General features: G+C 41.2%; 1 protein-coding gene, 1 non-coding gene and 1 pseudogene across 2 annotated transcripts; all 3 read right to left on the bottom strand.

Annotated features, from left to right (window-relative positions):
• Positions 1-397: 397 nt before the first annotated feature.
• LOC142425505 (fatty acid-binding protein 5 pseudogene) lies at positions 398-805 on the bottom strand (annotated as a pseudogene).
• A 26,475-nt stretch (positions 806-27,280) lies between these two features.
• Positions 27,281-115,951, bottom strand: LOC142425344 (cytochrome c oxidase assembly protein COX16 homolog, mitochondrial-like). Its single transcript, XM_075530517.1, has 6 exons — positions 115,754-115,951; positions 104,139-104,275; positions 81,894-81,989; positions 62,969-63,040; positions 50,377-50,439; positions 27,281-27,665 (listed from the first exon to the last, which is right to left on the bottom strand). Exons 1-6 carry the CDS (start codon positions 115,815-115,817, stop codon positions 27,549-27,551), a joined length of 549 nt encoding a protein of 182 aa, XP_075386632.1. The 5' UTR covers positions 115,818-115,951; the 3' UTR covers positions 27,281-27,548.
• Positions 103,574-103,714, bottom strand: LOC142427156 (small nucleolar RNA SNORA29). The gene has a single exon (XR_012779970.1). It is a non-coding gene; the product is annotated as a small nucleolar RNA SNORA29 (small nucleolar RNA).
• Positions 115,952-144,179: the final 28,228 nt, after the last annotated feature.

The following is a 144,179-nucleotide window of genomic DNA, read 5'->3' as shown; positions in this document are numbered from 1 at the left end:
GGATTGCAGTAGCAATTGTTGTGATGATGGAATGATATGTCTGTATTAGCCCCCAATAAAATAGTTTTGAAAGAAAAAAATAAAAAGAACTTTTTTAAGTATTAAAGAGCAAAGATTTCACTTTGAGGACAAAAGGGTGCATGACCCAAGCCAGGATCTATATATATATTGTATAAGAGAGAGTTTTGCTTTTTGGTGTTTTTTTTTAACACAAACACATTCATTTATTCATCAAAGGGATGATCCTAATCAAGTCAACACTTGGAAATAGTTGCATGTAAAACTGTGTGTGATCAAAGTAATGAAATATAATCACAACAACAAAACAGTATGGAACTCATTGAACTGTGCTTGTTCCTTCTCACAGCTAATTCTTGTCCAAGTGATGATGGAATTTTTATTCTACTTTTTCATAGGTCCGAGTACAGGTGACATTGTTCATAACGCATTCCACCACTAATTTTCCATTTTCCAATTTTCTGGTTATTGTGCTCTCCTTCCCATCCCAATCCTGGTGTTAGACCAAAACACCATCTGTGAAGCTGCAGACACTCTGAGTTTTTCTGCCGTCAGCTGTGGTTTCTTCAAACTTCTCTCCCAGGTTACAAAAAAGCTGTGTGGTTTTCGAAGTGCTCTCCGTTTTCACGGTGAGGGCTTTGCCATCACAAGTGATGACACAGTCAGGCTTGGCCATCGCCCCCATTTTTCGAAGACCCATTCCCACTCCTAGTTCCTTCATGTATTCATCAAAGCCTTTGCTGTCCACCAGGTGCCATCTTCCCACGAACTGCTCAATGGTGGCCATGGTGGGCGAGGACGGGCAGGCGAGCGGAGAAGGTAGAGGAGAGTGTGGCGGGCGAGTGCAGTGTGGAGAGAGTTTTATATAGAGAGTAATTGTACATTAAGAAAGCATCCCAACCCAGTCCAGTCCAAGCTCATAAGTCCAATATTAGCCATATGTGCGATACTAATCCATAAAGTCCTCTTCAGATTCATGAAACACATGCAAAAATGCCGAAAGCGGGACAATCACAGGCCAGTGGGTAGAAAGTCTTTAGATCCAGTGGCGTTGTAAGCATCTCAGCACTGGCAGGGGTCTCCACGTGGCTTCTCCAGCACCCAGGGCTGCATCAGAGAAGGTCCACGTGGCTTCTCCTCAGGGATGTCTCACAAGAAGTCAAAGCCAGGCTCCTTTTAATCACTACATATGAATGTGAAGCCAGCGAATAAAGACGACCTCAGAAAGATTTGTCTTTGACTTCTCATGTTGGCAAATATTGAATATCCTACGGACTTCCAGAAGAACAAGCAAACCTACCCGGGAAGAAATACAACCAATATGTTCCTTGAACGTGAGGATGGCAGGACTTCATCTCAGGTTCTTTGAACCTGTCAGCAGGGAGGACTGGCCCTGGAAACGGACAGCATACTTTGTTAAGTAGAGGGTCAACGCCACAGAGGGAGACCCTCAATGAGACAAAGGGACACCGTGACTTCGACCGTGACCTCAAGCATCGTTGTTGAGGATTGAATAGAACCTGGAAATGTTCTGTTTCACATCGGGTTGCAATAATTTGGAACGGACTCAGGCACCTAACAACATCACAAAGCTAGAAGGGCCGTATTAAGTCATCCACTGCAAACATCACTGAGAGATGGAGCCAGAGACAGGACTAAGGAGTATGGCAAGTCTCCAGGAAGGCACTGCTCGATGCAGTTGGTGCCACAAAACCCAAGTGTTGTGTAGTGTTAGCCTGCCATCTGGTGGTTTCATGAAGCAACTCTTCAACCCCCTGAAAAGCCCAGGATCATGGAGAGGATTCTAACTCACTGGAACCTTACATCGGGTTTCTAAAGCTGTATGATTTTATGGGTGCAGATAGGAATTGCATCTTTTGGACGGCAGCAGGGTTTTTTGCTGAGAGAAAAAATGGCCTTGAGGAGTTGCTGGTAGCGCCGTCACCAGCCATTTCGTGGAAGAGAGCTCATGCTATCTGCACCCATAAAATCATACAGCCCCTCCAAAAAACCCAACCCCCCGCCAAGCTGTGTTTAAATAAATAACTAAACCTTACCACCTTAAAAGTACTCTCCTTTGTGCATAATACATTTGTCAAATCTGTAATTCCATTCTTGGAAACATTTATCAAACTCATTTGTTTGGATGGCTGACAGCACCTCCCTTGTTTTTTCCTTCACCTCTTCTGTGTCATCAAATTGCTGTCCTTTTATGTGCCTCTTCATTTGTGAAAACAACACAAAATTGCATGGGGAATGAGGTCAGGTGATACTGAGATGGCTGTGTGAGCATATTTGCCCTGGTGGCAAAACCAGTTTAGTTTGCTACAAATCGGGCCTTTTAAAAAAAAAAAAATCATCTTACTGGGGACTCGTACAATTCTTATCACAATCCATACATCCATCCATTGTGTCAAGAACATAAGTACCTTTGTTGTCATCATTCTCATCAGGCCTTTTTTTGTCACACACTGTTATGCTCTTTTTCAGACCCTCTAAATAGAAAGCTTGATTACCAGTCTGACCTGGTGGAACTAACTCCAAGTGGACATTTTCATCCGTTCAGGAAGTTGACAGATGTCCAGAACGAGGTTTGTCATCAATCAACATTTCACCATTTTTGAAATGAGAAAACTACTTGGACACTTGAGTTTTTCCCATAGCACTGTCCTCATAAGCTGTGTTCAATATAACAACAGTTTCTGCAGCATTTTTTCCAAGCAGGAAACAAATCACCCATCACGAAAACGAGGTTCAAAAGAAACTGCTTTCACAAAAAATTCACTGTGGCCAGAGAGAACCTTCCCAAGTGGCGCTACTGGGTGCACTAACTCAGAGTGAGTTAATGCACGCCTAGTGGGGAAAATGCATACTAAGAGAGCTCCGCCCAGTGCAATTCCATTTTGGGGGGAGTTTTTTGTGTCCCCTCATAGGATGGAGTAGGACAACCCCCTAGGGCAGTGGTTCTCCATCTCCCTAATGCCGCTGTGGTGACCCCCCAACCATAAAATTATTTTTGTTGTTATTTCATAACTGTAATTTTGTAAATTTGTAATTATGAATCAGGCGACCCCTGTGAAAGGGTCATTTAACTCCCAAGGGGTCACGACCCACAGGTTGAGAACCACAGCCCTAGGATTTTCGGGGCTGCAAAACTTTACAAATGCAGATGTCTTTCTCTGGTGACCTTTCTGTTAGCAGCTGAGCTTTGAACCACTGTGCCATCAGGATGCCCACAGCTGCCCAGTTCCAGAAGGTTCCTCTTGGAATTTACAGAGACCAGACTCCTGCCTCTCCACCCTTAACATGGAGGCTCCACTCTCCCCACCCACGTGCAAATAATCATTTGAAAGCTTCCTTACAGAAAACTTCATCTACTCTCTCTTAGCGTTCTGATGGTCGTTTTAGATGTTGGATGCTGTTTAAGGCAGAAAGAAAGAAGAAGAAAAAATGAATTATTTGAATGCAGCAGGACAGAATCTGTCTCATTTTAAATTGATTGTTTTTCATCTGCTAACCAGTAAGAGCCTCTGGTGGTGTTGCCAGGTAAATATTGGAACTGCTAACCACAAGGTCCAAGGTTCAAACCTACCAACCACTCGGGAGAATGATGAGGCTTTATGCTCCTGTACAGTTACAGTCTCAGAAACCCAAAGGGGCAGATGTACTTTGCCCTATAGGTTGCTACCAGTCAGAGTGGACTGGTTGGACATGGTGAGATAGTTAAAGTTTATTGTGTCAACCTGGCCAATAAACACATGTGGGGTTAATTAAAAGGCAGAACGATAAATGGCTCAGTAAACTTCACCTTTCTAGTTCTTGGGTCTCTTGCTTTGTAATGGTCAGACCAGGGTGCAGCTGCCTTAGCCAGTTCCCTGATTCAGCTGGCAAGGCTCACTTCCTGCAAGATATCCCTGAGGAAAAGCCACATGGACCTACCCCAATGCAGCCCTGGGTGCTGGAGCAGCCATGTGGAGACCCCTGCTAGCACTGAGATGCTTACACGCTAACTGATTCGGCTTTCCTCCTGCAGTTGGCATCATGGTGTGTGTTTTGTGAGATGGAGGAGGACTTTGTTGTTTGGTGGCAGACATATGGGCTAATGTTGGACTTATGGACTTGGACAGCACTGGGTTGGGATGCTTTCTTAATGTACACTTACCCTTTACATAAAACTCTCTCTTATACATATGAGCTTCTGTGGATTTGTTTCCCTAGTTTACCCAGACTGACACAACATGGGTTTGCGTAATCAATAAGAACAGGCTGTCCTAATTGCTGCTGAATTCTTGGCATGTGTTACCTTGATTAAATGGCTTAACTTACCACAAAACTCAAATTGACAGATGGGCTAGCTGAAACCCAAAGGGGTTACATAATTTGTGGAAGATTACAAGCTGCAAGTAACAGAGCCAACAACCTGATTCAAGGTCTATCAGTTTCCATTATTCAACTAAACTTTGTTTGCAGTAAAAAGACATACAAGGTCATTCAGCTCCACACAGGATTAACTGTTTACAATTTAATAGACTGCCAAGCGATGTTATCAAACTACTGCTTTAAATGCAACGCATTGACAAGAATGTTTGCGTGTTTGGTTTTGCTGTTTTTCTTGAGACAATACACAGCAAAACACACCCCTAATCGAGTTTCCAGAAGCCTTGGTTGCGTTTATTGAGTCGTGCAACCATTTCACCCTCTGCCTCTGCATGGTTCCTCCCTCAGCAAACTCACGGGCTTCCAAAGTTCTCTATCTCATCTTGTAAATTACGAAGTTCTCTATCTCATCTGTAAGTGTGATCCCATAGAGATAGTTTCTGTGGTGGTTAGAAGGTGTTGTGTCAACTTGAAGATGTATAAAACTCTAGGAGTGGACTCCTACAGGTCAGGTTACAGCCTGATGCTGTCTGCTGGGGAGCATGGTCTTCTAATAACGGGGTGGAACTGGAACACTCCCTTTGCCTTCCTGCTTGCTGCGACTCTGCCACCCACACTGACAGCTGCTGGTTCCCTGCCATGTGTCCACTGACCTTGGATCCACACGACCCTGCACCCAGCAGCCTGTGATCTTCCTGTATTATGTGTCATTGCATGGGGCTACATGAATATGACGAGGGGGTATATGAACTCGTATCTGACTTAAGGACTTGAGTTGGACTGGGCTGGTATGCTGAGGGAAACAGAACGATTTCTCCCAAGTTGTCTCCCCCAAATATATCCCAAACCTAGCTGCTTGCTACACATGGCAGATGACTATCCATTCTGGGGTCAACAGAAGTAGATCAGGGGTTATTCTCCCTAAGGGTTATCAGCCATCTAGAGCAAGCAGACACCACTGTTTATCCCACAACAAATAGGACCCACTCTCCTCTGATAAGGATAGTAGTAAATTGTTTCCCTGAGAGGTCAAGCCCACCCAAGGGTGACCAAGGTTAGGCTGCCATCATGAATCTTGGGTCTGCCCTTCTTGTCACATGTATACCCTTAGTCCCTCCCCTTCCCATCATGTGCACACCCCTAGCTCATCCCCTTCCTGTTAGTCTATGCCTATTGTACAGCCCCTTCCTGTGATATGTGTGGTTACCTGTAATCATGCCCCTTAAGTAGATATAAGCCTTGGTTTGCAATAATGTTGGGCTGACCAGCAGTCTCTACCCACCTCACCTCGGCTCATACTGTGCATGGACCTGGCTGGTAAGATCATGGCCATCCAGGAGGTGAGCATGCTACCATGAAATGTGTCTAACTCCATTATTTCAATCTCTCTTCTATCTCTCATGTTCTCAATGACTTGACTTTAATCTTTATTTATTATCGCTGTACAATTGAACCTAACGGACCCATGATAATGTGTTAGGGGCTGGTTCCCTCACATATGGTGCTCATAATGTGTGGTCTTGTAGGAAAAGAACTCTTTTGAGTTATATCCCATGTAGCAATTGTGAAGCCTCATTGGACAGAGAGGGTGAATCAGAAAACATTTTTTTGAGTTTATTTTTTTAAGTGTGTTTTTACTTCGAGTAAGATATGGGTCAGGCAAAAAGCAAGGATACACGAGTATGGTATCACACTTTGCCACCTCTTGAAGAAGCAAAATGTAGTGGTAACGAATAAGAGAATGAAATAGTTTCTTCAAGTGGTAAAGAAATTTAATCCTTTTCCGGAGTCAGGTAGCTTTGATATCGAGATCTGGGATAAGGTAGCCATTAACTTAAGAAAAGCCCACAGGGAAGGACAGAGCATACCCATGGAGACCTGGGTCCTGTGGGTGCAGATTAAAACCGTGTTGGAGCCCCTGCAGGGTGAAAGAGCAAAGGAGCAAGACCAGCAGAGCAGTGAGAAGACTCTAAGCTACACAGGCTTAACTCAGGTGAGAAGCAGGCAGAATGAGTATCAGGCAGATGAGAAAATTTTAGGCACAGCTGAGAAAATGAAGTCTGAGTTAGAAGGAGATGTTAGGTAGTTAGCATCAGGGATGGGAAGTCCATTTACGCATGCCCAGGAGAGCCAGCATAGGACAAAGCTGGATTTTCCCGCCGGTGGGCTCGGATGGGCGTTACACCTGGAGCAGTCCACCTGGGCCAGGTGACTGCAATTCAGCCAATGGGAGTGACCTGGGGTCGTTCACCACGCCTTCCCCGGGAATCCTTGAGAAGGCAGAAACCGGGAGGGAGAGGGGGCTTGGCTTGGCTGGTCTTCCGGAGGAAAACTTGGGAGAGAGATCCTTGCGGGACCCAGAGCAGTCTCTGCCAGGCCGGGGGGGGGGGGGGGGGGGGGTGGGGGGAGCGAGGGAGACCTTAAAGAGATAACAGACTAGAAGCATCTGCCCTGCCAGAGTATAAGCACAGGGAATCACAATACTATCAAGCAAGCCAGAGCTGGAGGGAGAGATGAGATCAGATCCAGAGGAATGCAAACGGAGAGATTTAACACAGAAGGTGAGGCTGGGAAAGTGAGAGGCAAAGAGTCAGGGAGTAGGGAGGCACCTTCACTGTCACAGTGTAGAAGAGTATAGCTCAAGAAGCACATTTAGAATCCAGAATGGCCTCTCCTCTTAGAATTATAGACCAGGAGCCTGATGAGCAGCACCCCGAAGTGAATCAAGAAAGGCGATATACTCCCTTTCCCTTTAAGCTACTGAAAGATCTCAAACAAGCAGTTTCTAGTTATGGTCCAGATTTTCCATTTGTAATTAGTATGGTAAAATTGTCTGCTGGAAATGGAATATTGGATCACGACTGACTGGAAGGCACTGATGAAAGCGTGCCTTCCCCTTCAGAATCTTTGCAATATCAGATGCTATGGAATGAAGCAGCGCTTGCACGAGCATGCAAGAGTGCAGAACAGCTGCTAGGAGATTATTGAGTCACAATTAAACTTTGATAAGCAGACTTCCACCCAAGTATGAGAAGTCTATCTAAAGGCCTGGGAGAAAATAATCCCATCAGGGAGCAGAGGGCCAAGTTACATGACAGTGAAGCAAAGGAATGATGAGCCTTATATAGATTTTATATCCAGGATGCAGGATGCTGTCCACAAGAATGTGGCAGACAAAGGGGCAGTGGATAATCTTATTACATTAGCATTTGAGAACTCGAATACATCATGTCAAGATGCCATATGCCCTTTCAGGGAACAGAGCATGCTGTTAGATTATATCAGGATATGCAGGGATGTAGGGTCAGGTGAGCACAGGGCAACCTCATGGCTGCTGCTTTGGCAAGCTACGCCAGACCTAAAGGGAGATGCTTTACATGTGGAGCAGAAGGACATTATCAGAGGGACTGCAGGCAGATATTGCAAAAGAACAGGACAATTCACAGTGGAAAAGACCGGGGGAAAGAGTCCAAGGAACCTGGACTTTGCCCCTGCGGCCATAGAGGTAGTCACTGGGCAGAGCATTGTCATTCAAAGGTTACTAATAGAGGACATTTACCCGGCAAGTAACGCCCAGCCAAAAAACATGAAGCAGGGCCTGCTCCAAGCCCCTTTGAACGGAGTGCAGGTAGTAGAGGAAGGAGCTGGATCCAGGCCCCGCCCAGCAGAGCTTAGAAGGAAAAGCCTTTGCCGAACCCAGCAAAAGAATCTTTGAACAGCAGCGATCACAGGTATCCCCCAACTTCACACCAGGAGACCAGACCTAGCCAAACTTGCAAAAGCCCCGCCTCTGTCCTCGCTGAAGTAAGTTTAATTAACCAAGTAAAGGTTCAGAAACCCTCAAAACAGTTTGATTCTAAAAAGCAGGAGCCTGTTATTGAGAGAGTAATACAGTTTCTATCAGGAATATTTAACCTAAATAGTCAAGGGATTCAAATTGATACTGGTGTTGAACAGACTTGTGAGGAAAAGCCAAAAGCTGTGATTAAATCAGAAATTATTAAGAGCAGTAACTGGCGTCCGCTACCTAAAAGAACTATAGGATGTTCATTAGGAAAGTCCAACCTAAATTCTCCATGTGTTCAGATTGTTGCTGGAATTATTGATCAGGGTTATGAAGAAGAACTTAGGACAGTGATAACATCTGAAATACCATGGTTTATAAAGAAGGAAGATCGCTTAAGCCAATTTTTGCTTTCTTGCATTTCTAGAGTAAAAACTTATACCTATCAGGAAAGAGTACTTGAGAAGTCTGACCACCCTTTAAATCAAGGGGTCTTTTGGAATGTTGTTGTGGGGAAACAACAGTGCCCCCACATGGAATTAGAAATTGGAGGGGGAAAGTTTTTAAATTCTGGATATGGGGTCATTTCCTTAGGGCATTCAGGAGGGCCTAAGACCCACCTATTAACATCCCCTCAATCCACCATGGAGGGAATGAGAAAAGTTAACCAAGACAGAATATTTCAAGATTGTAAAATTATACAGTGTAAAAAGCCTGAAGAGCAATATAGCTTAATTGAACCTGTAACCTTGGTAAACTTAGAGAAATATCTGTTTGGTAAGTTACTTCAAGAACAGCTGAACACATTTATTAGAATCTTTTCAGTCTTTCAAATCATCCTGAGTGTGGTAAGAAGTTCTCACAATTAGCTAGCTCTCTCAATTCTCTGAGAGCTGGGAGCCTAAATTTACATAACAATGAACTGTATCTAAGTAATTGTACTGGTCAGAACCAAGCAAGTTAACTGAGATTGCTAGCAGTGCTTTAAACTCTACATTGTTAAAACAGAAGGGGGAGAAGAGGAATCTTATGTGTGACACAGTTCATTTAATCATTTTAACCAAAAAATGTCTCTCCTTACTAAAAACTTGTAACAAAATTAGGGCAGATAAATACATTTTCAATTTGCAGAAAAGGCTGATCCTAAGAAGTCCCAGGAAGATGGAAATCGGGTTTGCGATCCAGGTCCATTTGTCACCTGGAGAAAGGCCTATCCATTTATGTTTTTGCAGAATAAAGCTGATGGGCTCCCCTTAGAAGGATGCAATGATGTTCGGAGAAAGATGAAGAACATGAAGGAACCACAAAACCTTAGCCATGGTCTGTTTCCCAGTCGCTGACACTTCCAAGAGAGGGACTACTTGTTTATGTTTTCACAGGCAAAGGAAAGGTGGATTGCTCTTCAGCCAGCAAGACCCAAGCGACTGACCCTGTCCTGCTACTAAAGTTATTCAAAACGTCAAGAAGACTTCGCAGATTCCTGAGATATTTCTTCCATTGCTGATGCTGTCTAAAGGACACTCTGGGACTCTATCATAACTGAACATTTTATATAATAATGACTGGACTATTACAATAGACTGTCCTCATGAACCCTTGATAATTTATAAATTATTTTTTTGTCAGGACTTACACCGTCCAACGTCTCCCTCCCTTCACCCACTTTCCTTTCCTGTTGTCCGTCCCCCAGGGAGGAGGTTATAAGTAGATCCTTATAATCAGTTCCCCCTTTCTACTCCACCTTCCCTCCACCCTCCGGTATCGCCACTCTCAGCACTGGGCCTGAAGGGATCATCTGTCCTGGATTCCCTGTGTTTCTGGTTCTTATCTGTACCAGTGTACATTCTCTGGTCTAGCCAGATTTTTAAGGTAGATTTGGGATCATGATAGTGAGGAGGAGGAAGCATTGAAGAATTAAAGTTTCATGTTTCTTTGTTGCTACACTGCACCCTGACTGGCTCGTCTCCTCCCTGTGACCCTTCTGTAAAGGAATGTCCATTACCTACAGATGGGGTTTGGGTCCCCAATCTGCACTCCCTCTCATTTACAATGATATGTTTTTTGTTCTTTGATGCCTGATACCTTATCCCTTCGACAGCTTGTGGTCACACAGGCTGTTGTGTTTCTTCCATGTAGGCTTTGTTGCCTCTGAGCTAGATGGCCACTTGTTTACCTTCAACCCGTTAAGACCCCAGATGCTATATCTTTTGATAGCCAGGCACCATCAGTTTTCTTCACCACATTTGCTTATGCACACATTTGTCTTCAGTGATCGTGTAGGGAAGGTGTGCATCATGGAATGCCAATTTAATAGAACAAAGTGTTCTTGTATTGAGGAAGTACTTGAGTGGAGGCCCAATGTCCTTCTCCTGCCTTAATAATAACCTATAAATATATGCATGTAGATCTACTTCCCCATCATCATATAACTATATTTACATATGTACATACCTGTTTTTAGACCTCTATAAATGCCCTTTGCCTCCTACTTCTTTCCTCTATTTCCTTTTACTTTCCTCTTGTCCCACGATCAGGATACTTTTACAGAATATTTTATTTTTGATAATAATTTTTGTGGACACTGATAATCTTTTCTTACTTTGTAGTCGTAACTACTAAAAGCAGTTGAGTGTTTGTTTTTCTGTGCTAATTACTCTAAGGACTTTACATAATTAACTTGCAACACTTTATGGGGTTACTATTCCCATTTTTTTACATAAGGGAACTGAGGTAGAATGTAGTTAAATGAATTTCCCAAGGTAACACATCCCACTATTTACAGAATGGAATGTTCCTCACTCTGGTACTGGGTTGTTGTTCTCTTGTAACAGAAATTAGCTTTTCTGTTGAGGATCTAGCAATGGATATGTCAGTTTGGAGAACCCAGAAAGAGTAAAATTGCTCTGCAGAAAAACCTGATGAGATGGTGATGATTACCAAGTGGGTGTTGAGCGTGTCGTGGTCACGAGGAAGAGACTATCCAGAAATAAGACAGATAGGATCCTCAGGCCGGGCCCTATGCAGGGGAAGTGGCCCGATAAGAAGAGAATGGAGTGCCTGCTAGTGAGGCAGCCCTAGAGGAATTTGCGGAGAAAAGGAATCTGATCGCGAGGGCTTCTTTGTGTGGTGTGCAGTGTAAACCCCTCCTCTCTTTCCAAGGAAATCTTCAGCAAAGTTTACCATGGTTATGACACTTTGTGTTAAAGCTGAGCTTTTTGGGGTCAGGAGTTCAAAGATAGTGAAAGAGCACAACTTACGACACTGTAAATGAAAAGCCTTTCCGTAGACTCTCAAAGGCACAAGATATCAATTCCTTAAATTGATACCTTCATTCCTTGCCAAGAGATTGGAAACACCAACTTGTTTTTTCTAACGTCACTTTTGTACTTAAAAAAAAAATCATTTTATTGGGGGCTGGTACAACTCTTATCACAATCCATACATCAATTGAATCAGGCATGTTTGTACATATGTTGCCCTCATTCTCTTCTGGACATTTACTTTCTATTGACCCATCTCAGTACCAGCTCCTTTTTTTTCTTCCCCCTCCCCCCACCCTCAGAGCCACCTCCCCCGATAGATTGCACATTGTTATTATTTTCATCTCTCGCACCGACAACTGTCTCCCTTTCCCCATGTTTTCTGTTGTCCTTCCCCCTGTAGAGGGGTGTATGGTTGTATCAATCATTGCGATCAGTTCTCCCTTTTCCCTTTCCTCTCCACCTCTTCCCACTACCCTTCCGGCATCACTATTCCCACTCCTAGATTCTGTGTGTCGTGAGCTCCCATCCCTTTCTATACCTGTGTGCATGTTCCAGTCTAGTCTGAACTGGGAAGCAGCACTGGGGTCATGGTAGTGTGGGGTAAGGAAACCTCAAAGAACCAGAGGAATATGGTGTGTTTCACTGATGCTTTACTGTACCCTGGTGACTCATTCCCTCCCTGTGGGCCCTCGGTGGGGAGATTGTTCCACTATCTACAGATGAGCTTTGGATCTCCACTCCAGGCCCCCTCATTATCAACAATATGTTTTTGTTTGTTATGTGTCTCCTGATGCCTATTACCTGGTCCCTATAACTCCTCATGTTCGCACCGGCAGTGTGCTTCTTCCATGTGGACTTGTTGCTTCACTGTTGAATGGCAGCTTATATAACTTCAAGCCTTTAAGACCCTAGACGCTATATCTTTTAATAGCCAGGCACCATCTGCCCTCTTCACCGCATTTGCTTATGCACCTATTTTGTCTTCAGCGATTGTCGGGAGGGTGAACATCGGACTGCCCATTTGTTAGTACAAAGTGTTCTCGTATAATGTAGGGTATGAATAGAGACCCAAATCCATCCCCTACCTCAGTGTATTGCCGCACAGATATAAGCACCATGGGTCAATACCTCTATTTTTGTGGATTAATGTATTTACATATGTACACCACTATGTTTATATCTCTAGCCATTGCTTTGCTTCCTTGGTCCTGGAAACACCAACTTTAAAGAGCTCCCACAACTGTTTAATATTCGATGCTCATGGAAACAGCAGTCAAGAGATCAAACGATGCTTTGCATTGGCTAAATCTGCTACACAAAACCTCTTTAGAGTGTTGAAAATCAGGGAGGTTACTTTGAGGACTAAGGTGTACTTGATCCAAGGTGTGATATTTTCAGTGGCCTCATCTGCATATGAAAGTTGGACATTGAATAAGGAAGACCAAAGAAGAATCAATGTATGTGCATTGTGGCACAGGTGAAGAACACTGAACGTTCCATGGACTGCCAAAAGGATAAACAAATCTCTCCTGTAAGAGGTATGATCAGAGTGATCCTTAGAGGCGATGATGGTGAGACTTCTTCTTACATGCTTTGGACATGTTGTCAGGAGCGACCAGTGTGTGGAGAAGGACATCCTGCTTGGTAGAGTGGAGGGGAGGTATAAAAGAGGAAGTCCCTCAAGGAGATGGCTGGCTCAGTGACAGCAACAATGGGCTCAAGCACAGGAAGAATTATGACGATGGCAAAGGACCACAGTGTTTTATTTTGTTGTGCATAAGGTCTCAGTGGGTCACAACAGACTCAATGGCACCTAACATTGTTTGGTTCAGTCAGCAGTTCAGTGGTGCAGAGAGAGAGACTGAAGGGGGAAGGGTCCTTAGAAGAAACATGCGAGGTCTGTGACCGCGTCAGATCTTAGTGTCAGCTCTGCAAGTGCCTAGGACGTCGCCTCCGCTGGCAAGTTACAGAAAACAAGGTGCTGAAGGAAGCAGCATCCTGAATAAAGCCAGGCAAACGTCAACATTCCCCACTACTCTGTCCTTCAGACCTCATTGTATTAAATGACGTTGTGTTAGTCCAGGTTGACTAGAGAAATAAATTCATTGACACTCATATATGTGTAAGAGAGAACTTTATATCAAGAAGTAATTATGCATCAATAAAACATCTCAGCCAAGTCCAGATCAAGTCCATAAGTTTGATATTAGCCCATAAGTCCAACATTAGCCTATGAATTCCTCTTCAGACTCACGCAGCACATGCTATGGTGCCGAATGCAGGAAGATCTGAAGCCGCTGGGTGGAAAGTCATGTAGATCCAATGGCAGTGGATGCTATTAGCGTGGCTCCATGTGGCTTGTCAATGGGAATGTGCAATAGAGAGAAAGTGGTCTGCCACTTCTGATGGCAGAATCAAGAGAGAGTTCCCAGAATCCTCATGAGAAAGCCAGGGCCATAAAGAGGCATCAGGCTAATGCCTGATACAGGCTGGACTCCACTCCATTCTCATTTATCAAGTTGACATGAAATTGTGTAACGACCACAGATGTGTTTACACTTGGTCCTACTCTTTGTTGTTGCTGTTAAGTATCATCTTTCTCACTGCCCATCCACCAAGCATGATGTCATTTTCCAGGAACTGCTCTAACACATCCAAAGTACATGAGAGGAAGTCTTGCCACCTCTGCTTAAGGAGCATTTGACTGCACTTCTTCCAAGATAGATTTGTTTGTTCTTTTGGTAGTTCATGGCACTTTTAATATTCTTTTCCAGCACTATTAACTCAACTGCATCAACTATTTTTTATTTTCCTTATTCAGTGTCCAACTTTCACATGCATATGATGCGATGGAAAATAATACCATCGCTTGGGTGAGGTGCATCTTAGTCCTCAAAGTAACATCCTTGCTCTTCAATACTCTATAGAGGTCTTGTGCAGCAGATTTGCCCAATTGAAATGTGTTGTTTGATCTCTTGACTGCTGCTTTCATGAGCATTGATTGCAGACCCAAGCAAGGAAAAATCCTTGACAACTTTAACCTTGTCTCCATTTATCCTGATGTTACTTATTGGTCCAGTTGTGAGCATTTTTGGTGTTCTTACATTGAGTTGGAATCCACACTAAAGACTGCAATCCCTGACCATTATCAAGTGCTTCAAGTCCTCCTTACTTTCAGCAAACAAGATTGCTATCCCTGAATATTGCAGGTTGTTTTAAGCCTTCCTCCACTCCTAATATTGCATTCTTCTTCATATAAGCCAGCTGATTTGATTATTTTCTCAATTAGAAATATCTTGATAGTAGAGTAGCTAGAATAAATCGAAAAAAAATGATAAGAGTACAAGAGCTGAATAGAACATTTCAAAGAGCGGCTTGAGAAGATAAAGTATTATAAAAATGTATAAAGGGAGACTCCGGATAGGGCAAGATATGACAAAATAACGATGTATAAATTACCAAGGGCACATGAGGGAGGGGGGAAAGGGGAGGGAGGGAAAAAAAAAAAAGGACCTGATGCAAGGGGCTTAAGTGGAGAGCAAATGCCTTGAGAATGATTGGGGCAGGGAATGTATGGATGTGCTTTATACAATTGATGTATGTATATGTATGGATGGTGATAAGAGTTGTATGAGTCCCTAATAAAATGTAAAAAAAGAAAAGAGGAGAAAAAAATGATTAGGGCAAAGACTGTACAGATGTGCTTTATACAATTGATGTATATATATATATATATATATATATATATATATATATATATATATATTTTTTTTTTTTTTACAAGAGAAAAGCTTGTAGTTAGTTCAGGGATCGTTTGCTGGCCCTTAGGAGCGGTTTCCAGTCCAGTCTGTTGGGGCACCACGCCCTGGCCCCAAAGTCCACTTTCAGCATTCCCTGGGGACCTTGCCACTCCATTCCCTTGCTGTTCCGCTGCACTCCCCCAGTGCTTTGCCTCGGTGTGGTGGGATCAGGTCAGGTGCAATTCCCACACTGTGTCTCCGGTGCTGTCCCCTGTATCGCCCTTAGTCACTGAGGGGCATCATGTCTCATAGTAGGGCCAATTTTAATAGTTTTATTGGTATAAAATTCACATATTGTATCATAAAATTTATGAAAAATGTTTGAATTATAAAGAGTCATGAAATCATCACAATCAATTTCAGAACATTTTATTTTCATATTCTTTGTTGCTCACATCCCATCTCTCCCGAATCTCCCTTGCCATTCCCCTTGGTAGCTATTAATTCAGTTACTGTCTTTATAGCTTTACCCATCTTGGATTTCATATACAGAAAATCATGAAAAACACAAACAGGAAGAAAACAAAGAAAACCAAACAATAATGACAAACAAAACAGAGAAAATATTTCAATAAAAATCAGGAAATTATATTAACTAAAACAACTTTAAAATGCATCAAAATGGAGAGCAAATGATAAGGTGATACATTTGAACCTAACTGCATCTGTCACAATCAACCTTATATTGCTGATTCAGACTTGCTCTCTGATAGCAAGTCTATTCACATCCCTAGTAATGGTCAGCGAGAATTTCCTGGAGGCTTAATTTATGTGGTGACCTAGTGAATGGATTTTAGGCTTCCACTGTCATCCATAGCCTTCTACAAACTAGGTGCTCAGAACTTAACCTCTGATACCATTCCCTCCTTCAGATTTGGATTTTATTATTTGCAATCCTTGGATCACACAGGCAGGTATACTTCTTTGCTGTGGATGTAGTTGACATCTCAGATGGCTTCTTGTTTTAAGATGTCTTTAAGACCCCAGATGCTATTTTTTCTAATATACAGGCACCATTTATTTTCTTCACCTCATTTTCTTATAGCACCCATATCTTCAGTGATCTCTTCATGAGGGGGAGTATCATGTAGGGCTTTGAATAATAATGAATTGCTCTTAGATTGGGGCTAGATTTAACTTCAAACCCCAAATCCCAGAATGTAGAAATTATTGAATAATACAATTAATATCACACACAGGTAAAATTTAGGTGAAGATAATTCAACAATGGCTGCAGCAGTATATCAACAGGGAGGTTCCAGAAAGTCAAACTGGATTCAGAAGAGGAACAAGAGACATGTGTGCTAAAATCAGATGGATCTGGTTGAAATCAGGGAATGCCAGAAAGATAATGACTTTTGCTTTATTGACTGTGCAGAGGTATTTGACTATGCAGATCATAATCAAGTACTGATAGCCTTGAGAAGGAGAGGGGGATTCCAGAACACTTAATTGTGCTCATGCAGAACCTGTTGTTGCTGTTTGGTGCCATCAAGTTGGCACTGACCCACAGCGACCTTAGGCACAACAGAAGGAAACATTGCCAAGCCCTGCGCCATCCTCACGATCGTTCTTATGCTCGATCCCATGATTGCAGCCACAGTGTCAATTCATCTCCTGAGGGCCTTCTTTTGCACTGCCGCACGATTTTACCAAGCATGATGTCCTTCTCTAGGGACTGGTCTCTCCTGACATGTCCAAACGATGTGAGATGAAGTCTCACCATCCTTGCTTCTAAGGAGCATTCTGGACGTACTTCTTCCAAGAAAGATCTGTTTGTCCTTGTAGTGGCCCATGGTACTTTCCATTTTCTTCACCAGCACCACATTCGAAGGCATCATTTTTTCTTCGGTCTTCCTTATTCAATGTCCAACCTTCACGTGCATATAGAGCAATAGGGAATTGGGTACATGGACCAAAAAGGCAGTCCTACAAACAGAACAAGGGATACTGCATGCTTTCAAATCAGAAAATGTGTGCATCAGAGTTGTTTCCCTCCACCAGAGTTAGTCAATCTCAATGACGAACAAATCATACAGCTGGGCTCTATGAAGAAGAACACGGTATCAGCTTTGGAGGAAGGCAAATTAACAACCTGCCTTATGCAGTTGCCATAACCTGTTTACTGAAAGCAAGGAGGACTTGAACTTGCTGATGAAGATCGAGGACTGCAGCCTTCAATACAGATTAAAACTCAATGTATAGTCAACCAAAATCCTCAGAATTGACTCAATAGACAACATCATGGTAAACAGTGAAAAGCCTGACTTTATCAAGGATTTCATTGTACAAGGTGTATGATCATTACTCATGGAAGCATCATCAAGCAACCAAACAATAAGTTACTTTGGGCCCCTCTGCTCCAGAAGATGCCACTTTGAAGACTCCGGGATGCCGGAGCCAGCCATGGTACTTTCATTTGCCTCATGCTTGATTATGAACAAGGAAGACTGAAGAATGAATACATTTGAATTGTGGGGCTGGTGAAGAACATTGAAAATACTGTGAACTTCCCCAAACAAACAAGTCTGGCTTTCAAAAAGAACAATAAGAATGTCCTTTAGAAGTGAAGATGGTGAGACGGTTAACAGGTGAGAGCAGTCCCTGGAAAAGGATATCATTCTCTGCACAGTGGAGGAGCAGGGGGAAAAGATCATCAAGAAGGTGGATTGACACAGTGGCGGCAACAATGGGCTCCAACAGAACGATTAATCCTGAGGTTTGTGCAAAAGCGAGTCGTTTTTCATTTGGTGTGTACAAGAGTGCTGAGTCAGAATCGACTGGACAGCACCTAACCCCAAGCACTGCTTTGAGAAGGCAGCTTTCCTCCCATCATCGTTTGAAAGCGCTCGCCCTGAGGCTCATCTTCTGGCACTATATCATGAGAAATAGACAATCTATTTCTTCTTCCTCCCCAAACCCCAAACCAAACTCACTGCCCTCAAGTCAATTTTGGCTCACAGTGACCCAATAAGAACAGGATGAAACTGTTTTATCTTGCGGTTAGCAGACCAACGCACAACCACCATGCCACAATGGCACCTAGTCATTCTTACTCTGGAAATGTGTCGACACCTGCTCCCAAGTATGACTTTGTACTGAAAATTCTGATGGTTTCGTTTCCAGTGGCACAGCAATTCAAAAGCCACCACAGCATGGCAAACGGACAGTCAAGAGGTGGAAGATCTGACCAAATAACAGCAAAAGTAAACAACAACAACAAAACCTCCCAAACACAACCAAACTCACTGCCATCAAGTGGATGCCAACTCAAGGCCATCCTCTAGCACAGGGTAGACCTGCCCCGGAGAGTTTCCGAGACTCCAATTCTTTACAGGTGTAGAAATCGCCATTTTTCTCTTGTAGAGCAGCTGACCTTCCAGTTAGCAGCTCAACTTGTAAGCACACTACCAGGACTCCTAAATAACATTACAACAGTACGGTAATGAACTTTCATTTTAAAAGACACTTTAACATATAAGAGGCCTTCAAACAGTTTATGGAACAATGAAAAGTATCCAGAAACTGTTTGAAACCCTTTGTAGTGAGAAGATAATAACCTTAAAAATCCACTTACACACAGGAGTGCAGGTAGTTAAGAGAATTACATCAATGTCAATATTCTGGATTTTTAAAATAATTTTATTCGGGGCTCATACAACTCTTATCACAATCTGTACATACATCCATTGTGTAAAGCACATTTGTACATTCGTTGCCCTCATCATTCTCAAAACGTTTGCTCTCCACCCAAGCCCCTGGCATCAGGTCCTCATTTTTTCCCTTCTCTCCCCACTACCCCTCCCTCATGAACCCTTGATAATTTATAAATTGTTATTTTGTCATATCTTGCTCTGTCCCACATCTCCTTTCACCCACTTTTCTGTTGTCTGTCCCCCAAGGAGGAGGTCACATGTAGATCCTTGAAATCTGTTCCCCCTTTCCAACCCACTCTCCCTATGCCCTCCCAGTATCACCATTCACACCACTGGTTCTGAGTGAATCATCCGCCCTGGATTCCCTGTGTTTCCAGTTCCCATCTGTACCAGTGTAGATCCTCTGGTCTAGACAGGCTTGCAAGGTAGGATTCGGGTCATGACAGTAGACGGGGGGAAAGAGGTAGCATTTAGGAACTAGAAGAAAGTTGTATGTTTCATCATTGCTACATCGCACCCTGACTGGCTCGTCTCCTCTCCTCTCCAAAACCATTCTGTAAGGGGATGTCCAGTGGCCTACAAATGGGCTTTGGGTCTCCACTCTGCACTCCCCGCCCCCTCATTCACTATGGTAGGATTTTTTGTTCTGATGATGCCTGATACCTGATCCCTTTGACACCTTGTGATCGCACAGGCTGGTGTGCTTCTTCCATGTGGACTTTGTTGGTTCTGAGTTAGATGGCCACTTGTTTACCTTCAAGCTTTTAAGACCCCAGATATCTTTCGATAGCCGGGCACCATCAGCTTTCTTTGCCACATTTGTTTATGCACCCATTTGTCCTCAGCGATCGTATCATGGAGTTGTGTACCCAATGATATGATTTTGTTCTTTGATGCCTGATAACTGATGCCTGTGACACCTTGTGATCGCACAGGCTGGTGTGCTTCTTCCATGTGGGCTTTATTGCTTGTGAGTTAGATGGCCACTTGTTTACCTTCAAGCTTTTAAGACCCCAGATATCTTTTGATAGCTGGGCACCATCAGCTTTCTCCGCCACATTTGTTTATGCACCCATTTGTCCTCAGTGATCGTATAATGGAAGTGTGCACCCAATTATATGATTTTTTTTGTTCTTTGATGCCTGATAACTGATCCCTTTGACACCTTGTGATCGCACAGGCTGATGTGCTTCTTCCATGTGGGCTTTATTGCTTTTGAGCTAGATGGCCGCTTGTTTACCTTCAAGTCTTTAAGACCCCAGACGCTATATCTTTTGGTAGCCAGGCACCATCAGCTTTCTTCACTAACAGTGTATTATGGGGGAAGTTGCATGTAGGTGAACAGTACTCTATGCACAAAATTAAACTGGAAAAAAAAATCACTGCCAAATCTGTCTTCAATGTCTCTAATCCACCACTGGTCTGTCAGTTTGTCATGCTGTGGTGGCTGGGGTGTTGCTGTGATCCCAGAAGCTATGTCACTGGTATCTCAGAACACAGCAGCATCACATAGAGTGAACAGGTTACAGCCGAGCTTCCAGACCAAGAACAGACAATGAAGGACTCCGCTCCCCATTTCAGAGAAAGGAGTCCCTGGAAACCTTCGGGATGGCTTCAGAATATTGCCAGATAAGGAGAGCCTGATGGATTGAAGCGGAACTTTGTCAGAGATAGTGCCAAAGGACGGGTCTCTCAGGTCAGAAGGCACTCAAAATGTGATTGAGGAGGAGTTGCTTTTCCGGAGTGGAGTTAACCCCGGTGATGTGAGTAGCATCAAGCCTGCGGCAGTGAAGATCTTAGGCTCTTCATTAGCTTCTCGGGCATGGATCAAGGTAAGGAGAAACTGCTGCGAACACCTGTTAATGGCCAAAACTTGGAATGTGTGAAGCATGAATCTAGGGAAATTGGAAGTGGTCAAAAGTGAAATGAAATGCATTTTTGTTGGTGTCCTAGGCATTCCTGTACTGAAATGAACTGGTATTGACTCTTCTCAATCAGAAGATCATGAGTCATTATGCCAGGAAAACACAATCAAGAGGAATGGTGTGACATTCATTGTCAAAAAGGACATTGCAAAATCATTCTTGAAGTACAATGCTGTTGGTGATTGGATGATATCTATCTGCTTTCAAAGAAATGTAATTAATACAACTGTTACTCAAATTTATGCATCAACCACAAAAGCTAGTACTGGTAAAAAATTGGTTAAACATGCAATCAAGATGTATTGATAATTATTGGCTATTGGATTGCAAAAGTAGTAAACAAAGAGGAAGGAACAGTAGTTGAAAATATGAACTTAGTTATAGAAAGGAAGCTAGTGATCACATGATATAATATTTCAAAAGCAACAGATTGTTCATAGCAAATACCATTTTTTCAAGAACACAAAAGGCTTCCCAACGCATATGGACTTCCCCAGATGGAATACACAGAAATCAACTTGACTACATCTATGGGAAGAAACAATGGAGAAGCTCAATATCAGCAGCTAAAAACAGCCAGGGACTGATTACAAACAGACCATCAATTGCTCGTATGTAAGTTCAAGATAAAGCCAACGAAAATTAAAACAAGTCCATGAGAGCCAAATACAACCTTGAGTCTATTCCATCTGGATTTCAAGAACATCTAAAGAACAGATTTGATGCAATGAACATTAATGATGGGAGACCAGAAGAGCTGTGGGAAGACATCAAGACCATAATTCATGAAGCAAGCAAAAGGTCATGAAAGACAGGAAAGGGCAGAGTGGATGTCAGAAGAGACTCTGAAACTTGCTCTTAATCATACAGTAGCTAAAGCAAATAGAAGAAAGGATGAAATAAAAAAGCTGAATAGAAAAATTTAAAGGGCAGCTGACATGACAAAGACAAACATGATAATGAAATGTGCGAAGACCTAGAATTAGAAAAACAAAAGAGAAGAACTGAAAGAATTTAAGAAAAACACTCAAGCTTGAGTTGCAATATAAAAGATTCAATGGGAAGCCTGGTAGAATTGTGGTTATGCATCAGGTTGAGATCCACATGGTTGTCAGCTCAAAACCTTGGGAGAAAGTTGGGGCTTTCTACTCTGCAGTTACAGTCTCAGAAACTCACAGGAGCGGTTCTACCCTGTCCTACAGAGTCACTATCAGTTGACAGCAACTCTACGGCAGTGAGTTTGATTTTTTTTAGTTTATGGACAAAATATTGACTGATTCGGGAAGTATCAAAAGATGATGGAAAGAATACACAGAGTCACTGTTCCAGAAAGAACTAGTCAACATTCCAACATGTCAGGAGATAACACAGGAGTGTATATATGTTTTTATGCATGTAACATGTCATTTGATTTCTTGACTAGTACTTGTATGCATTTTAATTTGGGGGTATAAACTAAATGACACCCTTGACAACTTCAATATTTTCTCCATTTTTCATGATATTAAATGACATATTACATTGGACACATCTTCTGCCAACTACCTCTTTAAAATGTTAAAGAGCAAGCACATCAATTTAAGGACTAAGATGGGTCTGACCCAACCCAGGTCACTTTCAATCACCACGTCTGCATGTAAAAATTAGGCAACAAATAATTTAGACAGGAGAAGAATTGGTACATTTTAATTATGTGTAAGAAAAGAATATTGACTATCAGAAGAACAAATAAAGTTATCTTGGCCAGAATGCTCCTTAGAATTAAGGAAGTAGCGACGTTGTCTCATGTACTTTGGGCATGTCACTAGAGGGGGCCAGTCACTGAAAAAGAACCTCAGGATCAGTGTAAAGGAGGAAGCCCCTCAACAACATGGATTGACAGTGGCTGCAAATTGTTGCTAAAACGTAACAATTGTGAGGACACCGTTTCATTATGTTGTACATAGAGTTAATATGATTCAGAATCAAGGCAGCGCCTCACTCATTTTCTTCTCCTTTAGTCTTTTTCCAAAAAATGTTCTAGTGGTATATTACCTAATATAAAGTCCGTTAAGCGTCTGGTCATTGCTGGCTGCCCATTCATGTTTAGGAATGAGACACTTAAAAGACGACTGGACACTCTGCGTTCATGTTGTTGCCAGAGGCCCTTGGGTTGGCTCTGATTCAATGACTCTAATCTATAACAGAATTAAACGCTGCCTTGCCCTGAACCATCCTCACAATTGCTATTCTTGATCTCATTGTTGCGGTCATCGTATCAGTCTGTCTAGTTGAGGATCTTCCTCTTTTTTACCCTCTACTTTACCAAGCTAATGCCCTTCTCCACGAACTAGCCTCTCCTGAAGACATGTCAAAGTACGTAAGTCTCACTATTCTGGCTTCTAAGTCGTATTCTAACTGCACTTCTTCCAAGACAGAGTTGTTTGCTCTTTTGACAGCCCATGATACTTTCACATTCTTGTTTGCATCATGCTAATACAAATTGGTCAATTCCTCTTTAGTCTTCCTTACTCAGCTTTCACATGTTGATGAGGCTGAAAATATTATGGATTGGGCCAGGCACCGCTTAGTCCTCAAAGTAACATCCTTGGTCTTCATCATTTGAAAGAGGTCTTGTGCAGCAGATTTGCCTAATGCAATATGTCATTTGATTTCATCATTGCTGCTTCCATGATAATTGTTTGTGGATCAAGATCAAGTAAAATGAAATCCTTAACAACTTCAATGTTTATCTATGTTTATCAATGTTTATATATTGGCCTAGTGAATATTTTTGTTTTCCTTACATGGAGCAATAATCTTTATTGAAGCCTGCAGTCTTTTTGGTCTTCATCAGAAAGTGCTTCAATTCTTCCTCACTTTCAGCAAGCAACAAGGTGTCACCTACATACCACATGTTGTGAATGTGCCTTCCTCCAAACCCAGATGCAGCGAGAGTTCTTCATATAATACAGCTCCTCGGGTGATTTGCTCTGCATACAAATTGAGTAAGTATTGAATGACAGCCCTGATGCACACATTTCCAAATTTTCAAATCCGCAGTAGTTCCTAGTTCAGTTTGTAGGTTGAACTATTGGTCCATGTACAGGTTCTGCAGGAACACAATTAAGTGCTCTGGTATCCCCATTCTTTAAAATGTTATCCATAGTTTGTTAGAGTCCACACAGTTGAGTGCCTTTCAGAGTCAATATGACACAAGCAAATCTTTCTGGTATTCTCTGCTTGAGTCAAGATCTATCTGGTATCAGCAAGGATAAACCTCAAAAACAATGCTTGTACATTGCAAATGCAAATGTATTCTTACTAGGTGGTGTATTGGGGGTGGAGTTTGTTTCAACAATGGGTAGGGGAGAAAGCCCCATTTCATAGACGTAATTTATACCTAAAACCAAAAACCAAATTCACTGCCATTGAGTGAGTTGACACAGAGCGACCACAAGGGGGAGAAACACAGTACAGAGTGCATAGCCTTTCAGAGACGGGATGCCTAAGTCCTAAGAGTTACCGCTCCCACTTAGTGCGGTGGGACGTGTTTTATATAGTTATCTTTTAGTCCTTGCTCCAAATAAGGAAATAGGAAAATAAATATTCATGTTTATAAAGATCGTATAAAAAGTATATTGTAGACAATCAGAGCATCACACTGTTTACAATATACTTTCAAAAATTAAACGGTCTCTGCTTAGGTCTAGTTGGATGTGAGTCGCTTTACTTACAACCATCTACCGTTAAGCATTCAACTGATATAACAAGTTCATTTTTAAATTCAAATGCTCTCAGAGAACTAAGTCTTATGAATAATTTCTATCAGTATTTATGGCTACCAGATAATGAGTTTGTTTTCCTTTTTTCTAACCAGGCTGAAAAAATAAAATTTTGTAGGGGTGAAAGGTGAGATGTGAGTTATAATCTGTTGGTAGTTTTAGCAGATGTGTCTCCATGGAGAGGCATAAAGCATCTAGTACTGGCCTTGAAAGAACAAGTGAAAGTGGGGTGGAACAAGGCTGCCTAAAATGATGTGGTAGGGGTGGTTTTGGTGTTAAAACAAAACAAAACCCCCTAACTTCCTTCATCTCCACCCTTTACCTGGGGATCAGGTCACTGTAAACACAAAGTTTAAGAAAACAAATTACTGGTTCAATTTGCATATAAATTACTATTTTCCAAATTGTGCGATACCTAAAAAAATTTGCTACACTTGCAATATAATCATGTATCATTTCATAATTTTGTCTGCCCAGGATGAATATGATTTCCTTAACAGATTTTTTTCTTTTCTAAATCATTTTATTAGGGGTTCTTTGGCTACATTTACTTTTTCAAAGCAAATTTCTCTAAGCTGTTATGAGGGTCGTTATAGGTCGGAGCTAACAACAACAACCCTTCCCTGGAAAATTCTGCATTTTCCTTTCTTTCTTATAGTATCTTTATTATTTTAACTCCATCTCTATAAAGTCCTCTCTTAGAATTCCATTAAATGGATCGTTCCTTCCTTGGATAATGATCTTCCATGTCCATTTTTAATCCTATCTTTCCGTTATTGTTAACAATTCATTTCCTCCTTCAGTGCTTCTGCTGCATCTCCTCATAATTGTCCTCTGAGTTCTGGGATAATTTATCAAGCTACTCTCCCAATTAATCAGGTTGGATCTATCGAGTACCCATGCTAAGTACGGTTGCTATGGAGGTGCGTTTAATTTAGAAACTGTGCCTTTCCTTTATAAGAATTTCCTATTAAACAAGTAGCCATCTAGCTCAGAAGCAACAAAGCCCACATGGAAGAAGCCCACCAGCCTGTGCGGTCGCGAGGCATCAAAGAGATCAGGTATCAGGCATCATCAGAACAAACAAAATATTGTGAATGAGGTGGGGAGTACGGAGTGGAGACCCAAAGCCCATTTGTAGGCCACTGGACATCCCCTTACCGAAGGGTCTCAGGGAGGAGACGAGCCAGTCAGGGTGCAATTTAGCAATGATGAAACATACAACTTTCCTCTAGTTTCTAAATGCTTTCCACTCCCACTATCATGATCCCAATTCTACCTTACAAATCTGGCTAGACCAGAGGATGTACACAGTACAAATAGGAACTGGAAACACAGGGAATCTAGGACAGATGATCCCTTCAGGATCAGTGCTGAGAGTGGTGATACTGGGAGGGTAGAGAGGGGTGGAAAGGGGGAACCAATTACAAGGATCTACATATAACATCCTCTCTGGTAGATGGGACAACAGAAAAGTGGGTGAAGGGAGATGCCGGGCAGTGCAAGATATGACCAAATAATAATTTATAAGTTATCAAGGGTTCATGAGAGAGGGAGAGTGAGGAGGGAGGGGAAAAATGAGGAGCAGATGCCAGAGGCTTAAGTAGAGAGCAAATGCTTTGAGAATGATGAGGGCAATGAATGTACAAATGTGCTTTACACAATTGATGTTATGTATGGATTGTGATAAAGAGTTGTCTGAGCTCCTAATAAAATGATTTTTTAAAAGGAAATAAAACTATAAAATATGTGATAATTGAAATGAAAAGTAATATTTAAAAAACTTCCTATTATTTTCTTACGGATTTTTTTCTTTTTAATGCAGGATTTTTGAGTTTTATTTATTTTCAGTTCAGGCATCATTCCTTATAGTTCTTTGAGTGTGGAGAGGAAAAAGAAGTCTGAAAGGGCAAGATGGGGCTATAGGGCTTCCCAATGAAATTATCCCTTGGGAGTCGGCACATTGCGATGCGAGAAAATTCCTGGGGACAACTCTCCTGGCCTTTCTCTCGCCAACGCAATTGTTCGTTTTCTTTAAATCTTTTCATAGCAAGTCTCCACGATTGTCTGTAATTGTACAAGATTACCCTTGGGGATCTAAAAAAGCAGTTGCCGTAACCTTCTGAGAAAACACTATTTTTGTTGGACTTTTTTTTTTTTAAGAGACTTGTATGTGACAACAGGGGTCCCTGGTGGAGTAGTGATAATGCACGAGGCGGCTAACTGAAAAGTCAGCAGTTCAAAGCTACCTGTCGCTCAGAGAGAGTGACAGTCTCAGAAGCCCACAGGGGTAGTTCTACGTGTCCTTGAGGGTCCCTATCAACGAGAACCAACTCAATGACAGTGCAGAGCCGAATGCAACGACAACAAGTGAACTCTGCAGAAAACTTGTGTGTAGCCATCCATCGATTGAAGAGACACGCTTAAATAATTTTTTGTCTGGAATAAACCCATGTATATAAGACCTGGAACCCTAATAGTAATACTTTTTTACTTCCTCATGTAAAAATAAACCGAAATTCTCAGATTGTGGTCATTTTTTTTTCCTTTATAGATTTGGCATAAAACCACTGCTTGGCTGAGAGTTTAGATTCAGATGCACTTATTTTCATTAGGAATCGGAATGAAATATTCAAGAAACCCTAGGGACTGGTAAATAAGGAATGTGGGTCGGTAGTAGGGAGTAGAATAAAGGACACTCTTTAGTAGACTTATTTACATTTTTATTGAAAGGTCCAAAATACATGTGGTCAATAGGGCTACTTTCATTTGCAAATGAAATATTGAGAAACATAAAGAGATCCACTTTTCAATCACGACTGTCTGTTAATTATTGCTATTCCGAGTTCTGCAGTTCTGAATTTTCCTCCCGTTATGTAGGAACATATTGTAGGAAGCTTGCTTGAAAACATTTTAAAATTAAAACAAAAGTAGCAACACAAAAACCTAGAATCAACATAATCAGGTTGTCTTTGACTTAAGGGCTTCTAAATTCCGTCCTTGGAGGAGGTTGGGATCTTCCCAAGGCCTGGGTCCTCGAACATTCGTCCAGTCACCAAAAGTTGAGTCCTTTATTTTCTAGAAAACCACAAAAATTACTCATATTAGTGGAAGAACGCTGTGGCTTTGATCCAAATATCACTGAGTAAATGAATAAATAAGTGAATGGAAAGGCTCCAGTGAGCTCTCAGATTATAATTTAGTAAATAAATTAGCTATAGAATAAACATAGGCATAAAGATAGCATACTGCTTCGGATATGAAACTTTTGGGGCTTGCTATTGATAATGCGTGTCATTTACCATCGATATCTAAGCATAAAACTACAAAAACAGGAGAAGTATATTTTCTTCTTGAGAACCCAACTAAAGAAGCTTGGAAAACAAACACCTAAATTTGACAGCTGATTCCAGCACCCTGACAATGGGCCAGCACAGGTGGGGGTGTCAACGAGAGGAGCAGGTGGGGGCCCTGACGTTTGTGACGAGGCAGACATGACGATGACCTGGGCTGGCACTAAGAAATGTGTTGGGGCTACAGGAAAGAAGGAGCAAACCCCCCAAAATGACATTTCCCACGGGTGCAATGAGCAGCAAACCTATGTTCTGCTACACTTTGATCCCCTATGGACGGCGCTCATGTGTCTCTCCAGCACAGGTGTGGACAGAAGGTGACAGGAGTGAAGGGAAGGACATGACTGTTTCTCCACCCTGGTCCTCTGGGCCACCACTGTGGAAATTCATTTTATAGAGGCTGTGTTTCGATTACGATGGAATAACTCAATACATAGGATAGCAAAGAGGTCAAGAGCACACACAATAGCTTATATCCATTCAGAGAGAAAAAATGGTATCCATTTACGATACAACCTTCGAATATTACACACTTCTTTTTTACTAACTGGTAAGTAATTTATCTAGAATCTTTCATTTATCTGGCCTGTAATTTCCATGTAAGTAATAATGAAAACTCAGACCAAATTTCCTACAAGCCTTCTTCAGTTTTCAGATTCGATGGTTTTTAAAAGAACTCAAAGCCCTTCACAGTATTACAACAGCATAGTGCTCATGTGAGGGGGCTTCAAAACGTTTACAGAAAAAAATTCATTAACTTTTGTTTTCAAATAGTTTTATTGGCATATATTTCACATTTCATACAATTTAATCGTTCAAACATATTAAGATTTGTGCAATCATCACCACAATAAATTTCAGAACGTTCTCTTCTCATACTCGTTTTAGCTCCTGATTTCCCTCCTTCCATGGCCCTAATCAATGATCAATTCAGTTAATGTCTCTATGGATTTATCTATCCTAGATTTTATATCTGGAAAACCACACAAACCTAAACTAGAATCAAGCAAACAAACAAGGACAAGACAAAATATTTTTTAAAAACTCAATCAAAAAGAAAGCTGAAAATATTAAAAACTGAAATTTTAAAATGGGTCAAAGGTGATTTCCCTCTAGCAATAATTGAGGTGTGGGAATAAGCCAGTTACCAAACAGAGGGTATTGGGGTGAAGACTCCAGGAGATCCAAAGCATAACCTAACTTGCATGTTAAACCCTCCTGATTTTATCCCTCTCTGACACTTGCTGGCCTGATCTGGTTTTCAACATTCTCTGTTTAGCTTTATTTCCTTTTTCCTATTACGGTTTATCTCTGATGTTGTTTGTCATTGTGGGTAGCCCTCTTGAATTTTTGTTATCTGTTTTTCAGTCAATGAAACTCGGGATAGATGAACCTTTAGGGACAAGTAGAATAAGGGTTCCTTGGGGGATACAGAGCGAGAGGGAGAGGGTAAAGGGAACTGATATCAAGGAGTTAAAGAAGAGAATGCTTTGAAACTGATGGTGGTAGCAATTGTACACTACTGTTTGATGGGATTGAACTATGGAATGATATATTTGTAACAGCGCCCAATAAAATAGCTTTGAAACGTATAAAAACATTAGGAAAAATAAAGATAAAGTATTACATTGTAACCACACTGCATCAGCCATAACCAACTGTACAATGTCCTCTGTCTGATGATAGGGCGATTGAGATCCCTGAACAGTGGTCAGAGATGAGGTTTTCAGTGTCATCCACAGCCTTCTGCAAATCTGGTGTTCACAATTTAAGCTCTGATATCAATACCTCCTTTGAATTTGGATTTTACTATTTACCATCCTTGGATCACACATGCTGGTGTGTTTCTTTTCCATGTGGACTGTTACTGCCTCACTCAAATGGCTGCTTGTTTCTAAACACACTGTGAAGGCCCCAGACACTATTCTTTTTTTTCACACTTTCAAAACTTTATTTATATAAAAATCCATTTGTTTTTAAAAGCCTTAACAAGAGAGAGAAAAAGAAAAAAATATGGAGCAGAAGATATGCTCCTTAGTAGTGTTCGGTGGGAAGGTGGGATTTTTGGTTCTCTGGAATTGAATGTTTAGTGTTTCTATAAACAACAAAAAGGGGGTGGGGGTTAAAAGTCCCCCAAAGCCCATGTCTGTTCTATTGCCCACGCCCCCACCGAGAAAAAGAGCACCAGGGAGAAGAGGACCCAGACACTATTCTTTTGATATCCAAGCACCATCACCATATTTGGCTATAGCAACCTACCTTCAGTGGTCTCTTTGACAGTAAGCAGTGAGCAGGGCCATGTCATAAGAAATCATTGTTTAGACTTGGGCTACAATTAAGTGCAAGCCCCAAATCCATTCATATACCAATGGTGTATATATATCTATGATTCACATTAGAGAAACCATTATCATTTTATAATTGAGAACTGTATCAATCATCCCCCTGGGGCATGTTATTAATACTGTCATTAATTTAGCCAATGGTATAGAATTTAAGACACTTTGAGAAAAGGAAATTATATAAGTATAGGCCATCTACAGACCGAAATACATGATTTCTTGACAGGTGCAGACTTAACTCTTAGTGACTAGATACTCTACACAAACAATAGGGGTTGTGATAGAGCAAAATGTTCAATAACACTCATTCAAAAAGGAAGAATCATGTCTACCAGATTAATACATGTCATATGAGAGTAAGGAGGGCATTAAGATATTAAATAAATGATAGTCCGGGGCCACCTTTCCTTGGGCAGCCTCAATGCAAGAGATTTGCTCCAAAGTCCAATGGAGATAGTGTCCCAATAGCCTAAACCACACAGTCTGGGTGTGACACCAGAGGCTGACAGAAACTGCATCAAAAGTGTTCAATAAAGAAGAAAGCACCAGGCATATTCTGCCCTTGGGTTCTATAGAAGTATTGTTAAACATTTTCCCCCCTCTGGGAAGTTGCTCCTCCGGGTTTACTCACCCCCAGTAATGTAATCACCTTCTCAAGACACACAGCCCTCTCCCCTATCTTGGCTTGAATTTCCAGGGAGGTTTGCTTATCACTCTTGTAGGAGGATCGGTTGATTTGGGGGTGACCATAGAACAATGTTGTATGACGGCAACTGAATGGATCTGTCTCTACCCCAACTTGAGAAATCGACCCTAGCTGAGTAAGGTGTCCTCTGCCGAAGTGGTTTTTAAGACATATGTCTCAAGGGGGTGATCTATGGTCCAGGGGCCTAGGCAGGCACTTTGTTTCATTGCTTAGGAGAGCAGATTAGAAGACTGTCTGAACTGAGAGCAGAAGTCGGCTTTCATCTTGGTGCTTAACCCTCTAGTAGTAAGCTCATTCAGCATTTGTCCTTTTGTGATTGACTAACTTCACTCGGCAGAATGGCTTCTAGGTCCGTCCATGCCATGAGTTGTTCCGCGGTTTTATTGCTGTTTTGTTTTGTGTGTGTATGTACCAGTTTATTTATTCTTTATCTGTTCTACTGATGGGCTATTGGGCTGTTTCCAGCTTTTTGCTATTGGGAACTGTGCAGCAATTGAACAGAGGAGAGTATACATTGATCCTGTCCTGTTTCTTGTTTCTTTGGGGTATATGTCTATCAAAGGAATTGCTGGGCCATATGTTTGAGTTGGTGCCATATCACTTTCCACAATGGCTGTAAGCACACCAGCAGTGTAGAATTCCAATCTCTCTGCACTCTCTCCAGCACTTGGTGTTCTGTTTTTTTTAAATTGGGCTATTGTTGTAAGTTTAAGAGAATATCTCATCCTTTTCATTTGTATCTCCCAGAAGGCTAATCTTGTGTGTTTGTTAGTCATTCAAGTGTCTTCCTTTTGAATGGTCTATTCATGTCCTTTATCCATCTTTTGTTTTTTTCTTATTGAGGTGCAACAGAATTTTATAGATTTTAATAATTAGCTCCTTGACTATTGTCATTGCTAAAGATATTTCCCAATTAACGGGATCTTATTTTACTTGTTTAATGACGTCTTTTGATGTGTACGTGTTATTTTTAATAGGTCTCCCAGTCACCTATTTTGTCTTCCAATGTGTGTGCTTCCTTCCTTGTCTTTGGTAGTTTGTGTATGCTCTGCAATAGGACCCTTAAGTTTGTCCTAATTTTCTCATCGATGATCCTTATAGCGTTAGTTTTTAAATCCTTCTTGACATTTTTGTGCCTGGGGTGTAGAATGAGTTTCATTATTCTGCAGATAGGGAGCTAATTTTTCCAGCACTACTTGCTGAAAAAGGTAACCCTTTCTCATTTAATGTTTTTTGGTTCTGTGTTGAAAATCAGTTGTTTGAAGCTGGATGCTTTTATTTCTGGTTTTTTTGTCCTGTCTATTGGTCTATGCATCTGTCATTGTACCAGTACCAGGCTGGATTGGCTACTGGGTCTGTACAGTAGATTTACAGGTCAGATAGTGCAAGGTTTCCAACTTCTTTTTTTTTTGGTGAGGTTCTTTACTTGTCTTGGGCCTCTTCCCCCTCCATATAAAGTTAATAATTAGTTTTTCTACTTCTTTGAAGAATGAAGTTGGGATTTGGATCAGAATCCTGTTATATTTGGTAGCTTGCCTTAGGTAAGGATCCCTGGTGGGGTAGAAGTTTCACATCAGACTGCTAACTGCAAGACCAGCAGTTCAAAATTACCAGCTGATCAGTGGGAGAAAGATGAGGCTTTCTATTCCCAGAAAGAGTTACAAGTGCAATTCTACCTTTTTCTGATGCTGGGAAAATTGAACTCAACTTCACGGCAGTGAGTTAGGTAGTGTTGACATTTTCATAACATTGTCTTCCTACCCATGAATCCGATAAGAGTCTTTTGCATAGGTTTCTTTTGGTTTGTTGTAATAAAGTCTGTAGTTTTCTTTGTACAGGTCTTAACGTTGGCTCAGTATACTCCCAGGTATTTCACCTCTTATATAGCTACTGTAAGTAATATTGTTTTCTTGATGTCTTTTTTGGAGCTCTCTTCTATAGTATAAAGGAATCTGACTTGATTTGTTGGCAAATCTTATATCCTGCTACTTTATCAAGCCTCAACTGTTTCCAGAAGTCTTTATGTGTAGCCCTTGGGAGTTCTCTCTCCATAAAATACCTGAAAGCAGCCAGAGATTCACTTCTTCATTGGCCAATTATATTCCCTTCAATTCCTTTTGTTTAATTATTCTGGCTAACACTTCAAACATAATGTTGAATATGGGTGGTGATGTGTTACCCTTGTCTGGTTCCCAATTTTAGGGGAAATGTTTTCGGCTTTCCCCCACTGAGTCTGATATTGGTCATTGGATTTATGTATATGGTCCTTAATAGGATGCAGAATGTACCTTCTCTACCTATTTAATGCAGTGTTTGTATTAGAAATGGGTGTTGGACATTGCCAAAGGCTTATTCTGCATCTATTGATATGATCATTTGGTTCTTATTCTTTGTCTTGTTTATAAGGTGGATTACATGGATTGTTTTTTGATCGTTGAACCATCCTTGCACCCCAGGTATGAACCACACTTGGCAATTTTTATTTTTTTTGTACATGTTGTTGGGTTCTATAGGTCAGGATTCTGTTGAAGAATTTCCCACCTGTGTTCATGAAGGATATTGGTCTGTAGTTCTGTGTCTAGGCGGCCTTCTCTGGTTTGGGTTTTAAGGGTATGCTCACTTCAGAGGAGTCTAAGAGTTTGCGGTCCCTTTCTGTGTCCGGGAAGAGTCAGGAATAACTGGTGCCAACTCTTCTCTGAACACTTGAGAGAATTTCCCTCAGAAGCCATCTGGCGCTGGGTTTGTCTTGGTTGGAAGTTTCTTGATGACCTTTTCTATTTCTTCGTTTGTTATGGTTCTGTTCCAGTTTTATAAATCCATCTGAATAAATTTAGGATGTTTTGTTGTTATGTGGCATAGAGTTGATTCCAACCCATCGTGATCCAATGCACAATAGATCTGATACACTGCATGGATTTGTACCATCTTAAAAATTGCTCTTATAACTGAGCCTATTGTTGCAGCCACAGTGTTAATCCATCAACTTACAGGCCATCCTTATCAAACAAAATGTCCTTCTCCAGGGAATTGTTTCTCCTGCCATGTCCAGAGGATGCATGGCAAAGTTCAGCACTTTGCCTCTAAGGTACACTCTGGCCATACTTCTCCCAAGATAGACCAGTCTGTCCTTTTAGCATTCCACGATACTTTCAATGTTCTTCTTCAGCACCACAATTCCGGTGCATCAATTCCTCAATCTTCCTTTTTTAATGTCCAACTTTCACATTCACGAGGCAATGGAAAATACGCTGGCTGGGATTAGGCACACCTTACTCCTCAACGTGACATTTTTGCTTTTCACAACTCTTTAAGGAGGTCTTGTAAAGCAGATTACCAAATACTATGGTAAAGCCTTTGGATCTCTTGACTGCTGCTTCTTTGAGCATTCACTGTGGATCCCAGCAAGGCAAAATCTTGGACAATTTCAACCTTTTCTCCAGTTACTATGTTATCAATCGGTCCAATTATGACGACTTTGTTCTTCTCTACATTAACTCTTGATCAGTACTAAAGACTGCAGTCCCTGATCTTCATCAGCAAATACTTCACGTCCTCCTCATTTCCAACACACAAGGTCGCGCCACTTACATATTTAAGGTTGTTAATAATCCTTCCTCCAATCCTGATGCCACATTCTTTAAGTAAACCAGGTTGTCCTATTTTTTGTTCAGCATACAGATTGAACATGTGTGGTGAGAGGATACAACCCTGATGTACACTTTTCCCGATTTTAATCCCTGCAGTATTTCCTTGTTTTGTGTGCACATCTTCTCTTGGTCCATGTACAGGCCCCCCATTTGCACAATGAAGTGTTCTGGAATTCCTGTATTTCCCAAGGTTAGTCATAGTTTTTTATGATCCACAAGGTCGAATTCATTTGCATAATCAAGAAAGCATATTTCTGGTACTGTCTGTGAGCCAAGAAACGCCTGACATGAGAAATGATTATCCTGTGTTCCACAGCCTCTTCTGAATCTGTCTAAAACCTCTGGCAGCTCTTTGTTGATATACTGCTGTAACCATCGTTGGATTATCAACCATCGTGGGATTATCCTCAGCAAAATTTTACTGGCATGTGATATCAATGACATTGTTCTACAGTTTGACTACTCTGTTAGGTCATCTTTCTTCGGAATGGGTACAAATATGGATCAATTCCAGTTAAATAGCCAAGTAGCACTGCTCCAAATTTCCTGGCATAGATGAAAAATGCTTCTAGTGGTGCATCAACTTATTGAAATATTGCCATTGATATTCCACCAATTCCTGGAACCCTGTTTTTGGCTGATGCTTTTAGTGTGATTTGTGTGAACTTCTTCCATCGGCACCATTGGTTCTTTTTTTTTTTTTTAACATCATTTTATTGGGGGCTCGTACAATTCTTATCGCAATCCAAACATACAACAATTGTGTCAAGCACATTTGTACATTTGTTGCCATCATCATGCTCAAAACATTTGCTTTCTACTTAAGCCCTTGATATCAGCTCCTCATTTTCCCCCTTCCTCCCTGGGCCCCCCTCCCTCATGAACCCTTCATAATTCAAAAAAATTATTATTATTTTGTCATATCTTACACGGTTCAATGTCTCCCTTCACCTACTTTTCTGTTGTCCATCCCCCAGGGAAGAGGTTATACGTAGATCCTTGTAATCGAGTCCCCCTTTCTACCCCACCTTCCCTCCATCCTCCAGGCATAGCCACTCTCACCACTGGTTCTGAAGAGGTCATCTGTCCTGGATTCCCTGTGTTTTCAGTTTCTGTCTGTACCAATGTACATTTTCTGGTCTAGCCAGATTTGTAAAGTACAATTGGGATCATGATAGTGGGGTGGGGGGAGGAAGCATTTAAGAACTAGAGAAAAGTTGTATGTTTCATCATTGCTACCCTGCACCCTGACTGGCTCATTTCCTCCCTGCAACCCTTCGGTAAGGCGGTGTCCAGTTGCCTACAGATGGGCTTTGGGTCCCCACTCTGCACTCACCCTCATTTACAATGGTATAACTTTTTGTTCTTTGATGCCTGATCCCTTCGACACCTCGTGGTCACATAGGCTGGTGTTCTTCTTCCATGTGGGCCTTGTTGCTTCTGAGCTAGATGGCTACTTGTTTATCTTCAAGCCTTTAAGACCCCAGATGCTGTATCTTTTTTTAGCCAGGCGCCATCAGCTTTCTTCACCCCATTTGCTTATGCACAAATTTGTCTTCAGCGATCATGTCGGGAAGGTGTGCATCATGGAATGCCAATTTAATAGAACAAAGTGTTCTTGCATTGAGGAAGTACTTGAGTGGAGGTTCCAATGTCCTTCTGCTGCCTTAATACTAAACCTATAAATATATGCACGTAGATCTATTTCTCCATCATCCTATATAAATATATTTACATATATACATGCCTGTTTTAGACCTCTATAAATGCCCTTTGCCTCCTAGTTCTTTCCTCTGTTTCCTTCTATTTTCCTCTTGTCCCACTATCAAGCTCAGCCTTCATTTGGGTTTCAGTAATTTCTCTGTTACCTTGTCCTTGCTGAATCCCTACCAGGCCTCTCACACCCTCCTTGCCACTAATTTTGGATCACTTGTTGCTCCCCTGTCCCTGGGTGGGTCAACTTCACTGCCTTACCCACCCCCCTCACCCTCTCCCATGTCCTCCCAGAACCATCAGTCTTGTTGTTTTCTTCTCCAGACTGTGCATCCAACCTATCTTATCTAGATAATTCTGCAGAGATAATAATATGCACCGAAAAACAAGGGATAACAAGACAAAGCGACAAAAGAGAACAAAACAATGATAAAAAAGAAAGCCAATGACCCATAAAAGAATAAACTAATTAATTTTAGAAAACATTTTTTTAAAATTTTAAAAGAAAGATAAACCTTTAAGTAGATCAAGGTCTGATTTTTTACCTCTAGGCATGTCTTCCAGTCAAGTCTGATGGGGTGCCACACTCTAGCCCCAAAGTCTATCCTTTGCACTCTTTCGGGAACTCCCTGCTCTGCACCCCCCCCCCCCCAGTTGCTATGACACATGCCTTTATAGTGTTTTGCCTCGGTGTGGTGCGGTCAGACGGGCGGGGCTAGTCCTGACACTGAGTTGCAGTTTTGTCCCCCATAGGGCCCTGGGCCAGCAAGGGACGGCGTGTCTCATATGGTCCACACTGTGCACTGGCTGTTCAGAGTGAGGATATCGTCCTCCAGGCTTGGTGGGCCAGGATGTGCTCCACTCTCTCTTCCTCCCCATTCCTTTGCTCCCATGTGCTCTAATCAGACATGTCCCTCTCCTAGTTGCCTCTTCAGTGCTGTCCTCCAAAGTAAATTCTTCTGGAGGGAGGGGCAGTTGTCCATGTAGCTGGTATGGGGGCCGAGCCCTCAGGCCCCTCCACTGGCTCCCCTCTCCATGCTGGCACGCTGCATTAGCACCATTGGTTCTTGCTTGTATTCTACCTCCTGAAATGGTGGGTTGTTGACTAGTTCTTTTTGGTACAGAAACACTGTATTCTTTCGATCTTCTTTTGATGTTTTTGTCACCATTCAATATTTGTCCACATAATCTTTCAGGCTTGAACTTCATCCATGAGTTCTTTCAGTAAGATATGCTGAGTGTGTTTTTTCCTTTTTGTTATCTAATTATAAGTCTTTGCATTTTACTATATTTCTTTGTCTTATGAAGCTTCCCATTCAGCTCTTTGACTTCATCATTTCTTCCATTTGCTTTGGCTCCTCTATGAAAAAACGCCAGTTTCAGGGTCACTTCTGACATCCACTTTGAACTTTTACTGATGTCTTATTAATGATGACCCCCGCCCCCAGCTCATCAGGCCTTCTGGCATTAGAATTCAATGTGTCAAATCTGTTCTTGAGATGTTCTCGAAATTCACAGCATATATCCTCAAAATCTAATTTTGACTCCAGTGGACTTGTGTTTGTTCAGCTTTATCCTGAATTTACATATGAACAATTGATGGTCTGTTCCACAGTCAGCCCCGGGACTGGTTTTAGCTGCTGCTATCAAGCTTCTCCAACATGTCTTCCCGCAGATGTAGTAAATTTGATTTCTGTGTAGTCTATCTAGAGAAGTTCATCAAGCGATCTCCAGCTTTGTTTCTATCAAGTCCTTATTTTCCAACTACTGTCCCTTCTTCTGTTTCCAATGTTTGCATTCCCATTGCCCATAATTATCAGTGCATCTCAATTGCATGTTTGATCAATTTCTGGCTGAAGTTGATAGCATTCAATGTCTTCACTAACATTTATAGTTGGTGCATAAATTTGATTATAGTTGTACTGATTGGATTTCCTTGAGGCAGATAATTATAATCCTATCATGGACAGCATTGTGCTTCATAATTGATTCTGTAATGTCCTTACTGACTGTGAATACTGAGCCATTTCTCTTGATTGTGTTATTCCTAGCCTACTAAATCACATAATTTTCTTATTCAAAATGGCTATTATCAGTCCATTTCACTATCTAATGCCCAGGATCTTTATGCTTTGCTATTTCATTTTTGACCACTTCCAGTTTTCCTAAATTCATCCTTCGCACAATCCAAATTCTGATCATTTGCAAATTTTTGCAGCTATTTTTCTCTAGCTTGAATCCTACCCCATCAGCAAATGAAGATCCTGCAGGCTCTACTTCCACAGACTTTGCCCAACTCTAGTCATCCTGGTCAACCCCACTCAGAGAAAGAAGCTCCTCCTCGGTCACATTTCTAGTGCCCTCCTAGTCAAGGGGCCCATATGTAGTAGGGTTGTAGGTTTCTGATGTATTGGTTCCTTAAACATTCTGTAGCGCCTGTTCTGGTCTCTCATTACGTTATTCACCTTGAATTTTATTTTATTAGGGCTTAATATTGCCATGATTGCCTTCTTATGGTTGCCATAGGCTTGGTAAAATTGTCACCATCCTTTGATTTTTAGTCTACTTTTGTCTGTGAGTTTCAGACCTCTCTTACAGGCAGCGTACATCTGGATTTTGTTTTCTAATTCAGTCTGCTACCCTCGTTTCTTTATTGGCGTATTAAATTCACTGACATTCAGTGGCATTATTGACGTATGTAAATATCCCCCCCCCCACTTTCCTTTCTTCTTTTAGTGTTCTTGTCCCCATCTATTTCTTTGTTGTATTCAGCGCTACTTTCATAGTATTGGTCGGGGTAGTTTTGTGATGCTCTGAGGTTTGTCGCTGCTATGATTCTCTGTCCACAGGGACCAGGTTAGGGTGGGGTTTTTTTTGTAATGCTGCCCTTGTTTTTATGAATTCTTTTACTTTTTCCTTCTTTGAAAATATCTTTACTTTTCCTTTGTATTTGAAGGATAACTTTGTTGCATATAAAATTTTTGGTTGGTAGTGTTATTTCTTTCAGCATTTTATATATGTCACTCCACTGTCTTTCCTGTTTAGTTTCTACTGAGAAGTCCGAGCTTAAACTTACTGGTTTTCCTTTGTGTGTGACTGTTTTTAATCTCTGGCTGACCTCAGGATTCTCTCCTTTTCTTTGAATTGGCATTGACTACAATGTGGTTGGGATGCTTTTCTTTTGGGATCTAGTACATTTGGGTTTTCTCTCAGCTTCTTGAATAGTTATTTCTCCACCTTTGGAATGTTCAGGAAAGTTCTTCCATGATTTCTCATAGTATCTTCTCTATAGATATTTTTGTTTGATTCTTCTTGTTCTGGGATTGCAGTGATGAGATGTAGGTTGTTTCCCTTGATAGGGTATGTATTAGTCCAATTTGACTAAAGAAACAAATTCATAAACACTCATGTGTATAAGAAAGAGCTTTATACAGTAATAGGGCAGGAGGAAAGTCAAGGGAGATGGAATAAAGAGCTAGGAGGCAAAGGGCATTTATAGAGGTCTAGACAAAGACATGTACATATGCAAATATATATATATATGATGGGGAAATAGATCTATGTGTCTATATTTATAGGTTTAGTATTAAGGTGGCAGAAGGACCTTGGGCCTCTACTCAAGCACTCCCTCAGTGCATGAATACTTTCTTTTATTAAATTGGCACTCTACGATGCTCACCCTCCCGACACAATTGCTGAAGCCAAAGCAGGTGAACAAGTAAATGTGGTGAAGAAAGCTGATGGTGCCCGGCTATCCAAAGAGATAGTGTCTGGGGTCTTAAAGGCTTGAAGATAAACAAGCGGCCATCTAGCTCAGAAACAACAAAGCCCACATGGAAGAACACACCAGCCTGTGTGATCACGTGGTCCCGAAGGGATCAGTTATCAGGCATCAAAGAATAAAAAAATCATATCATTGGCTGTACACCTCCATGATACGATCGCTGAAGACAAACGGGTGCATAAGCAAATGTGGCGAAGAAAGCTGATAGTGCCCAGCTATCAAAAGAGATAGTGTCTGGGGTCTTAAAGATTTGAAGGTGAACAAGCGGCCATCTAGCTCAGAAGCAATAAAGTCCACATGGAAGAAGCACACCAGCCTGTGCGATCACGAGTAGCAAAGGGACCAGGTATAAGGCATCATGCATGTATATATATATATATATATATATATATATATCATAGTGAATGAAGGGGGAAGTGTAGAGTGGAGACCCAAAGCCCATTTGTCGGCCACTGGAGATCCCCTCATAGAGGGGTTTAGGAGAGGAGATGGGTCAGTCAGGGTGAGATGTAGTACCGATGAAGAACACAGCTTTCCCCCAGATCCTGGATGCTTCCTCCCCTCAACTACCATGATCCGAATTCTACCTTGCAGGACTGGATGGGGCAGAGGTTGTGCTCTGGTGCATGTGGGGGCTGGAGGCACGGGGAGTCCGGGGTAGATGATGCCTTCAGGACCAAGGATGTGAGTGGCGATACTGGGAGAGTAGAGGGTGAGTGGGTTGGAAAGGGGGAACTGATTACAAGGATCCACATGTGACCTCCTCCCTGGGAGACAGACGGCAGAGAAGGCGGGGAAGGGAGACTCCGGATAGGGCAAGATATGACAAAATAACAATCTATAAATTATAAAGGGCTCATGAGGGAGGGGAAGCGGGGAGGGAGGGGGGGAAAAAAAGGAGGACCTGATGCAAAGGGCTTTAAGTGGAGAGCAAATGCTTTGCAAATGATTAGGGCAAGGAATGTACAGATGTGATTTATACAATTGATGTATGTACATGTATGGATTGTGATAAGAGTTGTATGAGCCCCTAATAAAATGTAAATTTTAAAAAGAGCTTTATAAACAAGAACAATTGTATATTGAGAAAATATCCCAGCCCAGTCCAGATCAAGTCTTTAAGTCCAATATTAGCCCTTATGTCCAATACCAATCTCTAAATTTCTCCTCAGCTCATGAAAACACATGCAATGATGCTGACTGCAGGAAGATCATAGGCCAGTGGGTGGAAGGTCTTGTGGATCCAGTGGTGGTGTAAGCATCTCAGCACTGGCAGGGGTCTGTGGCTCCTCCAACTCCAGGACACTAGCATAGATCCATGTGTCAGCATGGAATGTCTCCCAGGGAGTGTGTGTGTCCCACTTCCAGCGAGCGATTTATCTCCTGAGTGGCCCCAAATGAGGTCATCAAGCTGTGACCTGATTGACAGGCTAAACTCCACCCCTTCACTCTTAAGTCTCAAGTTGACCACAGATTATGTAAGTACCACAGGGCATTTCTCTTGATAGTATCCCACATTAGTCTCAGGTTTTCTGATTCCTTCACTTTTGGGAGGACAGTGCTTTTCTCATAGATGTCAAGAGTGACTGTCTTCAAGCTCACAGAGTTGATCTTCCTCTTCCTCCATTCTATCCCTCGGGTCTTTTACTATGCACCTAATTCTATTACTGCATTGTTTATCTTCTGGGATCCCTTTTGGTTTAAAGATTTCAGTTTTTCAATTTCTTCTATTGTTTTCATGAGTGTCCCTCTGATCTCTTGCACAGATCTAAACATCATTCTTCTGGATTCTGTTTCTGTTAGTTCTAGGGACTTCTCTTCAGAGTCCCTGGGTGATTTTTGGTTGCTTGTGTTTGTTTTTCTTGATTTTATAGGTTTCCTGATGTTTCCTCAGCATTGCGGTACTGCTATTAGCAGTGCGTGTGCTGCTGGATTGTGTAGAGGTAGGTAGCTCTGTTTAGTAATGTAGGCGAGGTCTAATATGAACTGGAAACCATATGGTGGTGAAATGCAGGAAAGGGGAGAGATGGATAAGGAAGAAAGTTGGGGGAAGAAAATAGAAAATAAAAGCCATGATAGTAATAATACGTGGCTGTCTGGATAGGCCAACAGATTTGTTAAAATAATGATACAATATATTTTAAGAGGGGTAATCAGAATAAGTTTAATAGAAATATATTTCACAAGGAAAAAGAGCAGAAAGATAACGGGGACAGGGAAAAGGAGGTACAAAAGAGACCAAAAAGCTCATGTGTGTCTTGGGTGTGGGTATGAAGTTTTATTACTATGACAGTGTGAATGTGGTTGCGTCTGTGTACTGGCACCTGGGGGTGGGAGGAAGCCCTTGTTTTGTTGGGTGTGCCAAAATCTACAAGCCTGCCTATTTTTGCCGGGGGGAGTGTGTGTTCTCAGGAGAGTGGTATTTCAAAGGGATAGGGCACTGGAACAGAAAGTGGGATCGAGGGGAAAATAGAGTATTATAACTGAACAAAGGTACAAAAAACAACGAAAAGAAAAGAAAGTAAGAAATAGAGCCACCTCGTGGGTACGTGTGCCCCTTTGGTAGTGCCACTGGATGCGCACATGGACTGGAGAGGGAGGGCAATGGTGGGCACAGAGAACAAAGCAGCAAAGGAGGGAGGAAAAAAACTGGCAAAAAGTAAAACTTGTGTATTGATTAATCTATACCAAACTACCCACATAACCTGCTATCTACCTGAGCCCCCAAAAGTCAGCGGAGTAAGAAGTTTGGCTAGCTAGATTGCCTCCGAGGCCAGGAAAAATTGGCTGTGCCAGAGAGAAGCAGGACAGGTAAGGGGCGCCTGTCAGCACTCCTGCTGCTCTCCCACTTTAATAGTGTGGGTCTACTTAGTTTTTTTTTTTTTTTACATTAAATTGCTTTATTTAAAATAGTTATAATAAAAACCAATAGACACTTATATCTATTTCACTTTAAAATAGTTTTTTAAGAGTGAAAAATAAACTTTCCAACTCACTGATTTGATATTGTTTCATTTAAAATTGTTATAATAAAAAAGAAAATAGACATATATAAAATATTCATTTCACTTTGGAAATACAGGTTTACAAGGATTAAAAATAAACTTCAAAACTCATTGCCAAAACCAATATTTCACAACACAGACATGCTTAATAGCAAATAATTAGCAAATTACAAGTTGTCCAAAAAATTAATAGCTTTCTACTTTTTCTTTCTGACAAAAGACAAGGCAAATATGAAAATTAATCATAGAAACTTACCAATAAATTCAGGGGGGGGGGAGGCAAAATAACCAAGGCGAATTGTCAAATGCTATGTTCCATTTCTACTCTGCATAAATGATTAATGCCACATAAATCACTGTGGAAAATTCTAGAATATTATAAAATATATATTTGTAAAACCTAGGGAAATATGAAGACATCAATCCTTCACTCTGTAGTTGTGCGGTGTTTGCTGTCACATTGGCGCCGACTCATAGCCACCTGTCACGCACGATCCTCACAGGTGTTCTACAGTTTGAGCACCTTGTTGCAGTCGCCGGGTCCAATCATCTGAGAGAGGGCCTTCCTCTCTTTTGTTGCTCCTACATCTTACCAAGCCTGATATATTCTCCAGGGACTGGTCTCTCTTGAAAACATGTCCAAAGTACATGAGACAAAGTCTCACCATACCACAACTTGTTTAGTCTTTAGTCACTAATGACACCAAATCTGTTCTAGATATGGTCTCTAAATTCAGGTAAAATATATATACTCAAGGTAGTCCTTTTATTCTGATGGGCTTGTTTTACTCTTCTTCTGCTTCAGTTTGAATTTGCATAGGGACAATCTGTTTCACCGCCCGCCCCTGGCCTTGTTTTGACGGATTATTTTGATCTTCTCTATTGTCTATTACTGTAACTATCTAAGCTGATGCCTGCTGGTAAGGCCCATGTGTTTGGTTGTTGCTTATGTTCTTGAAAAGGTTTGTAATAAAGAAGTTGTTGCTCTTATAAAAGCATGTCATGTGACCCCCAGTTTAATCTCTATCACCAAGTCTGTATTTTCCAACTACTGACACTTCTTCCTTTCCAATGTTGGCATTCCAATCAGCAATAATTATCAATTCATCTTTATTGCATGTTTCATTGATTTCAGACTGAAGACACTTATAGAATTTTACAATTTCTTTGTCACTGGTTCTAGTGGCTGGTGCATAAATTTGAATAATAATTGCATTAACTAGTGTTTCTTTAGGATGTATGTATATGTATACACACATATATATTTTTCTACTACACAGCAAAATACTTGAATTCTGGAAATTATCTTTTTAGAGGCTGAATGTAATGCAATTATTCTTGAATTTTTCATTCCTTACATAATAAAACATATTATTGTCCAATTCAAAAGGGCAATACCAGTCTACTTTAGTGCGTTAATGCCTGGTGTCACAATCAGGTATACATTGGATTGCTAACTGCATGATTGGCAGTTCAGACCCACCAGGAATTCTGCTGAAGATTATTCAACAACAGGTGCAGTAGTATGTTGACAGGGAGCTGCCTGTCAAACTGGATTCGGAAGAGGATATGACTTGAGTGATGCCATTGCTGATTCCAGATGGATCTTGGCTTAGACATGTTGTCAGGAGAGACCAGTGTCTGAAGAATGCCATTATGCTTGGTCAAGCAGAGGGGCCTCGACAAACAGAGAGGCCCTCAGCAAGATGATGCTCCAAGTGCTCCTCATTTCAGAAAGCAGGCTTGCACATCAGGTTAATCAGAAAGCAGTCTGGGGACATCGCGGTACCGTCCGGAAACGGTAGACGTTCCCTGATAACTCATGCTCAGGGAGTGCGGAAGGGGCAGTTCTACCTCAGGAAGAATCGGGTCTACTTAGTTTTTAAGCTGAATGTCTCACTGCAGAAAAGTGCAGGACATTGTGCTTCACGGAATCTCCCTGGTAGCTGCTGAGGAGGTCCTCTCACTGCCCAGACAGCGTCCTCAGGACACAACACTTTGAGGAACTATCTCCGGTGGTGGTGAGGGCTGTTCAGTCCCAGATCCAAAGGTCAGGCAGAGGCAAGCCAAATGCAGAGTCCAGAGTCAGAAGCCGAAAATGTTCTTAAGTCCAGAAGGTTTTTTTGCTTCTACCAAAGCTCAGTCAGGACATAGTCTCTATGAATTTTAATTCCATTTTTACACAATTTTTGAAGCCCTTTGTATATCGCAAGTACCGCATCACAATCTTTAAATACATAATGGTAGTGTAGTGAATGAAATTATTCTTTTTTAAAACCATTGCTATCATCTTTTTTTTTTAGTCTGTTCATCTTTTTTATCATTTTATTAGGGGCTCATACAAGTCTTATCACAATCCATACATACAACAATTGTGTAAAGCACATTTGTACAGTGAATGAAATTATTCTGTATCGGGGGTCTGTATTAACTATATATAGATGACCCCAGCACCATAAATTAAGTGGATTCCTGCCCCTCCCCCAAAAAGAATTTGTTCCAAAGGACGACATTGACTGCAGCTCCGGGAGATGAACACATCTGATCAAAGCAAACGGGAGCAGATGAAGGGGCAGGAGGAGAGAGTGGAGCACAGCCTGGCCCACCAGGCCGTGATGATGATGATCCTGAGTAGAGCAGCCAGTCCACAGAGAGAACAACATGGCTGGCCCCACTACGAGAAATGATGCCAATCGGTGACTAAGGGCGATACAGGGGACTGCACCGGAGACACAGTGTGGGAATTGCACCTGACCTGATCCCACCACACCGAGGCAAATCACTGGGGGAGTGCAGCGGAACAGCAAGGGAATGGAGTGGCAAAGTCCCCAGGGAATGCTGAAAGTGGACTTTGGGGCCAGGGCGTGGTGCCCCAACAGACTGGACTGGAAAACGCTCCTAAGGGCCAGCAAATGATCCCTGAACTAACTACAAGCTTTTCTCTTGTGAACTGTTTTGTTCTGTTGTCAGTGGTTTGTTTTTGTTGTTTTGTTGTCTGGTTGTATACTGTTGCTTTGTTTTCCTCTGTCTTGTTTTCGTGCATGTTAGTGACTCCACAGGTCTGTCTGAATAGGACAGTCTGGATGAACTATCTGGAGGAAAAACAATGGGACCGACAGTTCCGGGGGGACTTGGGGTGGGGGAGTAGGGGGGTAAGGAAGTGGTGTTAACAAACCCAGGGACAAGGGAAAAACATGGGACCCCAAATGGTAGAGAAGGGGGAGTGACAGGCATGGTGGGAATTGATCAAGGGTAAGGTTGCTTAGAGAAGATGTATACTCTAGCCCAGGTGGCGATGAAGCATGGTAGTAGGGCAGGAGGAAAGTCAAGGGAGATGGAGGAAAGAGCTAGGAGTCAAAGGGCATCCATGGAGGTCTAGACAAAGACATGTACATGCAAATATATATAGGAAGATGGGGAAATAGATCTATGTGTCTATATTTATAGGTCAAGTATTAAGGTGGCGGAAGGACCTTGGGCCTCTACTCAAACACTCCCTCAATGCATGAATACCTTCTTTTATTAAATTGGAACTCTATGATGCTCACTCTCCCGACACAACGGCTGGAGCCAAAGTGGGTGAACAAGTAAATGTGGTGAAGAAAGCTGATGGTGCCCGGCTATCAAAAGAGATAGTGACTGGGGTCTTAAAGGCTTGAAGAGAAACAAGCGGCCATCTAGCTCAGAAGCAACAAAGTCCACATGGAAGAACACACCAGCCTGTGTGATCGAGTGGTCCCAAAGGGATCAGTTACCAGGCATCAAAGAACAAAAAATCATATCATTGACTGCACACCTCCATGATAGGATCGCTGAAGACAAATGGGTGCATAAGCAAATGTGGTGAAGAAAGCTGATGGTGCCCGGCTATCAAAAGAGATAGTGTCTGGGGTCTTAAAGGCTTGAAGGTGAACAAGCGGCCATCTAGCTCAGAAGCAAAAAAGCCCACATGGAAGAAGCACACCGGCCAGTGCGATCACGAGGTGCCAAGGGACCAGGTATAAGGCATCATGCAAAAAAAAAAAAGATATAAGTGTGTGTATGTATGTGTATATGTGTGTATATGTATATGTGTATATGTATATATGTATATATATACCATATTAAATGAAGGAGGAAGTGCAGAGTGGAGACCCAAGGCCCAAGTGTCAGCCAATGGAGATCCCCTCATAGAGGGGTTTAGGAGAGGAGATGGGTTAATTAGGGTGCGAGGTAGTACCGATGAAGAACACAGCTTTCCCCCAGATCCTGGATGCTTCCTCCCCCCAACTACCATGATCCGAATTCTACCTTGCAGGGCTGGATAGGGCAGAGGCTGTACACTGGTACATATGAGGGCTGGAGGTACAGGGAATCCAGGGTGGATGATACCTTCAGGACCAAGGATGTGAGGGACGAGGCTGGGAGAGTGGAGGGTGAGTGGGTTGGAAAGGGGGAACTGATTACAAGGATCCACATGTGACCTCTTCCCTGGGAGAGGGACAGCAGAGAAGGGGGGGAAGGGAGACTCCGGATAGAGCAAGATATGACAAAATAACGAAGTATAAATTACCAAGGGCACATGAGGGAGGGGGGAAAGGGGAGGGAGGGGAATAAAAAAGAGGACCTGATGCAAGGGGCTTAAGTGGAGAGCAAATGCCTTGAGAATGATTGGGGCAGGGAATGTATGGATGTGCTTTATACAATTGATGTATGTATATGTATGAACTGCGATAAGAATTGTATGAGCCCCAATAATTGTTAAAAAAAACTATATATAGATGAATACAATTCCAGTAATTTAGAGTGCATTTTCAAACAGTTACAAATGATATAAAGTCACAAAAGATTTTGACAATGTTCATTACAGCAATTTCACAATAGCCAAAAACTGGAAACAATGTAATTATAGTCTACCGATAGATGCACGAATAAACAAAATGTGATACATACATTCAAAATAATTTTATTCAACCATGAAGAGAAATGAAGTCAGGATGCATGCCAGAATTTTAATGAACCTTGAAAATATGTTGAGTAAAATAAGTCATCATTAACGGAAAAATGCTGTGCAGCCTCAATACAGAAATCAAACCTTGCCAGCAGTCATCAAAGATATGAGAGCGGGGGGAAGGGGAGTTTTTGCTTAGGGGGCAAAAACATGTCACTAGTGGTAGAATAATTAGAAAAAAGATAGGGACAAGTGATCCACAGCATGAAGAGTTTAATCAGTGTCACTGAATTGTATGTATAGCAAATATTAAAATATTGAATGCTTTGTTGTACATATTTGCACCATAATAAGAATAGTTAAAAAGCCACCACACAAGTAATGCAGATTTTATATATACATATCTCCAAATATTTGAGAAAATTCATAGATTGGCAAGGTTGGAAGAAACCGCATGAAAAAGCGACCCCTTCTTTGTGGAATAAAGATTCCTATTTCGCAAAATTTGCAGAGTCAAGACTGCACTGTCCATCTATGGACAGTACTGTGCCACCAGATACCAAGAGGGGGGAACAGAGAAGTCAAGACGTGCAGGAGAAAGCAGTGGGGTGTGCTAAAGCCAAATGTGGTGATGGTGCTTGGATATCAGAAGTACTAGTGTCTGGGGGTCTTAAAAAGCTGTCTTAAAACAAGCAGTCATTTAAGTGAGGCACCAACTAAGTCCAAATGGAAGAAGCACACCAGCCCGTGTGATCCAAGAATTATCAATACTAAAACCCAAATCTGAAAGAGGAAATGGTATCAGCGCTTAAATTGTGAACACTGGTTTGTAGAAGGCTATGAATGACTGTGGAAGCCCAACATCCATTTGCAGGGTTCACATGTGGATGAAGTCTCCAGAGAACACTCTCGGACCATAATCAAGGGACGCAAATAGCCTTGTTATCAGACAGAAATGTTATGGCAGAAGGAGTTAGGTTAAAATGGAATACCTTACAATTCGATCACCCTTTTGACCCATTAACATTTTTTCAGCTAAAAAAAAAAGAGGAAAGGGAAATACACATTTTTAAGCCTAATCCAGAGATGTGAATGGCCTTGCTGTAATGCACACAGCACATTGGAAAGTGGATTATTGCAGGTGCACGTAGGTTAAAATGTAACACCTCATCATTTGGTTTCCCTTTGACTTATTTTAAATTTGTTTCAGTTTTTAATGTGTTATGCTTTCATTTTTATTGAGGTTGTTCTCTGTTGTGTTATTGTTGATTTTGGTTTATTGTTTGTTTTGGTTTTTTTGGGGGGTGTTAGTACATGAAATCCAGGATAGGTAAATATATAGACAGTAAATGAGTTAATGGTTTCTTAGGATATGACAGGGGAGACTGGGGGGAAATTGGGAGCTAATAACGGGTATAAAGAATAAAACGTTTTAAAACTGATTGTGGTGCTAATTGTAGGTATAGCAGGAGAGGCTTGTGGAAGATTGTGCCCTAAACCTGTGGAGTTTGGGCTAATATTTGCTCCTTGGTGTCTGAAGTCATTTGCAATGATCCATAGACAAGAAAAACTTGAAAGTCAACCTCTCTCCAAATGATGAATCCAGCAGAAATGGCGACCATCAGCCTTTCTCACTACACCAAATAATGCAAGATATTATGAAACTTTTTTCATTTTGCTCATAGAATGGGCACAAAATGGTACCATGTACTTTTGACTAACACTACTACTACAATAAAGTTGTGCATCGCATCACAGGTTTAAGAATTATGTATTTCCTTTACTGAGTCATAGGTACACATGCTTTGCTCATGTTCTTCCAACTGCATTGTTGAACTTCTTTCTATTGATTTCTATCTGTTCTTTATCTTTCAATCAATTCATTCACCATGATAAGATAAAACATATTTTATGGTTTCTCATTATTTCATGGCTTCATATCCAGAATTTTTTCTAGGATGAAGTTTTAGATTTTTACAAGCTTACAAATATGAGCTTACAAATATTTAATTGGGTTGTATAGCCTATTTAAATAGATTTTCCTGCCATATGCAAAAAAATTCCCCAGTTCTGTCTCCTCGCACTTTTCACATTTTATTTAAAAATCTTAATTGACCATGAATTCATTAGTAGTATACAGAGCTCACGTTCATCTTTCTTTCAAGCAACTCCTTGGTTGTCCCGTTTGCTGGGACATGTATTCACGATACATGCTTTTCTCGGTAGCAGTAATGACTTATTTCAGAGAGGAAGAGCCAGTCATTGACTAGAAAGATTATTTAAAAAGGAACAATATTAATTTACTATACCTCATACTCTGACTCCAATGACACTTTATTCATTTTCAGTTTTTTTTCCAATTCAGGATCAACCTGTAGAAAATGGAAGCCAGATCAATTATTTAAATCTGTCAGACTCAATTTTCAATTTTAAAAGTTTTAGGGGAAACTGCCAGCAAGATGGTGAACTAGTATGACACACTGCGTAGACCTTCTACAACAAAGACATTAGAGACCTACCAAAGGGACTCTGAGCTTTGGAGTAAGGACAGGTGGATGGATGGAAGCCAAACAGAAGCAGCAGCAGAACAGAAGCAGGTCAACTAACCAGATACAAAGTGATCTTGAACCTTTGCAAACAGTATTCCGCCCAGACAACCACCTGGCACACCAGTAACCAGCAATGAGGAAGCGGGGAGCCTTCCTGTTCCCCATACCCTCCTGGTGACCCCGGCATGACTAGCTGTCATCCTCATTCTTTCCAAGAGTCGTGGCCCTCCCATTCTTATATCTGAGGTCGGAGTGAGTTTGGAGGTGGTGACCCCTCAGCAGAGCACCAGAACAAACAGTGCTGAATCCCTGCCCACTCACTCACATAAGCCTGAAAGAATTCCACCCGGGAACAGGTACCTTCGCCTCAACCACCATATAAGTTAACTACTTCCTGACCAGGTACCCTGACCCCACATAATACAGAGGCTGGCAAGAACCCCATTAAGGAGCAGGATGCCAGACTCCCTCCCGCCCTCCTTCATGAGCTCCACAGCTGGCAAAGGGTGCCAACAAATACTTGGTGCTCTGCCCCAGCCCCCCAGACTGCTTTTCTTTTCTTTTCCATTTTCTTTCCTTGCTGTTTCTGTTCAGTTCCTTTTAGTTCTTGTCTTCTGTTTCTCATCTCTTCTTTTTTCTTTTCCTCTTCACGCCACCTCTAGTTTTCCGTCACAGTTTTTCCCCTTTTTCTCTACCCTTATTTTTACTTTCCTTTGTTCTTTCGTCCTTTGAGTTATTAAATTCCTTTCTCCTTCTGTTGTTTACCTTGCTGGGTTTTGTTTATTTTTATACTTTTATCATTACTTTTGGCTGTTTACTTTTTCCTGAATTTTGTTTGTTAATTTATTTTGATTGTCTCACCCAACAGAGAGAGCAGCCTTGCCCACCTGGCCCAGCCTCATCCGTAGCCCATGAAGCCACAACCACTGGTAGAGGACACCCCTGCCCCCAGGCACCATCAGATCATAGAAAACACATGCAAAGCTGCTTTTAAAATGTGTTAAGTAACAAACATCAAACAGAACTGCACAAACACATTCTCTATCACACCAACGAGACACCAGTTTGTCCCTTTTTTAGTTTCATCTTTCTCTCGAGTAGCAGGAGGTGAGTCTGCTTGGGGACCTTGTGGTTAAAGGTCCAATGGTTACCCGGCAGTTAGTTTCCAAAGTAAAAAAAAGTTCACAACTAAAAAGAGGACTAGAGAAATAGATTTGTAACTAAGAAAATTACAAAGTAAGGAGGAAGCATAGTAGTTACAGAACTTTCAAATGGAGAAGCAAACTGAATTCAAGAAGGAAGATTGTTTCAAACTTGAAAAGAAATCAATAAAATACACAGTAAGCCAAAGAAAAACTTAAAACCTTGTCAAAGTTAAAAAGAGGAAAATCACGAAAATTCTTAAAAGCACAAAACAACAGCAGCGAAAATGACAACAACAAAAAAAGCCCACTATAAACAAAACCAACTCAGCATAAAAAATTCTGTGGGAGAAAAAAACAACCACGATCAGCACAACACATAGACAAAAACCACAGTATACTGACAGCAATAAATCCAAGCTTATCAATTGAAAACAACAGAAGTGGATTAGAAGCACCTGAAGAGAAAAACGACTAGCAAATATATAAGAAAATATGCTGCCTACAAGAGATACATCTTACATGCAAATACAAAAACCATACTCAAAGTCATAGTTGGTGAGAAATATCAAGTTACTGGCAATCAAAACACAGAGGTGGTAAAATTAATTACTGATTTAAAAAAATTTTTAAGGTATAATCTAGTATAAGAGATAAAAAGGATTATATAAATATAATAATTATATAATGATTAAAGGGTCAGCTGAAGAGGGCATAACCATGAATATACATATATATTGATATATACATATGCACCCAATGAAGAAAACCTCAAAATGAAAAAATCTTAAACACATTCTTACAGAACTGAAGAGAGAAATAAACAAATGTAATAATAGGAGATTTTATTACACAACTTTTGATGAAGAATATAGCAAGTGGAAGGAAACGCAACAAAAGCACAGTAAAGAATCAACTCCTCTGAACAACAGCCCGATATACTATCCCCTCCAGTGCACATGGAACATTCTCCACAACAGGCCATATTGGAGGCCACAAAGCAAGTCTCAAGAAATAAAGCTAACATTGAAACAAAGAAGACATAAAAGTATTATGATGCATCTTCACACATCACAATGCTATCCAATTAGAAATCAACAATAGGAATACCAAGGAAAAAATCAAATATGTGGAAAGTGGATAACACCTTGCTTAAAAGCTACTAGGTAATAACTCAAAATCTAAACTCACCACCATCAAGTCAATTCCTACTCAGACTGATCCTATGTAGGGATTCTGAGTCAGTAAGTCTTTTGGAGACAGACAGCCTCACCTGTCTCTCACAGAGCAGCTGATGGGTAGGAGCTAGTTAACAGAGAGGGAAAAAAAAAATCCTTGGATCCAACCATAATGAAAACAAGATATACCAAAATCTTTTGAGATACAGCAAAAGGTACGTTTAGCAGGTAATTTACAGCAACAATCACACATATAAAAGAAATCAACATCTTAACCCAACATCTTTAAAAACTAGAAAAAGAGTAGCAAAATGAGTCTACAGTCCCCAGAGGAAAATAAATATTAAAGGTTGAAGTAGAAATAAAAAGAAAAGCAATAGAAAGAACCAACCAGGCAACAAGTTGGTTCTGTGAAAAAAATCCACAAGCAAAACACTACCCCAAACTTAAAAATAAAAATAAATCCACAAGCAACTGGAAAATCTTAACCAAGGAAAGGGAGAGAAACAACAAGCCCAAAAGCCCAAAACTAAGAGGAGCTGTACTCTAATAAATTTGAAATGGAAAAATTTCTATAAATGTCGTACCTACCTAAATCAATCTGAGCTGAGGTAGAAAACCTGGACAAAGCCATAACAAAAGAAAAAAATTGATCAGGTAATTTAAAAACTCCCAACAAAAGTCTAAGCCCAGACATTTTCACGGGTCTGTTCTACCAACCATTTTAGGATATAGGAAAGTGTGGAAAACACTCAAATTCGTTTTATAAACTGATTATAATCTTGGTACCCAAACCTGGCAGAGACATCACTAAAATTGAAAAATATAGACTAATATCCCACAGACACAAAAACTTAAACTTTCTCCACAAAATTCTAACCCATAAAATATATCATGACCAAGTGGCATCCATATCAGGAACCCAAGGATGTTTAACAATTAGAAAAAGAACCAATGTAATCCACCAAATACATGAAACAAAGGAAAATAACTACATGATGATATCAATCGTTACAGAGAAGGCACTAGGCAGGATCCAACACACATTTCTGATACAAACATGATAAAAAGGCAAGTCCTCAACACAATAAAGGGAACATATGTAATAACCTAACCCAACATTACTCTTGGAGAGAAACTGAAAGCATTCCCCTCTGAGAATGAAAACCAGAGAAAGAAGCCCTTTCTTACCACTCCTATTCACTATTGGACTGGAAATCCTACCCACAAAAATTTAAACAAGCATGATGGTGGGACAGGAGGAAAGTCTAAGGAACTAGAGGAAAGAGCTGGGAGACAAAGGGCATTTATAGAGGTCTAGACAAAGACATGTACATATGCAAATATATTTATATGAGGATGGGGAAATAGATCTATATGCATATATTTATAGGTTTAGTATTAAGGTAGCAGAAGGACATTGGATCTTTACTCAAGGACTCCCTCAATGCAAGAGTACTTTCTTCTATTATATTGGCATTCTATGATGCTCACCTTCCGGATACAACCACTGAAGACAAAGCAGGTGAATAAGTAAATGTGGTGAAGAAAGCTGATGGTGCCTGGCTATCAAAAGATACAGTGTCTGGGGGCTTAAAGGCTTAAAGGTACATAAGCGGCCATCTAGCTCAGAAGCAACAAAGCCCACATGGAAGAAGCACACCAGCCTGTGCAATCACAAGGTGTCAAAGGGATCAGGTATCATCAGAACAAAATATCTTACCATACTGAATGAGGCGGGGAGTGCGGAGTGGAGACCCAAAGCCCATTTGTAGGCCACTGGGCATCCCCTCACAGAAGGGTTTTGAGGAGGAGATGAGCCAGTCAGGATGCGATATAGCATACAACTTTCCTCTAGTTCCTAAATGCTTCCTCGCCCCCCACTATCATGATCCCAATTCTACCTTGCAAATCTGGCTAGACCAGAGGATGTACACTGCTATAGATAGCAACTGGAAACACAGACAGTGCAAGATATGACAAAATAATAATTTATAAATTATCAAGGTTTCATGCCGGAGGGGGGCGTGGGGAGGGAGGGGAAAAATGAGGACCTGATGCCAGGGGCTTAAATGGAGAGCAAATGTTTTGAGAATGATGAGGGCAATGAATATACAAATGTGCTAGACACAATAATTGATGTAAGTATAGATTGTGATGAGTTCTATGTGGCCCTAATAAAATGATTAAAAAGAAGAAAAGAATTTAAACAAGAAAAAGGCTACAGATTGGCAATTGATCTGATCCTATACAAAGAAAATGTCAAAGACTTGGCAAGAAAATTATTGGCACTAATTAAAAATTTCAGCAGAGGGGTAGAGCATAAGATCAACAGTTATCAGTTGGACTGCTTTATGCCAAAGAGAATTCTTGAAGAGAAATTAGGAAAGCAATATCATTTATAATAACTATGTGTGCTAGTTACACAATCTCATGGCAACTTGAGGGAATTAAGAATAAAGGGGTGGAGTCTCTAGCCTGTCAATCAGGACACAGCCTGAAGATGCTTCCTTGTGGGCATGGCTTTCTCATAAGGATTCTGGGACCATCCTCTTTCTCTCTCTCCATCTTCCTGTTGACAAGCCATGCAGAGACTTGCTGGGACCTGCAAGAGCATACTCTCTCTGCTTGACCTTCCTGTTGAAGAGCCACACTCGGATAGCTGGAGGAGCCATCTGGAGACCCATGCCAGTGCTGAGATGCTGCCACTGACACTGGATACACAAAACGTTTCACTCACTGGCCTGTGATCTTCCTGCATTCAGCCTCATTGCATGTGCTGCATGAGTCTGAAGAGTAATTTATGGACTAGTATTGGGTATATGGGCTACTATTGGCCTTTTGAACTTAATGTGGAGTGGGCTGGGATGTTTTCTCAATATACAATTGCTCTTTTATATAAAGCTCTCTCTTACACACATATGAAACTCCATCCAGTAACAACATGGTATGTATTTGCAGTGCATATACAACATTCTCGGGAGGGTGGAGGGACGAAGGGGTGGAAAGGGGGAACCGATTACAAGGATCTACATATAACCTCCTCCCTGGGGGATGGACAACAGAAAAGTGAATGGAGGGAGACATCAGACAGTGTAAGATATGACAAAATAACAATAATTTTGAGGGAGGAGGGAGTGGGAAGGGAGGGGGGGGGGAGAGGACCTGATACAAAGGGCTTAAGTGGAGAGCAAATACTTTGAAATTGATTAGGGCAAAGAATGTATGGATGTGCTTTATACAATTGATGTATGTATACGTATGGATTGTGATAAGAGTTGTATGAGCCCCTAATAAAATGTAAAATAATAATAATAACAATAATTTATAAATTATCAAGGGTGCGTGAGGGAGGGGGGAGCAGGGAGGGAGAGGAAAATGAGGAGTTGATACCAAGGGCTCAAGCAGAAAGCAAATGTTTTGAGAATGATGATGCCAACAAATGTACAAATGTGCTTAACACAATGGATGGATGGATGGATTGTGATAAGAGTTGTACGAGCCCCCATTGAAATGCTTAAAAAAAAAAAAAGAACATACCCCATGTTAGGATACAAAGCAATAATTCAAAACATAATTTATTTTCTTATACACAGCCCTATGAAATTAGAAATTAAACAATAGGAAGGACAAGGGGGGATTAAACACATGGAAACTAAACAACACCTTGCTTAAAAATTTCTGGGTAATTGATGAAATAAAGAATGAAAAATTAAATTCATCGAGACAAATGAAATGGAAAATACAACATACCAAAACTTTGGGACACAGGGAAATTATAGCAATAAATACACACATGCAGAATGAAGAGTGACCCTAAATCAACACTTTCACTTAGCATCTCCAACAACTTGAGCACCAGCAACAGAATAAACCACCAATCACCAGGGGAAACGGATTCATAACGATTAGAGTGGAAATAAATGAAGTGGAAAACAGAAAAAAAAATCGAGACAATAAGTTGTTTCTTTGAAAGAATTAACTAAATTTACAAATCACTGGTAAATTGAACAAAAGTAAAGAAAAGATGAAATGTAAATACAGAGAATGAGAATGAAAGTGGTGACCTCAAAACAGAATCAGTGTTTTAAATCACATTAGTCTGAAAGACAGAACTTCAATAAATTTGAAAACTTAGATCAAATGGATACATTTCTAAAATCAAACCATATACCCAAATAAACATAGACTGATCTAGAAAACCTCAATAGACTCATAGCAAAAAAAGAGATCAGGAACAACAACAAAAAACAAGTCCAGGGGTAGATGGCACCACGGAGTAATTCTACCAAGCATTCAGGGAAGAAGTGTTATCAATTCTATACAAATTATTCCAAAATATAGAAAAGGACAGCAAACTCATGCCTAACACCCAAACCAGGTAAAGACATTAGTAGATCACAAAATTGCAGGTTAATATCCCCTACCAATATAGATGTAACAATTCTCAACACAATCCTGCCAAGAGATTTCAACTAGATAGACACACATACACACACACTTGGGTCAAGTGGGATTCATATCACATATGCAAACATTAGGAAAACAATCAATGTAATCAACCAAATAAATAAAACAAAAAATAAGAACGACATAATCATATCAATAGAGGCTGAAAAGTATTTGCTAAGCCCTCAAACTCAATCCTAACAAACACACACGGATAATTAGGAATACAAGGGAAATGTCTCAACACAATAAAGGCCAGCTATGCAGAACCAATGGCCTACATCTCATCGGCCAAAAAAAATGCAAGCATCCCCTACCCCCCGCTTGCGAATGGGACACGCAAGGATGCCCTTTATCATCACCTTTAGTCAATATTTTGCTGGAAGTCTTAACCAGAGCTACTTACTGGACAACAAAAATAAATTAAAAGTATCCAAATTGCAAAGAAGTAAAACTTTCTCTAAATGCAGACAGCATGACTCTACATATAGAAAATCCCAAAGACTCAATAAAAAACTCTGTTGAAAACAATCTAATGATGTGACAACTTGACAAGATATATGATTAGCATACCCAAAAAAATCAATGAGATTCCTGCATATTAAAAAACAGCTCTAAGAAAAAAACAAGCACAGTACCATTTACAATAGCCACCCCAAAGATGAAAGATTTAGGAACAAACCTAACCAGATTAAAGACAGAGACTTGTACAAAGAAAACTAGAAAACACTACTGTAAGAAATCAAGAGATCTAGAGAAATGAAGGACTGTACCATATTTATGGATAAAAGCAAACTCACTGCCATAGAGCCGATGCTAACTCATAGTGAACCTAGAGGGGAGGGTAGAACCGCCTCTGTGAGGTTCTGTGACTAAGTAGTTACTGGAGTAGAAGCCCCATCTTTCTCCCACAGAACAGCTGGTGGTTTAAACTGTGGCCTCTGCGATTAGCAGTCCAGCTTGTAACCACTACGCCACCAAAGCTTAATATTGTGAAAATGTCAATGCTACGCAAAGCAATCTATAAATACAACACAATTCTAATCCAGATCCCAATTTCCTTCTTTGAAGAAGTGGGAAAACTCATTACTAACTTTATATGGAGAAGGAAGAGACCCAGGATATGAATAAAATAGGTGGCCTCTCACTTTCAGACCTCAAAGCCTAGGACACAGCTATCGTAGCCAAAACAGCCTTTGGAAGCAAACAGCAAACAGGCAGGACTAGTGGGTTTTGAACTACCAACCTTGTAGTTAGAAGTCCTACACTTACCAAGACTCCTTTGGGGGTAGTATGGCAGATTCTAAATGCATAAACTTCTCAATCTATTCAAATAACGTGATGCCTCAGGTCGGGCGCAATCCCCTACTGTGGGTCAGTAGGGGCGTCATATGTCATAGTGGGGCTGGCCATGTGGTCCTCTCTGTGGTCTGGCTGCTCTAATTGGGGTCATCATCCTAAGGGCCTGGTGGGCCAGGATGTGCTGCACTCTAAAGACTTGCCATGAAAAACAGACCAGAGCAGAGGGAAACAAGATTTGTAGTCAGGACTTCATAAAAGATTGTCTTGAATGATAATTATTGATCTCCCCTACAGTACAGATCTAGTCTGACCTTGGGTCTCTCGTTTCCGGAAACTGACTAGTCTTTAAAAGAAACCACTGCCCAAGGCATAACGACGATGGGTCTGACCACTTGAGGGAAAGCACTCTTCAGCTCAGGGTTCAAAAGGACCTCTTGTGGCCGATGGCCTCCGTAGGTTACAATTCCAGCATGCCAGAAATCCAGGAGAATTGCTACTTTGCTATGTGACAACTAAATTCATAACATTCTTAGAAGAAAATAAAGGGATGTGACTGTGGGTCATACTTTTTAACAGTGGGTTACAAACAACGAGAGTAGTAAAGGGTAAAATAGATCAGTGGGACCTTATAAAAATGAAACATTTTTGTCCTCCAAAGAATGTTTTATAGAGTGAAAAGGTAACCTACAGATTGGTACAAAATTTTCAGGAACAATGTATCTGATAAGATGGCCTAAGATCCAAAATTATATTTTAAAATGTCTATAGGAAAAAGACAAGGAACCCAATCAAAATTCAAACTACCGTATATACTCGAGTATAAGCTGAGTTTTTTTCAGCACATTTTTAATGCAGTGTTTGTGGTAAAATTAGGTAACTCAGCAGATATTCGGGTTGGCTTATACACGAGTATATACAGTAACCTAATGGCAGATACCCGGACTTAAAATATGGGTGATTAGCCCATTTGCTTCAGATCTAAAGCCACATCCCTTTGATCAGAACGAAAGCTGTCAACCACCACTTTCCTGTCAGTTTGACCTACTGTGGTGGCCTGTGTGCTACAGTGCTGCTGGAAGCTGTGTCACTTGTATTTTAAATGCCATCAAGGTCACCCAAAGTGAGCAGGTTTCAGTGGAGCTTCCAGGCAAAGAATAGACTACAAAGAAGGGGTTAGATGCCCACTTTAGAAGAAGTAGTTGCTGAAAACTTAATGCACAGTATGGAAACATTGTAATAGACTGAAAGCCTACTGAACGGAAGAACAGTGTCAGAGATGTGCTGGAGAATGCTGGAGGCATCAAAAGACAATAGAAAGAATACCTGTAGTCATTGTGTCAAAAAGAACCAGTCAACATTCCACCATTTTAGGAGGCAGCATATGAACAATAAAAGCATTAGCCCAAAACAAGGCTCCAGGAATTGATGGAATACCAAGTAAAATGTTTCAATAAGCTGATGAAGCACTGGAAGACTCAATTGACTATGCCAGGAAGTTTGGGAGAGAGAGCTGCTTGGCCAACTGACTGGAAGAGATTCATAACTGTACCCATTCCAAAGAAAGGTGACTCAACAGAACGCTCACATTATAGAACAGCATCGTTAATATCACCAGACCCATTGTGAGATGAACCTAACGTTCCATTTATAACTTGACTAACGCTCCATTTATAACTTGACTTCCATATGCCCAACCTGACTGAGGGCCTTCAAGACATGTAGGGTCTCCTGGAGTTAGTATAAATTCAGAGTCAGTGTCCAACAATCCTCAAGAATTTGATTTCTTTTTCCTTAGCAAGTCGGGAGCTCTGGTGGCACAGTGGCTTATGTGTTGAGCTGCTAACCACAAGGTCCATAGTTCAAAACTGCCAGAGACTCTGGGTGAAAAGATGAGTCTTTCTACAAGAGTAAAGAAAAAACCCAGGGGCAGTTCTACTTTATCCTGTAAGGTCGCTCTGAGTCAGAAGTGACTGGAGGACAGTGAGTTAGGGTTTGGGGTTTTCTTGAAACAATAGTCACTCTTGCAAAAGGTTATTGAGTCCTTTGAGGAAGGCTGGGAGAAATACTAACAGGATACACCTTAGGTTGTGTAGTGAAGTCCTTCCTCAAAGGGATCCAGCCTGCCATTCATTAAGGGGCTGTGAGTGTGTAAACTGGCTCAAGTCTAAATTGACTTCGTGCGGGGTCATGACTCCCTAGCTTGGTGATTCAAGTTAGACTACCATTCACCTGATTTAGAATTCTTCCACTTGTACAGATTAAGTAAATGTTTCATTGAAAAAAAAAACAACCACCCAAACTCACTGCCATTGAGTCAACACCAAATCATAGTAACCCTATAGAACAGGGTAGAGCTGCCCATGAGTTTTAGATTGTAGCTCTTTATGGGCGTAGAAGACCCATCTTTCTCCTGGAAAGTGGCCAGTGGTTTCAAACTGCTGACTTTTTGGTTAGCAGCCCAAGGTGTAATCACTATGTGGTTACCACCACGGCTCCTCTACAAATCAGACTATTTTGATTACTACTTTGACTCTGCTATCCATGATAGGAAACATGGCCACCCTGTCTCTATCAAGTAAGTGCTGCTCCTTATCCCTTACCTAATCAACCCATTGTAGTTAGGTGTCTTGAATCAAGCAGGGAAGTTCCCACTGTCAATCACAGGCATCTTCAGAAATGCTGGGGCTTTCTTCAAACAAGCCCTTCACGGTATTGGTAAAAGGTGTGTTCACAACCTCCTACTGGTGGAGCCTGATAAATCCACTCCAACATGCCAATATACCTAAGCCTTTGGATACCTTCTTCTACAGAGCACCAGCATAGGTTTGGTATTTCAAGGGTTTTTTTCTTGTATTGAGCCAGGTGCAGGATCAAGACTAGCAAGAAGCTAGCCAGCCAGTATCAATTATATAGGAATAGGCCACACCTTGGTGAAACTTCCAACTGCATTTGAGGCTTTGACTTAATCAAGGGGCTAGCATTCCACTCTAACTATCCCACAACTACTCACGGAAATTGCCATAATCGAATTGATTATATTACGTTTGAAGACAACATGAGGGAAGCCTCTATTACCCTGTTTCCCCGAAAGTAAGGCATCCCCCGAAAATAAGAACCTACTTACAGTTTTGCCTCTCACTGAAATATAAGGCATCCCCTGAAAATAAGCACCACCCCCCCCCAGAAGCTACCGTAACTCTGGACTCTGGACCGTAGCGCTGGGCGCCACCAAGCAGCTCACTGTTGGCTGCAGCACAGCCAGAGCAGACAGGAAGTGCAAGATCTCTTTTAATAAAACAATAAATGTGTACCTTCTTCATGGAAAACTAGGACATCCCCTGAAAATAAGACCTAGCACATCTTTGGGAGCAAAAATTAATATAAGACACTGTCTTATTTTTAGGGAAACAGGGTACTAAACCACTGGGAATTCCAACCCAGCTAAGATAACATAAAATCTAACTATTGCCCAGCATCCTGCTGGGTATGACACCAGGAACCTCACAACGAGCAAGAGAGAAGAGCCAGGAGTGGAATGTGTCCTTTGGACCCCAAGATCCTTACACTTTGAACCTCTCTGATCCAGGAGGCAGTTTTCACACCCAAAGAGTAGCAGACGAACAGCAACACCAGAAATAAGAGGCCAAACGCAAGCAGAGCAGTGGACTTGCCGGCCCAGAGAGCGAGTTGAATGCTTTGGGGCAGGTGGCTGGCTTATGGAATGGGGTACCTCTAAACACTGAATTGCGTGACCTGAGTTTGCTGACCTATGGACTGGATCTGAGTGTCTTCAGGTTGAGGCCTACAGTGCAGGGGTATGCTCGTGGGCATTTATGGAAGCCCAAGGCCAGTCTAAGGGAAGGGCCTATCAGAGAAGAAACTTCTGATTGAACTGCACTCTATCTTGGGCGTTTCTAACTTGCATCATAACCTGTTACGTTCTCCAATAAACTCCATAATTGTGAGCTTCATCTAAGAGTTCTGTGTGGCTACTGCAATGAATTACGGAATCTCGTCGCAGAGATATGGTGCCATGGGAGGGATGATTGGTGCGCGATCAGAGCGGCAAGGATGGAGAGTGGAGGCACGTCTCACCTGAGCCTGTGGCAATCAGCCTTGGGATCCATGGGAGGCCAGATGTGGCCCCAGACCATTTCCTCGCAGCCCAAAGAGTATACATTACTTTAAAAGTAAGGCAAAACAGACACTGCTTATTCCACTGTATGTGCTTTCCCCTAAGTGACATACACACATATATCAGACTCCAATTACTGTTCTTACTTTAATCTTCACAGCATCATAGCGGATTTGTGAAAACTCACGAAGACCAAAAGAACCTCCAACAACCAGCAACTGAAACACAAAAGGAAACAAACAAAAGGTCAAAATGAGGTTGATTTAGACATAACCTCTCTGAAAACCAAAGGAGACAGACTGACACCAGTGGTTCTCAACCTGGGGGTCGCGACCCCGAATGACCCTTTCACAGGGGTCGCCTGATATATCTTGCATATAAGATATTTACATTATGATTCTTGACAGTAGGAAAATGACAGTGATGAAGCAGCAATGAAAATAACTTTATGGTTGGGGGGGGGTCACCACCACATGAGGAACTGCAGAAAGGGTCGCCGCATTAGGAAGGTGGAGAACCACTGCTCTACTCAATCCTGTGGATCATTTTCTCCAGATAAGCTATCATTCATCTTTTCAGAGTAGATGTAAAAATATACACACATAACTTGTTTTATTGAGTTTCACAGACACTGCATTTTTACAAGTTAAAGGTTTGTGGCAGTCTTTCCTTCAGCAAGTCCGTCAGTGTCATTTTCCCAACACGTCTGTTTCACCCTTTAGTAATTCTCACACAATTTCAAATGTATTCATAATGCTACTGTGTAACATAGTGTAACTATAAATTTTATATGCAGCGGGAAACTGAAAAAAAATTTTTATGACTCACTTAACTGTGATAGTCACTTCATTATGGCCGTCTTGAACGTGTATTACCATTCAGGAATGCCTGCGCACTAGTCCATTGAGCCTTTTCCAGGACATACTGTCTCTGAGAGACATTTGTGCATGGAACCCCATTTCCTCTTACCTGCTATGGGTCACTGCACCACTGATTCTCTACTTGCCATCTTATCAAGTTCTTGCTCACCGATGCATGACTTATCATAAAAGATATTATACCGCCCCTATTTATTGAAAGCGGTGAGGTTCCAAACCCCAGGCGACCACGTGGAAACAGTCATGACATGAAAATGGAGGAGGAGCACATCGCATCGCTGCAAAAGTGCCATGCCCGGGCATACCTGGAAGAGACTGCAGAGGAGCAGCCCGCTCAAACGGAAAGAACCCCTTGCCCACAAGGCCTAGCCTGCTCCAGGGCTTACTTGACCTGTCCTTCTGGTCATAGCCTTGGTAATTCCCACAAAGTGACCTGGTGAGGGGCATGCCAATAAGCTATACAACTCTACGAAGGGGACTGGTCAGTCAGTTTGCCTTTCCGCTGGACGAAGATGCGCCATCTCAGGAGAGATGGGAATCTCGCTGCCGCTGAGAGAGGGTCATGCGGGAGCTTGCCCTTTGCATCCCAAGATCCTGCACTGAACCCGCGGTCCAGGAGACGGAGCTGTGGTATCAGAAGAATGGCAAGAGCGGAACCAAGAGCTAGGGAGCGAGGGGGGCTTCCTGGCTCACGCAGCAGGTAACGTTGACTGCCTTGAAGCAGCTGAGTGCTTCGAGCAGGAGGCTCCCTTGAAGGGTTGGGTGCTCTGGGCACTTAATCAGGTGTGCTGGGTTTGTTGACCCACAGAGCTGAGGCTATGGCAACATAAAGTGCCCGTCGGACATGTATCAGTAGCACCAAAGGAACACTGTAACACTTGAAGGGCAGAGGCCAAGGACCTGCATGACTGCGATGAAAGGGTCAGAGAGCGGCCTGTCTGTAGGCATGGCTAAGAAGTAGTAGTCCTGACCAGAAGAACTGTATCCCAAGCATTTCTGATCCTGAATTTTAACCTGTTCGCTCCACTCGCAAACCTCCTCCTCATGGTTATGGTCTGAGCGCTGGGTGGACACCACAGTAAAGTATGGAACCCAGCGGAAGAGCAGAGTGCCATGGGCCTGCCAGCTGCTGTCGATTTGGTAGAATGTCAGAGGGGGAAGGCATGTCTGACTTCATACGAATTGGCACTGGGCTGATGCTGAGTTTGATTCTCTTTCCCCCCTGTCAAATCAAATGTCAAACATGGCTCCCACACTGTTCTTTCATTCTTTCTTCAAACATTAAAGGAAAAACTTCCCCTCACCCCATAATATCAGCAGAGCTGAGTAAGAGCTGGACTTCCGGCCCTTTGTGGTGGCGGCAAGCTGGAATTTGTTAGGGTTCAACTTTAACAGGATGCTGCCAGTAGGGCCCAAAGGGAAGCATATTGCCACTCCATCCAACAAAGGGAAGAGATACTACAAAGGATGATCTTGGTCAGTTCTTCACTGCTGGGGTAGTGCCAATGGGCCTAGCAGTAAGCTGAACTTCCACCCTTCCCCTACCCCGCCTGGTGGTAATGAATTGATGTAGTTTGACATTCCTCTTTTGCAGAAGTGGTGATAATTTTTCATTACAAGGATTCTACAATTCCTTTGTAAAGTGAAGTGTTTTAAGCTTGTTGGATGGAATAGCTTAGGTTGAGAAGTGGCATATGATTCTGAAACACAAAAAACCTCAGGGCTGTCATCTCTGTATTTGTAAACTCCCCTTAAGTTAGGTGTTAGATGCAATGAGTAGAGAAAAGTTAGCGTCGTCGTCTGTAAAACACATAGTCTACAAGAAAGTAGGCATAAACTAGCATGATCATCTTAGAGAAATCGCATAACCAAACAGTTAAAAAGCAGTGCGCTGTGGGACAGGATTCAGGGAAGCAGAGCCTGGTGAGGTGCCAGGACAGTGAATTAGGCAGTAGGGGCTCTTTTAGCCAAAGTCTCTAACTCCCACCAAATGACCTTGCCCTGCAGGGGTTTGGTAAGAAGGTGGGGGGTAGGCATCACTGGTCATTGTGAGCTGGATTCCCTGAATGCCAATCTGCTGCCTACCAAATAAGCCCTCTGAGGAGGATCACATTACCAGCCAGAGCCCGGGGTGGAACAGGTCCTCTGGACCTGGGACCCCTGACAGCCTTGCACTTAGAGGAGCCACAGCATAACCAGTTTCAAAAAGAGGAACCAAGTGGGGACTTTCCCAAGCCACAGAGCAAAGGAGTGCTTTCATGCAGGAGGCTGGCTTGCGGAGTGGGGTGCCTCTGGGCTCTTCATTGGGGAGGTGAAGCCTTTGGGCTGAGGCTTATTAGATTGGGGTACCTCTGGGCACTTAATTCAGCGAGCTGGGTTTGCTGATTCCCAGGACTGCCTGAGTTGAGGCTTACAGCAGAGTAGCCTGCCCCTGGGGCCATTGGTTAGCAGACCGGAAAGAACTGTGAGGCATGGCCTGATAGACAACTCAACCCAGGGCATTTCTCACTCGCACTGCAACTTGCTAACGTCTTTAATAAACCCTTCAATCGTGAATTTTGTCTGAGTTCTGTTCAGCCATTGCAATGGATATTAGAACATGGAGAGGTAAAATAGGATCTAAGAGCAGCACTTGACCCAGAGAACAAACAGTAAGAAAGGTTTACCACATGACCTGAAACTTCAAAGTAGGACGAAGGAAGTGCCAGTAGGAAGCATTGAGAAGCCTTTCAGCAGGATGCCCAACAATGGTAGTCATTAGGGAGCATTACAACCAAACCCACTGCCATGAAGTCAAATCTGACCCTTTATAGGGTTTTGGAGACTATACATCTTTATGGGAGCAGACAGTCTCATCTTTCTCCCTCAGAGCAGCTTGTGGGCTTGAACTGCCGACTCTGCTTTATCAGTCAATGCTTAATCCACAATACTACCAAGGCTTCTTCTGGAAGGGGACAGGGAGCCCAAAAATCCCATCTCAGGACGGGGAAAGCTTAGGACTGAGTAAAAGCTCCCAACACGAGAGAAATCCCAGGACAATCAGAAGAACATGTTCAAAACCTCTGTCTGAGTAGAGGAGGAGGAGACCGGAGGCACCAGGGGACTACAGGACAAATCAAAGGAGCCTGGTTAAGAACAGAACAGCACAAAACAGAAGCTGGAGCAAGGAAACCAGAAGAAAGAACAGTGCTGAGACCACTCAGCTGTGAGGCAGAGTGACAGGCAAGCTTCCTGGACTACGGAGGCAGAGACCAAGGAGGCAGAGACCAGCAGATCATGTGACTGAGGACCAGAGAGAAGTGGCTGCTGGCTGAGGAGAAGGTGATGCTGTTGACTGATCCTGACTAATGGGAGATCATCAACAATAAAGTGCTTTCCAGCACCCACATGAGATGAGGGCCCTTGGGATACGATATATAAGGCAGTAAAGGAAGTCATGGTGAATGGCCCTAGTGATGGGGAGTCCTCAGAAACTACCTTTCCCAGGATGGTGGCCAACGGTTGCCATTTCTGTGTCACTTCTGTTGTACCCAGGCAGAATCAAAAAGCCATCTTGGATAAACCTTATTAGTTACTGAAAAACAGCATTGTCGGTCTTTGTCTCACCAGCTGTGAGGGTCCACAGCACTAGATTCGGCCACAGCCTCTGTGATGGGTCATAATGAGCCACCCTAGCTTTATGTGAACCAGATTTAGGAAATGCAGTTCAGTATTTGGCTGGTTGCGGACTCCACGGTTGTCAAATGCTGGTAGTGTCGGGCCATGTAGACATTGAGCCAGGTGGGATCTTGTCGAAGGGGGGCGGTATCTAACTTTCTTCCAGATTGTGCTTCAGAGGCCTGAGTGTTTGGGTCCTGCTTTGCAAGAAGGGAGAAATGGTCTTCTCGCAGCCATGAAAAACATGAAAACAGCCAAGAACCCTTCCAGAGGTGGTCCTCACTCACAAGCAGACCCAGCAAAACACTTGATACAGAAGAAGAGGAAGAAGACACCAACCACAAGGGGGGTGCACTCCTGACCCTTTTGTGCAGCGTGGTTCGTCCGTTGAAATGCTGTGCACCGGAAATGCATTTGATTCACGCTGAGAAGGGAGAAAACATTTGGACTCCGGCTGTTTGGAGATCCTTACTTCCACTAGGAGGTTTGATGAGCATCATCAGCATTGCTTTTCAGCTGCCAACAACAGCCAGAGATAGGAACGTGGTGGAGCAGGACATGCCTGCAGGGTCTACGGCGTCCAAGTTCAGGGTTTCCTCTTACACCTTCCTGAAGTTGGCTTTCTGCCACATCTCCATGTGACAGCTTTGACACTACAGACAATAGCCTTGGCCTTCAAGTGGCACCTGTGCACAGCTGTCTCACCTTTGTTAACGAGATGTGCTTCTCCTTTTGCTGGCAGCGAGCACTATGCTTCACTTATGGGCTCATTACTACACACTGTGCAGAGGCAGTGAGGGCTGCTCACTTATCAAAGCTCAATGGGAGTCCTTAGAAGAGTAGTTACTGTATATACTCGTGTATATACAGGGTTCGGCTTATACATGGGTCAGTGGTACCCCAGCGAGGTGTAACATCTCGCTGACCCCCCCCACACACACACACACATGTAACGGGATGAGTACCGGTTATCTTGCAGATGATTGCCATTTCTCCGCTGTTCATTCAAAGCCCCTCTGACACTGCAGGGCTTTGAATGTTGGTTTACTCACACCTAACCAATCAGAGCCGGCCTATGATGTGTATCTTTGAAGAAGCTTTTAAAGACCGTGTGTGAAGGATGTGGCATGAATGGATGTCATCTGGTCAAGCCCGACTAACAAAAGGAGGAAATCTCATGAAGCCTGACATAGAGTTCATAGCAAAGTGGGTTCGAGATGCATGGGAAGACATTACAGAAGACATGGTGTAACGTGCCTTCCAGAAATGTAGTATTAGCAATGCTATGGATGGCAGTGAAGACTGCGATCTGTATGAAAATGACAGCAGTGATGGTGATGACGGCGATCTCAGTGAGGACAGCGTCTATGATGACCTCACACCAGCTGAAGCTCTGCATTGGGATACGGATGATGATGAGGAATCCAGTTTTGAAGGATTTTAACTCTATATTTTAGCTTGGTTGCTGATTGAGCTCAGGGAATCATTGTTGATCCCTTATTGTTTTTGTTGAAACTATTTTCCACTTACTATGCTGGTTTACTAATGTTAAATGACTTGTCCTTTTATTTATGTTTTTATTTAAAATAAATATTTAAATACATTATCCCACTGATGTCTCAATTTTTAGTAATTTATTTTCATTTGTTTTGATTATTGAAACTCACCAATAGCTTCTGCATTTTCCACCCTAGTCTGATACTTGAGTCAGTCAGTTTCTCTGGTTTCCCAGGTAATAATTAGGTACCTCAGCTTATACTCGGGTTGGCTTATATTCGAGTATATACGGTACTTTCCACTGAACTTCTGTGATGCAGCACTTAGAAGATTTCTATTTGATGTCCGTTATTAGATGAACATGCAAAGATGCCTTCTCAGCTGCCGACAAATCATTCTGAAAGACACTGGTCATATTTACTGCCTACTGAAAGTGGATGAAACTCGGGTCCTGCATCCGAAGAACTACATTGAACAAGAACATTGGTCTGGGGCATGTTTGATGTCCTGTCTCAAAAGAACAAGAACTTTTCAAACGGGTTCTGTCTTGCCTGACTTCAGCTGCCAGAGCTTTGCCTCCAGAGTTCAGGGAACCAAAGGACATCAGTAGGGTGAAAAGAAGAGTCATCAGTGGATTCTGAAGGGGACTTTAGTCCACAACCTGTTGACACCGAAAATATTACAACCCCTGCAAAGTTGGAATACTTATTGATAATTATGTTGGCCATTCCCTTGACAAATGGTCGGTGGATAAGTTGGCAAATGGATAGATTTATGGAACTCTCTCTTCAGACTCTTCTAGTATTCAGCCATTAATGGAAGCATAGACTATTATCTGAAAAGGCAAAAAACATATCTTGCCGTGCAATAAAAAAGGGGGGGGGATTAGATCACAAGCATAAACATATAACTCCCTCCCAGGGTGACAAACAACAGAAAAGTGGGTGAAGGGTGACAGAGGATGATGTAAGATAGGAATATAATAATCTATAACTTATCAAGGGTTCATGAGGGAAGGAGGGCAGGGGTAAAATGAGGAGCTGATATCAAGGGCTCATGTAGAAAGAAGGTGCTTTGAAAATGATGGCAACATATGCACAAATGTGCTTGACGCAAAGGATGAATGTATGGATTGTGATCAGAGATTTAAGAGCCCCCAATAAAAGTATTTAATTAAAAATAATAAAGTAAAAAACTATGCCGGCTTAGGGCTGAAGAACTGAAAGAACCAGGGAGCACGGGAGTACGCCTCTTTATAAGGACTAGTCCTGTCTCTCTCTCTCAGATTACGTCGAGTTTCCACAGATACTGGCCGTGGCTACAGCTCCCGAGCCACTAACACAATGTTCCCTCTGCAGAGATCCGCATGCTCGGGATGAAACGTTGTCTGAGAAGTACCAGAATCTATGGGCCAGGAAAATAACAGGAATACAAAGGAGGCGGAAACTATCCCCAGCTGAACCCTATGGTACACAGACGGCCAAAGAGACCAGAGAAAAAGATATTGCCGGCTTCTTGCAGATCATTGGGTATGCTACATCCAGCGGGTTTTAGGACCTGCAACTGGACACATATATTACTGAGACACAATTTGCCTCCAACAATTTTCTTTATGTGGATGAGGCCCACCGTTACAGCCTCGAGTTTGATGGTGGCGCCAGAAGCAACGGAGAACATTTCCCTTATGAACAAGAAAGCAAGCTCTTTTGCTCAGGGACTGCTTCCTTTAATTGACTCCCCCCCTCCCCCAAATCACCGCTTATGCTTCGTATCTGGAGCAAGCAGGCCTCGGTTCTGGAGACAAGCTTCCCCCAAAGTCACGGCGACTAGGTCTCCCCGGTAGGACCAAGGACTCAACGCTTCCGCCTAAGGCTTCTCGTGCGCCCTCCCCCACGAAACTTGGTGCCAAAGAAGCTTTTCCCCCCGGAAGGCATGGTTAACTGAGATGTCACTCAACTGCAGAGAAACTCGGAGGAAATGCCTTTTCCTCGTCCAGCCAATCAGAAGGCTCCGCCCCCAACCCCTCCCTCGGCCTCCACTCACCACCATGGGGACGCCGTAACGCAGGGTCTTGTTCTGCAGCAGAGGGCGCATTGCTGCTGGCGCTGCTCGCAGGGCGCTCCCGACCTCTCCGCCCGAGCCTCTCCCTGGCGACCCGCGGCTCGCGCGCGCGCGCTCCCAACGGCGGCCCGGACGCTCCCCGGGCTCCGCCGGGCTCCGGTCCCCGGAAGCGCCCGGCCGTCCGCCAGGCTAGAGCAATCCATCTGCTGCGCCATCGCTCTCGGCCCGGGAAGCCGAGGTGCAACTATTTGGTTCTTGCACGCGCCAATGCAATTGGGGTTTAGCTCACGTGAAACGGATAGAGGAAATCAAAGGTGCCTACGTTGTCCTGGGATCGCTTTCTTGGAATACTCCTGGTACAAAGCCGCTGGATAAAGTGGGCTAAGAAGTTACTTTGAAGCGGGTTCTGTCTAGTTTGGGCAGTTTGATCAGTTTAACAAAGTTGTTTAAAAATAAATCGGTGAAAGTTCAGGTTAAATGGTAAACAGGGTAGACTCTTTTTAACCTGTCATGCCAATATTTATACTGAAAACCAGCCTACAGTCTTCAGTCATTTATAGTAGACTTTTAAATGTTTTGCATATTATTAACAGCTCCAGAAACACAAAGTAAATGCCTCATAGAACTGATTATTTATGGCAATCTGAAGCCTAATTTTTCTCTCTTGGAGCAGCTGGTAGCTTCGAACTGCTGACCTTAGAGTTACCTGCCCAGTGCATAATCCACTAGCTACCAGAGCTCCTCTTTGCACTTCAATCAATAATAATTTTCAAAGCATCTGGATTGTACATTTGATCAATTGCAGATTGAAGTTAATAAAAATTTCTAGTTGCTGTATTTATGGCACTTATTGGTGTGTATGTGGCAATTAAATTTTATGTCAACTGGAATTTGAAAGTGTAAGGGGTAGAATCTAAATCTAACCTGTCCATCAGGTCACAGCATGATTATGCCTCCTTGTGGGTGTGGCCTTTTTATAAGGGAGAAAACTGGGAGGCTCGCCCTTGCTGCCACTTGACTTGTCTCCTCGCTGAGACTTCCCTGGAATCTATGCCTGCCTCCTGGAACAGCCCCATGTGGGCCACCCAACCCTGAGAGCTGTTGGTGCCCTGAGGTGCTTCTGCTGGCCTTGGATCCATGTGACTGCACTCCTGGGCCAGTGAGCTTCCTGCTTCCTCTTTCTGTGTCATGAGCCTGCCACAATGTGGGTCTGAAGAACGCCCTAGTTTGCCCAGGACTTAGGGCCTTGAGCTGGACTGGGCTAGAATGCCTTCTTAATGTAAGATTACTTCTTGTTATAAAGTTCTACCTTATACATACATGAGTGTCACTGGATTTGTTTTGTTATCTAGACAATCCTAACACAATGTGTAGATCTGAAGTCATACTAACCAGTCCTTGTGGGCATGTCGATATTAACAGATCACTAACAATTGTACTTCAAATATTTCTTGAAATTTTTTTGATGAATGCAATGCCATTATCTCCTATTACGTCATTTCCAGGACACATCATGCTTGTCCCAGTCAAAATGGCAACGTCCATTTCAGCTCACCAATACCTAGGACACGGGTGGTCTTAAGGTTAATTTTTGAGGACTTCCAATTGTGCAGCCCATTAGGATTTGCTCTATCAACTCCACTCTGAAGAGGCAGCTTTTTTCCCCAGTAGTGTTTTCAATACCTTCTAACTTTTGGGTCTCATCTCCAAGCAGCCTCGGACAATGTTTCGTGGTTATCCATAAGGTATTCATTGGCTAGTTTTGGGAATCACATTGCCAAAACATTTTCCCAATCTCAGTTTGGAAGTTTCACAGAAACCTGTCCACCATGGGAGAACCTTCTGGCATTTGATACACCGGTAGCATAGCGTCTGGATTCATAGCAACTCATAAGCCACCATCACAGGGCAAACTGACAGGGGGAAAGAAATAATGGCAGAGTTCAATCATTTTAGTTATTATTAGCACCAAATGAGTGTTCCGTTACTTACCTCCTGCATCAAAATTAAGCTTCCAACTGATTAAGATTTTTTTTCCTCATTCCACTGTTAGGTCAAAAGTGTTAGAAAAATAAGTGGCTATTTAATCAGAAGTCTACAGACTGAGGTAAACAAAAAGTTTGTTTTATTGCCTACTTCAACTGGGCTAGCCATAGACTCCCACAAATCATCACGTTTTATCTGATATATCAAATCTTAGAAAAGATTGCCATAGCTCTTGGCCTCATTAGCACCCTTCATGTGTAGTCCCTAGGTGTGATTTTTATGTCCACACAGGTCTCTCTTGGACAAAATACAGCCTGAATGCCCGTTGTTGCAGCCACTGTGTGGGCTCTTCTCATTGAGAGTCTTGCTCTTTTACACCACCCCTCTGCTTCACTAAGCCCCTCTCCAGGGGCTGGTCTCTCCTTTCACCATGCTCTAAGGACATGAGACAAGTTTCTACTATGCTTGCTTCTAAGCATTCAGGCTGTATTTTGTCCAAGAGAGACCTGTTTGGCTTTTTAGGCAGCTCAATATTCTTCTCCAGCACCATAATCCAAACGCAGGGATTCTACTGGTCTTTCCTCCAAGTGCATCATTGCCATGCACAGGAGGTAACTGAAGTTAGCATGGCTCGAGTCAGGTGCATCTTAGTCCTCAAAGTAACCTCCTTGCGTCTCAACACTTTAAAGAGATCTTGTGCAGCAGGTTTACCCATAATTTAGATTTTATGCATAATCAAGTCTCCTAAATTCATCAGAAGAGGTAATGAGACCTTATAATGAGCATGAGAACAAAAATTAGGACCTTTGAGAATCAACATTTTATATAATAGCTTTTATTCAAAGTAGTAGCACTAAGGTTTAGCCATTAGTTTCAGTGATTGATTTTCTAGTTCATTGATTTCCATATTTGCTGCATATTGTCTCTTGTTTATTTCCCCAAAAAATAATTAAGGTGAATGCTTGGTTCAGTTATTTTTATTCTTTCTTGCTGACAAGGGAAATATTTAAGATGATGAATTTGTTGTGAGAGTAAGGGTTTGGCTACACCCCATGCATTAAGTTATATGGTGATTTTATGCTCATTATTATTATTATTTTTTTAGTATATGTGCCGCCGAAGCAAGCACTATGCTCATTATTTTATAATGAATTTAGTTTTTATTTGATTTTATTCTCAATGTTTATTAGTGAGCTTCTTTTTAGTACTAGGACTCAATTGATAAAATTTTAATGTAATTATTAGGTGAATTGAATAGCATTAACCCTATATTAATAAAATATACGCTGAATGATAAAAAAAGGTTTTCAGTCAAGAGGATCAGTAAGAGGAGCTTGCTTACCCTGTGATAGCAACCAACTCCAAATGTACTATAAGCGAGATAAAGAGCTTCAGAACTCACTTTTAGGTGGTTAGAAAAAGACTTTAATATCAAGACCACCAACAAATACATCCCACTTTCAGACTGTGGACATGTCTTTATACCTTCAGAACTTGACGCATAGTAGGTCCAAGTGAACTATCCACTGGATGAAGGAAAAACTTTATCTGTCCAAAAATAAATACCAACTAAATAAACTTCTATGGGCTCAACACAAAGTCACATGAACTAGACTCAACAGACCAGTAACACCTGTTCCTATAAGGGTGCTGCACATCAGAATCGACTCAATGGCAACGAGTTTGAATTTCTGAGTAACCCTTCCCAAACTAATTGTGGGTGCTTCCGTTTACAGTACGTTAAAATGGCAGTCTCGGCGTCTGTGAGGGACTCGCGATAGTATCCTCTTTGAAATATTGAATTTGGGGAACAGGAAGTCTACAGGGGCCACATTGGCTGTAGAGGGGGAAGGTTTCCCAAATTCCCAGGACACCCATGGTGATGGAAACAGTTCCTTGGCACAATTGTCCTAGCCCTTGTCTCACCAACTTCTTCATCATAAGCCCCAGAGATTACCGTTTCCTCCAAGATCAAGATGAACCCTTCAGAATCTCAAAGACAGTTGCTGTAACCCGCTGAGCTGGCCTCTCGCTGTGAATGAACTGACCAGCCAGAGTGCCTCGGGAGTCATTCATTGGCTTGGGCCTTGTTAACTGTTGTTTGAGATGAACTTGTTTGTCACTAAAGACTCCAAGAGTCCATTTCAATTTTACTTTTCCTCCTCTTTTTTTGTTCGTTTAAAGCTATTCAAACCACTAGTTGGGTTTGAAGGATAACGAAGCTGGAGGGATTTTTTTCTTTTAAAGAAACATACTACATATATTTACATAAACCATCTCACCAAATTAAATCAATAACATTATCCGATTACACACACGTATATGTGGGGTGTTTTTTTGTCTCCCCATCCTCCCACCCCCCATATTTTTAAGGCACCTTAATGAGACCACTATTGTTTTACTTATCCTCATATTAGTGTTTAAATGCTGTATCATTCCCAGAGAAAATCTGAATTAAAAGATGGGACAGGCATTTTCTTTATTTACAAAGAAACAAAGCTGAATGGTTAGCCTTTCTGATTGCCATTTGCTTCATTTGGTATGCATGACTTAAGGTCTTTTCCAGAGTGAATGTCCGAACCCTGGGGTAAATCCTGGGAGGTGATCAGGCTGACTAAAGAAGCCAGTGCACATGCCCTGAAAGACTGAGGGCATCAGAGGTCACAGCCCACGAGGGACTGGCTGGAGGTGACAATAGTAGTACTGTGTTCTCCCTGGAACCTACCAGTGTAGTCATCTAAATAAGTCTCAGAGCTACTTACAAGCTAGGTGTAAAGGCATATTTAATGGCAGATTGTTTGAAGTTTCCCCAACCATTGAGGCATGATAGGCCGATGAGAACGTCCCTCAGGGAATTTTAGTTTTAAAGGCCTTCACTTTCCACTCTAGCCTGATCCCATCAAGTGACAGGCTCTCTTCTGAATTCCCAAAGATGTGTGATAGTTGCTTGTACATAGTTGTTGCTGCATCACATAGCATTGGTTTTATTACTGTTTTCAAGCTTCATGACACTTTAACTTCTCATTGACTCATGAATTATCTGTGAGAGACTGGGAGCCCCTCAAGCCCTGCACTTTGTCTCCTTCTTTCATGGAACTGTTTCCATTACTCCAGCCTCAGCAGCTTTTGTTTGAGTGTCTACAACATAAATCCTACACAAACTAACACTGCACAGCCTACATGACTAACTCCATCTTTATTTGATGGTTCTCTTCCCAACTGAAACTAAAAATCCATTTAAAATGGAGGCCAGATGTTTACTTCTTAGCAAAGAATGCCTTCACATGGCTGATGTCGAATCAGCATTTGTAAAATAATGACTAAAAACCCAGACACCACTGATGAAGGGAAAGGCCCCATAATCTTACAGCTAAGATAATCAGTGTCTTGTCAGTATTCTTGGAAAATGGAATAATTTTCTTTAGACTCAGAAAATAAGTGTTCAGTTCTTCTTAGTGCTTGAAGTTGAACTTTATACCACACGATTCCTTAGTCTCCTCCTCTCCCACGCTTTCCCCAAGACAGACCCACCCAACTCTCCTCCTATTCCACAAAACAAATACAACTCTTTCCTTTCATCCTTCCCTGCAAACCATTTATTATTGAAGGGAATAACCAAATTGTAGAGCCTTTTGGGGGAAAGAAAAGAAAGGAGCAATTCAAATGCTATCATCATAACAAAAACCAGACAGTGGGAATTTGATGCCCATTCTGCCAAAGAGAGACTACCTTCTCTCATGTCAACTGCCACCAGAAATCAAGAAGATAGGTTGAGAGACCAGCGTGGAGGCACGCTTGTTTCCCACTTAGTGTTTCCTCCTAGGACGGGTGTCGTGCCTTTGCCATACCCCAAGCCCAAACCCTTTTAGATGAGCCTGGACAACAACTGGGAGGCATGCCAGATGTCACTGGCGCGTATCTTTACAGCACATTTTCTGGACAAATTGCTTTGGTTTATACCAATGGACTTCAACTTCACTATGCATATTATAGAAATTATGTTCATGCAAGATTTCTGAGTGGTTGCTTTGCTCTTAAAATTTGTAATTTTTTATGACTCAGATTAGGCGTCCTCTTTAAAGGCTCAATCTCATTATATGTGCTTTAAAATACCTCTTCAAATTCGTCAGTTAAGATTGTCCCTTAGGTAAGAGACAGAAATGCAGGGTTGCCTTCTGGAATTCTCCCTGTGTTTATGTCTAAGTGTGTGTGTATAGGTATGTATGCATTTGAATTTTGCTTTGTTGTACAAATGTTCTTCTCATCGTTCTCTATTCAACATAGGCAACTCGGTACGTAGTTAGGAAGAGATTAAATGAAGGGCGCAAAAATGTTCCCTCAAAAAATCATAAATAAGAACATCCCATTTTCCTCTCAGCTTATACAGTTAGCCTTTAAAGCATGTCAGCTAAAAAAGGGTATCACTCATGACAGGAAGACTGGGCCTTTCCCTCTTTGGGTGGTAGCTAAACTCTCAGCGATGGACTTAGTAATATAGATAGACAGATATTTCTAAACATGTCCTCTCTTCCGCTTTTCTTCAGAGAATACTACTCTCCCATTTGGCGTGTGAGGGTGAGAGTCTGTTTTGAGCAGCAGGGTTCTGTGTGCACAGCAGGCACGTGTTGACTGTGCAGACAGCAGGGAAGAGCGATGGCAGGGAGAGGGCGAGAGAATGTCTCCGCGCCGGGAGGCACTGGAGAAAAGCAGGCTTGTCAAAGTTGTTGTCGATATCTCACGAAGGTCCAGGCTGCAACCACAGTGAGGGCAAACACTGGCACCAAAATCATGGCTACGGGAATGCCACTTGACTCTCCTTCACTTCTGTGTCCTACAGGCCCATTCTGCACCTGTTCCTGGAAGGGAAAAAACAAATGAACACTAGTGACCCATGCATGTTTCTAAGCTAAAATAACCGGTTCAATATATCGACTGGTTCTACAGTCCAAACTACAAACCCCAAACACTAGCTGGCATATCTTTGTCCTGATTTAATATGTCAGTGTCATGGATTATCTGGAAGGAAAATAGGCCCCATTCAGGAAGCAATTAACCTCACTATACTACTTATCTAAAAGGATACCTGAGGATAAATCAGGTAATTTTTGTTTTTGCACAATCTCCACCTTATGAGCATCCTATCAGGAAAATGGAGATAAGCGATGGAGTTTGTTGATTCTATAGGAAACCTGGGAATTATTAGGGTGTCCCTCTTTCGGAACTGTTTACACAATCAATAATTAGAGTACAGTAATTAACTAACTGGGGGAGGGAAGGTAAACTGGGAAGCGATCGATCAGTGAATGAGCATTAGAGTTGATTGTGATGATGTATATACAGCTCTCTTTAGAAGCAGGTTAACGATGGAAGTCTATGCAATGTGAATAGTATACCAAGAAAACGACTTCAAAACAAATTTGACCTACGGTTACCATGGGTGAAGGAGGCAGTTTCTGCTTAGGAGGCACTGAGTTCATTTTAATGGTGGTGCAAAAACTGAAGATGGATATTGTGTTAGTCCAGGTAGACTAGAGAAACAAATTCATAGACATACTCATTTGTGTAAAAGAAAGAGGTTATATACGAGAGCAATTGAATATTGAGAAAACATCCCAGCCCAGTCTAGATCAAGTCCATAAATCCGGTATTAGCCCATATGTCTGATACTAATTTGTAAAGTCCTCTTCAGTGTGGGAAACAGAAAGCTTTCTCCCAAGTTGTCTCCCCCAAATATATGCCAAACTTAGCCATTTGCTACAGGGGGCAGATGACTATATATATATATACACGTGGAGGTCAACAGAAGTAGGTCAGGGTCATTCTAAGGGTTATCAGCGATCCAGAGCAAGCAGACACCTGCTGTTTAACCCACTCCCTTCTGATAAGGATAGTAATAAATTGTTTCCCTGAAGGAGAGCCCAGGGAGGTCAAGCCCACTCAAGGGTGACCAAGGTTAGGCCACCATCATGAATCTAGGGTCCACCCATCTTGTTGCATTGATACCTGTAGTCCCTCCCCTTCATATGTGCACACCCCTAGCTCATCCCCTTCCTGTCACACTCATGCCTATTGTACATACCTTTCCTATGATGTGTATGCCTGTTGTACTGCCCCCTCCTGTGATGTTTGGTTACCTGTAATCACGCCTCCCCCCACCTGCAAGTAGTTATAAGCCTTGGTTAGCAATAAAGTTGCCTCCTGCTCACGCTCTCCGGCTCTTTCCAACATGGACCACCAAGCAGGGCTGAGGTGAGCATGCTACTATGAAATGTGTCTAACTCCATTATTTCAATCTCTCATGTTCTCCATGACTTTACTATAATCTTCACTTATCGCAGTATAATTGCACCTACCGGACCCATGATGATTTGTTAGGGGCTCTCTTCCCCTACACTTCAGACTCACAAAACACATGCAATGACACAGAATGCAGGAAGATCACAGGCCAGTGGGTGCAAAGTCTTATGGATCCAGTGGTGGTAGAAGCATCTCAAAGCTGGCAGGGGTCTCTACGTGGTTCCTCCAGTTCCCAGGGCACGGGGTCTATCAATGTAGTGCCATGTGTCTTGTCAGTAGAGCATCTCTCAGGGAGTGAGCAGAGAGAGAGTGTGTTTCCTACCTCCAAGGAGGAAAATACAGGAGTTCCCAGAATTCTCAGGAGAAGGCCATGCCCACACAGAGGCCTCATTGGTTATGACCCGACTGACAGACTAGACACCACCCCTTCACTCGTAATTCTCTCAAGTCCCAAATTGACACGATTATGTAACTACCACAGATAGCAATAATGGTTCTACAACATGAAAAGTATAATCAATGTCACTGAGTTATATGCGTAGAAATTGTTTAACTGGAAAATGTTTTGTTGTGTATATTTTTGCCAAAATTGAAAAAAAAACATGAAACAATGAATACAGGGAAAAAGAAAATGTTGGGGAGAAAAAAGAAAGAATTCATCTGGGTCTGCTCTGGAAATTATTGGGAATGTTTACATTCCCAATGATCAGAGTACAAGAAGAGCTCACCTGGGTTTGATAGTGACGCAAGTGCAATGCCATGACTTAGAATTGCTTTCTTAGTCCTTGAAGATAGCCTCTTTTTATGAAAGTGGACTCCCGTACTTCTCCTAGTTTATGAAACTGGACACCGAATACTATACTGCTACTTGATAGTACCAGACACAGTAAAAGACTTCGATGTAAATAAGTAAAAAGAACTCATAAACGCGTGGCTGTAGTTTTCAATTATCCAGGCATTTCCTTTGAAGCCAGGCTATTTTCGTCATTTGACTCATGTTTTTCAAGGTGGCCCTTCTTAAAATCAACTTTTAATAGTCAACTTGCAACAATTATGCTACCATTTTGTTTCAGTTAGATTTAAGCTCTTCATTGTGGAATTAGGAAACCCTGAATCCTCCATCCGAAAGGCAAGACTTGCATAAAAACTCGTTCTTCTACGTCATATCTTTCATTCATTTCCTCTGACATGCTCAGTATGAAAAAGTGGTTTCTAGGCATTAGTCCAGTTCCCGGAGCAGAAGAGTTTATTTTACTAAGAGTTACTTATGGGTGTTTCAAAAATGTTAGCACTCTAAATTGCTTCTCATGTGCCTCAAAATAACATCTGTGTTTGCAGTGTATGTTCAGATTTACTTTCCTTAATCGATTTGCATACATTCTCCTATGCTACAAAAGCTGGGCCTTGGTGGTCTCGGGTTATGCTTCGGGCTGTAAACCTGAGCGCCAGCAGCTCAACTCCAATAGTTTCTCTGTGTGAGAGAAGATGAGGCTTCGTGTTCCCGTAAAGATTTACAATCTCAGAAACCCAAAGAGCTCTACTCTGCCCTAGATGGTCACTATTAGTCAGAATCGACTTGATGGGGTTTCATTTGTTTGTTGTTGGGACATGGCAAGGCAGGAGTGATTTCATCTACTGTCTTTCCTCATCCTGTTTTCTGATCCATCACACCAGGATTCTGTATGCTGTTTTCAGTGGCTGTTCCCTCAACTATCTGTTAGGTCTTGCTGTCTTCACTTCTTTACTATCTACACTCAAATTCTTTCAGCCTGTGATGTCTCATTTAGGAGCTGAGAGAAGCAAGTAGCAGAAAAAGGGAAGGGGCAACTTTAAAGGATGGAGGCTGCTATAAATGCACGCAGAAATCCCTGGTGTTTATGAGTGGACTCTCTTTAGCTGTGCTCCCCCCTTCCTAGCATCCAAAGTATAAAATGGGAGGATGCCACGACTTTGTCTCGCCTACTTTGGACAGGTTATTAGGAGACACTGGTCCCTAGAAAAGGTCATTGTGCTTGGTAAAGTAGAAAGGCAGAAAAAGGTGGGTTCAAAGATAACAATGATGAGGATGGCCTATGATTGGGCAGTGTTTCGTGCTGTTGTGCATAGGGACGTTATGAGTTTGCACTAATGTGACAGCCCCACACAACAGCCATAGGAACGGAGTAGCAGATACAGGGATACCTGCTACTTGGACGAAATTCAATTTCCTTTGTCCCGGAGCTCCCTGTGAGCCCTAGAGCTTTGGTCAAGAGGGTCTTCAATTTGATGAGAAGGGCATATAGGCTGGTGAAAGGCAGACGCATAGAGTGGGTATATAAGAACTGTCATCATCTTTGCTAGCTGCGTAGAATAGGTTGCAACTTGTCATCTAGTACTTTTCAAGGGCAGAGATGCTTTCTTCACTACTAAAAAGTGAAATAGATTATCCCCTCCCAAACCCCAGTCTATTTTAATTTAGTTGTCAGACCTTATCTTTACCTAGAAGCTAGGCGTTAGGCTGCAAGCGCATTATGAGTTTCCTTTAGCAATGAGAGAAGTATCAGAGGACCCCTGTCTATGCCAGACAGGCTCGTCAAATGGAGAAACAGAACAGCAACTACAACATCAAAAATAACTGAAGGACACACCCACAGGGTTTATTCCCAAGAACGATACAAAAACCTGGGTCAGGCCCATGGCTTCAAGTGACACCTACCCTGTGCTGTACCCTCAGAGACACAGTATAGCCTGCATTTCGAAAGAGGTCTACAGCGTCTTGGTGCAGCAGGTTCTTTAAGTCTTGCCCATTCACCTGTCAAAAACAACACGGTTTAGTAGTCAGAGAGGCAGAAGGCACGTTTTCATCAATCAAAAATTTACTTCCATGTGACCAAATCTTACAAACTCCTATACAGGTTTCAAGGGTTGAAGACGGTGAGCAAAGTTATTTTGAATTCAAATGAACATCTTTTCATCATCAAAATTATGGTTTCCTAAGCCTGAGAGTCCATAGGGCATTTGAAGAACACAGGGTATCAGGGACAAAATAAAACATGAAGTGCTCGCTCCTTCCTCTTAGCATTTGACACTTGGGTTTCTGTTGCTAAATTTGTGTGTCATCCAGGAACATCAGTCTGCTTTCCTGCAGTTAACATGACTTTCTAGATTTTACCACCCAATCCTTTATAGTCCTAATACCTGGCTTTGCCAGCTTCAACTCTAGAGCTACATCTCAGTGAACCTCTCCTACGATTCTGATGTGGCACAAATCCATACCTCATTAGCCCATTCTACTGGATTATGTTCTGTTGCGATATAAACCCCTAATGCTTTATGGTGAGAGATGTGAAGGAATACGAGTATTAATACTTATTAGTGTCAGGAGTACCAATGAACACAAGTGATAACTGTTCCATGTGGCAATCACAAAGCATAGCCCAGTTTATACAGAATGTAGTATCTTCTACACATCTCTATGTCAGCAGCAGCAGCAAGAGTATCTAGCATATTCATTTTGGTAGGCCCTGTGCTATAAGCTCTTCATACATTATCCAATTTAATCCTCCTAATAATCCAAAAGGTTAAAAACTCACACCGCTACCGATGCTGACTCATCTATAGTGACCCTATAGGACAGTGTAGAACTGCCCCTGAGGGTTTCTGAGACTGTAAATCCTTATGGGAGTAGAAAGTCCCTGATTTTGTCCATGAAGCAGCTGGGGGTTTCAAACTGCTGACCTTGCAGTTAGCAGCCCAATTTGTAATCTACTAGGTCACCAGGGTAAACACCATTTTGATCTTACTCTCACAGATGAAGAAACTAAATGATTACCACAGGTAATTTGTCTAAAATCATAGTCTGTGAGTGTAGGACCTGTGTCTAGGATTTTTAAATACCAGAAAGAAGATCAAGGTGCCCTTGCGTTATTCTTCAACCTTGACTTCCCAACTATCCCATATTCAGTTGAAGCTCAGTTTTAATCAAACCTCTTATTTTCTGCCTCCATGAGGCTTATAATGTTGCCTTCACTCCATCTCCTACCACTATCTTGTTCAATTAATCTTCTATAAACACTTTGGCCTCATAGACTTGTCCACCTCCAACTACAATTAAGTTTCCAACTACAATTCACTTCAGGCACCAATTGGCATAAACTAATTCGATTCAGTATTTAAAGTGCTTCAGCTCCAATATCTCACACTCTTAAAAACCTGACCATCATTTCTACTTCTTTTCACACTCTTCCTCTACTGAATTTCCTCCTTAAATCCTTTTAGACTTTACTTGCATCCTTACCCATCTAGGAGTTCCTGTTGTTAGTTCAATAAAGCATTGGGAAATCATTAGAATCCCTTGTCCCCAGGATCTTCTGCCATTTTTCGAGTCCTGGGCAATATAGCGCATCGACTTTGCTTGTCACCAATGAGTTGAGAATTCCTGGAGAAAGATACACAGTCACACTCTCCACAACAGATCCATACTGACGCCAGCTACGACCTCGCAACCCTTCGACTTCTCTCGATCCACGCATCTTCATGCAACAACCTGCCAACTCAATGAATGTAACAATATGACGCTTCCCATACACGATTTTCCCTATTTCCAATTTTAAGCTTTTTATTTCCTTTTAAGCTGTGGATATTCTTGGTTGACATATTTTAATTGTCTCCTCTTCGGTTTTTACTTTCCTTTAAGGACTCCTCTATTCTAACCTTTTCAAACACTGTAGATTAATTTTTCTCAAGTATGACTCAGCTAATTCCACTTTATTGTTCAAAATACAAAACTAAACTGAAGAGCAGAAGAGAAAGGAGTCTGGGAAATGCTCATCTGATTTCTCAATCTGCTGTATACCCATCTTCCCAGTTTAACCCATCACTACATATATCCCATAGTTTCTCTAAATTCACGTAACTAATTGATGGTGGGACCCAGACCACACATATATCCTTACCTTCATATTTTGTATAAGCTACACATACTATCTGAATACCCTTAGAATACTCTTACCTTTAGTAAATACTCTATTTAATATCCAGGAATGATCTTAAATAGGATCAGTTCTATTACCTGTACTCTAGAAATGAACATGGGGTTTTATAGTTGATGAACTTTAATTTCATGCAACCAAGCCACGTTCTATTTTTTTGTTTGTTTGTTTTCTTGGTACATGTGTCACGGGGAAAGAACTTCAAGATGTCTAGACCCCTGCAATGAATTCTCAATGATTCTCTGTTCCAGTTAACTAATAAAGAAGAGTAGTTGTGAGATTGTTGATTGAAGTGAGAATGTTCATGCAGGGGTCTGACTTGTGTGACAGTGATCCTTCTCTTTGGAAATAAGTTGCTATCACGCTTAAAAAAATCATTTTATTGGGGGCTTGTACAACTCTTATCACAATCCATACATCAATTGAATCAGGCACATTTGTACATATGTTGCCTTCATTCTTTTCTAGACATTTCCTTTCTATTGAGCCCTTGGTAGCAGCTTTTATCCCACCCCCTTCTTCCCCCACCCTCATAGCCCCTGGTAGTCTATGCATTGCTATTATTTTACTCTCTCACACGGACTGCTCTCTCCCTTCCCCCATGCTTTCTGTTTTCTTCCCCTGCAGAGGGGTGTGCGGTTATGGATCACACTATCTTAAAGGAAAAGAAAGAAGCCCTAGAGGTGCACTGATTCAGAATTCAGCTGCTAACCGAAAGGTCAGTTGTTCAAACCCACCAGTCACTCTGCAGGAGAAAAATGTGGCAAACCCCAGGGGAGAATGCTAACCTTTCCTATAGGTTGCTATGAATTGGAATCAGCTCAGTAACAACAGAGTTAAACGGAAAGAACGGAGATAAATAAATATATGATGCAATCATGTGAACAGAAGTCAAATGTGCAACAGCCGAGGATCAAAGCCAAGGTTTCATAGTCATCTGAATGCAAAAGGGAGACCTGAGTTCTCACGGGACATTTAATGGCAGAAATTCTGAACTCAAAAAGTCATCTTTACCATTGTAGTCAGTAATGATATTAATTGCCAGGAATTACTGAACATATTCCAACCTATTTATGAACTTTACATGTTAACAATGCCTTTATTTTTCACAACAGCTCTAAAATTTAGGAACCCCTATTTTAAGATGAGAAAACTATAGCACAGAGGTTATGCAAACTGTCTTAGGGTCAAAGAATGAAACGAGGAAGTCAGAATTCAAACTCAAACAGCCTGACTCAAAGACATCACTTTAAATCACAAAATTGTAATAATCTCATTGCAAGCAGAGATTTCACTTTGGAAACTTGTCTCTGTCCATAATATTAATGTGGTTAAGCTGAATTTTTATTGGTTTTATATTTGTTTTATTTATCTAGGTGGTTTTAAGAAATTCATGGGGGAATTCCATTTTCTCTTCATTTTTCCACAGACTTTTTGAAGCACTTTTCTATCTGTGTTATACATTGAAATGCTCTGTGCCAACTCAGCTGTGTTTCATAGCAAACCCACATGACAGAGGAGAAATGCCCCCGAAGGTTTCCTAGGTTGTGCTCTCGGGTCTTTTCTTCCAGAGTTGCTGCTAGTTTTGGGCCTCTCCTGGTGTTTTGTTTGCCAGCATGTGCTAATTAACCACTGAACGACCAGGGATCCCATGAAAGCCTACATGTTTGTATAACGATGTTTGGATTCATGTGTTTATCATGATGCAGGATTACAATTTAAAATGTGATTCAGGGTGCTGCTTTAATGACACGGACTTCCAAACACCTGCACTAGATGCGACTTCTCCCGACCTCCATGCTCTGTACTCTCTCACAGCGCAGATCTCTGCCTACATATTACATCACTTGAGATTTCATAAGAAATAAGTTAAAAAGTCTATCCCAATATAGTTTTAAACCCCTTATAATACCTGGCATAATGTTTTGTATAGTACTTAGCTTAAACAAATATTACACAATTTCCTGAAGTTTGGTTTCAGCACACACCCTGTAACTGCTACAACTGTAAGAAGCTGGCAGGCACAGTCTCAACAGTATACAAAGCTGAAAAAAATCTGAGTGTTTGGAGTCTATAGCAGCTCAGCCTGAAATCATGTCTATAATTTAGTTTTTCTCTGCTGTCTTGTGATAGTTATAATACAGATAGTTGTTATATAATTAACACTAATTATATGCCAAGTTCTGTGGTAAGCACTTTTTCTCCAAGTTGTGAATATTATTTTTCAAATTTCATTCACGGAAATTTTTTCTTCCCTCCAATAGTAAGCCCCAACTGCCCCCCTTTACCCTGGCCCCCATTAATATGCTTTTCTCTACAGCGCATACAAGCAGAATGTTACACTCGCTATCCTTTGGATTGGCTTATTCGGCAAGGGTTTTAAGGTGCATCTACGTGGCAGGATGTATTAAACATCATTTACTTTTATAGTGGAACAATATCCACTGAATGCACATATCACATTTTGCTTTTATTTTCCATCTGTCTGTTCATGCACACTTGAGCTGTTTCTACTCTCGGGCTACTGCGAACACTGCAATGAACACCAGTGTACAGTGATCTGTTTGAGGCCCGGCTTTCAGATACGTTGAGTATAAACAAGAATAAATCAAAAGTATTACTTCAAGAGTTCCAGTTTATACAGGCATGGGTTTATTTTGATTAAAAGGTATTTAAAGTTGTCTCCCTGATTAGTGGGTGGCTGCAGACAAGCTCTCTCAACAACACCCTGCTCTTAGTCTTGTTAGCATACTTAAAAACAAAAAACAAGAAGTTCCAACAAAAATAGTGGGTTCTGAGGGGCTCTGCTGGGTCTTTTAATTTAAGGCAAAGAGGTCAGCTCAAGAGAATATGATGACTGATTTTGGGGATCCCCAAAGGGGTGATATTGATCAATTTCTCAAAGGACACAGGATGGTCAAGGGGACCAAGAAGCTTCAAGACAAATGAAAACTGCACTGGTGAGACAAAGGCTAGGAACATTTTGCCGAGGAAATGTTTCGCATCACAACGAGCCTGCTCATTCTTTGAGGGTAGCAGAGGGGCCCTACAGGAATTCTGTGTGAGCCCTTCCCCCATCTGTCCTACCGTCTGGTGCCAGAACTTGCAGAGCATTCAAAGAGCACACGAGTTGAGTGCATGGAGTATGCCCAAGCTGCAGTGTCGACCTGGTGTCAATCGGCGGGTGGACCTCTCCCTCCCATGGTGTCACTTCCACCCCAGAGCGTCGTGGGTAGGTGCTGGGCTGCCAAGTGCACGGTCAGTAGTGAGAAGCCATCAGCCACTCCAGGGGAGAAAGATGAAGTTTTCTACTCTTGTAAAAAGTTATCATTTTGGAAACATTTAAGGGGCAGTTCTACCCTGTCCTGTAGGATCACGATGAATTGGAATTTACTTGATGACAGTGTGTCTGATGTATTTCTTGAAAGTACACTGATTAGATTTTATATCAACTTGAACCTGTGTGAAAGTATAGGGGTGGAGTGAACCTATCGATCAGGTCATAGCAAGCAGTCTTGGTGTCGTAGTTGTTATGAGTTGGGTTGCTAACTACAAGGTCAGCAGTTCAAAACCACCAGTGCTCTGCAGGAGGAAACGCCAGGTTTTTCACTCCCCTAAAGAGTTACAGTCTTGGAAACCGACTCTGGTGAAATACTTGAGTTGGATGGTGAACCCAAGTTCAGGAGGTCCAAACTACCAGCTACCCCTTGGAGAAAGACGGGACTTTCTACTCCTAGAAAGAGTTACAGTCTCAGAAAGCCACAGGCGTGGTTAGTTCAATATTGTCCTAGAGGGTCACTATAAGTCAGCATTGACTCAATTGCGGTGAGTTTTTTAGTATAGGGAAAGGTTAAGAGAGTTGGGTGGGGAGAGCCTTCATCAAAAGTGTGTAGCCCTAAATGGAAGCCAGGTCAAGAAACAATAGTTTTACATTTTGATATTTTTGTTTAATCAAATGATCTATGGTTTTGTAGCAATACATTTTTACTTACCCTGTATCCATGTATCGTCATATGACAAGTCTGTTTAACTTTTAAAGGAAGTACTAAACTCTTCCTGCAGTGGCTGTACCCTTTTACATATCCATAATGAATGAGGGTTCAAATTTCTTCCATCCTCACCAACACTTAGTATTTTCTGTGGTTTTTATAATACCCACCCAAATAGGAAAGGGCTGTCTCACTGTGGTTTTGATTTGCCTCATGCCTAATGATAGAGCCTTGGTGGTGGCAAGGTCAGTGAGTGCTTTGCTGACTTAATGACCACGCGTTCCTATAGATGGACAAGCCTGTGGGAGAAAACCTCTGGTGCTCTGTTCCTGTAAAGGTTACAGACAGTCTAAGAAACTCTTATGTGGCAGTTCTACACTTGTCCTAAAGGGTCATTATGAGTTGGAAAAAACTTGATGACATGTAACAATAATGCCTAATGGTAATGAGCATCTTCTTCATGCACAATTAGCCATTTGTATATTTTCTTTGGGGAATTATCTATTCAAGTCTTTAGCTCATTAATTGGATTGTCTCTTTGCTGTTTAGTTAGGAGTTCTTTTTCTACTTGGTGTATTAAAGCCTCATTTATACATGGTTACCAAATAGGTTCTCCTATTATGTAGGTTCTCTCTTCACTTTCTTGATAAGGACACTTGATGCACAAAAATTTTTAACTTTGAGAGAGTCCCATATATATATTTTCCTTTTTCTTGTGCTTTCAGTGTCCTATTTAAAGAACTCATTGGCAAAAAGATCCTGCACCTTTCCCCCTACATTTTCTTCTAAGATTTTTATGGTTTTAGCTCTCATATTTAGACTATTGATCCACATTGAGTTAATTTTCATACGTTGTATGAGAAACAGATGCAGCTTCATGATTTTCCTTGTGCAAATTCAGTTGTCCCAAGAACACATGTTAAAGACTCCCCCTTTCCCTCATTGATTGGATTTGGCACTGGTAGAGGGACAGCGAAAAACTGGAAGACTCTGGACAAAGTGGATTGATAAAGTGGCTGCAACAATGGGTTCAAACAAGAAAACAATTGTGAGGATGGCCCAGGGCTGGGAAGTATTTCCTTCTTTTCTACATAGGGCAGCTATGGGTTAGAACCAATTCGACAGCACCTAACAACATAAAAAGTTAATTGGTCATAAATGTATTAACCTATATGTAGACTCTCAATTCTATTCTACTGGATCCCTATCATTATACTAAGGTCTCACTGTTCGCATTACTGTGTCTGGATAGTATATTTTCAAATCAGGAAGAATTCCCTTAAGTTGTTCTTTTTTGAGATTGTTTCAACTATTTGGAGGCCCCTGCAATCCCATATACATTTGAAGATTGGGTTTTTCCCCCCATTTCTGAAGAAAAGGCTGCTCAGTTTTGAGATGGATTGCTTTGAACCTGTAATGCACTTTGGACAGTACCGACCGTATTGACCGTCTTTCAATCACCGGGAACATTGTGCACCTTTCCATTTATTTAGGTCTTTTCAAGTTTCTTACAGCAATGCCACATACACTTCAGGGAATAAATCAATACTTCACAATCCTAATTCAATGCTTTCCTAGTCATTTTATTCTTTTAAACATTACTGTACATTTCTCATTTCCTGTTCACATTGTTGGGGTATACAAACAAGTGCTGTGTGTCTGCACACATGCCATGCACACACTTGGATTTATATGTATTTCCTTTCGTTGCTGTTGCTAATGTAAATAGTGCTGTATTTTTCATTCCAAACTCCAATTGTTCACTGCTGCTATGTCTTTGTTGGGAGCTGTCGAGCTGGTTCAGACTCATAGCAAACCTATGCAGAAACGAAGGAAACACTTCCGTTTTCCGCCATCCTCACAATGTGAAATTTGTGCCTATTATTGCGGCCACGGTCAATCCATCTCATGAAGGTTCTTCCTATTTTTCTATGCCCCTCTATTTTACTAAGAGTGGTGGCCCTTTCAGGGTCTAGCCTCTCTTAATAACATGTCCAAAGTACATGAGACCAAGTCTTGCCATCCTTGCTTCCAAAGAACATTTTGACTATAGGTTCTTCAGACGGATTTGTTTGTTCTGGCAGTTAATCAGTTCAACTCACTGTCATCAAGTCAATTCCGACTCATAGGGACCCTATAAGATAGAGAAGTGCTCTGGTGCTTTTCTAAGACTGTAATTATTTACGGGAGTAGAAAGCCTCTCCTCTATCCCTCAGAGCAGCTGGCAATTTTGAACAGCTGATCCTGTGGATATCAGTCCAATATGTAACCAGGGCTCCGGCAGGCTACAGTATTTTCAATATTCTTCAGCAACACCATAATTATTCAAATGCATTGATTCTTCTTTGTATTTTCTTATTCATTGTCTAACTTTCACATGCATATGAAAATATCACGGCTGGGGTCCAGTACACTTTAGTTCTCAAAGTGCCCCTTCAACACTTTAAAGAGGTCTCGTGCAGCACAACGGAGCAATGCAATATACTAGCGATTTCCTGACTATTTCCATGAGCACTAACTTTGGATGCAAGCAAGATGAAATACTTGGTAAGCTTTCATCTTATTTCCATTTGTTATGGTGTTGTCATTGGTCCATTTGGGGTATCCTGGTGTTCTTTACATTGAGTTGCTTGGCCCCCGAGGCTTACTGGGTTGCACTTTGGGCTCAGGGAGAAAAGTGAGGCTTTCTGTTCTCATAGAGGTACAGTCGCAGAAACCCACAGGGGCAGTTCTACTCTGTCCTACACAATTGCTGAGTTGGAGTTAACTCGACAGCAATGAGTTTTGGTTACACTGAGTTGTAATCCATAAGACAGACTGCTTCTACTAGGTCATTGCTGTTATACAGGAAAGCAAGTGACGTTTACAAACAAACTTTGTACCCTGCTATTTTACTTCTCACCATGTACCTTCTCTAAATATCTTTACAAATGTCTTCAGCAGCACAGTGACTAATCACCAATTTCTGTAGATTTTACCTGTAGATCTCTAGAGAGCCAACTCTATCACTATTCTTACCGATATAAACTTGTAGATTAGGGATCTTCAAGGTGTGAGCACGGAATTATCAGCATTAATGCCACCTAACAACTTCTCAGAAATGCACAATTTGGACCTGACTTTAACAATCTGCGATTTATCAAACCCTTCAAATGTTTGTTCCAAAGTTGGAGAGTCCTCTTATCCCACTGAACTCTACCCTACACTCTTTGAATGGTTTCTGCATGCCTTCCACTCACAGCCTACTGTCTCCATTAATAGACACTCTGAATGCAGATTTCATTAGTGATGCTCCATAATCTCAAGCAATGATTTTCACAAACAGGTCTATTGATCGATTAAAAACTAGTGTACCAAGAACAACAGTTAAGTAAAATTAGAGAACATCACTAAATGTCAGAATGCATCATTTAAAGAAAAGCTTGTTCTTTTAAACTTTTGTTTTGATAATCTATATGTAAGATGTCTTTCCTATTAAGATGATGATGTCAAAGGTATGACAAGCATTTTCTGACAGCAGTGCTTCCCAAACTTTTTGGTGCACACTCATTGGGAAATCTTGTTAATATGCAGATTCTGAGTCAGTATATCTGGGGTGAATCTTGAGGTTGTATTGTATTGTATTTCTTAAAAGCTCCCAGGAGATGTTCAGAATACTGGTCCTTGGACCTCACTTTGGGTACAAATAACTACTCAACTGAGTATTCTTAGACTACTATTACACTTGATCCTTCGTGGTGGTGGTAGTGCCACCAGGTTGACTACAACTCACAGCGACAACAGGACAACAGTGATACAATGACAACAGAACAAGCACCGCCCAGTACAGCACCATCCTCACACTTGTTAAGTTGGAGCCCACTGTTGCAGCCAGTATGTCAATCCAGCACATTGGAAATCTTTCTCTTTTTCTCTGATGCTCTACTAAACATCAGGTCCTTTTTCCCACGGGCTGTCTTTCCTTATAACATGTCTCAATGAACTCAAGGCCAACAGTTTTAAAAGAACAAGAGCAAACATAGAAAAGACGCAATTTTGTTTAAAAAAAAAAAGCCAAATACGGCACCAGTTCAGTATCAGAATCAAAGTTTCTTCGTTATTTGAATGCAAAAGGGAAATCTGAGTCGCCACATGACATTTAATGACAGGAATACCGAGCTCAAAATAATCTTTATCATAGTAGTCACAAATGACATTAATTTTCACGTATTATTAGACACTCCTTGAGAGGAGCCCTCATGGAGTAGTGGTTATGCATTGTGCTCCAATCCAAAAGGTCAACAGTTCCGAACCATCAGTCACTCCTAGTGAGAAAGATGGGGTTTTCTACTCAGTAAACAGTTACAGCCTCAGAAATGCAAAGGGGCAGTTAGTTGTATCCTGCCCTTTTGGGTTGCTATGAGTTCAGCATCAACTTGATGGCAATGAATAAGAATCATATCTTAGCTGTTTTTTCATTTTACATGTTAACTCATTTATTTTTCCACAATAGTCCTAAAATTTAAGAATCCCCATTTTGATGATCAATCTGAAGCAAAACGGTTATGCAGTTTGTCTTTAGCCCACTGGAATTATAAAAGTCAAGATTCAAATTCAAACAGCTTTGCCTCAAATACATCATTTAAATCACTGTTGTAATGTTCAAATTGCAAGCAAAGATTTTGACAATGTATCACTGTCCAAAGTATGTAAGTCTTGTCATCCTTTTTAAATTTTATTTTAATAAATCATTTTATTAGGGGCTCTTAAAACTCTTCTAAAAATGCATCCAACCATTGTGCCAAGCACATTTGTAAATATGTTGCCATCATCCTTTTCAAAACATTTTCTTTCTACTTGAGCCCTTAATATCAGCTCATTTTTCCCTCCCTCCCTCCCTCTCATAAACCCTTGATAAATTATTATTTTCATATCTTACACCATCTGCTGTCTCCCTTCACCCATGTTTCTGTTGTTCGTCATCCTGGGGGTGGGAGTGGTTACATGCCAATCATTACAATCAGTTCCCACTTTCTCCCCCACCTTCCCCTTCCCTCACAGTATCGTTACTCCCATTGTTGTTACTGAGGGGTTTATCTGTCCTGGATTCTATTGGTTGTACCTGTGTACATGCTCTGGACTAACTGGATTTGTAAGGTAGAACTGGGGTCATGATAGTGGGGGGCAAGGAGGGGTGCAGGAATGAGCCTATAAATAGTTCCAGGTCTGTCTGTTGGACTTTATGAATGTGTACAGTGCTGACATCAATTCCTGGAGCTGTTTTTGACTAATGCCTTCAGTGCAGATTGGATTTCTTTTATATTATCAGTTCTTTCAATACTCTCCATGTTTGTTTTTTTTCCCTTTCTCAAAGCCAGATCTCCTTTTAAATAAACTTTTAGACTGTGAATTGGGTGAAGGTTCATATAGTGAAGCATAAGTTTTCCAGTGAACAACGCATATGTTCTATGTCACCTCACTCAATGCAATTACATCATTGTAACACTCATTCCCTTTCCTCTCTGCATTTCCTGTTTCCATTCCTCCTTTTACCCTAACCCTTCAGAACTTTGTCCTGGGGTAGATGCTGTCCTTTTGATCTTAAGTGGAATCCAGGAAACATGGATAAAACTGGAGGACATCATGCTGAGTGAAATTAGTCAATCACAAAAGGACAAATACTGTATGAGATTGCTTGATTTTATGCTACTCTGTGAAATGGTTGAAGGTCAACTAGTTCTTTCTGGTACTGTGACTGTATTCTCCATCTTCTTTGATGCTTCCTGCATTGTTCACAATATCTTGCCCATGGAATCCACTGCAACTTGTGGCTTTAATTTCTTCCTTCAGTTCTTTCAGTGTGAGAAATGATATGCACGTTCTTCATTTTTGGTTTTCTAATTCCAGATCTTTGCACATTTCATTATAATATTTTACTTTTTCTTCTCGAGCTCCCCTTTGAAAATTTCTGTTTAGTGATTTTATTTTATGACTCTTCTATTCACTTAATTATTCTATGTTCAAGAGCAAGTTTCAGAGTATCATCCGATGTTCACTTTGGTCTTTCCTGTCTTTTTAATGACCGTTTCCTTTCTTCATGAATTATATTCTTAACGTCTTCAAACAATTCATCTGGCGGTCAGTCATTAGAGTTCAATGTATCAAATCTGTTCTTGAAGTGGTCTCGAGAACAGGTAGGATATATCCTAGGTCATATTTTGGCTCTTATGAACTAGTTTTAATTTTCTTTAGCTTCAACCTGAACTTGCATATGAACAATTAATACTCTGTTCCACAGCTGGCCCCTGGCTTTGTTTGGCTAATGATGTTAATCTTTTCCATTGTCTTGTCTCACAAATGGAGTCAATTTGATTCCTGTGTGCCCCATCTGGTGAGGCTCACATATATGGTCACTTGTTGAAAAATAGTATTTACACTAAAGAAGTTATTGGTCAAAAAAAAAAAAAAGCTGTTGGTCTTTTCAAATTCTACTAGATGATCTCTGGCTTCACTTTTTTGCTCACCAACACCATATTTTCCAACTACTGATCCTTTTTCATTTCAACTTTTTTAATCCAATCATCAATAATTATCCATGCATCTTGATGATGTTTAATCAATTTCAGACAGTAGTTCATAGAATTCTTTCATTTCTTCATTACTGGCTTTAGTGTTTGGTTAGTAATGTGTGTGTGTGTTTGTGTGTGTAAATTTGAATAAAGTTTATTAACTGCTTTTCCTGGTAGGCGTAGACATTCGGGTATATTCTATTACAGACAACACTGTATGAGATAGTTTATTGTGCCAACCTGGCTGATAAACACATGTGGGGTTATTTGAAGGGCGGAGGGATAAATGGCTTGGTGAGCCTCGCCTTTCGAGTTCTTGGGTCTCTTGCTTTTTGATGGTCGGACCTGAGCCAGGTCCCTGCTTTAGCTGGCAAGGCTCACTTCCTTCTAACATCCCTGAGAATCCACATGGATCTACCCCGATGCAGCCCTGGGTGCTAGAGCAGCCGTGTGGAGACCCCTAAGATATTGATCTGTATGCATTCTACTGCACTTTTAATGACTTCCCATTTTCCTAGATTCATACTTTACGCATTCCATGTGATTATTAATAGATGTCTGAAACAGATGCTTTTCATTTTGAGTCATGCTCCATCCGCAAACATATATCCCAAAGTTTTTCTCCACGCACGTCATTAAGGCTGATTCTACTTTGAGGCGTCAGCTCTTCCCCAGTTACCATTTGAGTACTTTCCAGTCTTAAGGGTCTCATATTTCAGTACTATATTACACAATTCTCTGCTATTCATAGTATTTTTCAGTGGTTGCCCCTTAGAATTGCACCACTTTTAGAAAGTCCACGGAAATTTATTTACCATGGGTGACCCTGCTGGTATTTGAAATTCCGGCAACAATACCTTCCAGTATCACAGCAACTGGCATGCCATCAAAGTACAACACTCCAATGGAAGAATGGGGGACTCAATCCTTACGTTTCTTGAAAGTATAGGAATTAATATGTTTTATTGGACATGATATGGCAAATTTGCCATGTGAAAGAAAATCTTGCTGACACCGAACGATCAGAGAATTGGAATAAAGGTGTTCTAATTAAATAATGGGGAAATTTAATTTTTTGGGTTTTTTTTTGGGGGGGGGCTTTGTTAGTTTTAAAATGTGCTTACCTTTTTCAGTCTTAAAATATCAACATAGCAGAGTTAGTTTTCTTCGATGGTTTAGGTTTTAAATTGTCTGACAGCAACCTTGAGTATGTCGGAGTAGTAGTGTATTCAGAGGGTTTGATCTTTAGCTTTTTCTGCCGAGGTACCTCTGAATGGACTCAAATCTCCAACCTTGTGGTAGCACATGAATATATTAACCACTTTACATGACTTGTGAGTGTAAGTGTAGATAGAGGAATGAGCTTAATTTAATAGGGATTGATTTGAGATTATATTCTGGATATGTTAGTGTACCAAAAAGGTAAAAACCACTTCCGTTTAGGTACGTAATCTAAAGGATTTTGCTGTATATTTCAATGCCTCTGAAGGTGACTAGATGAGCGTTAATGTTGAGTCTTTCCCATGCATTTCTAAAACTAAAGGCTGAGTCTAGACGTTCACTTTCCTTGTGGTTTTCCCACGGTAACAAGCACAGTGCTCTGCAGTATATGAAATATAACAGTTGATAAATACAGATGACTAATTCTTTCATTCACAAAAATTAAGAATGATCGTTGAGCACAATAGGAAATGTAGCTGCTAATGGATGAATCTGTGCCATTTTGCTATGCACAGGTCTGCATAAAATAAAATGTTCATCTGCGCAGTGTAATAACCAGTTCCATCACCTTGATATTCATAACAAGAGAATGTTTACTGAAGACTGGCTCTTTCTTTGGCATGGGTACAAACATGAATCTCTCCGAGTCTATTGGCCAAGTAGCTATCTTCCTAATGTCTCTGCATATATGAGTGAGTGCTTCCAGCACTCTATCAGTTTGTTCAAACACTTCCATTGGTATTCCATCAATTACTGGAGCCTTGTTTTTGGCTAATGCTTTTAGTGTAACCTGAAGGTTCCCGAAATGGTAGAATGCTGGCTAGTTCTTTTTGGCACAGTCACTCTGTGTAGTCTTTCCATCTCCTTTTTGACGTTTCTTGAATCATTCAGTATTTTGCCCATAGAATCTTTCAACTTGCAACTTGAAGTTTTTCTTCAGTTATTTCAATTTAAGATGAGCACGTTCTTCCCCTGTGGTTTTTCAACTCTAGGTCTTTACACATTTCATTAGACTATTTGGCCTTGTCTTCTCAAGCTTCCCTTTGAAATTTTCTATGCAAAAATTTGACTTCATCCTTTCTTCCTTTTTGCTTTAGCTACTCTATGATTAACAGTAAGTTTCTGAGTCTTCTTTTGACATCCACTTTGAACTTTTTCTCTTTCCTGTCTTTTTGCTTTCTTCATGAAATGTCCTCCCACAGTTCATCAGGTCTTCTGTCATTAGTATTCAATGCATCAAATCTGCTTAAAATGTTCTTGAAATCCATGTGCAATAGACCCAATGTTGTACCTGGCTCTTGTGAACTTGTTTTAATTTTCATTAACTTCAACCCGGTCTCACATGAGTAATTGATGGCCTGTTCTAGTCTGCCCCTGCCCTGGCTTTAGTTGCTGATATTGAGCTTCTCCATGGTCTTTTCCCACAGATGTAGTCCTTTTAATATCTGTATGGTCCATTTAGAGAAGTCCATTCCAAAGCAAACAATAAAGTAATACTTAAGTAAATCAAAAGCATTAAGAGAGCTTAAGAGTAGATGGAACTACTCAGTGGTATGGGCTAACAGGCTTACTCAAAGAGAGGAAATCGATCTGGCAAGTGAGTAAGACAACAGACCCTTCTTCATAATAGTTCTATGTAGTACTTCTTAAGGGAGGAAGCTGTAAAGAGTTACAACCTCAAAACCCCACAAGGGCAGTTCTTTCCTGTCCTATAAGGTTGCTATGAGTTGGAAGCAACTCTATGGCATGAGTTTTGTGTACCTGGGTACTTCTAAGGAGATTACTCAGAGGCACTTGAAAATAACATGTACTAGATGAAATTCAGACAGATGAACGTTCTAGTCATCTGCCATGTATTAGTTGTATGACCTTGTCAAGTTACTTGGTATCACCAAGCTTGCTACCTATCTGCAAGATGGGGATAACAACTGTAATCGCCTCACTGTGTTAAATGAGATAAACCTGGAAAGTAACTTCTAATGATTATTTCTCTAGCCATTCTTATTTTCAGCAGTCTACCCTTAACCAAGTTTTCCACATAAGACATCATTCCTAACACCTTTCGTGGTTCAGCCCTTTTTTACTCACAAAGCCTAGGCCCCAGGGTCCAAGAGAATGTAACTTGTGTCAGAATATTAAGTTGCCGAATTTATTTTTTCTGCTTTTAAATAATTTTATTGGGGGCTCTACAGCTCTTATCGCAATCCATACATCCATCGTGTCAAGCACATTTGGACATATGTTGCCATCATTTCAAAACATTTTCTTTCTAAAGCCCTTGGTATCAGCTCATTTCCTCACTCTGCTCCTTCTTCATGAACCCCTGATAATTTACAAATTATTATTTGTTCATGTCTTACACTAACCACTGTCTCCCTTCACCCACTTTTCTGTTGTCCATCCCCCTGGAAGGGGGTCGTATGTCAATCATTGTGATTGGTTTCCCCTTTCTCCCCACCACATTCCCCTTACCCTCCTGGTATTGCTACTCTCATATTGGTCCTGAGGGGTTTATCCGTCCTGGATTCCCTGTGTTCCCTGTTATCAGTGTACATGCTCCGGTCTAGCCAGATTTGTAAGGTGGAATTGGGGTCATGATGGTGGGGGGGGTGGGAGCGGACAGGGAAAGGGTGGAAGCATTAAAGAACTAGAAGAAAGTTGTATGTTTCATCATTGTTACACTGCACCCTGACTGGCTTGTCTCTTCCTTGTGACTCATCTGTGAGGGGATGTCCAAATGTCTATCTATGGGCTTTGGTCTCCACTCCCTCATTCATATCAATATGATTTTTGTTCTGGGTCTTTGATGCCTAATGCCTGATCCCATCGACACCGCATGATCACAGATATTAGTGTGCTTCTTCCACGTAGGCTTTGTTGCTTCTCAGCTACATGGCCACTTGTTTATCTTCAAGCCTTTAAGACCCCAGCTGGGCACCATCAGCTTTCTTTATGGCACTTGCTTATGCACTCACTTTGTCTTCAGCAATCAGGTAGGGTAGGGAAGGTGTCAGGTTTTTAGAACAAGGTGCTCTTGTATTGAGAGTGTACTTGAATAGAGGCTCAGTGTCTGTCTGCTACCTTAATACTTAACATATATGTACATAGATTTATTTCTCTATCATTATATATAAATACATTTACATATGTACAGGCCTGTATTTAGACCTCTATAAATGTCCTTTGCCTCCTAGTTCTTTCCTCTATTTCCTTTCTATACACAACACACTCTTAATCTACTGTCATGTTGGTTCCTGTTTCTAGAATATCTTTTTCTTGGAAACTATAGGAAATAACATGATATTAAACTTAAGGTGAGGTTTTCTACTTCTCTAAAGAGTTACAGCCTCAGAAACTCACAAGGTCAGTTCTACCCCTTGTACAGGGTTGCTATGAATTAGAACTGACTTGATAGCAGGGAGTTTGGAGGGGAACGTTAGCAGTCCCTTGGTGGTACAAATGGGTAATGCACTTGGTCCCTGAAAAGTTGGAGGTTCAAGTTCCCATAGAGTTGTCTCAAAGGAAAAGCCTGGCAAACTACTTCTGAAAAATCTGCCACTGAAAACCTTCTGGAGCACAGTTCTCATCTGACACACATGGTATCATGTCATTGTATGTTGGAATCTATCAATAACAGCTAGTTTAGGAGAAGTTTAATGAACTTATAAGAGGCAAAATAGTGGAAAGGAATGGAATGGGATATGGACATCTATGCTATTGTTATTTCTAACCCAGGCCAGCTAGGGCACATTATTTAAAAAAAAGTTCTTGAGCTAATTTAGATAGTGCTAATATGAGTCTGAATCAACTTGATGGCAGTAATAGCTGCTTGTTCCAATAAACAATTCTTCTGAAGAGAGACTTTCCGAGCCGCACTATAGAGTCTGACCTCTCACAGACTCGGATGTCAAATGAAGAAGAGATGTATCTCATCTCTGCCTGCACGCACTACTACTCAATGGTTAGGGTAGCAGAGAAGCTTCCGACTGGCTGGCACCCAAGAGGCCCAGGGGATTTCAAGCATATGACCTACAAACACCAAGCAATCGAGCTGCATTTGAAATAACCTGGTGCAGAAAATGTTACACTAAATTATGATAGAATATTTACAGTTTCTTCTCTTCCTATTAAGATAACGATTATTGTTATGTGCCACTAAGTTGGTTTTGACTCAAACTGATGCTATGCACAACAGAACAAAACACTGTCCATCCTCATGCCAGGCTCTCAAGCATTCCTATGTTTAAAACCAGTGTTTGTTTTTCTGTAAAATAATTGTACTGGGGGTTCTACAGCTCTTATCACAATCCATACATCCATCCAGTCTGTCAAGCACATTTGGACATATGTTGCCATCATCATTTCAAAACATTTTCTTTCTACTTGAGCCCTTGATATCGGCTCATTACCCCCCTCCCCTTCTTCCTCATGAACCCTTTATAATTTAGAAATTATTATTTGTTCATGTCTTACACTAACCACTGTCTCCCTTCACCCACTTTTCTGTTGTCCATCCCCTGGAAGGGGGTCGTATGTCAATCACTGTGATTGGTTCCCCCTTTCTCCCCACCACATTCCCCTTACCCTCCTGGTATTGCTACTCTCATATTGGTCCTGAAGGGGTTAATCCATCCTGGATTCCCTGTGTTTCCAGCTCTTATCTGTACCAGTGTACATGCTCTGATCTAGCTGGATTTGTAAGGTAGAACTGAGGCCGGTGGGCGGAGGAAGAATTAAAGAATTAGAGGAAAGTTGTGTGCTTCATTGGTGCTCTACTGCACCCTGACTGGCTCATCTCTTCCTTGTGATCCTTCTGTAAGGGATGTTCAATTGTCTACAGATGGATTTTGGGTCTCCACTCTGCCCTCTCCCTTATTCAAATCAGTATAATTTTTTGCTCTGGGTCGTTCATGCCTGATACCTGATCCCATTGACGTCTCATGATCACAGAGGATAGTGTGCTTCTTCCATGTGGACTTTGTTGCTTCTCAGCTAGATTAAGCCCAAAGTCAAGTCATTGTATCAATCAATCACCTTCGGAATCTTCCTCTTTTTCACTGATCCTATACTTTACATGATATTCCTGATAAGCCTAGTTTATTAGAACGGCCATCTCTTCTTCATTCGGAAGATCACACTCAATAGTGTGGCTCTGAAAACCTCTCTAAGACCTTTTTAATCAGGCCTGAGAAACCAATACTAAATTCTGTCATTTAAGATGTTTTTAGCCCTTGTGATTAGATTTTTTAAAACATTTTATTAGGGGCTCATACAACTCTTATCACAATCCATACATATACATACATCAATTGTATAAAGCACATCTGTACATTCTTTGCCCTAATCATTTTCAAAGCATTTGCTCTCCACTTAAGCCCTTTGAATCAGGTCCTCTTTTTTTTCCCCTCCCTCCCCGGTTCCCCCTTCCTCATGAGCCCTTGATAATTTATAGATTATTATTTTGTCTATCTTGCCCTATCTGGCTTCTCCCTTCACCCCTTCTCTGTTGTCCGTCCCGCAGGGAGGAGGTCACATGGAGATCCTTCCCAGCATCGCCCCTCACACCCCTGGTCCTGAAGGTATCATCCACCCTGGATTCCCTGTGCCTCCAGCTCCTATCTGCACCAGTGTACAACCTCTGCTCTATCCAGTCTTGCAAGGTAGAATTCGGATCATGGTAGTTGGGGGGGGAGGAAGCATCCAGGATCTAGAAGAAAGCTGTATTCTTCATTGGTGCTACATCGCACCCTGACTGACTCATCTCCTCCTCTAGACCCCTCTGCGAGGGGACCTTGTGATTAGATTTAACAAAATCTAAAAGAGACAAAGAAGGTAGGAAGCATCTTTTTCATACTTAGAGCCCCTTTTCATCTCTTAGTAAGATGAAAAATTGGAATGCAGTCGGATCATTAACTTTTCCCAACCTAGTCGGCCTACTCTGTTCACTTCATAAGAAAAAGCAGAGAGTAGCTTTCTTTCTTTCAGATCTTACACCTATGGGTTCATCTTGAAAATATGCTAGGGGCTGTTAATATTAGAAGTCTTACCTTAGTTCAAATTTCCCTTTATTACAAACTAGCCCTTAAACTCAACCCTAATCCCTTCATACTGTCTCAGTATAGCTCCATTCTTCAGGCCAATTATTTTTACTGTTTCCATACAAGCAATAAGCTTTCCATCTTTAGACTGGAAGGTAAATAAAGAAAACAATTTAGAGAATCATTATGTTCAAGTTACTCTTAATGATATGATAGTGATATGGTAGGGAACAGAAATGAAAATGGGGCTAACTGTATTTGTTTTTCTAAAAATTTTTTCTGGTATCAGTTTTCTTTTTTAAACGTTTTATTAGGGGCTCATACAACTCTTAATCACAATCCATACATACATCAATTGTGTAAAGCACACCTGCACATTCATTGCCCTCATCATTTTCCAAGCATTTGCTCTCTAGTTAGGGGCTAACTGTATTTTGTGCTTTAATACTGCTTAGAATTCTTATTTGGCCTGCATTGAATTACTGTAGGCTTACTGCAATTTATTTTATGGCTAGGATTTGTGAGGCCACATTTAACTGTCAACCTTCTAGGTTTGTCTAAATTCTTAATTCAATCATTGGTGTGATTTGGGTAATATAAACTACATATACTACTTATAAGTGTATACATAGTATATATAGTGTACATATAAACTACACTCCTGGATAAGAGTATGGGGATTGAGGGAAAACTAAACCTATCATTTGCATCACAGCCTCATGGCACCCCCTTGGTGGCATAAGCCTTTTTGTAGAAGAGAGAGAAAGACTGAGAAGAGTTCAATCCTCTTTGCCCTTCACCTTATGCTGGAGCTGGATGTTCTGTCTGGTTTCTTGATCTCCTGTTCCATCACCTGCCAATGCTAGGACCTCTCAGTGGATTATCAATGATTAATACATTAGGTGACTTTGGACCTCTGCATTCACCAGCCTGTGCCACCTGCCATCTCTGCTTCATCATCCTGCTTCCTGTTCATCAGCTTCCATGAGTCAGGAGAAATTGACTTGAATCACGCCGGGCTCACCTATTTCTACAACTGTGTGAGCCATGTATTGATATAAATCTCTATGTACAAAATATACAAGCATCACTGGTTTTCTTCCCTAAAGAACCCAACTGAACACAATTGTTAAACCACATATTAGCACTTCACTAGGGTGTAAAAAGTTCAAAAGGGGGGTGAGGGGTGAGGACTTGCTCTTAAACAGCTTTAAGAAAGAAATTAAATAGAAATTAAATCATTATCTGTAGTAAATGTTTTATTACAGACAATTTTTAAAAGGGGTTATCAAGTCAATTTGACTAATAGCAACCCTACATAGGATGGAATGAAACTGCTCCTTAGGGTGTCCATGGCTATAAATTATAAATCTTTGTAGGGGGAGACAGCCTCATCTTTCTCCCATGGAGCAGCTGATGGATTTGACCTGCTGAACTTGCTATTAGCAATTGAACTTGTAAACCACTACACCACCAGGACTTCTCATTAGCAGGGTTAAATGGGAACATGTGGTCAGGTATACAAATCAAACGATCATCTAATTTTCTATCTTAGTAAGCGATGAAAGGGAATGTTAACTAGGAAGAGGGCACTTCATTTGGCGTCTTTTTTTTAATGTACAGTCATTTCATATAGAAGGAGGACATCAAAATAATCCTCCCTCTTCAGATCATGGCAGTGTTAATCTATCCCACAAGCATAACCACTTTAATCTATTATTAAGATCTGAAGCAGTAGTCAAATGGGAAGTCAGCATCTCTTTTGGAGGTAAGATAAATCCAATCATAAAGGCTGACATTCTGCCCCACCCCACCCCCCAAAATTAGTATTTTAATTTTTTTTAATGGCAGTAATGGAAAATAAAACTTTGGTTTGTATGTCCCTTTTCCCAACCCCAGTCCTCTGTTTTTTTTCAGAACTTAGAAAAGTAACTTCTCATTCTGGGGTTAATGTGCCTCGTCTGCCAAATAAGGATAATACTATTTTCCATGTCCAATAGTAGGACTGGAAAAGAGATCAAGGTCCCTACTATTCAACTCTACATCTGAGGAATTCCAAATCCAAACAGGTAGCCAGTGGAGGGAAGGAAGGGCAGTGTGGGTGGGTAGGGAAGGGCCAAGACTCAGGGTCTAAGAAATAAGGAACAATGAAGGAGGCCGAAGCCTGTTCTCACCATGAGTATCTTATCACCTTCCTGGAGCCGACCATCCAGGGCCGCAGCCCCATTCTCTTTGATACGGCTGACGTAGATGCCACTGTCGTTGGAGATATACTGCTGATCTGTCCCACCGACGATGTTGAAGCCCAGCCCTGAGAAAAATCACAGAGGCATTGTGAAGGAGACAGACGTGAGGAAGAAACAATGGTACTAGTGAAGAAGGCACAGTAGAGAGGGCAGGCCTAGTGGGGAGCGGAGGTTGATAAAGAAGGGCACTGGCAAACCAGTCGGTGGTCTAACTGGTGATAGTGCAGCTGGGGAAGAGTTAGTGAGTACCAACAGAAGACAGAGCTTCCCACTCAGACCAGGCAGAACTCAATATTCAAACCCAGCGACAAACATTGCTAATTGCATCAAAATAGATCTAAATAGAACTCAGTGGAAGAATCATAATAATTTTCCAAATATCTATAATTCATATTTGATTTTGATTCTTTTGGTGGCATTCAGAAACCCAGTCTGGCATTCCTGAAAATTAATGTACAGGGTTAACTCCACTTATGAGATGAAATTATGTTTTTAACCAAATACCAAATGACCCAACTGTTTCTATTTAGTAGAATTCCTAACATGCACTTTGATTGCATGTTTGATCAATTTCTAACTGAAGTCATTGGTAGAATTCTTTGATTTCTTCATTAGCTTTTGTGGTTGGTATATAAATTTTAATAATCATTGTACTGATTGGATTTCCTCCAAGACAGATGGATAGAATCCTATCACAGACAGCTTTGTACTTCAAAATGGTTTTTGGCAATGAATACTAAGCCATTCCTCTTGATTATATTATTCCCGGCATAGTAAACCATATAATCTTCTGACTCAAAATGGACAATACCAGTCCATTTCAGCTCACTCATGCCTAGCTATCGATATTTATGTGTTCTATTTCATCTTTGACCACTTCCAGTTTTCCTAGATTCAAATCTCACACATTCTAAGTTCTGAACATTAGCAGATTTTTGCAAATGTTTCTCCTTTCCTTGAGTCATGACCTATCAGTGAATGAAGACCCTGAAGGTTCCACTCACTCCCACAGACTTTACCCCACTCAGGTCACCATGGTTGACTCCACTCTGTGAAAGCACATCCTCCTCGGTCACATTTCGCTTGTCCATGGACCAGAGAGGCCTGTCCACCAGCACTCTCTCCAACAATGTTCTGCTTTCAATCATGAGGCTTTCATATCCATAGGGTAAGAAAATCAAAGCTTTGGTTTAAGTATCAGAATCTTTCTTCCTTTGAATGGTCATTATTTGTCTCACAGTGGGTGGGGAAATATTGACAGTTAAACAAACTCATTGTCATCAAATCAATTCCAATTCATAGCAACCCTATAGGATAGAGTCGAACTGCCCTATAGGTTTCTGAAACTGTCACTCTTTATGGGAGTAGAAATCTTGATCTTTCTCCAGTAGACTGGCTGGTGGTCTCAAACAGCTGATCTTGCAGTTAGTAGCCCAAAATGTAACCCATACACCATGAAAGGTTGTTGGTAGGTGCCATTGAATCAGTTCTGACCCATATCGACCCTATGTGCAACAGATTGAAACACTGTAGGGTCCTGGGCCACCCTCAGAATTGTTCCTGTGCCTGAGCCCACTGTTGCAGCAACTGTGTCCGTCCATCTCAAGGGCCTTCCTGTTTCCCTGATCATCCACTTTACCACTGTGCTTCTCCAGGGTCAGGTGTCTCCTGACAATACGGCCATAGTATGTAAGACAAAGTCTTGCCACACTTGCCTCTAAGGAACACTCTGGTCATACTTCTTCCATAACTTACATGTTGTTTGAGCTTTTGCCAGTGCATGGCACTTTCAATATTCTTCTCCAGCACCAGTATTCAAGTGCATCCATTCTTCTTCGCTCTTACTCATTCCAGGTCCAACTTTCACATGCATATGAGGCAATTAAAAATATCATGGCTTGAGTCAGGTATGCCATAGTCCTCAAAGCAACATCTTTGCTTTTCACCACGTTAAAGAAGTCAATAAGACAAGGGAAACATTAAATAATCACTTATAAAGTGCAATGATTGATTTGATTTTTATGTAATACTGCTACTCATAGCTCAATACCTTCCCATAAATTACAAACAATATTATCCATTTATAATAATGAATATATATATAGATTTTACATTTTATTAGGGGCTCACACAACTCTTATCACAATCCATACATACACATACATCAATTGTATGAATATATTTAAGGATATTAAAACACATGAATACCTATGGGCAAAGTGATATAGAATAAGGCTTACGAGTGAAGAATTAAAAATAAAAGAGAGGCCTTACATACAAGTAGTCCTCAGTATACAATATATTCGAGTTATGGCGAGCAACTTTGTTCCCACAAAGTAGTGAAGTTGATGCCTGCTTTTCAAGCATTTAAAGATAGAATCATGCTGCTGTCTGAAGAAATGCTTTCTTGCTTATTATTCTTAAAACTTCTGAATTTTAAAAATTGACAAAAATAACTACTAATACCCGGTTACCACTGCTGACCACTCTGAAAAGGGGTCACAATAGAAGGTCCTGGGTAGAGTAGAAGAAAAACGTGGAACAAAACTTCAAACCATAAAAAGAACCAGGCTTATTCTTCTGATAGAAACTGCTAGAAGCCACAAGAGTATGGCTCTTCTACCCCTTAGCTCACACCCGTAGCTCAGCTTTCAGTCAAACACCAGACAGGCCCACAAGGAAAGCAATAGTACCAAGAAGACATACTCCTTAGGATAATCAATCACCTGAGGTCAAAGTTCAGATAAAGTCCAGTGATCATTACCAAATATTTTGAAGAATTTTGATCTAAAAGGGAAAATACAGAAGTTCACAGTTTCATGGCATCCTGGAGCCATGAAGACTGGATGAACCCCTGAAGCTATTGCCCGGAGATAATCTTTAAATCTTAAACCAGAAACATCCCAAGTAATCATAAAACCAAACAGGAGCTTAACTTAACTAATAAGGAAAGCTTGTCTTCAGCATTATGGTTTTTTCAAGATCTACCTACACAATATCAAACTGACAACAGCAATACAAAAGACTAGGTAGGAACTTTGAGAACAATGAGTCAATGTTAATAGGAGAGGAACAACTCAGAAAAAGGGCAAACGGGTACACAACTCAAAGAATACAATCGATGCCACAAGTCAAATATGTAGAAACTGTCGAACTATGTACGTTTTGTTATGCATACCCTCAACAACTTTCTTTTCAAAGCCATTTACCATTCCATAGTTCAATTACATCAAACAGTATTGCACAATTGCTACTACAATCAGTTTCAAAAACATTTTCTTCCTTATTGAACCCCTTGATATAAGCTCCCCTTTTACCCACCCCCTCTTATCTCCCCCCCCCCACAAAAAACAACCTTATTCTATTTGTTGTCTCTGTAGGTTCATCAGTCCTAGGCTTCATATACCCAAAAAACAGAAAAACACATAACAAAGATTCAAGAAGGCTACCCACAATGACGAAATACAACAGGGATAACCCCAATATGGGGGGGGACCCCACCCACAGAAAACATTGAATATCTGATAAGGCCCAAAGTGTATTAGAGGGTATCAACTAACAAGACAAGATTTTAACCATTCAAGTCAGATTTATCATTTTGATCTCCTATGGTCATCACTCCAATACTCTATGTTTGGTAATGTTTATTCCCATGCCTCAATTATGATTAAAGGGAAATCACTGGAAGCTTATTTCCTGTATCTTGGGCTTCCACAGTCATCCATAGCCTTCTGCAAACCAGAATCTTATCATTTAAGTTCTGATACTATTCCCTCCTTTGGCTTCGGATTATATAATTTACAATCCTTGAATCACAGATGTTGGTATCTGTTTGGGAACAAGATTTTAAGACTTAGGATGCTATTCTGATAGGTGGGCACCACCCAACTTCTTCAGCACATTTTGCTATCGCACCATATCTTCTGTATTTCCTTCATGAGAGTGAGTGCAACGATCACATAAAAATGTATACACAAATGCTTCTAGCAGCCTTTTTCATAACTGCTAGAAGTTGGAAGCAACTGGGGACATGTTTATAATAGAATAATTATTCAATGATAAAAAAGAAACGCACTATTAAGCCACAAGAGACATAAAGAAACCACAAGTGTACATTGTTATAAGAGACAAGTTAGACTGAAAAGGCTATCTAGCTATGAATTCAACCTTATGATGTTCTGGCAAAGTAAAACTGGAGAGAGAGCAGTTCAGGGGAGGGAAGGAGAGATGAATAGATACAGCACAGGATATTTTAAGGGCAGTGAAACCATTTGTATACTTTAATGGTAGATATAGGACATTTCACATTTGCTACAAACCATTGAAACAATAAGAGCAAATCCTAACGTAAACCATCCCACTGCCATCAAGCTAATTACAACTTACAGCAACTCAATAGGACAGGATAGAACTGGCCCTGTGAGTTTTCAACTGTAACTCTTTTTTTTAAAAATCATTTTATTGGGAGCTCGTACCATTCTTATCGTAATCTACACATACATCCATTGCATCAAGCACATTTGTTGCCCCCATCATTCTCAAAACATTTGCTTTCCACTTGGGCTCTTGCAAGACAGTAACTCTCAACAGGAATAGAAAATCCATCTTTCTCCCAAGGAACAGCTAGAGATTTAGAATTGCTGGCCTTGCTGTTAGCAGCCCAGTATAAACGCACAACACCAAGGCTCCTTCTCAAAAGAGAGTCCACTGTAATGATGTGGATGTAGTAAATCTTTCAAAACCTTCATTTGGCGATGGGTCCTGATTCAAAATGAGAAGAAACGGCTGTAAACATCTATTATTCAACAGAATGTAGACTGTACAAAGTAAATCTAAGAAAACTGTAACTGTAAAAAATGAAATGGATGCATAAAAGTGATACTCTGAGCATCAGTTAGCTGACCTTAAATGGGATTTGGTTATTTTAAATCAAACACTCATATGGTTTACTAATCCTGGAATGAAACACAGTTGAAGCGCATGAAAATGACATCAAGCCCACAGGAGAAGGCCTCGTCCTTCTCATGCAGAACAACTGATGGTTTAAAGCTGCTGTCTATGTGGTAAATAGTCCAAAATGTAACCACTATGCCATCAGGGTTCCTTTAGATGAGCCACAGGAAGTCCAAATGAGAGGTTGAAAGGGGCAGGAAAGCAAAACAACACACCCACAGCCATCTAGTCAATTCCAACATACAGCTATTTTATGTATATTTCCAAAGCCGTAAATCTTTATGGAAGCAATAAGACTAGTTTCTTTTATGCGTCTTAGTGATCATGGTATTTGTTATCCCTAGTATATGCTCCTGTGTCTAAAATGCTCTTTATAACATGAAAGTGATAAGGTTTACAATATAATCTATATTGGTATGGCCTCATCAATGTAACACTAGATTGCATCATATAAAAATATGGCATAACATTACATCCACAAGCATCGGGTTACGATTATAATGTATATTTTGGAGAAGTAATGCAAACTCAGATATTTTATTTTACCTGGATCCACAGTCAACACACATGAAAGTAGTCAGGCATCAAACAATCCATTGCACTAGACTAATGTACTGCAACCACCACTTTTACGTTAGTTTGTCATACTGTGGGGCTGCGTGTTGCTGTAATTCTAGAAGCTCTGTCACTGGTATTTCAAATGCCAGCAGGATCACCCAGAGTGAGCAGGTTTCAGCGGAGCTTCTGGACTAAGAACAAACAACAAAGAAGGACTCCGCTCCCCACTTGGGAGGAAGAAGCCGCTGAAAGCCTTGCGTAGAGCTTCAAAACACTGCTGCAGGGCCTATTGGATGGAAGCAGAACCATGTCAGAGAAAGTGCTGGAGAATGGGCCCCTGGGGCAGAAGGCCCTCAAAATGTGACAGAGGAGGAGCTGACTTCTCAGAGTGGAGTCAACCATGAGTGTGTGAGTCAGGTAAAACCTATGAGATTGGGAGCCTTGAGGATCTTCATTTACTGATGGGGATTGATAGGGAGACATGCCTGCAAAAATCTACTAATGATCAGAACTTGGAATGTGCAAAGTATGAATCTAAGAAAATCGGAGTGGTCAAAAATGAGATGCAACACATAGATATCAATATCCTTTGCATTGGTGAGCTGAAAGGAACTGGCATTGTTCATTTTGAATCAGAAAATCCTATGATTGACTATGTGGGAACACCAAAATAAAGAGAAATGGTGTGGCATTCGCTGTCAAAAAGGCCATTACAAAATTAATCTTAAAGGACAATGCGGTCTATGATATTATATCTACTCACCTTCAAGGAAATCCCCTTTCCATCTATTATTCTAATTTAGGCACCAACTACAAAAGCTAGTGATGAAGAAACTGAAGAATTGTAACAACTACTTCAGTCAGAAAATGATCAGACATGCAATTAAGATGCATGGATAATTATTGGAGATTAGAATGCAAACAATGGAAACAAAGAGGAAGCAACAATAGTTAGAAAATAGGGACTTGGGGACAGAAATGAAGGTGGAGATCGCATGACAGAATTTTGCAAGACCAATGACTTGTTCATAGTAAATACTTTTTTTTCAAAAACAGAAAAGGTAATAATATGAGTGGATTTCTCCAGACAGAACACACAGAAATCCAATGGATTACATCTGTGTGAAGAGACTATGGAGAAACTCCGTATTCGCAGCTAAAACAAGGTCAAACCCTACTGTGAAACATATTCTCAATTATTCATATGTAAATTCAGATTAAAGCTGAAGGAAATGAAAAGAATTCCGCCTTGGTCCCACCTGAAGTTTAAGAACAGATCTGATGCACTGAACACTGGTGATGGAAAGAAGACCTGATTAGCCAGACCGTCATTCATGAAGAAAGCAAAAGGTCATTAAAAAGACAGGAATGAAAGAAAAGATCAACATGGGTGTCAGAAGAGCCTTTGAAACTAGAGTAGCCAAAGTAAAGGGAAGAAATGAAGTCAGATAGCTGAATAGAACATTTCAAAGGGCAGATTGAGAAGGACAAAGCCAAATATTATAATGAAATGTACAAATACCCAGAATTAGAAAATCAAAGGGGAAGAACACGCTCAGCATATCTTAAACTGAAAAATCTAAAGAAAAATTCAAGCCTTATATTGCAGCAATGAAAGATTCTAAGGGGAAATACTGAGTGCAAGAAGCACCAAAAGAAGATGTAAAGTGAGGGAGGGGGGAGAAAAAAGAGGACCTGATGCAAGGGGCTTAAGTGGAGAGCAAATGCCTTGAGAGTGATTGGGGCAGGGAATGTATGGATGTGCTTTATACAATTGATGTATGTATATGTATGGATTGTGATAAGAGTTGTATGAGCCCCTAATAAAATGTAAAAAAAGAAAAGAGGAGAAAAAAATGATTAGGGCAAAGACCGTACAGATGTGCTTTATACAATTGATGTATGTATATGTATGAACTGTGATAAGAATTGTATGAGCCCCTAATAAATTGTTAAAATTAAAAAAAAGAAGATGTAAAGTATACACAGTCAGTGCAACACAAGAACTAGTTGGCAGTCAACCCTTCAGGAGGTAGCATGTGAGCAGGAAGCAATGGTGCTGAAGCAGTAGTTCAAGCCGCACTGAAAACAGTAGCCAAAAACCAGACCCCAGCAACCGATGAAATATCAATTGAAACGTTTCACCAAACTGATGAAATACTGAAAGCACTCACTCTTTTATGCCAAGAAATTGGAAAGACAGCTAGTTGGCCAACTAACTGGAAGAGATACATATTTATGCCCAAACCAAAGAAAGGCAACCCTACAGAGTATTCAAATTATAAAACAGTATCACTGATATCACATGCAAATTAAATTTTGCTGACGATCATCTAACAATGGTTATAGCAGTCCATTGAGAGGGAACTGCCAGAAATTCAGGTCAGATTCAGAAGAGGACATGGAACAAAGGATAGCACTGCTGACGTCAGATGGATCTTGGCTGAAAGCAGAGAAAACCAGAAAGATGTTTACTTGTGTCTTATTGACCATGTCAAGGCAAACGACTGTGTGATTCATAACAGACTATAGATAGCCTTTAGAAAAATGGGAATTCCTGAACACTTCAATGTACTTACGAGGAATTTGTACATGGACCAAGAGGCAGTTGTGCAAACAAAACAAGGGCATAACGCATGGTTTAAAATCAGGAAAGGTATCCATCAGATTTGCATCCTCTCACCATACTTGCTAAGTGTGTATGCAGAGCAAACACACTGACTTATGAAGCATGTGACATCATGCTTGGAGGAAGGCTTATTAACAACCTGTGATATGCAGATGACCTTGCTTGCTGAAAGCAGGAGGAATTGAGGTACTTACTGAAGAAGATCAAGGATTGCTGCCTTCACTGTGGATTAAGACTCAATGTGAAGAAGACCAAAATCTTCACAACTGGACCAATGATAAATGGAGAAAAGATTGAAGTTGTCAAGGATTTTTGTCTTACTTGGATCTACAATCAAGGTTCATGGAAGCAAGAGTCAAGAGATCAAACGTCATGTAGTATTTGGCAAATCTGCTGCAGAAGACCTTTAGAGTATTGAAAAGCAAGGATGTTACTTTGAGGACTAGGGTGGACCTGACTGCCAATTGCCTCATGTGCATGTGAAAACTGGACACTGAATAAGGAACACCAGAGAAGAACTGAAGCATTTGAACTGTGGTACCGGGGAGACTGAGAGTACCATGGAATGCTGAATGGACAAGTATGGCTAGGGTGCTCATGATAGGCAAGGATGGCAAGACTTTGTCTTACAGTGATTCAGAGGTTGTTTTTTTATTATGACTAGATAAGATAAAATGCCAGCCATTGTAAGATATGACTGTCAGTCACTAAATTATATGATAAAAGGGTGCACTTTTAGCCTGTGTAAAAGTTGCCTGGATGACTCAAAGTGAGTCTTAACCAATGAATAAGGAAGGGAGGGAATCAAGATCCTCCACAATCCCATCTTAACCTACTTCAATAACATCATCTCTGTAAACTCTTAGCAGCTAATTCTTCCTTCTATCCAGATTGGCTTACTCAGTGACCTCAGAGCATACTTTATTTTGCTCTTCTGATTACCACTCAAGCTATACCTACACATGCCTGGCATTATCCTAACACCTATCTATTCTGTAAATTCCAACCTCTTGTGATTGACCATTTGGGCCTGTAGCAATTGCTTGATTTTCTGAATGCTTGCACTACAAGGTCAGATTAGCAAACTCCCAGCCTCCTCCATCCCTCTGTTTCCTTTCCCACTACCTACTTGCCCACCATAAGCCTTAATGATTTGCATCCTAGTCTTGAGATTTCACTATTAACACATGACTACTGAACTGCAAATTCCATAAGGGCCAGACTCTTGTGTAATCAAGAGGAAAATAAGGCAAAGATATAGAACTTTTGTTTCTGTTATATACATGAAGAACAGAAAACTGCTAGCAACAGTCTAGGTTAGGGTTAACCCTAAAATTGGCTTAAGTGCTTGGACTGAAAGAGCTTTAGTTTTTAGGTTCTTAATTTAACACATCCTCAGCTCTAACAGCAGTAGACTAAAAACTTTCCAAGCTACACTGCAGTTCAAGGTGGAACTGCACTCACATAGACTCCTCGTACCGACAGTATATGGAGTCATTGGGAAAGTTTATGATGATAAAGTACAATTGACTTATACTCGGGGGGGGGGGGGGGGCGGGGTGACTGACAATATATTTCTCAGTTTATATGGGTTTTGCTTTCCTGCTTGTAGCTTGGTTGTGTGTGTGTGTTCTGTTTTTAATTTTCCTAAGTTTTATTGGCACATAATTTACATATCATACAATACAATCATTCAATCACATAAAGAAGAACTGTACTGCCCCTGTTGATTTTCAAGACTATAGAAAGCTTTATCTGTCTCCCTCGGGGTGGCTGGTGGTTTCTATCTGCTGACCTTGCCATTAACAGCCTAACTCAGAATCCATTGCATCACCTGAGCTCCCAGAGATCAACCACAGTAAGCTCAAAATGACAAATACAGCACAGTAAGCTCAAATCATAAAACAGCACATAGGATGAACCAAAGAATCACTAACTCTTGGGAGGCTCTTCTGCCATGAAAAAATGAGCCCAAACACTTGAAATATCCAAAATTCTTGCCCATGCTAAATACTGGAACAAAAGGGTAAGAGTATACACATTTTTGCATTTGCTTAATTAAACCATCAGTCAGGTACTTGCATAGGAACTTTTATAAACAGTACCAGTGTGGCCTAAAACAGCAATGTCTGATTAGAACTAGGAGCTTTGGGCATTTCTTCTATAGGAAGGCTACTATGAGACTACCAAAATTACCTGGAACTTTCTAGACGTGATAATTGACTTCTTCCCTATATAACTTCATAACATAGTGAAGAAAACTGAATTCGATGCAAACTTCTTAAACAAACAAACAAAAAATTAAACTCACTACCATCAAATCAACTATGACTCACAGTGACCCTATGGGACAGGAAGGAACTGTCCTTTGGAGTTTCTGAGATTATAAATCTTTACAGAAGTAGAAAGCATTATCTTTCCCCTATGGTGCAGGCTGGAGGTTTTGAACTGCTGACCTTGGGCTTAGCAGCTTTCAGACATCTGAGAAGTACCTATACACCAAGCAACCAGTTTTGTGAATAAAACAGAAACTTGAAACCATTTCCTTATTAACTGAACAAAGCAAACTTCAAATGACTGATTTCTATCCAAGGTCAATCCTAGGTGTGTGGTTCTATTGTCCTAGGCTCTTAAATTTATCAACTTCCAAGACAAAGAAAATGCTTAGGGAAATGAAGGAAACACTTGGTAAATACATTTTTGAAAAAGACAATAACAACCTGGTAGTTGTGAATGTAATCGGATTTCGGAACTGTTATGGTAGATCGCTTCGTGTTTGACATTCTAGTGGACTAGTTTCCCAGAAAATAAATAGGAAATCGAGGATTCTAACACCAGACAGTTAGCTGTGCATTCGCAGTCCATAGCGACCAGATCATTCCACCAGTTTTACTACATGGTCCCTCAAGGGAGCACCGCTCAACCTGGGAACAGAAAAGTCTGTGGTGTCCGTGTATTCTGCCTAAAGAAGAGGTGTGGCATTTTTCTGTCTTTCAGCCACCATTAGCTGTATTGATCGTCCCAGGGCTCGTGACCGCTGCATGCCTATCCCCCACACGTCCGTCTTAAGTGCCCGAAGCGATGCCTGAACAATCAAGATTTGGTCCTGGCTGTCCAAGGCCAGAGAATCTCTGCAATTACACCCTCCACGCTCCTACCAGGAAGGAGGAGCGTGCTGTGCAGGCGTTGGGGCTAAAACTGCAAGGTCAGCAGTTCGAGACTGCCGGCCGCTGTACTGGAGAAAGACGGACTCTACTCCCGCGAAGAGTGACAACGTCGGAAAGTGCAGGGGCAGTTGTCCTCCGGGCTGCGGGATCCCGGGGCTGGGGGGAGGGGGGCGGGAGAGGGGGCGGGGCGGGTGGTTGGGTCCCCGCCCGGGAGGGAGGGCCCATTTCGCACATACCTGAGGGTCCCCTGGTCAGACTGATCTCTTCCTCACAGGACCAATAACCTACTCTTCCGTTCATGTTGAGCGCTCCTCGGCCTTCCCAGCTGGCTCCGCCAAGCCTCGGGCCAGGTGAAGGGGACGCGCCCGCGGCCGCACGCGACACTTTCGGTTTCGCAGCCTCCCGACCGGAAGAGAGCGCCCCGGGCGCGGGGGATGCCGGGAGCCGGGGTTTCCCGCGCGCGGCTTCCTGCGGCGGCGGCGCTCGGGAGCGCTGGCCCCTCGCTGCCGTCCGGCCGCTTCTGACGCGGCCTGGCCCGACAGAACTGCGTCTGTGGGAACCCCCCCCCCCCCTTCTCTGCGGAGCAGGAGGTAGTTAGGTCCAGGCTCAAACACAGCGTCCACCCAAACTCGACGCAATCGGTCCTTCCCAGCTCCTAACGACCGAGCCACGCCGCCTCACAGGCTGCCCTGGTGAGTTTCCCAGACTGGCACTGGATGCGATTGGAAAACCCTGTGGTCCTCCCGCAGAGCGACTGGTGATTTCCAACTGCTTACCTGGTGTCTAGTGGCCCAAATGTCACCTCTGCGGGGGCTCTCTCAAACCCTATATTGACAAGCTGATACTATCGTCTGCGGCAAAGCCCCTAGGCTAATTCCCAAGACGAGGGACGTAGGGGTGTCTTCCTCTTGCTTACATTTGAAAAACTTAGCACTCAGAAAGGCTTCACTGGTTTGTACCTGGAAAGTCTTATTTTCCTATTAAAAAGGAAAAAGCGGCAAGGGAGGACGGAGAAAGAAGGGATAGGATTTATGATTACAATTTGGAAAGGCTAAGAAAAAGAGGAAGAAAGGTAAGGTGTCTCATCCATTTTATGACATGGAAAGCTAAACTTTTTTTTTAATGTATCTTTATCAGGAGACCTGGTGACATAATGTTACCGCGTTAGGCTGTTACCCAGGGTCAGCAGTTTGAAACCACCAGCCGCTCCTTGGGAGAAAGACGGGACTATCTACTCTGGTAAAAAATTACAGCTTCAGAAACTTACAGGGGCAATAACACCCGGTCCTCTAGGGTCACTATGTGTCGTCATCGACTCAGTGACAGTGAGTTGAGATGGTAACATGAGTGCTCAAAGACTTAACCGTCATTTCAGCGTAGCCCACCTAACTGGGGATAGGGCGTTCTGAAGTAGGCTCGAAAAGGGTGAAAGGGATGAAAAACAAAAAAAGCATTAAGAATTTGGAAGGTGACTTAAAAATGTGAAGCACCAAAACCAACCATTGCCATCAAATCCATTCGGACTCATTGAAACCTTATGTAGGGTTTCCAAGACTAAGGAATTATGATTTTTTTCCCTAACTTATTTGTAGTTTAGATCAAGATGTGCAGAGCGGACCATGAGTTTTCCATTGCACAATTTATACATTGATTACAACTCACGTCAATCATCTTGATGCTTCATTCCTGTCCACTCCTCTCAGTTCTCCTTCTTCTGCCTGCCTAGCCCACTGCCCTTTCACACATGCTGCCCTTTTCATCTTTAATGCTGAATTAGTCTAACACAGCGGTGGGAGTTGAATATTAAATTCACTTATGGACCTAAAGGGGGACTAGGGGCCATAGTCTTGGGGGCCCACCAGTCACAATTAGACCAAAAAGCCTGGTCTCTGATGATTGTGAGTTCTGTTCCACATTTTCCTTCCTTCTCTCCAGAATCTTCTAATGGCCCCATCGTCTTCAGGGCAGTTAGTAGTGGTTGTCAGGCATCATTTAGCTCCTGCACCTGGAACTGTGGAAATTGATAGGCTAATTTTTTTTTCAAAGTACACTTTTTAATGATTAGTCATTGCAAACCTTATGAATATAATTTTGCTTAGAAGCATTAAATAAACAGCTGATTCCAGGAACCCAAGTGGAAGGTGAATTATGAGAATGACGAGTGCAACGAATGTATAAGGGTGCTTTGCTCAATTGATGCATGTACAGACTGTGATAAGAGCTTTATGAGCCCCAATAAAAAGATTTTTAAAAAAAGAAGCATTAAATATATATTGATGAAAAAATTTTTTTAATATATATTGATGGTAGTGGAATATTTAGGAAAAGATAATGAGACTGAGTACATTACTAGAAGAAAATACCTCTGAAGTATACATATAGAAATTGATAAAAATAAAGTTTTGCTGTTTATACATCACTATAATAAAATATTATGCAAATTGAATCTAGTTCTAATAAAACAAATATCAGATTTCTGAAACATTTAGAGAATATATTATGTGATACAATAATTGTTCCAAATAATAGTGATTAGGATCTATCATGCATTATTTCTGCTACTTATTTTCCCACAATTCCACCTTAATTTGTAACAAAGAAGAATTGCAAAAAACTAACTGAAAATATTTTTTTTCTCTTGGATTTTTCATTTTTTAAATCATTTTATTGGGGGCTCATACATCTCTCTTTTTTGGGGGGGGGGGCTCATACATCTCTTATCACAATCCATACATACATCAATTGTGTAAAGCACATCTGTACATTAGTTGTCCTCATCATTCTCAAAATATCTGCTCTCCACTCAAGCCCCTGGCATCAGCTCATTTTTCCCCCTGCACCCCACTCCCTCCTCCCTCATGAACCCTTGATAATTTACAAATTATTATTGTCATATCTTACACTGCCCGACGTCTCTCTTCACCTACTTTTCTGTTGTCCGTCCCCTAGGGAGGGGGTTATATGTAGATCCCTGTAATTGGTTCCCCCTTTCCACCCCACCCCTCCAGCCTCCTGGTATCACCACTCTCACCACTGGTCTTGAAGGGATCATCTGTCCTGGATTCCCTGTGTTTCTATTTGTACCAGTGTACATCCTCTGGTCTAGCCAGATTTGTAAGGTAGAATTGAGGTCATGATAGTGGGGGGTCAGGGGGAGAAAGCATTTAGGAACTAGAGGAAAGTTGTATGTTTCATCATTGCTACACTGCACCCTGACTGGCTCGTCTCCTCCTCGTGACCCTTCTGTAAGGAGATGTTCAGTTGGATAGGCTAATTTTTTTGTGGGCCAATCTCCTCTCTTCCATCAACTCAATGCCAAGTCATAATGACCCTATAGAGCAGGATAGAATTTCCCCTGGGGGTTTCTGAGACTATAACTCTTTACAAGAACAGAAAGCCACATCTTTCTCCTGAGGAGTAGTAGATGGTTTCCAACTGCTGATCTTGAGGATCTCAGCTGATCTCACATCTATGTTCCACTAAGGTTCCCTGTTTGTGGTCCCTTAGACCGTTGAATTCTGGTGCTGGTGAAGAATATTGAAGTACCAGGATTACCAAAAGAACAGACAAATCTGTCTTGGAAGAAGTACATCCAGAATGTTCCTTAGCTGCAAGGATGGTGAAATTTTGTCTCACTTACTTTGGACATGTCAGAAGACACCAATTCCTGGAGAAGGACATCATGCTTGTTAAAGTAAAGGAGCAGCAAAAAAAAAGAGGAAGCTCTTCAACAAGATGGATTGACATGGCGGTTACATCGATGGGCTCAAACACAAGAACAATTATGAAGATGGCACAAGACAAGGCAGTGTTTCACTCTGCTGTACATCGGGTTGTTATCAGATGGAACCAACTCAAGAACACCTAACAACATTAGACCATTTGACTAATTAATTCCATATATCTATAGCTTATCATAATTCTTTGTTCCAGATTTGGAAGAATCTATGGTTTCACCTTAGGTGACTACTTATGAGCTTTTAAGACCCTAGCCACGATTGATTAAATTTGTGAGTGATGGTTTGTTAATTGATGGTAAAGATTTACTCTTCCCTCTCCCAAATATGCAGCCTGTGTGTTGATGCAGACATCTATTTGTAGATTCCCACTCTTGCAGGATTGTGTATATAAGAGTATGTGCATCTTAATTCTTAGAAAGCTCCCAATGACTTCCCTGCTATGTCATTTTTTACTACTCTCCCTCTTATTATATATTGCCTTCCCCTTCACCCAAGTCATCAATGGTCTACGCCATTCCCATGCTACCCTCAGAACTCAAAACTCACTGCCATCAAGTCCTATAGCTACCCTGTAGGACAGGGTAGAACTGCCCCTGTGAGTTTCCAAGACTGTAACTCTTTACAGGAATAGAAAGTCTTGTCTTTCTCCCACAGAACAGGTGACAGTTTTGAATTATAGACCCTGCAGTTAGCAGTTCAACACATAACCACTATACCACCAGGGATCCTCTTTCCATGCCACCCTGGTAACCAGCAAATTATGTTTTAGTGTGAAAACCTATTGACTTTTTATAATATAGTCTCATACAATATTTTGTGAATGACAAATTTCACTCCACATAATGTCCTCCAGAATTGTCCATGTTTTGCAGATTCAGTGTTCTCTAACTTTGCCTAATGTTTTTTTGTGTGTGTGTGCATGTACCAAAGTTTATCAATTTTCCATTAATGGGCATTTAAATTGTTTCTTTTTGCTATTATAAGTTATCAAGGACCTATATTTCTAGGATATATACCAAATAGAGATTGCTGAGTCATAGGATATTTCCATTCCCAATTTTTTGAGGATGTGCCATGTTGCTTTCTACAGTGATTACACCATTTAACAGTCCCACCAACAGTTTATGCAGAATCTAGGCTCTCTGCACCCTATCTATCATTTTTTCCTGATTTTTTTAACTTTGCTATTGATATTAGGGTGAGATGATATCTGTGTGGTTGCTTTTAAAAAAATAACTATTGGCCTTTAATTTGCAAAGCATATTAAGATGAGTTATAAAATTAACAGTGTTAGTCTGGGTAAACTAGGGAAACATCCACGGAAACTCATATATATATATATATATATATATATATATATATATATATATATATATATATTGAGTTTTATATAAAGGGTAAGTGTACATTAAAGAAAGCATCCCAACCCAGTGCTGTGCAAGCCCATAAGTCCAACATTAGTCCATATGTCCAACGCTGATCCACAAAGTCCTCCTCCATCTCACCTGTGAGCATGTAAGCATCTCAGCGCTGGCAGGGGCCTCCACAAAGCTGCTCCAGCACCCAGGGCTGCATCAGGGTAAGTTCATGTGGCTTCTCCTCAGGGATGTCTTGCAGGAAGTGAGCCTTGCCAGCTGAAGCAGGGAACTGGCTGAGACAGCTGCACCCTGGTCCCATAATTAGAAAGCAAGAGACCCAAGAACTAGCAAGGTGAGGTTCACTGAGCCATTCATCTCTCTGCCCTTCAATTAATCCTACATGTGTTTATCAGCCAGGTTGGCACAATAAACCTTAACTATCTCAATCCACCCCTTGTCAACTTGGCACCTGTACACAATTCTTTACCCTAACAATTGCAGTTAAGTAACACCTACACCTTAATCCTATAGTCCTATGAATATATTCCCCCATCTGTAAAAGTCTGGAAGCTAGCCACTTCATGCCTTTATCCTCCCAATTTGGGGTATCCAATTTCTAAACTGCCCACCTACATCAGCCCAGTGCTCTGAGGAGACAATCATATTTTTCTTTTTTTCCCATTTATTTATTTATAAATGTTTTATTAGGGGCTCATACAACTCATCACAATCCATATATACATCAATTGTGTAAAGCACATCTGTACACTAAATGCCCTCATCATTTTCAAAGCATTTGCTCTCCACTTAAGCCCTTTGCATCAGGTCCTCTTTTTTTTTTCTCCCTCCCTCACCGCTCCCCCCTCCCTCATGAATCCTTGATAATTTATAAATTATTATTTTGTCATATCTTGCCCTGTCTGACGTCTCCTTTCACCCCCTTTTCTGTTGTCCATCCCCCAGGGAGGAAGTCACATGTAGCTCCTTGTAATCAGTTCCCTCTTTCCAACCCACTCTCCCTCTACCCTCCCAGTATCACCACTCACACCTCTGGTCCTGAAGGTATCATCTGCCCTGGGCAATCATATTTTTCGACATGAAGAAACTTCATTCCAGTTGTAACCTTATGAAGTCCACTTCCATTAGCAAAGTCAAATCAGGACAGGCCATCCGTAAAGTCAGCAACAACATGCACCAGTTCACAGGTTCAAATCTCTTTATCTGGTCAGGTTCTGGTCAATTCAATATGGGTTACCTCCCTTAGCCTCCCCAGGGTACCCACTGGTCACCTTGCCTTATAGGCCATGGGCTCTCACATATACTCAACAAGCCTAGCCCCCTCGTGCTAGATCATTAACTTTAGACCAGTAAACCCGCTCTCATCTTCTCTTTTTCCTGTAAACCAAGTCCACAGGTGTCAGTGGCCAAACTCAACCTGTCTCTATTGCTGCATGTCTCCCACTTCCACTCAGCAAGTAGATCCAGGTGGTCACCTAGCAAGCATTTCAACCTTCCCACAGGCTCCCTTTAATGTTCAGTCCTAGAGAGGAGTTTTCTTCATGGTTCCAGATTTTTTCCAGTTTCTGACAAAGACCATTGGTTCCTGAGTACTCCAAAGCATGGGGTGGGGGCATATCTTTTCAAAGCTTTCTTTGAAGGCATGGCCTAAACCCATCTAAAGATAAAATTTTAATGGCTGAAAGCAAGTGGGCTTACAAGCTTTCTATTTTCATACTTCCCATATTTTTTCCAGAAAACAACCAAATAAGCAGTGTGGCTTTATCTGACGTCTGGCTAGCCAAAGAAGAAAAACTACCATAAGGTAGAAATCAAACATCTCTCCATCTTATGATTTGTTTCTCCAGTATCCCACTCCCAAGGTACCATAATATGCTAGTCTGGGTAAACTAGGGAAACAAATCCACGGAAACTCTCATTCTATATAAGGTAAGTTTTATATAAAAGGTATGTTTTATATAAAGGGTAAGTGTGTATTAAGAAAGCATCCCAACCCAGCGCTGTCCAAGCACATAAGGCCAACATTAGCCCATTTGTCCAACACCAATCCACTAAGTCCTCCTCAATCACACAAAATACATGCAATGACACTGACTACAGAAGGAAAGCTGAATCGGAGCATGTAAACATCTCAGTGCTGGCAGGGGTCTCCACAAGGCTGCTCCAACACCCAGGGCTGCATCGGGGTAGGTCCATGTAGCTTCTCCTCAGGGTTGTCTTGCAGGAAGTGAGCCTTGCCAGCTAAAGCAGGGAACTGGCTAAGGCAGCTGCACCCTAGTCCAACCATCAGAGAGCAAGAGACCCAAGAACTCGAAAGGCGAGGCTCACTGAGCCATTTAGCTCTACTCCTTTCAATTAAGCCCACATGTGTTTATCAGCCAGGTTGGCACAATAAATCTTAACTATCTCATTCACCATAATCAGTTTTAGAATATTTTCTTCTTTTGTGTTCTCATTGTTATTAGCTTCCCATTCTATACATATACAGAAAAAAAACCTTTTTTTAAATAACAGTAACAGTAAATCAGAGGAAAACTTCAGTAGAAAGGAAAGCAGAAAATATTTGTGATAGTTACATAATTTCATGTCAACTTGAAGAAATATAAAAATTGTAGGGGTGGAGTCTAGTCTGTCAATCAGGTCACAGCCTGATGATGGTGCCTTCTTGTGGCCATGAACTTCTCATAAGGAGGGTCCTGGGAACCTCCCATCCCTCTCTACCTTCCCCTTCCTCCTGTTGAGTCGCTCAGAGAGCTTCCAAAGCCACCGTCATTGGATCCACATGATTTTGCACTCACCGGCCTGTGATCTTGCATTTGATATCACCACATGTGGCTGCATGAGTCTGAAGAGGGACTTGTGGACTAGTTTGGGATTTATGAACTAGAAGTGAAGTGGGCTGGGATGTTATCTCAATATATAATTACTTCTTGATATAAAGTTCTATTACACATATGTGAGTGTCCCTGGATTTTTTTTCTCTAGTCAACCCAGCCAAACACAATATTAAAAACTAGAACATTTAAAATGAATCTAAAGGGAAATCAAATAATAGCTAAATTTTAATTACACCTGCAATAATCCACATTCTGATGCACTCTGCATAGTAACAAGGTTATTCATATTGCTGGTCTGTGGTCAGAAGGAATTCAACAGGCTTAATCCACATTTCCACTTTAAAAACAATTTTTAAAATCAATCAAAAATAAGATCAAATGAGATTTACATTTTAACAAATGTCTGTCATTGTCTGTTTTCAAATGTTCTCTGTCTGATAAAGCTACTCGCGTCCCTCAATGATCTATATGTAGACTGCACAAAAATTTTGCGTTTACACTATCATCCATAACCGTCTGAAAATCAGGTTTTCATAATTTAAGCTGTAACACCATTCCCACTTTTCAGATTTGGATTTTATTATTTACAATCCTTGGATCACACAGCCTGGTGTGTTTCTTCCATATGGACTTAGTTTATACCTCACTTAGGTGGTTGATTGTTTTAATACAAGACTTTAAGTCCCCAGACCCTATTCTTTCTGATAGGCAGGCACCATCTGGTTTCTTTACCGAACTCTGCTATAACACCCTTCTCTCCAGTGATCTCTTCATGAGGGCAAGCATCAAGCAGCACCATATCACAAGAAGTAATTGTTGCTATATTGGAGTTAATAATAAGTGTGAGCCCAAAATCCATTAATGTGTTTATATATGTCTCTGGTTCACCTTGGAGGCATCATTGTCATTATATGTTAGAGAACATCATCAATCATCTCCAAAGCATAAGGTAATTGTGATAATGTCATTAATTTATCCAATGGTATATAATTTAAAATATTGTTGGGAAAAGGAAATTATATGATGATAGGCCTATTATGAATCATAATACATTAATTACTGAGTTCTACAGATTAAGCTCTTACGTGACTGGACACTTTTTATACAAATAATGGGGGTTGGTGATAGAGCAAAACTTTCAATAATATTCATTGATGGTGACAGAAACATGCCTACAGATTAATATATGTCATAATAAAACGAGGCCATTAAAAGAATAAATATATGATAACTTTGGCCCAGCTTTCATTGGGTACCCTCAAACTGTGAACTAAAGTCCAAGGATCACTGTTATTCTCTTGGGGTAACAGTTATCTGCTTCTTCTCATGCTAAGGAATTTCTTCCTTCAGTCCATGGCTACATATGAGTTTGAGGTAAAGCCCTGTTCACTGAGTGGGGCTTCCATATCGAGTCTTCTTGGCTTATGAAGGATGCTATGGACCTCAGAAGAACACAGTCTAAGATCCCAGTAGTCTATAGCACATGACCTGAGTCACCAAGGGCCAGATAAAAACTGAATCAAATGTATCCACTTGGGAACATAGCAGATTCTACCCTTGGGTTCTATTTAAGTTTTTAAAGCTTTTTTTTGCTTCTCCCCATTTTTTATACCAAGAAACATGTTATTATCTTCTCTGAGACACCTATGTCCCTCTCCCCATATCATAACTTGAATTTCCAGTAGGGTTTCCTGATCACACTAGTAGGAGTATCTTGATTTGGGAGGACCTTAGCGCAATTTTGTATGGCAGCAACTAAATAGTCATCTCCCTCTCCTCTCATCTTGAAAAACTAACTCTGGCTAAGGTGAGGTCTCCTCTGTTGAAGTGGTTTTAAAAATGTACATATAGAGTATGTGATATATGTATGGTTCATGGCCTCTAGACAGGCTCTCTGTCTTGTTACTTGGGAGACTAGATTAAAAGATTACAGGACATGGAAGAGGAACCTGCCTTCATCTTGGTGTTTATCTTTATAGTAATGTATTCATGCAATATTTATTGCTTGAAGATGGACTCACTTCACTCAGCATAATGGTTTCCAGGTCTTTCCTTGTCATCAGGTGTTTCATGGTTTCATTGCTATTATTAGGGATGCATAATATTTCGTTGGATGTATGGATCAGAATTTCTTTATCCATTCTTCCACTGATGGGCATTTGGGCTGTTTTCAGCTTCTTGCTATTGTGAACTGTGCTGCGATGGACATGGGAGAACATACTTCCGTTTATGTTCTGTCTCTTATTTCTTTTAGGTATATGCCCAGCAGAGGTATTGCTGGGTCATAGGAGATTTATATTGCCAGTTGTCTTAGGTATTGCCATATTGCTTTCCACAATGGTTGTACATATTTATAAGACCACCAACAGTACGTAAAAGTTCCAATCTGTCCACACCATCTCCAGCATCATTGTTCTCTGTTTTCTTTTTAAATTGGGCTATAGTTATGGTTGTAAGATGGTAACTCATCATGGTTTTGATTTGCATCTCCTGGATGGCTAGTTATCCTGAGAATTTACCGATGTGTTTGCTAGCCATTCAAGTATCATCCTTTGTCCATTGTCTGTTCATGTCCTTTACCCACCTTTTATATGGATTATTTGGATTTTTCTTATTGAGGTGTTGCAGACTTCTATAATTATTTAGTAATTCCATCTATTAAGTCTGGTCATTGCTAAATTTCTGCCCCTACTCTTACCCTAAGCTCCCAACCCATAGACATTCATTTTACTCTTTAAAAATTTTTTATTATTAATTGGGAGTTAATACATATGTCATTCCTTAGTTCAGTTATGTCAAGCAGAATTATACAATTGCTACCACTCTTTTGATGAAGTCTTTTGATGTGTATAAATTTTATTTTTAATAGGTTGCAGTCATCTGTTTTGTCTTTCATTGGGTGTGCTTTTTTAAAATTATATTTGTTAGCGTGTGTATCCCTTCCAATGAGGCCTTTAAGTTTGTCCCAGTTTTCTTACTCATAGTTCTGATAGCACTGGTATTTACAGTTAGTCCCTAATCCACCTTTCATTTTTGTGCATGGGTTGAGGTCTGGGTCCTGTTTCATTTTTCCACTTGTTGAAGATACCCCTTTCCCATTTAATAATTTTTAGTCTTTTGTTGAAAATCAGTTGCTTATACCTTAATGCTTTTATTACTGGGTTTTTTATCTTGTTCCTTTGGTCTGTGTATCTGTCATTTATCCAGTACCAGGCTGTTTTGACTACTGTAGTGCAAAGCCTCCTACTTTGTTCTTCTCTTTGAGAAGCTCTTTGCTTATAAATAGGCTTCTTCCCTCCCCATATGGAATTGGCAATTAGTTTTTCCACATCTTTAAAGAATGATTTTGGGATTTGGAATCAATTGTATTCTATTTATAGATTGTTTTAGGTCCAATTGATATTTTCACTCTGTTAAGTCTTCCTATCATTAAAATGGGATTTTCTCCCATTTGTGTTGAGTCTCTTTTGGTTTCTTATATCAATGTTCCATAGTTTCCTTTATACTGGTATTTTTTTTCTTCATTTAGGTTCATTTCTAGGTACTTCATCTTTTGTGTGGCTGTTGTAAATGGTATCTCATGTTCATCACAGCACTGTACACAATAGCAAATACGTGGAAACAACTTAAATGCCCATGAGTAGAAGAATGAATAAAGAAGCTTTGGTACGTACACATAATCGAATACTGTGCATCGCTAAAAGCAATGATGAAACCACAGGCACATAATGGAATGCATAAAGGAATGCATAAAGGAGAATGTAAAAAAATGTAAAAAAAAAAAAGGAGAATGTGATGCTTGGTGAAATTAGTCAATCACAAAGGACAAATATTGGATGAGAAAACAGACACAAGTTTTCATACCAAAGAAGTAGACTTTGATGATTACCAAGGCAGGGTAGGAGGAAGTGAGAGTAGATGAAGCAATAGGCCAGAGGGTTGACAGGGATTAACTTGGGTGAAGGGGAAGATAGTAATTCAGTAGAGAGAGAAAAGAAATCAAAGTGATGGGGTATGGTAAGCTATTGGTGGGTTTGATAAGTAATTAAAACTATTGCATACAAAATAGAATTTATATGAAATATAAATATCCTCCTAACTCACAATAAAATTTTCTTTAAAAAGAATGTCAAAGTAATTTTTCAACAGATCTCAAAAGGTTGGCAGGTGGTCAGTTTATTAGCCTGATTTTTTGTGTGTGTCTGTTGGTATAAGATATCCAGGTTAGCATTAGCTATAGTTTCCCTCATTTTCTTCAAAGTGCCCTATATTGAAGAAGTTGGTTCTCGGCTATCAAAAGATATAGTGTCTAGGGTCTTAGAGGCTCGAAGATAAACAAGTAGCCATCTAGTTCAGAAGCAACAAAGCCCACATGGAAGAAACACACCAGCCTATATGACCACAAGCTGTCGAAGGGACCAGGTATCAAGCATCAAGGAACAAAAAATCGTATCATTGTAAATGTGTGAGTCCAGAGTGGAGTCTCAAAGCCCATCGGCAGCCAACTGGACACCCCCCTTACTGAAGAGTTGTGGGGAGATGAGCCAGTCAGGGTTCAGGGTAACAACGAAGAAATGTATAACTTTCCTCTAGTTCTTAATTACTTCTTCCACCCCACTATCATGATCCCAATTCTACCTTAAAGATCTGGCTAGACCAGAGGATGTACATTGGTACAGATAGCAACTGGAAACACAAGGAATCCAGGGCAGATGACTCCTCCAGGACCAGTGGTGAGAGTGGCGATGCCTGGAGGGTGGAGGGAACATGGGATAGAAAGGGGGAACTGATTACAAGAATCTATGTATAGCCTCCTCTCTAGGGGATGGACAGCAGAGAAAAGGGTAGGGGGAGACATCGGACAGTATAACATATGACAAAATAATAACAATTTATGAATTATGAAGGGTTCATGAGGTAAGGGGAATGGGGAGGGAGGGGGAAAACGAGCAACTGATATTAAGGGCTCAAGTGGAAGGCAAATGTTTTGAGAATGATGATGGCAACAAATGTACATATGTGGTTGACACAATGGATGGATGTATAGATAGTGATAAGAATTGCACGAGCTCCCAATAAAATGATTTTAAAAAGAATAATAATAAGAAGTTTGACCATCACTTAAGAAATCCAAGGGCCACTACAGTTCAAGATTGTATTTACTCAAAGGGTACCCAATAGGGGGATGTTATTTCAACCATGTAGCAGACCACGTAACTAGCTAGGGTAGAGTTGGGCACTGGCTGGGACAGATTAAGAGTTTCACATAGTGAACTAAATCAAGTAAAGACAAAAAATGGGCTTGCTCTACCTTAGGAGAACTGCCCAAGTCTTTTGCCAAAAAAAAGGAAAATTAAAGGAAAAAATGCTGACTTCAGTTTGTTTCAAGGTGGACTTAAAAAGGAAAGAATGCATGCAATCTTCACACTATCATAAAAATCAGAGAAGGTTAGTAGAAAAAAGGACTTAGCACCAAAAGATATAGCACCTGAAGTCTTAAAGACCTGAAGATAAAAAAGCAGCCACCTAGCTGAGAGAACAAAACCCACATGGAAGAAGCACACCAGTCTGTCCTGACTTGATCGCTGAGGACAGAGTGGGTGCATAAGCAAAAGTAGTGAAGAAAGCTGATGGTGCCTGGCTATCAAATGATATAGCATCTGGGGTCTTAAAGGCTTGAAGGCAATTAGGCAGCCATCTAACTAAGAAACAACAAAGCCCACACAGAAGAAGCACACCAATCTACCATGACACAAATGCTGAAGACAAAACGGGTGCATAGGCAAATGCAGTGAAGAAAGCTGATGGTGCCCAGCTGTCAAAATATATAGAATCTGGGGTCCCATAGACTGGAAGGTAAACAAGGGGCCATCTAACTGAGAAACAACACAGCCCACATGGAAGAAGCACACCAGCCTGTGAGATAACAAGGCATCAAAGGGATCGATCAGGTATCAGGCATCAAAGACAAAAAAAAAAAAATCATAGCATTGTGAATGAGGGGGAATGCAGAGTGGGGACCCAGGACCCATCTGGGGGAAATTGGACATCCCCTTGCAAAAGGGCTGCGGGAAGGCGACGAGCCAATCAGAATGCAGTGTAGCAATGATGGAATATACAATTTTCCTCTAGTTCTTGAATGCTTTCTCCCCCACCCCACCCCCCTGTCCCACTATCATGATCCAAATTCTACCTTTCATATCCGGTTGGACCGGAGGATGTGCACTGGCACGGATAGGAACTGGAAACACAGGGGATCCAGGACAGATGAAGCAGAGTGGAGTGGCGCTATCAGGAGGGTGGAGGGAGGGTGAGGGAGAAGGGGAACAGATGACAAGGACTACATACAACCTCCCTGGGGGACAGACAGCGGAGAAGTGGATGAGGGAGATGTCGAAGAGTGTAACATACAATAAAATAACAATTTATAAATTTTCAAGGGGAGGGGGGAGCAGGGAGGGAGGAAGAAAAATAAGGAGCTGATATCAAGGGCTCAAGTAGAAAGCAGATGTTTTGAAAATGAGGATGGCAACATATGTACAAATGTGCTGGACACAAATGATGTATGTACGGATTGTGAAAAGAATTGTATAAGCCCCTAATAAAATGATTTTTAAAAAGAAAGAAGAAAAAAGGACTTTGTGAAAAAAGTTATAATCTGTCTTAAAGTCAGAATAAAAACATTTATTATTCCCTTGTGACATTAATTAGAGAATGAAGGACATTTTGGCCCAATACTCAATCACTAGTCCACAATTTTTCGGTTTCTTTTCTAGGACCTGCTCTCCCCTCTCCACAGCCCCTTGCTCAGTCTACCCCAGCATCCTTTAATGAGTATGCATTATTATGTAAAAGCCACTTCTCTCACCCTTCACTCAGAGGAGCAGTATCCCAAGCCTCACTTCTCTCCATATCACTGCTATGCTGGGAAACTTCCTGCTTTAGAGACAAGCCTTGTTTGTAATATTACTTGATTTTCACAGGTTACCATGTTCCTCATTCAGGTGCTTGCCTGGGTTCTGACTCTCCTGAGAGGTCCTCTCTTGCTGATGTTGCTCTGTTGCTCCCCTGGCCCACCAGCACAGCATTTCACTACTTCTGAAGTTGTGATTCCTAGGAACGTGCCCTCCCCCCCAGCCCCGCCCCAAGGTGAGTGAAGCTGATGGGACAGGTCCACTCTCCTAGAGCATAGCATACACTTCTATAGCCAAAGGCATGTAATTCATATGAAGGTTAGAAGAGCTTGCTGCCCCGACATTGTCTGCTTGTTACCAAAAATGACTAAGATGCCATGCCGGAGGATGACCCCTATGTCCTCTGAGACTGTTACTACTTCCGCTACCTTGAAGGCATTCCTGGATCCATGGCTACACTGGACTTCTGCTCCTAAGGTCTGCGTGGTATGCTGCAGGTGGATGACTTCACTTTAGGAAATTAAACCACTGGATGGCTTTCTCCAGTTTTGAACATATGGTATTACACCTTGTTTCAGAAGACCTATCAGCAGAGGTTGAGGTGCATGATTGAAGAAGAAACTATGAATCCAGCATTTAAGGAAGAGAAACTTGCTGACGCTCCTAGAGCAATATCTGTGCATCTGTGGGTGAATCATAGAAGATATTTAAATATTTACTTTTTCAAAGTCATTATTTGGTCAAAGCACTAATTTTACATGTATAATGGACAATATCATGATTTTGACCAACATACTGGATTCCTTTATTGATTTTTGCATATAAATCTATATATGCAAATCTTGTGCACATGGAATCAAAGGGGTGTGTATTACTTAGTACCAGGGATGCTTAATGAATAATTGAAGGCTATGGTTTGTGGAAGGAGAGAGTCGTCATTGGAAAAATTGCAAGACATGGTATGTTATTGCTGCCTTCCCCAATACAGTATTCAATCACAGTTGGGTAGTGGCATATATATATATATATATATATATATATATATATATATATATATATATATATATATATATATATATATATATAATTATCAGCTATTTCTGACTGCAACAATTTTGACAAATTCGTGAATTCATACTTTTGATGTTGGTCATGATCCTGCAGATTGTAACTGTTTTTGAAGAAGCAACTGTGCCATGTTATGATGAGCAATTGCTCATATAGCACATTAGTTACTAAAACTATAAAATTGTTACCTTGCTTGAGTTTTATAAATATTCCTTATTGTAATATGCCTTATGTCATATTATAATATTGTAGTGGAGACAAGATTGTAAATCAGAGGGAAGAATGTGCTCAAGATAAATGTTGTAGGCCCCACCAGTGTTGTGGGCAGTTTGTGTGATGTAGGAGGTTGCTGCCACCCATGTGAACATCGTCCAGGATGTTGAACCACTTGTTCAACAAGAACTGTTCATGTGAGAGGATACTGTAGTAACTGAGATGTAGTGTCAAGCCCTTTTTGATTAGTACATAAAAGACCATTGTGCTATGACAAATTAAACCTAATAGGTGATTGATTTGGAAACTGGGTTTAGGTGAAAAGAGGTAGAATACAATATGTTCCCATGCAAAGCACATGATGCTTTATATGGAATGCTGCCCTGTCATGGTGTCACGCAAATCCCCGAAGAAGGTGAGATTTCCACATTTCATCATATAATAGTTAAAGATATTCATCCATCTTGAGTTCTTTTTTGTGCACCGGGCTTGTTTCATTCTTCTGTAGATGGATACCCAGGTTTTACAGTACCATTTATTGAAGAGAGTATCTCCTTCCCATTTAATGTTTATTGGGCCTTTGCTGAAAATCAGTTATCTGTAGGTGAATGTTTTTATTTCTGGGGTTTCAGTCCTCTTACCTCAGTCTATGTATCTGTCATACCAGTACCAGGTTGTTTGGACAACTGTGTCTGTGTAGAAGGTTTTGAGATCAAATAGTGCAAGACCACCTATTTTGTTCTTTTTTTTTTTGAGAAGTTCTTTGTTTATCCTAGAATTCTTCTTTCTCCATATGAAATTGGTCATTATATTTTCCATTTCTTAAAATAATGAGGTTGGGATTTGGATTGGGAAAATTTGTAGATTGCTTCAGATGATATCATTTTCACAATATTGACTCATCTTAACCATGTGAACACAGGATATTTTTCCATTTGTGTCAGTCTCTTTTGGATTCTTGCAATAATGTTCTGTAGTTATATTTGTAAAGGACTTTTGTCTCTTTCGTTAGGTTTGTTCCTAGATATTTCAAATTTTGTGAGGCTATTGTGAATCGTCTTGTTTTCTTGATGTTTGTTTCGGAATTCTCATCACTAGTATATAAGAATCTGATTTATTTCTACTTGCTAATCTTGTATCCTGCTACTTCACTAAACTCAATTGCTTCCAACAATTCCATTGTGGAGAACTTGGGGTTCTTTATATATAAAATCATAGAGTCTGCAAATAACAAAAGTTTTACTTCTTCTTTGCCCAACTATACTCCATTGTCGTATGGTTCTAGCTAGGACTTCCAGCAAAATGTTAAATAAAGTAGGGGTAAGGGACATCATTTTTGGGCTCCCTTATTCAGTTTAAATGTCTTCAGCTTTTCCTCCATTGAGTGTGATAAAGGCCTTTGGTTTTTCATAGATGGCTTTTATTGTGTTGAAGAATTTCCCTTCTATTCATATCTTACTTAATAGTTTTATTGGGAATGGGTGTTAGATATTGTTAAATGCTTTTTCCTGCATAACTTGATATGATCATTTTGTTCTTATTCTTGATCTTGTTTATGTGGTGGATCACATTATTTTTTTTGAATGTTGAACCATCCTTGCATCCCTGGTATAAATCACACTTTGTCATGATATATTATAACTATCATTTGATATGTTGTTGGGTTCTATTGGCCAGGATTTTGTTGGGGAATTTTGCATCTTATATTCATGATGGATATTAGTCTGTAGTTTTATATCTTTTGGGGTCTTGGCCTGGTTTTATAAAATGAACTCAGGGGTTTGCTGTTCCTTTCTAGATTCTGGAATCATTTTTGCATAACTGGTATCAGTTCTTCACTAAATACTTAGTAGAAGTCTCCTATGAAACCATATGATCCTGGACTTTATTTGGGTTGGGAGTTTCTTTTCTTTTTATCATTTTATTGGGGGCTCATACAACTCTTAACATAATCCATACATCCATCTATTTGTATGTTTGTTGCCATCATCATTCTCAAAACATTTTCTTTCTACTTGAGCCCTTGATATCAACTCCTCATTTCCCCCTCCCTCATCCACCTTCCCTCCCTCACAAACTTTTGATAATTTATAAATTATTATTTTTCATGTCCTATACTGTCCAACATCTCCCTTCACCCACTTTTTCTGTTGTTTGACCCCAGACAACATATGTCGATATGTAGATAATTGTGATCGGTTCCCCCTTCTCCCCCACTTTCCACTTCCCCTCCTGGTATCACTACTCTCATTATTAGTCCTGAGGGGTTCATCTGGATTCCCTGTGTTGCCAGCTCTTATCTGTACCTGTGTACATGCTCTGGTCTAGCCAGATTTGTAAGGTAGAATTGGGATCATGATGGGAGGTGGGGGGTACAGGGAATCATTAAAGAACTAAAGGAAAGTTGTATGTTTCATCATCATTACATTGCACCCTGACTGGCTCGTCTCCTTCCTGCTACCCTTCTTTCTTTTGGTTGCTGTTTGCTTGGCATACTTTTCTCCAGCCTCTGATTTTAAGCCTGTTCATGTCTTTGTGAGGTGTGTTTCTTGTAGGCAGCATATTGATGGATTTTGGTTTTTTATTTGGTCTGCTACTCTCTTTCTATTGGTGCATTTAGTCCATTATTATAAAGTGAATGTATTGACATGTATGTATTTGTTACTGTCATTTTGCTGTATATTTGTGTGTGGTGTGTTTGTATGCATTTTGTATTTAATTTCTTTGTTCTTCCTGTGTTATTTTCTTGCTTGGGGCATTGCAATGTGGGGAATTGTCTTGTAAGTATGTTTCAGGTTTGTATGCTGTTGCTGTTGGGTTTCTGGCCATAGTACTTCATTGGGTATTTTCTGCAGTTGTGGTATTTTGTGAATTCTTTTAATTTCTCCTTGTCTTGGAATATTTGCATTTTTCCATCATATTTGAGTGATAATTTTTCTGGGTACAAGATTCTAGGTTGGCACTTTTTTTCCTCTCTAGTCTTCTGTATACATCACTCCCTTGTCTTCTTGCCTGCATGTTTTCAACTGAGAAACCTGTGGTTATTCAACTTGCTGACCCTTTGTATGTAATTGATCTACACTAGCTGCTCGTAGAATTTTTTTTCCTTGTTCTTGATATTAAACCTCTTGACTACAATGTGCCATGGAGTTTTTCTTCTGGGATCTCATCGGTCTGAGTTCTTTCACCATCCTGAATAATTATCTTCTCCTCCTTTGGACATTGAGGAAAGTTCCCTTGAAGGAGCTTTTGCTGTATTTTCTGTGCGGATTTTTGTTTGCTTCTTCCTCTCCTGGAATCCCTATAAGATTGTTCTACTTAATTGTGTCCCACATGATTATCAAGCTTTTCTCAGTCTCTTTTGCATTTTTTGTTAGTTGTTCTTTTAGGTTGGAATCCATGGATTTGTCTTTTAGCACTAGCCCACTAGTTTGGGTTTCCATCTCATTAATACTGTTTCTCTGTTCTTTCATAGTGTTGTGCTATACCTTTATAGCAGTGGTTCTAAACCTTCCTAATGCTGCGACCCTTTAATACAGTTCTTCATGTTGTGGTGACCCCCAACCATAAAATTATTATTATTATTTCTTTTTAGAGTTCTGTTTTTTGAAAAAACATTTTATTAGGGGCTCATATAACTTATCACAATCCATACTTACATCAGTTGTATAAAGGACATCTGTACATTCTTTGCCCTCATCATTTTCAAAGCATTTGCTCTCCACTTAAGCCCTTTGCATCAAGTCCTCTTTTTCCCCTCCCCGCTCCCCCCTCCCTCATGAGCCCTTGATAATTTATAAATTATTATTTTGTCATATCTTGTCCTGTCCGGCGTCTCCCTTCACCTCCTTTTCTGTTGTCCGTCCCCCAGGGAGGAGGTCACATGTAGATTCTTGTAGTCGGTTCCCTCTTTCCAACCCACTCACCCTCTACCCTCCCAGTATCGCCCCTCACACCCCTCGTCCTGAAGGTATCATCCACCCTGACTTCCCTGTGCCTCCAGTTCTTATCTGCACCAGTGGTCATCCTTTGCTCTATCCAGACTTGCAAGGTAGAATTCGGATCATGGTAGTTGGGGGGGCCATAAAATTATTTTTGTTATTTCATAACTGTAATTTTGCTACTGTTATGAATCGGATGACCTCTGTGAAAGGGTCATTTGACCCCCAAAGTGTCGTGACCCACAGGTTGAGAATTCTGCTATTGTAGTGTTTTTCTGTTTGGAGTTTTTCTAGCAAGGTTATTAGCTTTTCTTTTGTTTCACCTTTTCTCTCCGACTCTTCCTTCAACTGTGGCATGAGTGCAATCATCGTCCTTTTAAATTCCTTTTCTTGTGAATCCATAGCTGTTCAATTTTAGGCATATTTAGATCTGGTTGTTATGCAGTTATTTGTTTCTGTTTTTCGTGTGTGTGTGTGTGCACGTGTACACACACCGATATCTTCTGTTGCTGCCTTGGCATCTTTGAGTTGCTATTAGGGAATCTTAGGAAGGTGGTGTTAAGTGGGAGTGGTTAATTGTTGGGTGGTGCAGTCGAGGGCTGATGGACAGTTTGTATTAAGTATTTGGGGAAAATTTTAGGTTAGGTGTTAGGGGAGCGATCAGAAAGTGGGAGAGGAAGTGTTAGCAAAGGGAGAGATAAAGGAACAGTAGGTTAAAAAAAATGAGAGGGATCAGGTAGTGTTATTTGGTAGGTTAAGAGAAGGAAATGCCTGCTTTGTGATAGTGGGAGAATGGGTACTATTTGATAGAAAAAAGTATTTTTAAAAGTGTAAGAGTTGTGTTAACTTGTGGTTTTATTAGGATGAGGAAGAAATAAAAGATTTAACAAGAAGGAAAGAGAAGCAAAATGATAGGTTAATAGTATTAAACTTCAGATTTTTAGATTAAAGAGAGGAAAAGGGAAGAGCAAGAAATGAAAGTTTTAAGAATAATAATAGGAAAAATAATATTCGAGTAAGACGCAGAAGAACTGTTATGTACATGTGTTTGGGTACTAAACTTTGCCCAGATGCTTTGTTTCTGTTGTGGGTTCTTACTTCTGGGTAGATGGTGTATTAAGGCACTAGAAAACAAACAAATTAAATTGAAAGTAAAATAAAATATAATACTCCCCCAGGGGGCAGTCAGGACTGTGCATCAGAGGTCTTGTAAGCAGTTGGGAGAGTGTCTGGTAGTATGCTGTACCTTTTGATCTTATAGGACAGTGATTCTAAACCTTTGGGTCTCAGCCCCTTTGGGGGTCAAACGACCCGTTCACGGGGTCGCCTGATTTATAACAGTAGCAGAATGACAGCAATGAAGTAAAAATGAAAATAATTTTATGGTTGGAGGGTCACCACAACATGAGGAACTGTATTAAAGGGTCGCGGCATAAGAAACCTTGAGAACCACTGTTGTAGGGTGTCAGAATAGGGCTGAGATTAAGAATTGGGGAATGGTTTTGTTGTCTGGTATGGCTGGGAGACCTGCATACTTGTGATTAAGTTAAGTATCTTGAGTGACTACCCCTCTTGTGAATCAGGTCCAAGCATGGAGTTAGCTTACATCAGAAGGTAGGTGTGACCAAATGTGAATGGGGTTATGGGGTCTATACCTACCTCTTACCTAGGTGGCCTAGGAGGGAGGAATAAAGCAGTGACCTACTCTGATGGCAGGTGGTATATGTGACAGGTTTGTGGTACTGACCAGGGGCTAGCAAGCTAGGTATGTGGCTAGTTGGTATGTGCACTGTGAGTGGCCTCTGGGCCCCTCAGCTTCCAATCTCTGTCTCAAGCCTAAACTCCCTGCCTGTGCTGGTTTCTACTTGTTTAGTTATGCTAATGAATTATTAATAAACCAGCTGTGTGCTAGTTGCCACCCAGAGAAGTTTAAAAACAGAGAAAAAGAAAGGGGGAACCCCCAAATCCTTCAAATGTTCATGTTCTTCAAGCTTTTGGGGTGTTCTAAGAACAGGGGCTGCACCGAGCTGTACCTCATGAAAGGTGTTAGTTTTGCCAAATTGGTCTGGAGCTCCCTGGGCTTGTGTGAAGAGTTGGTCTTTTCACTATTTACAACCACTCCAGGCTGCCCTGTAGAGTTATCCTCAAGAGGTTCACTCTTTTTGGATGATGGGAGTGACCAAGTGGGGAGAAGGGATGGGGGTTATACCTGCCACCTATCTAGATTAACTGTGGGGAGGAATAAAGCCTACTCAGAGGGCAGGTTGCCAATCTGGGAGATGGGGAGCTGAGCAGGAGTCAGTCCTCAGGTGTTTTTTTCACTTCTTTATCTCAAGCCAAGTCTCCCTGCCTAGCTCTTGCAGTTTCTATTTCTATTGTTTTGCTAATTTTTGTTAATGGACCAGGTGTGTGTTGGCTGCTATCCAGGAGAGTTGAATAAAAATTTTTAAAAGCCTTTGAATGGTCATGCCCTTTTAAGGTTTTGGGACTTCTGGGGGCTTGTCTTAGGATAGGGGATGTTTCCGCTGGGTCTGGACCAGGCAGCCCCCTTCCCCCAGCATTCCAGGAAGCAATCTGCGGAAAAACAAGATGATTTCTCACAGACCACATCCTGACTCAGACCCTGCAGCTGCAACACTAAAGCCTCCCTTCCTTGACTCGAGCCCTATATATGTCCTACCACCTCACTACCAGGCGCAACCTCCCTGACCTAGCTTGTTGAGTCTGGAATCCACCCGGGTGTTCTTTCCTTGCCTTAATAAAGCCTTTCTTTACTTTTCACTCCTGACTGACCCCTATCTCCTTCTGCACAGCTGTTTCCACCTCTCAGGGGGGTCCGCCGAACTGTACCTCAGAGAAGGGGCATTAGTTGTGCCACATGGGGCTGGAGCTCCCTGGGCTTGTGTTCACTAATAACGCCCACTCCAGGCTACCATGTAAATTTATCCCCACACATCTCCAACAGCCTGTGTTATTCCTGCAACTGGGAAGCCAGGACTGTGGGATATCTACCAGAGATCTCCTGACTTGGGCAGAGCCAAAGCTCTTTATATTTTTATCTGCCTAGGGCTGGTCCTGTAGAACTATGCCCCTGCAGCACCTCTGTTCCTCTACCCAGTTAGCTCCAGGACTGAGTAAAATTCAATCGGGAGATTTGGGAATCTACAGGAAATCTGGGAATTTGCAGGAGATTTGGGAATCTGTACTTATCTGGCATGTGCAACTGGAAGATTCCAAAGGGGAGTCTTATCAGCAGACAATGGCTCTCTAATTTTACTAAATGTGTGTCTACTTATCTTTTTGCTGATAATCCTATGATTTGGATGTGTAGGATATACCTCTCAGCAGCTCCTGTTAGGCAGCTTAGTTTAGGGACTGGGGAAGTCCATTTACGCATGCCCAGGAGAGCCAGCATAGGACAAAGCTGGATTTTCCCACCTGGGCCAGGTGACTGCAATTCAACCAATGGGATCGACCTGGGGCCTTTCACCACGCCCCCCCCCACCCCCGGGAACCCTTGAAAAGGTAGGGACCAAGAGGGAAAGGGGTCTTGCTTGGTGGTCTGGTCATCTTCATGGGAGAAGAGAGATCCTTGCGTGACCTGGGGCAGTCTCTGCCAGGCCGCATGGTCAAAGGAATCCTATGGGTGCCGTGTAAAACCTGAAACTTCTTTTAACTCTCATTAAATTCACTTGGATCACGAGCCCAGCTTTGATGGGGAGCCAAGGACCGAGGCTGAAATTTAGGTCGGAGAGAAAAGACCTTACACTCCTTCGAGCTGTTATCAGTGGTGTCCCTCCTGTGTGTGCTACTCAGTCACCATCTTGCACTCTGTCTCCAGAAGTTTTTTTATAAAAAAGCATGGAGTCAACCTCACGTTGGAAACATTTCTCATGAATTTTATAAAGTTTTACATTTTAAAAAACTCTAAATTGCCCTCACATCTTCCATTTATGTGCCTTTACAATTATTTTTAATATTTATTATCCACTGTCCTCAAGCTGTGTTCTGGACTTGCAGCATCAACTTGTAGTCCCCATATTCCATCGCCTCCCATACTAAAGCGAAAAGCCCGCCACTGCCATCTAATCATGTCTAATTCATAGTGACCCTATAGGACAGAGATGAATTGTCCCCTTGACTCCCCAAATATTTAAGTCTTTTAAAGACTACAGAGGGACTGGTGGGTTGAATATACTTACTTTATGATTGGCAGCTCAGTGTATAACCAGTTAGTCATATGGATTCATATACAGGTTCCTTAGGGAGTCTCTTAATATTTAGTAATATTTCAAATATTTCTTAAATTTTATTAAATTATTTTGGGGGGTTCTGACAGCTCTTATAACAATCCATTCATCAATTGTATCAGGACATTTGCACATATGTTCAAATATTTCTTACCTTCTTTTTCGTACCTGTAATGTGTGATTCAGGATTTTTATATTTAAAACTAGGATGATAAATTAATAAATTATTATAACTTAATAGCTGGAAACCTAATGGAGCATTAGATGTAAGAAACCAGAGTTGATACAGTCTATCTAATGCAATTTTCTAAATCAGCACTTTAATTAACCTCAAGAACAGGATTAAAAACTGACACCAAGGAAAATTTTTGCTGTTGTTACGCTTTGTTATTGATGCATTTTGATCATTTTCTGATTAAAAATAGTAAAACCCTTCAATTTCTGTATCAATAGCTTTAGTTGGTGCATAAATTTGAATACTAGATATATTGACTGGATTTCCTTGTACACAGATATTCTATCTCAGACAACATTGTACTTCATGATAGGTCTGAAATGTCCTTTTTCATGATGAATGCAATGCCATTGCACTTGAATCTATCATTTCTAGCAGAGTAAATCATGTGATATTATGATTCAAAATGGCCAATATCAGTACTTTTCAACTCACACATTCCTAGGATATTGATCATATGTGTTCCATTTCATTTGTGCCCACTTCCAATTTTCCCAGATTTTTATTTCATACATTCAATGATGCAATTATAAATAGGTGTTTAGAGCTGTGTCTTCTCATTTTTATGGATGCCACATCAGCCAATGAAGAACCCAAAAGCTTTATTCCTGAAGACTTTGCTCCAGCCACATAATTGGGGTTGATTCTAATTTGAGAAGGTAGTTCTTACTTAGTCATGTTTTGTGTTCCTTTGAACTTAGAGGCTCTTCTTCGGGAACTTTCTCTGATCGAGTTCTGGTAGGATTCATGAAGTTTTTTACCATATGACAATGTTACACTTCTACCCAAAGGTTATTGATGGTTAATTCCTCTGAGGTGGATGGTTATTCTTTCTTTGAAGTCTGGAAACTGCTGAAACATAGTCACTTTGCATGGCCGCCAGGCTGGCATTTGAAAAACCAGTGCCATAGCCTTCAGTATCATGGCTGCACACAAGCCACCACAGTATGAAAAACTGTCACATAAGTGGTGCTTCACCAAACTAGAATACATCAATGTGAATATATATTTAAAAGTCTTTAAATACGGAAATTAATTTTGACAAATGGCTCAATGAATAAAAATATCTATAAAATAGAATTTTTAAACCTATGTGCTGAGGATATTAGGTTCTAACGTGTAATATTCCAAAAGAGTTGAGCTGTGAAGAAATGAAATCTGGAGCTGGCATATCTTTCCATAGGCTATAGATAAAACTGATATCTCCTGGAAGAACTTTTTAAGATAAAATGTAGAGCTCTTCACGCAAATGTTCCTTATTTTCACGTAGATCAAAAACTTTCTGCCCTTAGAAATGGAATATGTAGGTGTGATTTTTTTTCTTTCACAAAACATATAAAATCAGGTGTATTCAAAGTTCTATAGAGGAAGCTGTTAGGAAAGACATAAACACTGCTAAATTAATCTTTGGAGTTACTTTCTGTGATACTTAGGGTTTTTTTTTTTTCCTTTTGTACCAAGATAGCACCTGGAAGAAGATAGGGGTTGCTGCCTGGTGACATCCGTTGGAGGTGTGATCTAAAAATTTAGTGACTCTATGTAGGTCTACCTCTCTCTCCGTGTCTCACCTTATGGGTCAGGTGGTAAAGCTGCCTGATCCAGCTGTACTTCCAGTTAACTGCACCTGTGTCTCGAAGCCTGGACGTGGCACATTACTAGCCAAGCAAACTTGAAGTGCCACACAGGGAGGATCAACCTAGACTTGCTTCACCACACTGAGCTCCTGACCACCACTACACTTCACCATCTGTCTTTCTACTCTTTGCTTCTTTGGCCTCTGTGCCTAGTGCTGAGTAAATTGGAAAGACCTTCAGTATGTTAACTGACCCGTGAAAGTGAGTCGAACTGGGCTCGCTGTACTGCTGTGTGCACTGCTTTGCTGTTACAATTCTTCATGACTATGTCAACTTCTCTACTCATAAGTCCTCATAAGTGGCCTGGTTTTGCTTCTCTGGAGAACCCTGTCTCAGACACTCTCTTGTCTACCCTACTCAGAGGAGAGGAGAGTTTAAGTTAGTCATTTCAGTGTGTTCATTGACCACATCGCTCCTGATCATGGTCTTGGTTTGGGGTAACAGATTTGGGCATACAATGTGGGGCTCCACACTTCTCTCTGGGCACTTGCTATGGTTCTGCTCCTCCCCCTCTCCAGAAGACCGACCTCTGGGAGACTCTTGGAGAAATGGCACACTCCTTCTCTGGTTCTGGGGCTTTCTCAAATAGGCAGCCTGGACAGTCAGTGAAGGGCAGAGGCTCAAGGGCAGGGTATGCCGAACTTTAGAGAAGAGATGAAATGGGTGAGTAGAAAATATCTCTTTCTGTCAGTGTAAGTTTGGGGTACACAGTGAAACCTGTGTACCTCTCTTTACGTACACGGTAGCTCATGTGGTGCTGCGCTCCCTAAATCCCACAGAACCAAGGGGAGGAGACTTGCACTCATGAGGGACAGGTGAGAATGCAGGAGGTGCTCAAAGTATGAGAATGGGGTAACGGGCAGTGCTATGTCTGGGAGACCATACTAGGTCTTATCTAAGCACATTCGAAAGTTTCTGGGTGTGTACTAGGTTAAAGGCCATAGCGGCTATTTTTTTTTTCATACAGCTATGTAAAGATCTCAGTTCTTACTCTCTTCTTAAAAAAAAACCAGTTTCCTATTTCTGGATTGTAATCCCTCACTGTGATTTGGTTTGAAAACAGGAAAGTATTTGTGAGTTAGACTGCCTTGATATTTCAGAGAGTTGAGAAAGTGAATTGATTTGGGGGAACTGATTCCAGTGACTGGTGCATAATCCCCTGCCCCTCAGGGGATGAACAACAGAAACATGGGTCAAAGCAGACTGTGGCCAGTGTAAGATATAAAAACAATAATAATTTATAATTTAACAAGGGGTCACGAGATCAACGGGGAAGGGAGGGAATGAAACAAGGAGCTGATACCAAGGGCTCAAATAGAAAGCAAATGTTTAGAATATGGTGATAGCAACATATGTACAAATATACTTGACACAATTGATGTATGGATGGTATAAGATCTGTAAGAGTCCCCCCAATGATTTTTTTAAGTGAATGGATTTGAGCAGAGAAGTCTACAATAGCTTTAAAATAAAAGCTTTTCATTTTTAAACAGATTTATTGCTACATAATTTACACATACAATTCAATTATTCAATCATATCAAGGAGACTTGTACTATCATTACGAAATCAATTTTAGAATAATCCGCCCCCACCTCCCGCCCTGTGGTTAAGCACTTCTAAAAGAGTTGTGCAATCAAAAGAGGTTCTAGGAGTCCCTCCCCCGTCCTGACATATTTTTTTGTTTTAAGTCCTGAAATCCCTTTCCCTCCCTATCACAGACCCACCCACATCCCAGGATGCACTATCAACACTTGTATCCGTTATTATCACTGTGCATCCACTCCTTCTATGTTCACAAACTGGAAAACACAACAGAAACCATCAAAAACAAAATCAAAATAAAGCGGTAAGGTTAAAATGATAATAATATAAAGACAAGAACTACAAATAACGAGTAAGAAAGAAAAGACCCCCATCAATATTGGAAAAGCCAAGGAAGAAATTTCTGTCATGCAACAAGTAAGAGATAAGTGCACCCAGACCAAATTCAGGAGGTCAACTAGCTGAGTATGGCGTTCAATCCAGCATAATCAAGATGACAATAGTCTGTCTGATATTAAGGCTTTTCAAGACACTTGCCTGTGGCTACAGCAGATCCGCTAGCAGCTCAATCTGACTAGATACTCTGCAGATGGGTTTGGGGATCCCATGTCTTCTATAGCCTTCTGCAAATAGGGTGTTTATAATTTAGCTCTGATACTTTTGCTTTGCCATATTTGAATTTTGAAGTTGTCATCTTTAGATCACACTAGCTGTTGTGCTTCCTCGGTGTGAACTGGGTTGACTCCTTGCTTTGATGGCTACTTGTTTGAATGTAAGCCTTTAAAACCCCAGACACTATTCCAATTGATAGTCGGGCACCATCTATTTTCTTCACCACACTTTGCTGTAGCACCCTCAGGTTCAGTGATCATTTCATGAAGGTGAATATCAAGCAGGTCCACATGATAA

Source organism: Tenrec ecaudatus, chromosome 14, assembly GCF_050624435.1.
Source record: "Tenrec ecaudatus isolate mTenEca1 chromosome 14, mTenEca1.hap1, whole genome shotgun sequence".
Taxonomy (NCBI): Eukaryota; Metazoa; Chordata; class Mammalia; order Afrosoricida; family Tenrecidae; genus Tenrec; species Tenrec ecaudatus.
The sequence above is the reverse complement of the archived record's forward strand: the minus strand, read 5'-3'. Positions and strand labels throughout refer to the sequence as shown.

Excerpts from the sequence above, each read along its gene's own strand:
- LOC142425344 (XM_075530517.1), bottom strand. The coding sequence starts at position 115,817 with ATGAACGGAAGAGTAGGTTATTGGTCCTGTGAGGAAGAGATCAGTCTG. Across the intron at positions 104,276-115,753 it reads TCTGACCAGGGGACCCTCAG|GGCTGGGCTTCAACATCGTC; the intron begins GTATGTGCGAAA and ends GATTTTTCTCAG. Across the intron at positions 63,041-81,893 it reads CTCTGAGGGTACAGCACAGG|TTGCTGGTTGTTGGAGGTTC; the intron begins GTAGGTGTCACT and ends TTTGTGTTTCAG.